We start from the raw sequence: 144,179 nt of genomic DNA, 5'->3' as shown, positions 1-144,179 counted from the left end.
TAAAGCATTTGCCAAAGCGATACAGCATAAGGTGGGACGAGGCAGTCTGAATTACATTTTATAGATGTATTTCTCACATATCTCAGAGCCTCTCGCGATATTCGTCGTCGTCGTCGTCGTCGTCGTCGCCGCCGCCGCCGCTTCTGGCGAAGTAGCAAATGGCAATCGTAGCAAATGCGGCGAGGGTCGCCCTGCCTTCGATTCCGAATGCACAAAGTGGTTGGTCTTGTTTCTCAGTCTATATTTGGTCGGTCTCGTCAGAGGTTGAATGTAACGAATGGGTGGGAAAGAGCAAGGGGCAGCGGCTGTGTAGAACGAAAACACAAATCCTCAGGGGTGTGAGCGTTTTGAGATGAGTCGTATACATGTAAATGTTGGTCGTCAGTGACCGTGTGGCTAAATGGATAAGGCGTCGGACTTCGGATCTGAAGATTACAGGTTCGAATGCTGTCACGCTTGTGTTTTTCCAGTTCTGAAAAAGAAACATAACGTTTTAATGTAGCAATTGAGCAGTACGAAACCGTCTGAATGTTGCTGTTGACCATTTTTTGCTTGGAGATGCTCTTGAGCTTGAAACACACACAACAAGACCGGTGTTAACTAGCGAAATGGTCGGCAGAGTGCCGACACAGCGAGTTTTGACTATCACTTGCACATCTAAAACAACGTCGGAAAGTAACTCGTTCGGCTTTTGAGTCACATAAAGTATGTGCGTTAATTTTGACGCCACTAGCTCTGCATGTTGTCATGCAATTTCTTTACCTCTCAGAAAGGATTATGACATAAAAGTGAAGTACGTGACGAGTGTGACGTTAGGAAAACATTAGGCATCATGGAGAGATTCTGTATGGGGCCACCCAACCCAAACGAGTACTGTGTGACGTGCTACCCGGCAGGTATTCACCGAGGTAGCCGGCTAGCTCAGTCGGTAGAGCGTCAGACTCTTAATCCCAGGGTCGTGGGTTCGAGCCAGACGCTGGGCGGAACGGAGTTTTGTTCCGCTGCAGGTGTAAATTACCGTTTTTCTGATTAACGAGATTTAATGGAAATAGCAACTTTAAACTTTGCCTACGTCTCTGTCAGTCGCAAGGAAGCTGTATTTGAAGGTGAAGGTGATTTTGTAGACATGTGTGAAAGACATGTTCTGAAATGCAAGTGTTGTTGTTTGGAGAGCACATCGGTTACGTGTCAGATGTGTAGCCAAGCAGTAATTTGTCGCCATAGCTGCAAATATTAGCCGGTAATATGAAGTGTTGTCAGCTAAAGTCTGATGATGCAGACGACCGTAAGGACGAAGTACCCAAAAGTACCGCTAGGCCGCGCCTCTTTAGCTCAGTGGTAGAGCACTGGTCTAATAAACCAGGGGTCGTAAGTTCCATCCTCACAGGAGAAAGATGAATTTTGGAAATCAGTTGCGCGTCGTGGCCGTATAGCAAACAGTACCTGTGATGACGAACAATTAGCGACAGGCGTTTTTTTAAGAATCACTCACAGATGCGATTAAGGCGAATGGCGCAGATAAAGCATTTGCCAAAGCGATACAGCATAAGGTGGGACGAGGCAGTCTGAATTACATTTTATAGATGTATTTCTCACATATCTCAGAGCCTCTCGCGATATTCGTCGTCGTCGTCGTCGTCGTCGTCGCCGCCGCCGCCGCTTCTGCAGAAGTAGCAAATGGCAATCGTAGCAAATGCGGCGAGGGTCGCCCTGCCTTCGATTCCGAATGCACAAAGTGTGTGGTCTTGTTTCTCAGTCTATATTTGGTCGGTCTCGTCAGAGGTTGAATGTAACGGATGGGTGGGAAAGAGCAAGGGGCAGCGGCTGTGTAGAACGAAAACACAAATCCTAAGGGGTGTGAGCGTTTAGATATGAGTCGTATACATGTAAATGTTGGTCGTCAGTGACCGTGTAGCCTAATGGATAAGGCGTAGGACTTCGGATCTGAAGATTACAGGTTCGAATGCTGTCACGCTTGTGTTTTTCCAGTTCTGAAAAAGAAACATAACGTTTTAATGTAGCAATTGAGCTGTACGAAACCGTCTGAATGTTGCTGTTGACCATTTTTTGCTTGGAGATGCTCTTGAGCTTGAAACACACACAACAAGACCGGTGTTAACTAGCGAAATGGTCGGCAGAGTGCCGACACAGCGAGTTTTGACTATCACTTGCACATCTAAAACAACGTCGGAAAGTAACTCGTTCGGCTTTTGAGTCACATAAAGTATGTGCGTTAATTTTGACGCCACTAGCTCTGCATGTTGTCATGCAATTTCTTTACCTCTCAGAAAGGATTATGACATAAAAGTGAAGTACGTGACGAGTGTGACGTTAGGAAAACATTAGGCATCATGGAGAGATTCTGTATGGGGCCACCCAACCCAAACGAGTACTGTGTGACGTGCTACCCGGCAGGTATTCACCGAGGTAGCCGGCTAGCTCAGTCGGTAGAGCGTCAGACTCTTAATCCCAGGGTCGTGGGTTCGAGCCAGACGCTGGGCGGAACGGAGTTTTGTTCCGCTGCAGGTGTAAATTACCGTTTTTCTGATTAACGAGATTTAATGGAAATAGCAACTTTAAACTTTGCCTACGTCTCTGTCAGTCGCAAGGAAGCTGTATTTGAAGGTGAAGGTGATTTTGTAGACATGTGTGAAAGACATGTTCTGAAATGCAAGTGTTGTTGTTTGGAGAGCACATCGGTTACGTGTCAGATGTGTAGCCAAGCAGTAATTTGTCGCCATAGCTGCAAATATTAGCCGGTAATATGAAGTGTTGTCAGCTAAAGTCTGATGATGCAGACGACCGTAAGGACGAAGTACCCAAGAGAACCGCTAGGCCGCGCGTCTTTAGCTCAGTGGTAGAGCACTGGTCTAATAAACCAGGGGTCGTAAGTTCCATCCTCACAGGAGAAAGATGAATTTTGGAAATCAGTTGCGCGTCGTGGCCGTATAGCAAACAGTACCTGTGATGACGAACAATTAGCGACAGGCGTTTTTTTAATAATCACTCTCAGATGCGATTAAGGCGAATGGCGCAGATAAAGCATTTGCCAAAGCGGTACAGCATAAGGTGGGACGAGGCAGTCTGAATTACATTTTATAGATCTATTTCTCACATATCTCAGAGCCTCTCGCGATATTCGTCGTCGTCGTCGTCGTCGTCGCGCCGCCGCCGCTTCTGCAGAAGTAGCAAATGGCAATCGTAGCAAATGCGGCGAGGGACGCCCTGCCTTCGATTCCGAATGCACAAAGTGTGTGGTCTTGTTTCTCAGTCTATATTTGGTCGGTCACGTCAGAGGTTGAATGCAACGAATGGGTGGGAAAGAGCAAGGGGCAGCGGCTGTGTAGAACGAAAACGCAAATCCTCAGGGGTGTGAGCGTTTCGAGATGAGTCGTATACATGTAAATGTTGGTCGTCCGGGACCGTGTAGCCTAATGGATAAGGCGTAGGACTTCGGATCTGAAGATTACAGGTTCGAATGCTGTCACGCTTCTGTTTTTCCAGTTCTGAAAAAGAAACATAACGTTTTAATGTAGCAATTGAGCAGTACGAAACCGTCTGAATGTTGCTGTTGACCATTTTTTGCTTGGAGATGCTCTTGAGCTTGAAACACACACAACAAGACCGGTGTTAACTAGCGAAATGGTCGGCAGAGTGCCGACACAGCGAGTTTTGACTATCACTTGCACATCTAAAACAACGTCGGAAAGTAACTCGTTCGGCTTTTGAGTCACATAAAGTATGTGCGTTAATTTTGACGCCACTAGCTCTGCATGTTGTCATGCAATTTCTTTACCTCTCAGAAAGGATTATGACATAAAAGTGAAGTACGTGACGAGTGTGACGTTAGGAAAACATTAGGCATCATGGAGAGATTCTGTATGGGGCCACCCAACCCAAACGAGTACTGTGTGACGTGCTACCCGGCAGGTATTCACCGAGGTAGCCGGCTAGCTCAGTCGGTAGAGCGTCAGACTCTTAATCCCAGGGTCGTGGGTTCGAGCCAGACGCTGGGCGGAACGGAGTTTTGTTCCGCTGCAGGTGTAAATTACCGTTTTTCTGATTAACGAGATTTAATGGAAATAGCAACTTTAAACTTTGCCTACGTCTCTGTCAGTCGCAAGGAAGCTGTATTTGAAGGTGAAGGTGATTTTGTAGACATGTGTGAAAGACATGTTCTGAAATGCAAGTGTTGTTGTTTGGAGAGCACATCGGTTACGTGTCAGATGTTTAGCCAAGCAGTAATTTGTCGCCATAGCTGCAAATATTAGCCGGTAATATGAAGTGTTGTCAGCTAAAGTCTGATGATGCAGACGACCGTAAGGACGAAGTACCCAAGAGTACCGCTAGGCCGCGCGTCTTTAGCTCAGTGGTAGAGCACTGGTCTAATAAACCAGGGGTCGTAAGTTCCATCCTCACAGGAGAAAGATGAATTTTGGAAATCAGTTGCGCGTCGTGGCCGTATAGCAAACAGTACCTGTGATGACGAACAATTAGCGACAGGCGTTTTTTTAATAATCACTCTCAGATGCGATTAAGGCGAATGGCGCAGATAAAGCATTTGCCAAAGCGGTACAGCATAAGGTGGGACGAGGCAGTCTGAATTACATTTTATAGATCTATTTCTCACATATCTCAGAGCCTCTCGCGATATTCGTCGTCGTCGTCGTCGTCGTCGCCGCCGCCGCCGCTTCTGCAGAAGTAGCAAATGGCAATCGTAGCAAATGCGGCGAGGGACGCCCTGCCTTCGATTCCGAATGCACAAAGTGTGTGGTCTTGTTTCTCAGTCTATATTTGGTCGGTCACGTCAGAGGTTGAATGTAACGAATGGGTGGGAAAGAGCAAGGGGCAGCGGCTGTGTAGAACGAAAACGCAAATCCTCAGGGGTGTGAGCGTTTCGAGATGAGTCGTATACATGTAAATGTTGGTCGTCCGTGACCGTGTAGCCTAATGGATAAGGCGTAGGACTTCGGATCTGAAGATTACAGGTTCGAATGCTGTCACGCTTCTGTTTTTCCAGTTCTGAAAAAGAAACATAACGTTTTAATGTAGCAATTGAGCAGTACGAAACCGTCTGAATGTTGCTGTTGACCATTTTTTGCTTGGAGATGCTCTTGAGCTTGAAACACACACAACAAGACCGGTGTTAACTAGCGAAAAAGTCGGCAGAGTGCCGACACAGCGAGTTTTGACTATCACTTGCACATCTAAAACAACGTCGGAAAGTAACTCGTTCGGCTTTTGAGTCACATAAAGTATGTGCGTTAATTTTGACGCCACTAGCTCTGCATGTTGTCATGCAATTTCTTTACCTCTCAGAAATGATTATGACATAAAAGTGAAGTACGTGACGAGTGTGACGTTAGGAAAACATTAGGCATCATGGAGAGATTCTGTATGGGACCACCCAACCCAAACGAGTACTGTGTGACGTGCTACCCGGCAGGTATTCACCGAGGTAGCCGGCTAGCTCAGTCGGTAGAGCGTCAGACTCTTAATCCCAGGGTCGTGGGTTCGAGCCAGACGCTGGGCGGAACGGAATTTTGTTCCGCTGCAAGTGTAAATTACCGTTTTTCTGATTAACGAGATTTAATGGAAATAGCAACTTTAAACTTTGCCTACGTCTCTGTCAGTCGCAAGGAAGCTGTATTTGAAGGTGAAGGTGATTTTGTAGACATGTGTGAAAGACATGTTCTGAAATGCAAGTGTTGTTGTTTGGAGAGCACATCGGTTACGTGTCAGATGTGTAGCCAAGCAGTAATTTGTCGCCATAGCTGCAAATATTAGCCGGTAATATGAAGTGTTGTCAGCTAAAGTCTGATGATGCAGACGACCGTAAGGACGAAGTACCTAAGAGTACCGCTAGGCCGCGCGTCTTTAGCTCAGTGGTAGAGCACTGGTCTAATAAACCAGGGGTCGTAAGTTCCATCCTCACAGGAGAAAGATGAATTTTGGAAATCAGTTGCGCGTCGTGGCCGTATAGCAAACAGTACCTGTGATGACGAACAATTAGCGACAGGCGTTTTTTTAACAATCACTCTCAGATGCGATTAAGGCGAATGGCGCAGATAAAGCATTTGCCAAAGCGATACAGCATAAGGTGGGACGAGGCAGTCTGAATTACATTTTATAGATGTATTTCTCACATATCTCAGAGCCTCTCGCGAGATTCGTCGTCGTCGTCGTCGTCGCCGCCGCCGCCGCCGCCGCCGCCGCCGCTTCTGCAGAAGTAGCAAATGGCAATCGTAGCAAATGCGGCGAGGGACGCCCTGCCTTCGATTCCGAATGCACAAAGTGTGTGGTCTTGTTTCTCAGTCTATATTTGGTCGGTCACGTCAGAGGTTGAATGTAACGAATGGGTGGGAAAGAGCAAGGGGCAGCGGCTGTGTAGAACGAAAACGCAAATCCTCAGGGGTGTGAGCGTTTCGAGATGAGTCGTATACATGTAAATGTTGGTCGTCAGTGACCGTGTAGCCTAATGGATATAGTTGCGATTCAGCCGCCGAGCGGGACGGACGTGTGGCGGAGCTGGACGTCTGGCTGTAGTAAACACAGGCTGAGTCGCTGCGTTTGAGGTTAGTGGTGCTGCTAAGCCGCTATTCGTGTTGCACTTGTATTCATGAAGTTCTAGAATGAATAGGTCGAATTATTTGAGGAAAGACACAATCAAGTTTACTTTCGATCGAAATTTCGTTCGACCTAAAGCATTTGAAATTAAAGCATTTTTTATCGAAAAAGTATTGATTAACGGTGATGATGTTGTCGGAGTTTATCTCTCGTTTGTGACAAATGCTGTGTATCTGAAGATGAAAAGTCCAGAATTATGTAGTTCCATTGTGGATCGTTGCGGTGGTAGCGTGAAGTTTAATCATTCTGATGGGAATGTGAGTGACGTTGCTGTTAGTCATGCTGGGTACGGGATTCGTACGATCAGAGTGTTTGAGCTCCCTTTTGAAATTCCGCCCGAAGAACTTAATGTTGCCCTTCGGCCTTATGGCAGAATTATTTCCAATGTGGCAGAAAGGTGGTCTGAAGCTCATATGTTTCCTGTCTTGAATGGCGTAAGGCAAATTAAGATTGAATTACAGAAGCATGTCCCCTCTTATCTTAATATTTGTGGGTATCGTGCTTTGATTATCTATGATGGGCAACCGCGGACTTGTGCTTTATGCAATTCCACGGAACACATTCGTGCAGAATGTTCACGGAGGCGTGTCCCGCAGTTACCGCGTGACGAGGTGCCGAGTTCCGGCCCTGTTGTTGGTATGAAGTTGTCATACGCTGCCGCTGCTGACTTCCGCAGCCGAGGCGAGTCGGTGCCGCCTGTGCGCGGGGAGCCTGCTGCCTCGCGGGCGGTTGTCGATGATACTCCGGCTTCAAGCTCTAGATTTGCGGATGGTCTGCCGATCAGCTCCGCGCCCCTCGAATCTATGCCGACGCCAACTTTTTCCAACTCTCCCACTGTGGTTGCTCGTTCTTCCGCGGACTCGGCCGAAGATCCCCAAATACCCGCAACGGAGGTTTCCTTGCGTCGTCAGGATTCCCACCAACGTGAGGATATTGCCACTAGCTTCCGAGGAGTGGACGCTCCAGGCATCCACTCTGCGGGAACTATGAACGAAGATAGCAATCTGGACATTGGTTTCACGTTGGCGCCCACAGAAGACACTTGCGTCAAGGAAACCACAACGAGCGATAGTGTAGAATTGGAGACTGGGTTGCTACCAGTGGGAGCCATGGAAAAAGATGCGCCTCCTTCTGCCGTTGTGGAATGCGATACGCGGACTTTTGTCCGAAAAAAGGAACAGGCGACGTCAGACGTATCATCCGGTACTTCTCCTGACAGGTCGCAAACTTCATCTCCTGCTAGATCGCCGAAGAGATCTTCGAAGAAAGGCAAGAAGAGGAGATTGGCACACAAAGCAGCAGAGAGTTTAGCTCCTGCATTGCGGGAAAAGTTAAAACAATTAAGGGATAATGAACGACTACGAGAACAATGCCCAGTAGCACGAGTTAACGAGTGTACTGAAGCGGAGATGAGTCGTGCCGATGCAGATGATCTTCAACAACAACCTCGCGCACCGCTTGGCGTCGCAGGTTTGCAGACCGGCACTACTATGGATGTAGACCGAACTGTCTCAGAAAAAGGACTTGACTGGGCCGATGCCCAAGAAGATCGCACCGACCACGGAATGGAGATGGACCTGATACATGCTAGTGGCATTTAATTTTTTTTTTAATGTCTATTTTTCTTTCTGACAGACAGAATGGAATGGTACAGACGTGACTCTGCATGGGGTATACTTCATTAGCCAATTTCTTTTACCTGCACCTATGCCAACGGAACTGACATATAATGTGACCACGATCAATATAAATCGGATTCGCAGTGAAACGAAAGTCGCTTCTTTAAAAGATTTCCTTTACCAGTCGGATACTGATATAGCCCTCCTACAGGAATTTAATGTCCACAACTTTTATGTCCCAGGTTTTCAAGAGATTTTAAATATTGCACCGGAAGCCACATGTGGGACTGCGATCCTTGTCAAAGATGGTATTGATGTGAAGGATATCTGTCTGTTAGAAAATGGGAGGGGCATCAGTTGTAAAATTTTTACTACTACTGTTTTAAATGTATATGTCCCCTCTGGTAACAACGCTAGAGATGATAGGGCTAATTTTTTTAAGAACGATATGGTCTATTTACTTAAGGGGAATCCGGCGGAAGCTTTAATCGGTGGTGACTTTAATTGTGTACTTCACAAAAAGGATCAGCGACCAAATTTTAACTTCTCCAAGGAACTGGCGGCTTTGGTGACAAACATGAAGTGGACAGACGTGTGGGAAAGCAAATACCCCACGTTAGTCAAATTTACGTACATCAGTAGTCGCTCGCAAAGCAGAATAGACAGAATATACGTCACAGCAAACCTGGAAAATAAAATCAGTAGTATCGAAGTAATTCCCACTACCTTTTCGGACCATCTCGCAGTGAAATGCAGCATTCGGTTTCAGAAGCAAGGAACGTATTGGGGTCGCCCCTTATGGAAGCTGAATACCCATATGTTGTTCGAGGGTGCCCTATCAAGAACAGTAGCGGAGGTATGGCAGGCTGCTCTACGTATGCGCCATAAATACAGCTCTCGCCTTGCGTGGTGGACCTCATGTGCTAAAAAGAAATTGAGATCATCCCTAATAGCTTACGGGAGGGAGCGAGCAATGTGGTCTCGCAATACCGTTGAATTTTACTATACATGCTTAAGGGAACTATCAGCTCAGCAGATGACTGATGAGGTTTTCATTGAAATAAAGAAGATCAAGGCTCACCTCATAAGTCTCAAGCGACAACAGCTGGAGGGTTTAAAAATTAAATCTCGTGTCCCGACAACGGTGGAGGACGAAAACGCATCGCTGTACCACTTACTCGAACATGAAAGAAATAGAAGACGAGCGTTTATTGCTTGTCTTAGAGTGGGCGATAACCGGGTGCTGACGGAACACTCTGACATTTTAAATGCAGTTTATGGATTTTATCGTACGTTATATACTGATACCCGGTATAACCTAGACTGTGCGAACGATTTGCTACGAACTACAGGTATCGACAACGTTATCAATGACGAGGACAATGTGTCCCTTACCACTGCGATCACATGTGAGGAGGTGTTTGATATACTTAAATATTCGCCTACCCGTAAGTCCCCAGGGCCTGATGGCCTGCCTGTAGAGTTTTATTGTAAATTTTGGCCTCTCATCGGTAATCAATTCACAGAAGTGATAAATGAAGTGTTGCAAGGTGTTACTGTTCCACGCGAGTTCAAAGAAAGCGTAACTGTGCTAATACCAAAAGGAAGGAACGCGACAGTTAAAGATCTCAATCAATTGAGACCAATATGTTTGATGAACTCGGATTATAAAATAATTGCACGTGTACTGAAGGAAAGACTGAGACCTCTAATGGAGAAGATCATAGGTGACCACCAAACCTGTCTCTCGGGGCGGAATATTTTTAAAACTGTTTGTGAATATAGGGATGTCTCTGCAATTTTTGCAACGTCATCCTCACCAGGAGGCCTTGCCTTTATCGACTTCTCAAAGGCTTTTGACAGGGTCAACCACTTATTTTTGTTCAGAACGTTGACCTATGTGGGTTTTAGTCAACATTTTGTGCAAGTTTTAATTAACATTGTTGAAGGCATCCAAACACAAGTGTCTGTAAATGGGCATTTCACTCCACCCATTGAAATTCGCAACGGCGTCCCGCAGGGAAGTCCTTTGTCAATGCTCCTGTATGTTGTTGCACTGGAGCCTTTACTAAGGAGACTCGATGTCGATCTTGAGGGCATCACGATATCTGGCGTTAACAACGTCACCAATGCATATGCTGATGACGTTGGAGTGGTTATTCGTAGTAACGAAGATTTAGAGAAATTAACTACGAATATTCAGATCTTTTGTGAAGCTACAGGCGCTAGGGTTAACGAGGTGAAGAGTTCGTTTTTAAATCTTAAAGGTCTTCAAGATGTCCGTTTGGAATGGGCACGCTCCGTCGATCGTCACACCGCTCTGGGTGTCACCTTTTACCGATGTCCGCTTCAGACCATGACCTACAATTGGAAGAAAGTACTGGATACAATCAGAGGAGCCACAATACTCAATCAGACCAGACATCTGAACATTAAACAACGAATCAGAATAATTAATTGGTCCATTTTATCAAAAGCTATATATATAGGTCAAATATTGCCAGTTTCGAAACCCATTGCCAAACGTATAATGAGTATCATTTGCCGATTTATATGGACAGGGAATATTTTTAGAGTAGCAGTCGGTACAGTTACGTTACCTTCCGCTGAAGGTGGCCTAGGTTTAACAGATATATGGCGGAAGACTACGGCGTTATATATAAAGAGGACCCTACAAATTATAGAAAAACATCCACATAGTATTACAGCCAGGCTGTATCGACTCCTACAGCCAGAAAATTTACGTCCACCCATAAATATAGGCGGAATTAATTATAAATTGAAATATATTCGCCAGTTCTTTTTAGAGATTAGCTACATGGACAGTATTGTCACGAATCCACAATCAAGGAATTGCAGGAAATTAATGGAACTCTTAACAACGAAAGAACATGTCAACAAAATGGAGTGCAGATATCCCGACAAAGACTGGAAAAGAATTTGGAAAAATATTAGTAATCGTGAACTGTCTTCCGACATTCAGGCAACCTGGTACCGAGTTGTTAATAACGTAGTTTCCACTAACGAAAAGTTGCACTCCATTGGTCTTAGTGACACGATTGTGTGCACCCGATGTGACGCAGTTGACACATTGATCCACCGCTTTCTCTGTGGCGGATACGCCGAAATATGGAGGGGACTCCAACGGCGGGTAGCCTTTATAACCAGAACTGTTAGTACTGAGATCAATGTTGAAAAATTACTCTTCCCCGATGGTGTTTTCTTCCCTGTCCAGAAAACCAATGCTGTGTTGTGGTTGTTTGGCAATTATGTACATTACGTTATATCTGAACACGGCAATGACCGTGTTTTAGAATACGAATTATACGAACGAGCAAAATATTATCAGATATGTACGCGCAGGGACCACAAAAAAACTTTTGGTAACATGTTACACATTCTGTTTCAGAGACAAGGGATTGGATAAACATCTTAATAGCCCTCGTCTACGAAAAATGTAGTCACAGGCCAAAGTAGGGGATAGCTGTTGAGGGTGAAGTACGGTGGGGACTTCGTGTGCCCCAGGGCCGCTACGGTAGCCGTGAAGGCCTCGGACAGAACCCCGAAACGGCACTGCGGCTTCACACTTACTGCTAGATGAACCCCATATCTCCAGCAACTACTTTCATCTATGATGATTTTCCAGGATCTCGGTAATATCGGAAGGTGGTTTCGTTGCACACAATGCAGTGGAAGCTTCTTGCACGTGTTCCTCAGTTACAATCTTTCTATTTTTGTTTAATTTTTTTCAGTATGAAGCAAGAGTGACAATTTATTAATTCCCAAGAAGCCTTAATTTTTCAATTTTCAGTTCTACGGAGGAGAAGCCTCACATGGCGAAGAAGCCACACATCATTTCATTTCCCTAACTGTCACAGTAAATTTGAAAATAAAAAAAATCAGTCGATATAGCATAGAAGCTCGCCGAAGAAGGCATAAAAGGAGAGCGAATGGATGGGCTGTGTGGGGAGAAGGGAGGCCCAAAAAAAAAAAAAAAAAAAAAAAAAAAAAAAAAAAAAAAAAAAAAAAAAAAAAATGGATAAGGCGTAGGACTTCGGATCTGAATATTACAGGTTCGAATGCCGTCACGCTTCTGTTTTTCCAGTTCTGAAAAAGAAACATAACGTTTTAATGTAGCAATTGAGCAGTACGAAACCGTCTGAATGTTGCTGTTGACCATTTTTTGCTTGGAGATGCTCTTGAGCTTGAAACACACACAACAAGACCGGTGTTAACTAGCGAAAAAGTCGGCAGAGTGCCGACACAGCGAGTTTTGACTATCACTTGCACATCTAAAACAACGTCGGAAAGTAACTCGTTCGGCTTTTGAGTCACATAAAGTATGTGCGTTAATTTTGACGCCACTAGCTCTGCATGTTGTCATGCAATTTCTTTACCTCTCAGAAATGATTATGACATAAAAGTGAAGTACGTGACGAGTGTGACGTTAGGAAAACATTAGGCATCATGGAGAGATTCTGTATGGGACCACCCAACCCAAACGAGTACTGTGTGACGTGCAACCCGGCAGGTATTCACCGAGGTAGCCGGCTAGCTCAGTCGGTAGAGCGTCAGACTCTTAATCCCAGGGTCGTGGGTTCGAGCCAGACGCTGGGCGGAACGGAATTTTGTTCCGCTGCAAGTGTAAATTACCGTTTTTCTGATTAACGAGATTTAATGGAAATAGCAACTTTAAACTTTGCCTACGTCTCTGTCAGTCGCAAGGAAGCTGTATTTGAAGGTGAAGGTGATTTTGTAGACATGTGTGAAAGACATGTTCTGAAATGCAAGTGTTGTTGTTTGGAGAGCACATCGGTTACGTGTCAGATGTGTAGCCAAGCAGTAATTTGTCGCCATAGCTGCAAATATTAGCCGGTAATATGAAGTGTTGTCAGCTAAAGTCTGATGATGCAGACGACCGTAAGGACGAAGTACCCAAGAGTACCGCTAGGCCGCGCCTCTTTAGCTCAGTGGTAGAGCACTGGTCTAATAAACCAGGGGTCGTAAGTTCCATCCTCACAGGAGAAAGATGAATTTTGGAAATCAGTTGCGCGTCGTGGCCGTATAGCAAACAGTACCTGTGATGACGAACAATTAGCGACAGGCGTTTTTTTAAGAATCACTCTCAGATGCGATTAAGGCGAATGGCGCAGATAAAGCATTTGCCAAAGCGATACAGCATAAGGTGGGACGAGGCAGTCTGAATTACATTTTATAGATGTATTTCTCACATATCTCAGAGCCTCTCGCGATATTCGTCGTCGTCGTCGTCGTCGTCGTCGCCGCCGCCGCCGCTTCTGCAGAAGTAGCAAATGGCAATCGTAGCAAATGCGGCGAGGGACGCCCTGCCTTCGATTCCGAATGCACAAAGTGTGTGGTCTTGTTTCTCAGTCTATATTTGGTCGGTCACGTCAGAGGTTGAATGTAACGAATGGGTGGGAAAGAGCAAGGGGCAGCGGCTGTGTAGAACGAAAACGCAAATCCTCAGGGGTGTGAGCGTTTCGAGATGAGTCGTATACATGTAAATGTTGGTCGTCAGTGACCGTGTAGCCTAATGGATAAGGCGTAGGACTTCGGATCTGAAGATTACAGGTTCGAATGCCGTCACGCTTGTGTTTTTCCAGTTCTGAAAAAGAAACATAACGTTTTAATGTAGCAATTGAGCAGTACGAAACCGTCTGAATGTTGCTGTTGACCATTTTTTGCTTGGAGATGCTCTTGAGCTTGAAACACACACAACAAGACCGGTGTTAACTAGCGAAAAAGTCGGCAGAGTGCCGACACAGCGAGTTTTGACTATCACTTGCACATCTAAAACAACGTCGGAAAGTAACTCGTTCGGCTTTTGAGTCACATAAAGTATGTGCGTTAATTTTGACGCCACTAGCTCTGCATGTTGTCATGCAATTTCTTTACCTCTCAGAAATGATTATGACATAAAAGTGAAGTACGTGACGAGTGTGACGTTAGGAAAACATTAGGCATCATGGAGAGATTCTGTATGGGACCACCCAACCCAAACGAGTACTGTGTGACGTGCAACCCGGCAGGTATTCACCGAGGTAGCCGGCTAGCTCAGTCGGTAGAGCGTCAGACTCTTAATCCCAGGGTCGTGGGTTCGAGCCAGACGCTGGGCGGAACGGAATTTTGTTCCGCTGCAAGTGTAAATTACCGTTTTTCTGATTAACGAGATTTAATGGAAATAGCAACTTTAAACTTTGCCTACGTCTCTGTCAGTCGCAAGGAAGCTGTATTTGAAGGTGAAGGTGATTTTGTAGACATGTGTGAAAGACATGTTCTGAAATGCAAGTGTTGTTGTTTGGAGAGCACATCGGTTACGTGTCAGATGTGTAGCCAAGCAGTAATTTGTCGCCATAGCTGCAAATATTAGCCGGTAATATGAAGTGTTGTCAGCTAAAGTCTGATGATGCAGACGACCGTAAGGACGAAGTACCCAAGAGTACCGCTAGGCCGCGCCTCTTTAGCTCAGTGGTAGAGCACTGGTCTAATAAACCAGGGGTCGTAAGTTCCATCCTCACAGGAGAGAGATGAATTTTGGAAATCAGTTGCGCGTCGTGGCCGTATAGCAAACAGTACCTGTGATGACGAACAATTAGCGACAGGCGTTTTTTTAACAATCACTCTCAGATGCGATTAAGGCGAATGGCGCAGATAAAGCATTTGCCAAAGCGATACAGCATAAGGTGGGACGAGGCAGTCTGAATTACATTTTATAGATGTATTTCTCACATATCTCAGAGCCTCTCGCGATATTCGTCGTCGTCGTCGTCGTCGTCGTCGTCGTCGCCGCCGCCGCTTCTGCAGAAGTAGCAAATGGCAATCGTAGCAAATGCGGCGAGGGTCGCCCTGCCTTCGATTCCGAATGCACAAAGTGTGTGGTCTTGTTTCTCAGTCTATATTTGGTCGGTCTCGTCAGAGGTTGAATGTAACGAATGGGTGGGAAAGAGCAAGGGGCAGCGGCTGTGTAGAACGAAAACACAAATCCTCAGGGGTGTGAGCGGTTCGAGATGAGTCGTATACATGTAAATGTTGGTCGTCAGTGACCGTGTGGCCTAATGGATAAGGCGTCGGACTTCGGATCTGAAGGTTACAGGTTCGAGTGCTGTCACGCTTGTGTTTTTCCAGTTCTGAAAAAGAAACATAACGTTTTAATGTAGCAATTGAGCAGTACGAAACCGTCTGAATGTTGCTGTTAACCATTTTTTGCTTGGAGATGCTCTTGAGCTTGAAACACACACAACAAGACCGGTGTTAACTAGCGAAATGGTCGGCAGAGTGCCGACACAGCGAGTTTTGACTATCACTTGCACATCTAAAACAACGTCGGAAAGTAACTCGTTCGGCTTTTGAGTCACATAAAGTATGTGCGTTAATTTTGACGCCACTAGCTCTGCATGTTGTCATGCAATTTCTTTACCTCTCAGAAAGGATTATGACATAAAAGTGAAGTACGTGACGAGTGTGACGTTAGGAAAACATTAGGCATCATGGAGAGATTCTGTATGGGGCCACCCAACCCAAACGAGTACTGTGTGACGTGCTACCCGGCAGGTATTCACCGAGGTAGCCGGCTAGCTCAGTCGGTAGAGCGTCAGACTCTTAATCCCAGGGTCGTGGGTTCGAGCCAGTCGCTGGGCGGAACGGAGTTTTGTTCCGCTGCAGGTGTAAATTACCGTTTTTCTGATTAACGAGATTTAATGGAAATAGCAACTTTAAACTTTGCCTACGTCTCTGTCAGTCGCAAGGAAGCTGTATTTGAAGGTGAAGGTGATTTTGTAGACATGTGTGAAAGACATGTTCTGAAATGCAAGTGTTGTTGTTTGGAGAGCACATCGGTTACGTGTCAGATGTGTAGCCAAGCAGTAATTTGTCGCCATAGCTGCAAATATTATCCGGTAATATGAAGTGTTGTCAGCTAAAGTCTGATGATGCAGACGACCGTAAGGACGAAGTACCCAAGAGTACCGCTAGGCCGCGCCTCTTTAGCTCAGTGGTAGAGCAATGGTCTAATAAACCAGGGGTCGTAAGTTCCATCCTCACAGGAGAAAGATGAATTTTGGAAATCAGTTGCGCGTCGTGGCCGTATAGCAAACAGAACCTGTGATGACGAACAATTAGCGACAGGCGTTTTTTTAAGAATCACTCTCAGATGCGATTAAGGCGAATGGAGCAGATAAAGCATTTGCCAAAGCGGTACAGCATAAGGTGGGACGAGGCAGTCTGAATTACATTTTATAGATGTATTTCTCACATATCTCAGAGCCTCTCGCGATATTCGTCGTCGTCGTCGTCGTCGTCGTCGTCGTCGTCGTCGTCGTCGCCGCCGCCGCTTCTGCAGAAGTAGCAAATGGCAATCGTAGCAAATGCGGCGAGGGACGCCCTGCCTTCGATTCCGAATGCACAAAGTGTGTGGTCTTGTTTCACAGTCTATATTTGGTCGGTCTCGTCAGAGGTTGAATGTAACGAATGGGTGGGAAAGAGCAAGGGGCAGCGGCTGTGTAGAACGAAAACACAAATCCTCAGGGGTGTGAGCGTTTCGAGATGAGTCGTATACATGTAAATGTTGGTCGTCAGTGACCGTGTGGCCTAATGGATAAGGCGTCGGACTTCGGATCTGAAGATTACAGGTTCGAATGCTGTCACGCTTGTGTTTTTCCAGTTCTGAAAAAGAAACGTAACGTTTTAATGTAGCAATTGAGCAGTACGAAACCGTCTGAATGTTGCTGTTGACCATTTTTTGCTTGGAGATGCTCTTGAGCTTGAAACACACACAACAAGACCGGTGTTAACTAGCGAAATGGTCGGCAGAGTGCCGACACAGCGAGTTTTGACTATCACTTGCACATCTAAAACAACGTCGGAAAGTAACTCGTTCGGCTTTTGAGTCACATAAAGTATGTGCGTTAATTTTGACGCCACTAGCTCTGCATGTTGTCATGCAATTTCTTTACCTCTCAGAAATGATTATGACATAAAAGTGAAGTACGTGACGAGTGTGACGTTAGGAAAACATTAGGCATCATGGAGAGATTCTGTATGGGGCCACCCAACCCAAACGAGTACTGTGTGACGTGCTACCCGGCAGGTATTCACCGAGGTAGCCGGCTAGCTCAGTCGGTAGAGCGTCAGACTCTTAATCCCAGGGTCGTGGGTTCGAGCCAGACGCTGGGCGGAACGGAGTTTTGTTCCGCTGCAGGTGTAAATTACCGTTTTTCTGATTAACGAGATTTAATGGAAATAGCAACTTTAAACTTTGCCTACGTCTCTGTCAGTCGCAAGGAAGCTGTATTTGAAGGTGAAGGTGATTTTGTAGACATGTGTGAAAGACATGTTCTGAAATGCAAGTGTTGTTGTTTGGAGAGCACATCGGTTACGTGTCAGATGTGTAGCCAAGCAGTAATTTGTCGCCATAGCTGCAAATATTAGCCGGTAATATGAAGTGTTGTCAGCTAAAGTCTGATGATGCAGACGACCGTAAGGACGAAGTACCCAAGAGTACCGCTAGGCCGCGCCTCTTTAGCTCAGTGGTAGAGCAATGGTCTAATAAACCAGGGGTCGTAAGTTCCATCCTCACAGGAGAAAGATGAATTTTGGAAATCAGTTGCGCGTCGTGGCCGTATAGCAAACAGTACCTGTGATGACGAACAATTAGCGACAGGCGTTTTTTTAAGAATTACTCTCAGATGCGATTAAGGCAAATGGCGCAGATAAAGCATTTGCCAAAGCGGTACAGCATAAGGTGGGACGAGGCAGTCTGAATTACATTTTATAGATGTATTTCTCACATATCTCAGAGCCTCTCGCGATATTCGTCGTCGTCGTCGTCGTCGTCGTCGTCGTCGCCGCCGCCGCCGCTTCTGCAGAAGTAGCAAATGGCCATCGTAGCAAATGCGGCGAGGGACGCCCTGCCTTCGATTCCGAATGCACAAAGTGTGTGGTCTTGTTTCACAGTCTATATTTGGTCGGTCTCGTCAGAGGTTGAATGTAACGAATGGGTGGGAAAGAGCAAGGGGCAGCGGCTGTGTAGAACGAAAACACAAATCCTCAGGGGTGTGAGCGTTTCGAGATGAGTCGTATACATGTAAATGTTGGTCGTCAGTGACCGTGTGGCCTAATGGATAAGGCGTCGGACTTCGGATCTGAAGATTACAGGTTCGAATGCTGTCACGCTTGTGTTTTTCCAGTTCTGAAAAAGAAACGTAACGTTTTAATGTAGCAATTGAGCAGTACGAAACCGTCTGAATGTTGCTGTTGACCATTTTTTGCTTGGAGATGCTCTTGAGCTTGAAACACACACAACAAGACCGGTGTTAACTAGCGAAATGGTCGGCAGAGTGCCGACACAGCGAGTTTTGACTATCACTTGCACATCTAAAACAACGTCGGAAAGTAACTCGTTCGGCTTTTGAGTCACATAAAGTATGTGCGTTAATTTTGACGCCACTAGCTCTTCATGTTGTCATGCAATTTCTTTACCTCTCAGAAATGATTATGACATAAAAGTGAAGTACGTGACGAGTGTGACGTTAGGAAAACATTAGGCATCATGGAGAGATTCTGTATGGGGCCACCCAACCCAAACGAGTACTGTGTGACGTGCTACCCGGCAGGTATTCACCGAGGTAGCCGGCTAGCTCAGTCGGTAGAGCGTCAGACTCTTAATCCCAGGGTCGTGTGTTCTAGCCAGACGCTGGGCGGAACGGAGTTTTGTTCCGCTGCAGGTGTAAATTACCGTTTTTCTGATTAACGAGATTTAATGGAAATAGCAACTTTAAACTTTGCCTACGTCTCTGTCAGTCGCAAGGAAGCTGTATTTGAAGGTGAAGGTGCTTTTGTAGACATGTGTGAAAGACATGTTCTGAAATGCAAGTGTTGTTGTTTGGAGAGCACATCGGTTACGTGTCAGATGTGTAGCCAAGCAGTAATTTGTCGCCATAGCTGCAAATATTAGCCGGTAATATGAAGTGTTGTCAGCTAAAGTCTGATGATGCAGACGACCGTAAGGACGAAGTACCCAAGAGTACCGCTAGGCCGCGCCTCTTTAGCTCAGTGGTAGAGCAATGGTCTAATAAACCAGGGGTCGTAAGTTCCATCCTCACAGGAGAAAGATGAATTTTGGAAATCAGTTGCGCGTCGTGGCCGTATAGCAAACAGTACCTGTGATGACGAACAATTAGCGACAGGCGTTTTTTTAAGAATTACTCTCAGATGCGATTAAGGCAAATGGCGCAGATAAAGCATTTGCCAAAGCGGTACAGCATAAGGTGGGACGAGGCAGTCTGAATTACATTTTATAGATGTATTTCTCACATATCTCAGAGCCTCTCGCGATATTCGTCGTCGTCGTCGTCGTCGTCGTCGTCGTCGCCGCCGCTTCTGCAGAAGTAGCAAATGGCAATCGTAGCAAATGCGGCGAGGGACGCCCTGCCTTCGATTCCGAATGCACAAAGTGTGTGGTCTTGTTTCACAGTCTATATTTGGTCGGTCTCGTCAGAGGTTGAATGTAACGAATGGGTGGGAAAGAGCAAGGGGCAGCGGCTGTGTAGAACGAAAACACAAATCCTCAGGGGTGTGAGCGTTTCGAGATGAGTCGTATACATGTAAATGTTGGTCGTCAGTGACCGTGTGGCCTAATGGATAAGGCGTCGGACTTCGGATCTGAAGATTACAGGTTCGAATGCTGTCACGCTTGTGTTTTTCCAGTTCTGAAAAAGAAACGTAACGTTTTAATGTAGCAATTGAGCAGTACGAAACCGTCTGAATGTTGCTGTTGACCATTTTTTGCTTGGAGATGCTCTTGAGCTTGAAACACACACAACAAGACCGGTGTTAACTAGCGAAATGGTCGGCAGAGTGCCGACACAGCGACTTTTGACTATCACTTGCACATCTAAAACAACGTCGGAAAGTAACTCGTTCGGCTTTTGAGTCACATAAAGTATGTGCGTTAATTTTGACGCCACTAGCTCTTCATGTTGTCATGCAATTTCTTTACCTCTCAGAAATGATTATGACATAAAAGTGAAGTACGTGACGAGTGTGACGTTAGGAAAACATTAGGCATCATGGAGAGATTCTGTATGGGGCCACCCAACCCAAACGAGTACTGTGTGACGTGCTACCCGGCAGGTATTCACCGAGGTAGCCGGCTAGCTCAGTCGGTAGAGCGTCAGACTCTTAATCCCAGGGTCGTGGGTTCTAGCCAGACGCTGGGCGGAACGGAGTTTTGTTCCGCTGCAGGTGTAAATTACCGTTTTTCTGATTAACGAGATTTAATGGAAATAGCAACTTTAAACTTTGCCTACGTCTCTGTCAGTCGCAAGGAAGCTGTATTTGAAGGTGAAGGTGCTTTTGTAGACATGTGCGAAAGACATGTTCTGAAATGCAAGTGTTGTTGTTTGGAGAGCACATCGGTTACGTGTCAGATGTGTAGCCAAGCAGTAATTTGTCGCCATAGCTGCAAATATTAGCCGGTAATATGAAGTGTTGTCAGCTAAAGTCTGATGATGCAGACGACCGTAAGGACGAAGTACCCAAGAGTACCGCTAGGCCGCGCCTCTTTAGCTCAGTGGTAGAGCAATGGTCTAATAAACCAGGGGTCGTAAGTTCCATCCTCACAGGAGAAAGATGAATTTTGGAAATCAGTTGCGCGTCGTGGCCGTATAGCAAACAGTACCTGTGATGACGAACAATTAGCGACAGGCGTTTTTTTAAGAATCACTCTCAGATGCGATTAAGGCGAATGGCGCAGATAAAGCATTTGCCAAAGCGATACAGCATAAGGTGGGACGAGGCAGTCTGAATTACATTTTATAGATGTATTTCTCACATATCTCAGAGCCTCTCGCGATATTCGTCGTCGTCGTCGTCGTCGTCGTCGTCGCCGCCGCCGCCGCTTCTGCAGAAGTAGCAAATGGCAATCGTAGCAAATGCGGCGAGGGTCGCCCTGCCTTCGATTCCGAATGCACAAAGTGTGTGGTCTTGTTTCACAGTCTATATTTGGTCGGTCTCGTCAGAGGTTGAATGTAACGAATGGGTGGGAAAGAGCAAGGGGCAGCGGCTGTGTAGAACGAAAACACAAATCCTCAGGGGTGTGAGCGTTTCGAGATGAGTCGTATACATGTAAATGTTGGTCGTCAGTGACCGTGTGGCCTAATGGATAAGGCGTCGGACTTCGGATCTGAAGATTACAGGTTCGAATGCTGTCACGCTTGTGTTTTTCCAGTTCTGAAAAAGAAACATAACGTTTTAATGTAGCAATTGAGCAGTACGAAACCGTCTGAATGTTGCTGTTGACCATTTTTTGCTTGGAGATGCTCTTGAGCTTGAAACACACACAACAAGACCGGTGTTAACTAGCGAAATGGTCGGCAGAGTGCCGACAGCGAGTTTTGACTATCACTTGCACATCTAAAACAACGTCGGAAAGTAACTCGTTCGGCTTTTGAGTCACATAAAGTATGTGCGTTAATTTTGACGCCACTAGCTCTTCATGTTGTCATGCAATTTCTTTACCTCTCAGAAATGATTATGACATAAAAGTGAAGTACGTGACGAGTGTGACGTTAGGAAAACATTAGGCATCATGGAGAGATTCTGTATGGGACCACCCAACCCAAACGAGTACTGTGTGACGTGCTACCCGGCAGGTATTCACCGAGGTAGCCGGCTAGCTCAGTCGGTAGAGCGTCAGACTCTTAATCCCAGGGTCGTGGGTTCGAGCCAGACGCTGGGCGGAACGGAGTTTTGTTCCGCTGCATGTGTAAATTACCGTTTTTCTGATTAACGAGATTTAATGGAAATAGCAACTTTAAACTTTGCCTACGTCTCTGTCAGTCGCAAGGAAGCTGTATTTGAAGGTGAAGGTGCTTTTGTAGACATGTGTGAAAGACATGTTCTGAAATGCAAGTGTTGTTGTTTGGAGAGCACATCGGTTACGTGTCAGATGTGTAGCCAAGCAGTAATTTGTCGCCATAGCTGCAAATATTAGCCGGTAATATGAAGTGTTGTCAGCTAAAGTCTGATGATGCAGACGACCGTAAGGACGAAGTACCCAAGAGTACCGCTAGGCCGCGCCTCTTTAGCTCAGTGGTAGAGCAATGGTCTAATAAACCAGGGGTCGTAAGTTCCATCCTCACAGGAGAAAGATGAATTTTGGAAATCAGTTGCGCGTCGTGGCCGTATAGCAAACAGTACCTGTGATGACGAACAATTAGCGACAGGCGTTTTTTTAAGAATTACTCTCAGATGCGATTAAGGCAAATGGCGCAGATAAAGCATTTGCCAAAGCGGTACAGCATAAGGTGGGACGAGGCAGTCTGAATTACATTTTATAGATGTATTTCTCACATATCTCAGAGCCTCTCGCGATATTCGTCGTCGTCGTCGTCGTCGTCGTCGTCGTCGCCGCCGCTTCTGCAGAAGTAGCAAATGGCAATCGTAGCAAATGCGGCGAGGGACGCCCTGCCTTCGATTCCGAATGCACAAAGTGTGTGGTCTTGTTTCACAGTCTATATTTGGTCGGTCTCGTCAGAGGTTGAATGTAACGAATGGGTGGGAAAGAGCAAGGGGCAGCGGCTGTGTAGAACGAAAACACAAATCCTCAGGGGTGTGAGCGTTTCGAGATGAGTCGTATACATGTAAATGTTGGTCGTCAGTGACCGTGTGGCCTAATGGATAAGGCGTCGGACTTCGGATCTGAAGATTACAGGTTCGAATGCTGTCACGCTTGTGTTTTTCCAGTTCTGAAAAAGAAACGTAACGTTTTAATGTAGCAATTGAGCAGTACGAAACCGTCTGAATGTTGCTGTTGACCATTTTTTGCTTGGAGATGCTCTTGAGCTTGAAACACACACAACAAGACCGGTGTTAACTAGCGAAATGGTCGGCAGAGTGCCGACACAGCGAGTTTTGACTATCACTTGCACATCTAAAACAACGTCGGAAAGTAACTCGTTCGGCTTTTGAGTCACATAAAGTATGTGCGTTAATTTTGACGCCACTAGCTCTTCATGTTGTCATGCAATTTCTTTACCTCTCAGAAATGATTATGACATAAAAGTGAAGTACGTGACGAGTGTGACGTTAGGAAAACATTAGGCATCATGGAGAGATTCTGTATGGGGCCACCCAACCCAAACGAGTACTGTGTGACGTGCTACCCGGCAGGTATTCACCGAGGTAGCCGGCTAGCTCAGTCGGTAGAGCGTCAGACTCTTAATCCCAGGGTCGTGGGTTCTAGCCAGACGCTGGGCGGAACGGAGTTTTGTTCCGCTGCAGGTGTAAATTACCGTTTTTCTGATTAACGAGATTTAATGGAAATAGCAACTTTAAACTTTGCCTACGTCTCTGTCAGTCGCAAGGAAGCTGTATTTGAAGGTGAAGGTGCTTTTGTAGACATGTGCGAAAGACATGTTCTGAAATGCAAGTGTTGTTGTTTGGAGAGCACATCGGTTACGTGTCAGATGTGTAGCCAAGCAGTAATTTGTCGCCATAGCTGCAAATATTAGCCGGTAATATGAAGTGTTGTCAGCTAAAGTCTGATGATGCAGACGACCGTAAGGACGAAGTACCCAAGAGTACCGCTAGGCCGCGCCTCTTTAGCTCAGTGGTAGAGCAATGGTCTAATAAACCAGGGGTCGTAAGTTCCATCCTCACAGGAGAAAGATGAATTTTGGAAATCAGTTGCGCGTCGTGGCCGTATAGCAAACAGTACCTGTGATGACGAACAATTAGCGACAGGCGTTTTTTTAAGAATCACTCTCAGATGCGATTAAGGCGAATGGCGCAGATAAAGCATTTGCCAAAGCGATACAGCATAAGGTGGGACGAGGCAGTCTGAATTACATTTTATAGATGTATTTCTCACATATCTCAGAGCCTCTCGCGATATTCGTCGTCGTCGTCGTCGTCGTCGTCGTCGTCGTCGTCGTCGCCGCCGCCGCCGCTTCTGCAGAAGTAGCAAATGGCAATCGTAGCAAATGCGGCGAGGGTCGCCCTGCCTTCGATTCCGAATGCACAAAGTGTGTGGTCTTGTTTCACAGTCTATATTTGGTCGGTCTCGTCAGAGGTTGAATGTAACGAATGGGTGGGAAAGAGCAAGGGGCAGCGGCTGTGTAGAACGAAAACACAAATCCTCAGGGGTGTGAGCGTTTCGAGATGAGTCGTATACATGTAAATGTTGGTCGTCAGTGACCGTGTGGCCTAATGGATAAGGCGTCGGACTTCGGATCTGAAGATTACAGGTTCGAATGCTGTCACGCTTGTGTTTTTCCAGTTCTGAAAAAGAAACATAACGTTTTAATGTAGCAATTGAGCAGTACGAAACCGTCTGAATGTTGCTGTTGACCATTTTTTGCTTGGAGATGCTCTTGAGCTTGAAACACACACAACAAGACCGGTGTTAACTAGCGAAATGGTCGGCAGAGTGCCGACAGCGAGTTTTGACTATCACTTGCACATCTAAAACAACGTCGGAAAGTAACTCGTTCGGCTTTTGAGTCACATAAAGTATGTGCGTTAATTTTGACGCCACTAGCTCTTCATGTTGTCATGCAATTTCTTTACCTCTCAGAAATGATTATGACATAAAAGTGAAGTACGTGACGAGTGTGACGTTAGGAAAACATTAGGCATCATGGAGAGATTCTGTATGGGACCACCCAACCCAAACGAGTACTGTGTGACGTGCTACCCGGCAGGTATTCACCGAGGTAGCCGGCTAGCTCAGTCGGTAGAGCGTCAGACTCTTAATCCCAGGGTCGTGGGTTCGAGCCAGACGCTGGGCGGAACGGAGTTTTGTTCCGCTGCATGTGTAAATTACCGTTTTTCTGATTAACGAGATTTAATGGAAATAGCAACTTTAAACTTTGCCTACGTCTCTGTCAGTCGCAAGGAAGCTGTATTTGAAGGTGAAGGTGCTTTTGTAGACATGTGTGAAAGACATGTTCTGAAATGCAAGTGTTGTTGTTTGGAGAGCACATCGGTTACGTGTCAGATGTGTAGCCAAGCAGTAATTTGTCGCCATAGCTGCAAATATTAGCCGGTAATATGAAGTGTTGTCAGCTAAAGTCTGATGATGCAGACGACCGTAAGGACGAAGTACCCAAGAGTACCGCTAGGCCGCGCCTCTTTAGCTCAGTGGTAGAGCAATGGTCTAATAAACCAGGGGTCGTAAGTTCCATCCTCACAGGAGAAAGATGAATTTTGGAAATCAGTTGCGCGTCGTGGCCGTATAGCAAACAGTACCTGTGATGACGAACAATTAGCGACAGGCGTTTTTTTAAGAATCACTCTCAGATGCGATTAAGGCGAATGGCGCAGATAAAGCATTTGCCAAAGCGATACAGCATAAGGTGGGACGAGGCAGTCTGAATTACATTTTATAGATGTATTTCTCACATATCTCAGAGCCTCTCGCGATATTCGTCGTCGTCGTCGTCGTCGTCGTCGTCGTCGTCGTCGCCGCCGCCGCCGCTTCTGCAGAAGTAGCAAATGGCAATCGTAGCAAATGCGGCGAGGGTCGCCCTGCCTTCGATTCCGAATGCACAAAGTGTGTGGTCTTGTTTCACAGTCTATATTTGGTCGGTCTCGTCAGAGGTTGAATGTAACGAATGGGTGGGAAAGAGCAAGGGGCAGCGGCTGTGTAGAACGAAAACACAAATCCTCAGGGGTGTGAGCGTTTCGAGATGAGTCGTATACATGTAAATGTTGGTCGTCAGTGACCGTGTGGCCTAATGGATAAGGCGTCGGACTTCGGATCTGAAGATTACAGGTTCGAATGCTGTCACGCTTGTGTTTTTCCAGTTCTGAAAAAGAAACATAACGTTTTAATGTAGCAATTGAGCAGTACGAAACCGTCTGAATGTTGCTGTTGACCATTTTTTGCTTGGAGATGCTCTTGAGCTTGAAACACACACAACAAGACCGGTGTTAACTAGCGAAATGGTCGGCAGAGTGCCGACAGCGAGTTTTGACTATCACTTGCACATCTAAAACAACGTCGGAAAGTAACTCGTTCGGCTTTTGAGTCACATAAAGTATGTGCGTTAATTTTGACGCCACTAGCTCTTCATGTTGTCATGCAATTTCTTTACCTCTCACACACGCGAGACAGATCATAAAAGTGAAGTACGTGACGAGTGTGACGTTAGGAAAACATTAGGCATCATGGAGAGATTCTGTATGGGACCACCCAACCCAAACGAGTACTGTGTGACGTGCTACCCGGCAGGTATTCACCGAGGTAGCCGGCTAGCTCAGTCGGTAGAGCGTCAGACTCTTAATCCCAGGGTCGTGGGTTCGAGCCAGACGCTGGGCGGAACGGAGTTTTGTTCCGCTGCATGTGTAAATTACCGTTTTTCTGATTAACGAGATTTAATGGAAATAGCAACTTTAAACTTTGCCTACGTCTCTGTCAGTCGCAAGGAAGCTGTATTTGAAGGTGAAGGTGATTTTGTAGACATGTGTGAAAGACATGTTCTGAAATGCAAGTGTTGTTGTTTGGAGAGCACATCGGTTACGTGTCAGATGTGTAGTCAAGCAGTAATTTGTCGCCATAGCTGCAAATATTAGCCGGTAATATGAAGTGTTGTCAGCTAAAGTCTGATGATGCAGACGACCGTAAGGACGAAGTACCCAAGAGTACCGCTAGGCCGCGCCTCTTTAGCTCAGTGGTAGAGCACTGGTCTAATAAACCAGGGGTCGTAAGTTCCATCCTCACAGGAGAAAGATGAATTTTGGAAATCAGTTGCGCGTCGTGGCCGTATAGCAAACAGTACCTGTGATGACGAACAATTAGCGACAGGCGTTTTTTTAACAATCATTCTCAGATGCGATTAAGGCGAATGGCGCAGATAAAGCATTTGCCAAAGCGATACAGCATAAGGTGGGACGAGGCAGTCTGAATTACATTTTATAGATGTATTTCTCACATATCTCAGAGCCTCTCGCGATATTCGTCGTCGTCGTCGTCGTCGTCGTCGTCGCCGCCGCCGCTTCTGCAGAAGTAGCAAATGGCAATCGTAGCAAATGCGGCGAGGGTCGCCCTGCCTTCGATTCCGAATGCACAAAGTGTGTGGTCTTGTTTCTCAGTCTATATTTGGTCGGTCTCGTCAGAGGTTGAATGTAACGAATGGGTGGGAAAGAGCAAGGGGCAGCGGCTGTGTAGAACGAAAACACAAATCCTCAGGGGTGTGAGCGTTTCGAGATGAGTCGTATACATGTAAATGTTCGTCGTCAGTGACCGTGTGGCCTAATGGATAAGGCGTCGGACTTCGGATCTGAAGATTACAGGTTCGAATGCTGTCACGCTTGTGTTTTTCCAGTTCTGAAAAAGAAACGTAACGTTTTAATGTAGCAATTGAGCAGTACGAAACCGTCTGAATGTTGCTGTTGACCATTTTTTGCTTGGAGATGCTCTTGAGCTTGAAACACACACAACAAGACCGGTGTTAACTAGCGAAATGGTCGGCAGAGTGCCGACACAGCGAGTTTTGACTATCACTTGTACATCTAAAACAACGTCGGAAAGTAACTCGTTCGGCTTTTGAGTCACATAAAGTATGTGCGTTAATTTTGACGCCACTAGCTCTGCATGTTGTCATGCAATTTCTTTACCTCTCAGAAATGATTATGACATAAAAGTGAAGTACGTGACGAGTGTGACGTTAGGAAAACATTAGGCATCATGGAGAGATTCTGTATGGGACCACCCAACCCAAACGAGTACTGTGTGACGTGCTCCCCTTCAGGTATTCACCGAGGTAGCCGGCTAGCTCAGTCGGTAGAGCGTCAGACTCTTAATCCCAGGGTCGTGGGTTCGAGCCAGACGCTGGGCGGAACGGAATTTTGTTCCGCTGCAAGTGTAAATTACCGTTTTTCTGATTAACGAGATTTAATGGAAATAGCAACTTTAAACTTTGCCTACGTCTCTGTCAGTCGCAAGGAAGCTGTATTTGAAGGTGAAGGTGATTTTGTAGACATGTGTGAAAGACATGTTCTGAAATGCAAGTGTTGTTGTTTGGAGAGCACATCGGTTACGTGTCAGATGTGTAGCCAAGCAGTAATTTGTCGCCATAGCTGCAAATATTAGCCGGTAATATGAAGTGTTGTCAGCTAAAGTCTGATGATGCAGACGACCGTAAGGACGAAGTACCCAAGAGTACCGCTAGGCCGCGCCTCTTTAGCTCAGTGGTAGAGCACTGGTCTAATAAACCAGGGGTCGTAAGTTCCATCCTCACAGGAGAAAGATGAATTTTGGAAATCAGTTGCGCGTCGTGGCCGTATAGCAAACAGTACCTGTGATGACGAACAATTAGCGACAGGCGTTTTTTTAACAATCACTCTCAGATGCGATTAAGGCGAATGGCGCAGATAAAGCATTTGCCAAAGCGGTACAGCATAAGGTGGGACGAGGCAGTCTGAATTACATTTTATAGATGTATTTCTCACATATCTCAGAGCCTCTCGCGATATTCGTCGTCGTCGTCGTCGTCGTCGTCGTCGTCGTCGCCGCCGCCGCCGCTTCTGCAGAAGTAGCAAATGGCAATCGTAGCAAATGCGGCGAGGGTCGCCCTGCCTTCGATTCCGAATGCACAAAGTGTGTGGTCTTGTTTCTCAGTCTATATTTGGTCGGTCTCGTCAGAGGTTGAATGTAACGAATGGGTGGGAAAGAGCAAGGGGCAGCGGCTGTGTAGAACGAAAACACAAATCCTCAGGGGTGTGAGCGTTTCGAGATGAGTCGTATACATGTAAATGTTGGTCGTCAGTGACCGTGTGGCCTAATGGATAAGGCGTCGGACTTCGGATCTGAAGATTACAGGTTCGAATGCTGTCACGCTTGTGTTTTTCCAGTTCTGAAAAAGAAACATAACGTTTTAATGTAGCAATTGAGCAGTACGAAACCGTCTGAATGTTGCTGTTGACCATTTTTTGCTTGGAGATGCTCTTGAGCTTGAAACACACACAACAAGACCGGTGTTAACTAGCGAAATTGTCGGCAGAGTGCCGACACAGCGAGTTTTGACTATCACTTGCACATCTAAAACAACGTCGGAAAGTAACTCGTTCGGCTTTTGAGTCACATAAAGTATGTGCGTTAATTTTGACGCCACTAGCTCTGCATGTTGTCATGCAATTTCTTTACCTCTCAGAAAGGATTATGACATAAGAGTGAAGTACGTGACGAGTGTGACGTTAGGAAAACATTAGGCATCATGGAGAGATTCTGTATGGGGCCACCCAACCCAAACGAGTACTGTGTGACGTGCTACCCGGCAGGTATTCACCGAGGTAGCCGGCTAGCTCAGTCGGTAGAGCGTCAGACTCTTATTCCCAGGGTCGTGGGTTCGAGCCAGACGCTGGGCGGAACGGAGTTTTGTTCCGCTGCAGGTGTAAATTACCGTTTTTCTGGTTAACGAGATTTAATGGAAATAGCAACTTTAAACTTTGCCTACGTCTCTGTCAGTCGCAAGGAAGCTGTATTTGAAGGTGAAGGTGCTTTTGTAGACATGTGTGAAAGACATGTTCTGAAATGCAAGTGTTGTTGTTTGGAGAGCACATCGGTTACGTGTCAGATGTGTAGCCAAGCAGTAATTTGTCGCCATAGCTGCAAATATTAGCCGGTAATATGAAGTGTTGTCAGCTAAAGTCTGATGATGCAGACGACCGTAAGGACGAAGTACCCAAGAGTACCGCTAGGCCGCGCCTCTTTAGCTCAGTGGTAGAGCACTGGTCTAATAAACCAGGGGTCGTAAGTTCCATCCTCACAGGAGAAAGATGAATTTTGGAAATCAGTTGCGCGTCGTGGCCGTATAGCAAACAGTACCTGTGATGACGAACAATTAGCGACAGGCGTTTTTTTAAGAATTACTCTCAGATGCGATTAAGGCAAATGGCGCAGATAAAGCATTTGCCAAAGCGGTACAGCATAAGGTGGGACGAGGCAGTCTGAATTACATTTTATAGATGTATTTCTCACATATCTCAGAGCCTCTCGCGATATTCGTCGTCGTCGTCGTCGTCGTCGTCGTCGTCGTCGTCGTCGTCGCCGCCGCCGCCGCTTCTGCTGAAGTAGCAAATGGCAATCGTAGCAAATGCGGCGAGGGACGCCCTGCCTTCGATTCCGAATGCACAAAGTGTGTGGTCTTGTTTCACAGTCTATATTTGGTCGGTCTCGTCAGAGGTTGAATGTAACGAATGGGTGGGAAAGAGCAAGGGGCAGCGGCTGTGTAGAACGAAAACACAAATCCTCAGGGGTGTGAGCGTTTCGAGATGAGTCGTATACATGTAAATGTTGGTCGTCAGTGACCGTGTGGCCTAATGGATAAGGCGTCGGACTTCGGATCTGAAGATTACAGGTTCGAATGCTGTCACGCTTGTGTTTTTCCAGTTCTGAAAAAGAAACGTAACGTTTTAATGTAGCAATTGAGCAGTACGAAACCGTCTGAATGTTGCTGTTGACCATTTTTTGCTTGGAGATGCTCTTGAGCTTGAAACACACACAACAAGACCGGTGTTAACTAGCGAAATGGTCGGCAGAGTGCCGACACAGCGAGTTTTGACTATCACTTGCACATCTAAAACAACGTCGGAAAGTAACTCGTTCGGCTTTTGAGTCACATAAAGTATGTGCGTTAATTTTGACGCCACTAGCTCTTCATGTTGTCATGCAATTTCTTTACCTCTCAGAAATGATTATGACATAAAAGTGAAGTACGTGACGAGTGTGACGTTAGGAAAACATTAGGCATCATGGAGAGATTCTGTATGGGGCCACCCAACCCAAACGAGTACTGTGTGACGTGCTACCCGGCAGGTATTCACCGAGGTAGCCGGCTAGCTCAGTCGGTAGAGCGTCAGACTCTTAATCCCAGGGTCGTGGGTTCGAGCCAGACGCTGGGCGGAACGGAGTTTTGTTCCGCTGCAGGTGTAAATTACCGTTTTTCTGATTAACGAGATTTAATGGAAATAGCAACTTTAAACTTTGCCTACGTCTCTGTCAGTCGCAAGGAAGCTGTATTTGAAGGTGAAGGTGATTTTGTAGACATGTGTGAAAGACATGTTCTGAAATGCAAGTGTTGTTGTTTGGAGAGCACATCGGTTACGTGTCAGATGTGTAGCCAAGCAGTAATTTGTCGCCATAGCTGCAAATATTATCCGGTAATATGAAGTGTTGTCAGCTAAAGTCTGATGATGCAGACGACCGTAAGGACGAAGTACCCAAGAGTACCGCTAGGCCGCGCCTCTTTAGCTCAGTGGTAGAGCAATGGTCTAATAAACCAGGGGTCGTAAGTTCCATCCTCACAGGAGAAAGATGAATTTTGGAAATCAGTTGCGCGTCGTGGCCGTATAGCAAACAGTACCTGTGATGACGAACAATTAGCGACAGGCGTTTTTTTAAGAATTACTCTCAGATGCGATTAAGGCAAATGGCGCAGATAAAGCATTTGCCAAAGCGGTACAGCATAAGGTGGGACGAGGCAGTCTGAATTACATTTTATAGATGTATTTCTCACATATCTCAGAGCCTCTCGCGATATTCGTCGTCGTCGTCGTCGTCGTCGTCGCCGCCGCCGCCGCTTCTGCTGAAGTAGCAAATGGCAATCGTAGCAAATGCGGCGAGGGACGCCCTGCCTTCGATTCCGAATGCACAAAGTGTGTGGTCTTGTTTCACAGTCTATATTTGGTCGGTCTCGTCAGAGGTTGAATGTAACGAATGGGTGGGAAAGAGCAAGGGGCAGCGGCTGTGTAGAACGAAAACACAAATCCTCAGGGGTGTGAGCGTTTCGAGATGAGTCGTATACATGTAAATGTTGGTCGTCAGTGACCGTGTGGCCTAATGGATAAGGCGTCGGACTTCGGATCTGAAGATTACAGGCTCGAATGCTGTCACGCTTGTGTTTTTCCAGTTCTGAAAAAGAAACGTAACGTTTTAATGTAGCAATTGAGCAGTACGAAACCGTCTGAATGTTGCTGTTGACCATTTTTTGCTTGGAGATGCTCTTGAGCTTGAAACACACACAACAAGACCGGTGTTAACTAGCGAAATGGTCGGCAGAGTGCCGACACAGCGAGTTTTGACTATCACTTGCACATCTAAAACAACGTCGGAAAGTAACTCGTTCGGCTTTTGAGTCACATAAAGTATGTGCGTTAATTTTGACGCCACTAGCTCTGCATGTTGTCATGCAATTTCTTTACCTCTCAGAAATGATTATGACATAAAAGTGAAGTACGTGACGAGTGTGACGTTAGGAAAACATTAGGCATCATGGAGAGATTCTGTATGGGACCACCCAACCCAAACGAGTACTGTGTGACGTGCTCCCCTTCAGGTATTCACCGAGGTAGCCGGCTAGCTCAGTCGGTAGAGCGTCAGACTCTTAATCCCAGGGTCGTGGGTTCGAGCCAGACGCTGGGCGGAACGGAATTTTGTTCCGCTGCAAGTGTAAATTACCGTTTTTCTGATTAACGAGATTTAATGGAAATAGCAACTTTAAACTTTGCCTACGTCTCTGTCAGTCGCAAGGAAGCTGTATTTGAAGGTGAAGGTGATTTTGTAGACATGTGTGAAAGACATGTTCTGAAATGCAAGTGTTGTTGTTTGGAGAGCACATCGGTTACGTGTCAGATGTGTAGCCAAGCAGTAATTTGTCGCCATAGCTGCAAATATTAGCCGGTAATATGAAGTGTTGTCAGCTAAAGTCTGATGATGCAGACGACCGTAAGGACGAAGTACCCAAGAGTACCGCTAGGCCGCGCCTCTTTAGCTCAGTGGTAGAGCACTGGTCTAATAAACCAGGGGTCGTAAGTTCCATCCTCACAGGAGAAAGATGAATTTTGGAAATCAGTTGCGCGTCGTGGCCGTATAGCAAACAGTACCTGTGATGACGAACAATTAGCGACAGGCGTTTTTTTAACAATCACTCTCAGATGCGATTAAGGCGAATGGCGCAGATAAAGCATTTGCCAAAGCGGTACAGCATAAGGTGGGACGAGGCAGTCTGAATTACATTTTATAGATGTATTTCTCACATATCTCAGAGCCTCTCGCGATATTCGTCGTCGTCGTCGTCGTCGTCGTCGTCGTCGTCGTCGTCGCCGCCGCCGCCGCTTCTGCAGAAGTAGCAAATGGCAATCGTAGCAAATGCGGCGAGGGTCGCCCTGCCTTCGATTCCGAATGCACAAAGTGTGTGGTCTTGTTTCTCAGTCTATATTTGGTCGGTCTCGTCAGAGGTTGAATGTAACGAATGGGTGGGAAAGAGCAAGGGGCAGCGGCTGTGTAGAACGAAAACACAAATCCTCAGGGGTGTGAGCGTTTCGAGATGAGTCGTATACATGTAAATGTTGGTCGTCAGTGACCGTGTGGCCTAATGGATAAGGCGTCGGACTTCGGATCTGAAGATTACAGGTTCGAATGCTGTCACGCTTGTGTTTTTCCAGTTCTGAAAAAGAAACATAACGTTTTAATGTAGCAATTGAGCAGTACGAAACCGTCTGAATGTTGCTGTTGACCATTTTTTGCTTGGAGATGCTCTTGAGCTTGAAACACACACAACAAGACCGGTGTTAACTAGCGAAATTGTCGGCAGAGTGCCGACACAGCGAGTTTTGACTATCACTTGCACATCTAAAACAACGTCGGAAAGTAACTCGTTCGGCTTTTGAGTCACATAAAGTATGTGCGTTAATTTTGACGCCACTAGCTCTGCATGTTGTCATGCAATTTCTTTACCTCTCAGAAAGGATTATGACATAAGAGTGAAGTACGTGACGAGTGTGACGTTAGGAAAACATTAGGCATCATGGAGAGATTCTGTATGGGGCCACCCAACCCAAACGAGTACTGTGTGACGTGCTACCCGGCAGGTATTCACCGAGGTAGCCGGCTAGCTCAGTCGGTAGAGCGTCAGACTCTTATTCCCAGGGTCGTGGGTTCGAGCCAGACGCTGGGCGGAACGGAGTTTTGTTCCGCTGCAGGTGTAAATTACCGTTTTTCTGGTTAACGAGATTTAATGGAAATAGCAACTTTAAACTTTGCCTACGTCTCTGTCAGTCGCAAGGAAGCTGTATTTGAAGGTGAAGGTGCTTTTGTAGACATGTGTGAAAGACATGTTCTGAAATGCAAGTGTTGTTGTTTGGAGAGCACATCGGTTACGTGTCAGATGTGTAGCCAAGCAGTAATTTGTCGCCATAGCTGCAAATATTAGCCGGTAATATGAAGTGTTGTCAGCTAAAGTCTGATGATGCAGACGACCGTAAGGACGAAGTACCCAAGAGTACCGCTAGGCCGCGCCTCTTTAGCTCAGTGGTAGAGCAATGGTCTAATAAACCAGGGGTCGTAAGTTCCATCCTCACAGGAGAAAGATGAATTTTGGAAATCAGTTGCGCGTCGTGGCCGTATAGCAAACAGTACCTGTGATGACGAACAATTAGCGACAGGCGTTTTTTTAAGAATTACTCTCAGATGCGATTAAGGCAAATGGCGCAGATAAAGCATTTGCCAAAGCGGTACAGCATAAGGTGGGACGAGGCAGTCTGAATTACATTTTATAGATGTATTTCTCACATATCTCAGAGCCTCTCGCGATATTCGTCGTCGTCGTCGTCGTCGTCGTCGTCGTCGTCGTCGTCGTCGTCGTCGCCGCCGCCGCCGCTTCTGCTGAAGTAGCAAATGGCAATCGTAGCAAATGCGGCGAGGGACGCCCTGCCTTCGATTCCGAATGCACAAAGTGTGTGGTCTTGTTTCACAGTCTATATTTGGTCGGTCTCGTCAGAGGTTGAATGTAACGAATGGGTGGGAAAGAGCAAGGGGCAGCGGCTGTGTAGAACGAAAACACAAATCCTCAGGGGTGTGAGCGTTTCGAGATGAGTCGTATACATGTAAATGTTGGTCGTCAGTGACCGTGTGGCCTAATGGATAAGGCGTCGGACTTCGGATCTGAAGATTACAGGTTCGAATGCTGTCACGCTTGTGTTTTTCCAGTTCTGAAAAAGAAACGTAACGTTTTAATGTAGCAATTGAGCAGTACGAAACCGTCTGAATGTTGCTGTTGACCATTTTTTGCTTGGAGATGCTCTTGAGCTTGAAACACACACAACAAGACCGGTGTTAACTAGCGAAATGGTCGGCAGAGTGCCGACACAGCGAGTTTTGACTATCACTTGCACATCTAAAACAACGTCGGAAAGTAACTCGTTCGGCTTTTGAGTCACATAAAGTATGTGCGTTAATTTTGACGCCACTAGCTCTTCATGTTGTCATGCAATTTCTTTACCTCTCAGAAATGATTATGACATAAAAGTGAAGTACGTGACGAGTGTGACGTTAGGAAAACATTAGGCATCATGGAGAGATTCTGTATGGGGCCACCCAACCCAAACGAGTACTGTGTGACGTGCTACCCGGCAGGTATTCACCGAGGTAGCCGGCTAGCTCAGTCGGTAGAGCGTCAGACTCTTAATCCCAGGGTCGTGGGTTCGAGCCAGACGCTGGGCGGAACGGAGTTTTGTTCCGCTGCAGGTGTAAATTACCGTTTTTCTGATTAACGAGATTTAATGGAAATAGCAACTTTAAACTTTGCCTACGTCTCTGTCAGTCGCAAGGAAGCTGTATTTGAAGGTGAAGGTGATTTTGTAGACATGTGTGAAAGACATGTTCTGAAATGCAAGTGTTGTTGTTTGGAGAGCACATCGGTTACGTGTCAGATGTGTAGCCAAGCAGTAATTTGTCGCCATAGCTGCAAATATTATCCGGTAATATGAAGTGTTGTCAGCTAAAGTCTGATGATGCAGACGACCGTAAGGACGAAGTACCCAAGAGTACCGCTAGGCCGCGCCTCTTTAGCTCAGTGGTAGAGCAATGGTCTAATAAACCAGGGGTCGTAAGTTCCATCCTCACAGGAGAAAGATGAATTTTGGAAATCAGTTGCGCGTCGTGGCCGTATAGCAAACAGTACCTGTGATGACGAACAATTAGCGACAGGCGTTTTTTTAAGAATTACTCTCAGATGCGATTAAGGCAAATGGCGCAGATAAAGCATTTGCCAAAGCGGTACAGCATAAGGTGGGACGAGGCAGTCTGAATTACATTTTATAGATGTATTTCTCACATATCTCAGAGCCTCTCGCGATATTCGTCGTCGTCGTCGTCGTCGTCGCCGCCGCCGCCGCTTCTGCTGAAGTAGCAAATGGCAATCGTAGCAAATGCGGCGAGGGACGCCCTGCCTTCGATTCCGAATGCACAAAGTGTGTGGTCTTGTTTCACAGTCTATATTTGGTCGGTCTCGTCAGAGGTTGAATGTAACGAATGGGTGGGAAAGAGCAAGGGGCAGCGGCTGTGTAGAACGAAAACACAAATCCTCAGGGGTGTGAGCGTTTCGAGATGAGTCGTATACATGTAAATGTTGGTCGTCAGTGACCGTGTGGCCTAATGGATAAGGCGTCGGACTTCGGATCTGAAGATTACAGGTTCGAATGCTGTCACGCTTGTGTTTTTCCAGTTCTGAAAAAGAAACGTAACGTTTTAATGTAGCAATTGAGCAGTACGAAACCGTCTGAATGTTGCTGTTGACCATTTTTTGCTTGGAGATGCTCTTGAGCTTGAAACACACACAACAAGACCGGTGTTAACTAGCGAAATGGTCGGCAGAGTGCCGACACAGCGAGTTTTGACTATCACTTGCACATCTAAAACAACGTCGGAAAGTAACTCGTTCGGCTTTTGAGTCACATAAAGTATGTGCGTTAATTTTGACGCCACTAGCTCTGCATGTTGTCATGCAATTTCTTTACCTCTCAGAAAGGATTATGACATAAGAGTGAAGTACGTGACGAGTGTGACGTTAGGAAAACATTAGGCATCATGGAGAGATTCTGTATGGGGCCACCCAACCCAAACGAGTACTGTGTGACGTGACCCAACCCAAACGAGTACTGTGTGACATTCTACCCGGCAGGTATTCACCGAGGTAGCCGGCTAGCTCAGTCGGTAGAGCGTCAGACTCTTAATCCCTGGGTGGTGGGTTCGATCCAGACGCTGGGCGGAACAGTATTTTGTTCCGCTGCAGGTGTAAATTACCGTTTTTCTGATTAACGAGATATAATGGAAATAGCAACTTTAAACTTTGCCTACGTCTCTGTCAGTGGCAAGGAAACTGTATTTGAAGGTGAAGGTGATTTTGTAGACATGTGTGAAAGACATGTTCTGAAATGCAAGTGTTTTTGTTTGGAGAGCACATCGGTTACGTGTCAGATGTGTAGCCAAGCAGTAATTTGTCGCCATAGGTGCAAATATTAGCCGGTAATATGAAGTGTTGTCAGCTAAAGTCTGATGATGTAGACGACCGTAAGGACGAAGTACCCAAGAGTACTGCTAGGCCGCGCCTCTTTAGCTCAGTGGTAGAGCACTGGTCTATTAAACCAGGGGTCGTAAGTTCCATTCCCACAGGAGAAAGATGAATTTTGGAAATCAGTTGCGCGTCGTGGCCGTATAGCAAACAGTACCTGTGATGACGAACAATTAGCGACAGGCGTTTTTTTAAGAATTACTCTCAGATGCGATTAAGGCGAATGGCGCAGATAAAGCATTTGCCAAAGCGGTACAGCATAAGGTGGGACGAGGCAGTCTGAATTACATTTTATAGATGTATTCCTCACATATCTCAGAGCCTCTCGCGATATTCGTCGTCGTCGTCGTCGTCGTCGTCGCCGCCGCCGCTTCTGCAGAAGTAGCAAATGGCAATCGTAGCAAATGCGGCGAGGGACGCCCTGCCTTCGATTCCGAATGCACAAAGTGTGTGGTCTTGTTTCTCAGTCTATATTTGGTCGGTCACGTCAGAGGTTGAATGTAACGAATGGGTGGGAAAGAGCAAGGGGCAGCGGCTGTGTAGAACGAAAACACAAATCCTCAGGGGTGTGAGCGTTTCGAGATGAGTCGTATACATGTAAATGTTGGTCGTCAGTGACCGTGTGGCCTAATGGATAAGGCGTCGGACTTCGGATCTGAAGATTACAGGTTCGAATGCTGTCACACTTCTGTTTTTCCAGTTCTGAAAAAGAAACATAACGTTTTAATGTAGCAATTGAGCAGTACGAAACCGTCTGAATGTTGCTGTTGACCATTTTTTGCTTGGAGATGCTCTTGAGCTTGAAACACACACAACAAGACCGGTGTTAACTAGCGAAATGGTCGGCAGAGTGCCGACACAGCGAGTTTTGACTATCACTTGCACATCTAAAACAACGTCGGAAAGTAACTCGTTCGGCTTTTGAGTCACATAAAGTATGTGTGTTAATTTTGACGCCACTAGCTCTGCATGTTGTCATGCAATTTCTTTACCTCTCAGAAATGATTATGACATAAAAGCGAAGTACGTGACGAGTGTGACGTTAGGAAAACATTAGGCATCATGGAGAGATTCTGTATGGGACCACCCAACCCAAACGAGTACTGTGTGACGTTCTACCCGGCAGGTATTCACCGAGGTAGCCGGCTAGCTCAGTCGGTAGAGCGTCAGACTCTTAATCCCTGCGTCGTGGGTTCGATCCAGACGCTGGGCGGAACAGTATTTTGTTCCGCTGCTGGTGTAAATTACCGTTTTTCTGATTAACGAGATATAATGGAAATAGCAACTTTAAACTTTGCCTACGTCTCTGTCAGTGGCAAGGAAACTGTATTTGAAGGTGAAGGTGATTTTGTAGACATGTGTGAAAGACATGTTCTGAAATGCAAGTGTTTTTGTTTGGAGAGCACATCGGTTACGTGTCAGATGTGTAGCCAAGCAGTAATTTGTCGCCATAGGTGCAAATATTAGCCGGTAATATGAAGTGTTGTCAGCTGAAGTCTGATGATGTAGACGACCGTAAGGACGAAGTACCCAAGAGTACCGCTAGGCCGCGCCTCTTTAGCTCAGTGGTAGAGCACTGGTCTACTAAACCAGGGGTCGTAAGTTCCATTCCCACAGGAGAAAGATGAATTTTGGAAATCAGTTGCGCGTCGTGGCCGTATAGCAAACAGTACCTGTGATGACGAACAATTAGCGACAGGCGTTTATTTAAGAATTACTCTCAGATGCGATTAAGGCGAATGGCGCAGATAAAGCATTTGCCAAAGCGGTACAGCATAAGGTGGGACGAGGCAGTCTGAATTACATTTTATAGATGTATTCCTCACATATCTCAGAGCCTCTCGCGATATTCGTCGTCGTCGTCGTCGTCGTCGCCGCCGCCGCTTCTGCAGAAGTAGCAAATGGCAATCGTAGCAAATGCGGCGAGGGACGCCCTGCCTTCGATTCCGAATGCACAAAGTGTGTGGTCTTGTTTCTCAGTCTATATTTGGTCGGTCACGTCAGAGGTTGAATGTAACGAATGGGTGGGAAAGAGCAAGGGGCAGCGGCTGTGTAGAACGAAAACACAAATCCTCAGGGGTGTGAGCGTTTCGAGATGAGTCGTATACATGTAAATGTTGGTCGTCAGTGACCGTGTGGCCTAATGGATAAGGCGTCGGACTTCGGATCTGAAGATTACAGGTTCGAATGCTGTCACGCTTGTGTTTTTCCAGTTCTGAAAAAGAAACATAACGTTTTAATGTAGCAATTGAGCAGTACGAAACCGTCTGAATGTTGCTGTTGACCATTTTTTGCTTGGAGATGCTCTTGAGCTTGAAACACACACAACAAGACCGGTGTTAACTAGCGAAATGGTCGGCAGAGTGCCGACACAGCGAGTTTTGACTATCACTTGCACATCTAAAACAACGTCGGAAAGTAACTCGTTCGGCTTTTGAGTCACATAAAGTATGTGTGTTAATTTTGACGCCACTAGCTCTGCATGTTGTCATGCAATTTCTTTACCTCTCAGAAATGATTATGACATAAAAGTGAAGTACGTGACGAGTGTGACGTTAGGAAAACATTAGGCATCATGGAGAGATTCTGTATGGGACCACCCAACCCAAACGAGTACTGTGTGACGTTCTACCCGGCAGGTATTCACCGAGGTAGCCGGCTAGCTCAGTCGGTAGAGCGTCAGACTCCTAATCCCAGGGTCGTGGGTTCGATCCAGACGCTGGGCGGAACAGTATTTTGTTCCGCTGCAGGTGTAAATTACCGTTTTTCTGATTAACGAGATTTAATGGAAATAGCAACTTTAAACTTTGCCTACGTCTCTGTCAGTGGCAAGGAAACTGTATTTGAAGGTGAAGGTGATTTTGTAGACATGTGTGAAAGACATGTTCTGAAATGCAAGTGTTTTTGTTTGGAGAGCACATCGGTTACGTGTCAGATGTGTAGCCAAGCAGTAATTTGTCGCCATAGGTGCAAATATTAGCCGGTAATATGAAGTGTTGTCAGCTAAAGTCTGATGATGTAGACGACCGTAAGGACGAAGTACCCAAGAGTACCGCTAGGCCGCGCCTCTTTAGCTCAGTGTTAGAGCATTGGTCTATTAAACCAGGGGTCGTAAGTTCCATTCTCACAGGAGAAAAATGAATTTTGGAAATCAGTTGCGCGTCGTGGCCGTATAGCAAACAGTACCTGTGATGACGAACAATAAGCGACAGGCGTTTTTTTAAGAATTACTCTCAGATGCGATTAAGGCGAATGGCGCAGATAAAGCATTTGCCAAAGCGGTACAGCATAAGGTGGGACGAGGCAGTCTGAATTACATTTTATAGATGTATTCCTCACATATCTCAGAGCCTCTCGCGATATTCGTCGTCGTCGTCGTCGTCGTCGTCGCCGCCGCCGCTTCTGCAGAAGTAGCAAATGGCAATCGTAGCAAATGCGGCGAGGGACGCCCTGCCTTCGATTCCGAATGCACAAAGTGTGTGGTCTTGTTTCTCAGTCTATATTTGGTCGGTCACGTCAGAGGTTGAATGTAACGAATGGGTGGGAAAGAGCAAGGGGCAGCGGCTGTGTAGAACGAAAACACAAATCCTCAGGGGTGTGAGCGTTTCGAGATGAGTCGTATACATGTAAATGTTGGTCGTCAGTGACCGTGTGGCCTAATGGATAAGGCGTCGGACTTCGGATCTGAAGATTACAGGTTCGAATGCTGTCACGCTTGTGTTTTCCAGTTCTGAAAAAGAAACATAACGTTTTAATGTAGCAATTGAGCAGTACGAAACCGTCTGAATGTTGCTGTTGACCATTTTTTGCTTGGAGATGCTCTTGAGCTTGAAACACACACAACAAGACCGGTGTTAACTAGCGAAATGGTCGGCAGAGTGCCGACACAGCGAGTTTTGACTATCACTTGCACATCTAAAACAACGTCGGAAAGTAACTCGTTCGGCTTTTGAGTCACATAAAGTATGTGTGTTAATTTTGACGCCACCAGCTCCGCATGTTGTCATGCAATTTCTTTACCTCTCAGAAATGATTATGACATAAAAGTGAAGTACGTGACGAGTGTGACGTTAGGAAAACATTAGGCATCATGGAGAGATTCTGTATGGGACCACCCAACCCAAACGAGTACTGTGTGACATTCTACCCGGCAGGTATTCACCGAGGTAGCCGGCTAGCTCAGTCGGTAGAGCGTCAGACTCTTAATCCCTGGGTGGTGGGTTCGATCCAGACGCTGGGCGGAACAGTATTTTGTTCCGCTGCAGGTGTAAATTACCGTTTTTCTGATTAACGAGATATAATGGAAATAGCAACTTTAAACTTTGCCTACGTCTCTGTCAGTGGCAAGGAAACTGTATTTGAAGGTGAAGGTGATTTTGTAGACATGTGTGAAAGACATGTTCTGAAATGCAAGTGTTTTTGTTTGGAGAGCACATCGGTTACGTGTCAGATGTGTAGCCAAGCAGTAATTTGTCGCCATAGGTGCAAATATTAGCCGGTAATATGAAGTGTTGTCAGCTAAAGTCTGATGATGTAGACGACCGTAAGGACGAAGTACCCAAGAGTACCGCTAGGCCGCGCCTCTTTAGCTCAGTGGTAGAGCACTGGTCTATTAAACCAGGGGTCGTAAGTTCCATTCTCACAGGAGAAAGATGAATTTTGGAAATCAGTTGCGCGTCGTGGCCGTATAGCAAACAGTACCTGTGATGACGAACAATTAGCGACAGGCGTTTTTTTAAGAATTACTCTCAGATGCGATTAAGGCGAATGGCGCAGATAAAGCATTTGCCAAAGCGGTACAGCATAAGGTGGGACGAGGCAGTCTGAATTACATTTTATAGATGTATTCCTCACATATCTCAGAGCCTCTCGCGATATTCGTCGTCGTCGTCGTCGTCGTCGTCGTCGTCGTCGCCGCCGCCGCTTCTGCAGAAGTAGCAAATGGCAATCGTAGCAAATGCGGCGAGGGACGCCCTGCCTTCGATTCCGAATGCACAAAGTGTGTGGTCTTGTTTCTCAGTCTATATTTGGTCGGTCACGTCAGAGGTTAAATGTAACGAATGGGTGGGAAAGAGCAAGGGGCAGCGGCTGTGTAGAACGAAAACACAAATCCTCAGGGGTGTGAGCGTTTCGAGATGAGTCGTATACATGTAAATGTTGGTCGTCAGTGACCGTGTGGCCTAATGGATAAGGCGTCGGACTTCGGATCTGAAGATTACAGGTTCGAATGCTGTCACGCTTGTGTTTTTCCAGTTCTGAAAAAGAAACATAACGTTTTAATGTAGCAATTGAGCAGTACGAAACCGTCTGAATGTTGCTGTTGACCATTTTTTGCTTGGAGATGCTCTTGAGCTTGAAACACACACAACAAGACCGGTGTTAACTAGCGAAATGGTCGGCAGAGTGCCGACACAGCGAGTTTTGACTATCACTTGCACATCTAAAACAACGTCGGAAAGTAACTCGTTCGGCTTTTGAGTCACATAAAGTATGTGTGTTAATTTTGACGCCACTAGCTCTGCATGTTGTCATGCAATTTCTTTACCTCTCAGAAATGATTATGACATAAAAGTGAAGTACGTGACGAGTGTGACGTTAGGAAAACATTAGGCATCATGGAGAGATTCTGTATGGGACCACCCAACCCAAACGAGTACTGTGTGACGTTCTACCCGGCAGGTATTCACCGAGGTAGCCGGCTAGCTCAGTCGGTAGAGCGTCAGACTCCTAATCCCAGGGTCGTGGGTTCGATCCAGACGCTGGGCGGAACAGTATTTTGTTCCGCTGCAGGTGTAAATTACCGTTTTTCTGATTAACGAGATTTAATGGAAATAGCAACTTTAAACTTTGCCTACGTCTCTGTCAGTGGCAAGGAAACTGTATTTGAAGGTGAAGGTGATTTTGTAGACATGTGTGAAAGACATGTTCTGAAATGCAAGTGTTTTTGTTTGGAGAGCACATCGGTTACGTGTCAGATGTGTAGCCAAGCAGTAATTTGTCGCCATAGGTGCAAATATTAGCCGGTAATATGAAGTGTTGTCAGCTAAAGTCTGATGATGTAGACGACCGTAAGGACGAAGTACCCAAGAGTACCGCTAGGCCGCGCCTCTTTAGCTCAGTGGTAGAGCACTGGTCTATTAAACCAGGGGTCGTAAGTTCCATTCTCACAGGAGAAAGATGAATTTTGGAAATCAGTTGCGCGTCGTGGCCGTATAGCAAACAGTACCTGTGATGACGAACAATTAGCGACAGGCGTTTTTTTAAGAATTACTCTCAGATGCGATTAAGGCGAATGGCGCAGATAAAGCATTTGCCAAAGCGGTACAGCATAAGGTGGGACGAGGCAGTCTGAATTACATTTTATAGATGTATTCCTCACATATCTCAGAGCCTCTCGCGATATTCGTCGTCGTCGTCGTCGTCGTCGTCGTCGCCGCCGCCGCTTCTGCAGAAGTAGCAAATGGCAATCGTAGCAAATGCGGCGAGGGACGCCCTGCCTTCGATTCCGAATGCACAAAGTGTGTGGTCTTGTTTCTCAGTCTATATTTGGTCGGTCACGTCAGAGGTTAAATGTAACGAATGGGTGGGAAAGAGCAAGGGGCAGCGGCTGTGTAGAACGAAAACACAAATCCTCAGGGGTGTGAGCGTTTCGAGATGAGTCGTATACATGTAAATGTTGGTCGTCAGTGACCGTGTGGCCTAATGGATAAGGCGTCGGACTTCGGATCTGAAGATTACAGGTTCGAATGCTGTCACGCTTGTGTTTTTCCAGTTCTGAAAAAGAAACATAACGTTTTAATGTAGCAATTGAGCAGTACGAAACCGTCTGAATGTTGCTGTTGACCATTTTTTGCTTGGAGATGCTCTTGAGCTTGAAACACACACAACAAGACCGGTGTTAACTAGCGAAATGGTCGGCAGAGTGCCGACACAGCGAGTTTTGACTATCACTTGCACATCTAAAACAACGTCGGAAAGTAACTCGTTCGGCTTTTGAGTCACATAAAGTATGTGTGTTAATTTTGACGCCACTAGCTCTGCATGTTGTCATGCAATTTCTTTACCTCTCAGAAATGATTATGACATAAAAGTGAAGTACGTGACGAGTGTGACGTTAGGAAAACATTAGGCATCATGGAGAGATTCTGTATGGGACCACCCAACCCAAACGAGTACTGTGTGACGTTCTACCCGGCAGGTATTCACCGAGGTAGCCGGCTAGCTCAGTCGGTAGAGCGTCAGACTCCTAATCCCAGGGTCGTGGGTTCGATCCAGACGCTGGGCGGAACAGTATTTTGTTCCGCTGCAGGTGTAAATTACCGTTTTTCTGATTAACGAGATTTAATGGAAATAGCAACTTTAAACTTTGCCTACGTCTCTGTCAGTGGCAAGGAAACTGTATTTGAAGGAGAAGGTGATTTTGTAGACATGTGTGAAAGACATGTTCTGAAATGCAAGTGTTTTTGTTTGGAGAGCACATCTGTTACGTGTCAGATGTGTAGCCAAGCAGTAATTTGTCGCCATAGGTGCAAATATTAGCCGGTAATATGAAGTGTTGTCAGCTAAAGTCTGATGATGTAGACGACCGTAAGGACGAAGTACCCAAGAGTACCGCTAGGCCGCGCCTCTTTAGCTCAGTGTTAGAGCATTGGTCTATTAAACCAGGGGTCGTAAGTTCCATTCTCACAGGAGAGAGATGAATTTTGGAAATCAGTTGCGCGTCGTGGCCGTATAGCAAACAGTACCTGTGATGACGAACAATTAGCGACAGGCGTTTTTTTAAGAATTACTCTCAGATGCGATTAAGGCGAATGGCGCAGATAAAGCATTTGCCAAAGCGGTACAGCATAAGGTGGGACGAGGCAGTCTGAATTACATTTTATAGATGTATTCCTCACATATCTCAGAGCCTCTCGCGATATTCGTCGTCGTCGTCGTCGTCGTCGTCGCCGCCGCCGCTTCTGCAGAAGTAGCAAATGGCAATCGTAGCAAATGCGGCGAGGGACGCCCTGCCTTCGATTCCGAATGCACAAAGTGTGTGGTCTTGTTTCTCAGTCTATATTTGGTCGGTCACGTCAGAGGTTGAATGTAACGAATGGGTGGGAAAGAGCAAGGGGCAGCGGCTGTGTAGAACGAAAACACAAATCCTCAGGGGTGTGAGCGTTTCGAGATGAGTCGTATACATGTAAATGTTGGTCGTCAGTGACCGTGTGGCCTAATGGATAAGGCATCGGACTTCGGATCTGAAGATTACAGGTTCGAATGCTGTCACGCTTGTGTTTTCCAGTTCTGAAAAAGAAACATAACGTTTTAATGTAGCAATTGAGCAGTACGAAACCGTCTGAATGTTGCTGTTGACCATTTTTTGCTTGGAGATGCTCTTGAGCTTGAAACACACACAACAAGACCGGTGTTAACTAGCGAAATGGTCGGCAGAGTGCCGACACAGCGAGTTTTGACTATCACTTGCACATCTAAAACAACGTCGGAAAGTAACTCGTTCGGCTTTTGAGTCACATAAAGTATGTGTGTTAATTTTGACGCCACCAGCTCCGCATGTTGTCATGCAATTTCTTTACCTCTCAGAAATGATTATGACATAAAAGTGAAGTACGTGACGAGTGTGACGTTAGGAAAACATTAGGCATCATGGAGAGATTCTGTATGGGACCACCCAACCCAAACGAGTACTGTGTGACATTCTACCCGGCAGGTATTCACCGAGGTAGCCGGCTAGCTCAGTCGGTAGAGCGTCAGACTCTTAATCCCTGGGTGGTGGGTTCGATCCAGACGCTGGGCGGAACAGTATTTTGTTCCGCTGCAGGTGTAAATTACCGTTTTTCTGATTAACGAGATATAATGGAAATAGCAACTTTAAACTTTGCCTACGTCTCTGTCAGTGGCAAGGAAACTGTATTTGAAGGTGAAGGTGATTTTGTAGACATGTGTGAAAGACATGTTCTGAAATGCAAGTGTTTTTGTTTGGAGAGCACATCGGTTACGTGTCAGATGTGTAGCCAAGCAGTAATTTGTCGCCATAGGTGCAAATATTAGCCGGTAATATGAAGTGTTGTCAGCTAAAGTCTGATGATGTAGACGACCGTAAGGACGAAGTACCCAAGAGTACCGCTAGGCCGCGCCTCTTTAGCTCAGTGGTAGAGCACTGGTCTATTAAACCAGGGGTCGTAAGTTCCATTCTCACAGGAGAAAGATGAATTTTGGAAATCAGTTGCGCGTCGTGGCCGTATAGCAAACAGTACCTGTGATGACGAACAATTAGCGACAGGCGTTTTTTTAAGAATTACTCTCAGATGCGATTAAGGCGAATGGCGCAGATAAAGCATTTGCCAAAGCGGTACAGCATAAGGTGGGACGAGGCAGTCTGAATTACATTTTATAGATGTATTCCTCACATATCTCAGAGCCTCTCGCGATATTCGTCGTCGTCGTCGTCGTCGTCGTCGTCGTCGTCGTCGTCGTCGTCGTCGCCGCCGCCGCTTCTGCAGAAGTAGCAAATGGCAATCGTAGCAAATGCGGCGAGGGACGCCCTGCCTTCGATTCCGAATGCACAAAGTGTGTGGTCTTGTTTCTCAGTCTATATTTGGTCGGTCACGTCAGAGGTTGAATGTAACGAATGGGTGGGAAAGAGCAAGGGGCAGCGGCTGTGTAGAACGAAAACACAAATCCTCAGGGGTGTGAGCGTTTCGAGATGAGTCGTATACATGTAAATGTTGGTCGTCAGTGACCGTGTGGCCTAATGGATAAGGCGTCGGACTTCGGATCTGAAGATTACAGGTTCGAATGCTGTCACGCTTGTGTTTTCCAGTTCTGAAAAAGAAACATAACGTTTTAATGTAGCAATTGAGCAGTACGAAACCGTCTGAATGTTGCTGTTGACCATTTTTTGCTTGGAGATGCTCTTGAGCTTGAAACACACACAACAAGACCGGTGTTAACTAGCGAAATGGTCGGCAGAGTGCCGACACAGCGAGTTTTGACTATCACTTGCACATCTAAAACAACGTCGGAAAGTAACTCGTTCGGCTTTTGAGTCACATAAAGTATGTGTGTTAATTTTGACGCCACCAGCTCCGCATGTTGTCATGCAATTTCTTTACCTCTCAGAAATGATTATGACATAAAAGTGAAGTACGTGACGAGTGTGACGTTAGGAAAACATTAGGCATCATGGAGAGATTCTGTATGGGACCACCCAACCCAAACGAGTACTGTGTGACATTCTACCCGGCAGGTATTCACCGAGGTAGCCGGCTAGCTCAGTCGGTAGAGCGTCAGACTGTTAATCCCTGGGTGGTGGGTTCGATCCAGACGCTGGGCGGAACAGTATTTTGTTCCGCTGCAGGTGTAAATTACCGTTTTTCTGATTAACGAGATATAATGGAAATAGCAACTTTAAACTTTGCCTACGTCTCTGTCAGTGGCAAGGAAACTGTATTTGAAGGTGAAGGTGATTTTGTAGACATGTGTGAAAGACATGTTCTGAAATGCAAGTGTTTTTGTTTGGAGAGCACATCGGTTACGTGTCAGATGTGTAGCCAAGCAGTAATTTGTCGCCATAGGTGCAAATATTAGCCGGTAATATGAAGTGTTGTCAGCTAAAGTCTGATGATGTAGACGACCGTAAGGACGAAGTACCCAAGAGTACCGCTAGGCCGCGCCTCTTTAGCTCAGTGGTAGAGCACTGGTCTATTAAACCAGGGGTCGTAAGTTCCATTCTCACAGGAGAAAGATGAATTTTGGAAATCAGTTGCGCGTCGTGGCCGTATAGCAAACAGTACCTGTGATGACGAACAATTAGCGACAGGCGTTTTTTTAAGAATTACTCTCAGATGCGATTAAGGCGAATGGCGCAGATAAAGCATTTGCCAAAGCGGTACAGCATAAGGTGGGACGAGGCAGTCTGAATTACATTTTATAGATGTATTCCTCACATATCTCAGAGCCTCTCGCGATATTCGTCGTCGTCGTCGTCGTCGTCGTCGTCGTCGTCGCCGCCGCCGCTTCTGCAGAAGTAGCAAATGGCAATCGTAGCAAATGCGGCGAGGGACGCCCTGCCTTCGATTCCGAATGCACAAAGTGTGTGGTCTTGTTTCTCAGTCTATATTTGGTCGGTCACGTCAGAGGTTGAATGTAACGAATGGGTGGGAAAGAGCAAGGGGCAGCGGCTGTGTAGAACGAAAACACAAATCCTCAGGGGTGTGAGCGTTTCGAGATGAGTCGTATACATGTAAATGTTGGTCGTCAGTGACCGTGTGGCCTAATGGATAAGGCGTCGGACTTCGGATCTGAAGATTACAGGTTCGAATGCTGTCACGCTTGTGTTTTTCCAGTTCTGAAAAAGAAACATAACGTTTTAATGTAGCAATTGAGCAGTACGAAACCGTCTGAATGTTGCTGTTGACCATTTTTTGCTTGGAGATGCTCTTGAGCTTGAAACACACACAACAAGACCGGTGTTAACTAGCGAAATGGTCGGCATAGTGCCGACACAGCGAGTTTTGACTATCACTTGCACATCTAAAACAACGTCGGAAAGTAACTCGTTCGGCTTTTGAGTCACATAAAGTATGTGTGTTAATTTTGACGCCACTAGCTCTGCATGTTGTCATGCAATTTCTTTACCTCTCAGAAATGATTATGACATAAAAGTGAAGTACGTGACGAGTGTGACGTTAGGAAAACATTAGGCATCATGGAGAGATTCTGTATGGGACCACCCAACCCAAACGAGTACTGTGTGACGTTCTACCCGGCAGGTATTCACCGAGGTAGCCGGCTAGCTCAGTCGGTAGAGCGTCAGACTCTTAATCCCAGGGTCGTGGGTTCGATCCAGAAGCTGGGCGGAACAGTATTTTGTTCCGCTGCAGGTGTAAATTACCGTTTTTCTGATTAACGAGATTTAATGGAAATAGCAACTTTAAACTTTGCCTACGTCTCTGTCAGTGGCAAGGAAACTGTATTTGAAGGTGAAGGTGATTTTGTAGACATGTGTGAAAGACATGTTCTGAAATGCAAGTGTTTTTGTTTGGAGAGCACATCGGTTACGTGTCAGATGTGTAGCCAAGCAGTAATTTGTCGCCATAGGTGCAAATATTAGCCGGTAATATGAAGTGTTGTCAGCTAAAGTCTGATGATGTAGACGACCGTAAGGACGAAGTACCCAAGAGTACCGCTAGGCCGCGCCTCTTTAGCTCAGTGCTAGAGCATTGGTCTATTAAACCAGGGGTCGTAAGTTCCATTCTCACAGGAGAAAGATGAATTTTGGAAATCAGTTGCGCGTCGTGGCCGTATAGCAAACAGTACCTGTGATGACGAACAATTAGCGACAGGCGTTTTTTTAAGAATTACTCTCAGATGCGATTAAGGCGAATGGCGCAGATAAAGCATTTGCCAAAGCGGTACAGCATAAGGTGGGACGAGGCAGTCTGAATTACATTTTATAGATGTATTCCTCACATATCTCAGAGCCTCTCGCGGTATTCGTCGTCGTCGTCGTCGTCGTCGTCGTCGCCGCCGCCGCTTCTGCAGAAGTAGCAAATGGCAATCGTAGCAAATGCGGCGAGGGACGCCCTGCCTTCGATTCCGAATGCACAAAGTGTGTGGTCTTGTTTCTCAGTCTATATTTGGTCGGTCACGTCAGAGGTTGAATGTAACGAATGGGTGGGAAAGAGCAAGGGGCAGCGGCTGTGTAGAACGAAAACACAAATCCTCAGGGGTGTGAGCGTTTCGAGATGAGTCGTATACATGTAAATGTTGGTCGTCAGTGACCGTGTGGCCTAATGGATAAGGCGTTGGACTTCGGATCTGAAGATTACAGGTTCGAATGCTGTCACACTTCTGTTTTTCCAGTTCTGAAAAAGAAACATAACGTTTTAATGTAGCAATTGAGCAGTACGAAACCGTCTGAATGTTGCTGTTGACCATTTTTTGCTTGGAGATGCTCTTGAGCTTGAAACACACACAACAAGACCGGTGTTAACTAGCGAAATGGTCGGCAGAGTGCCGACACAGCGAGTTTTGACTATCACTTGCACATCTAAAACAACGTCGGAAAGTAACTCGTTCGGCTTTTGAGTCACATAAAGTATGTGTGTTAATTTTGACGCCACTAGCTCTGCATGTTGTCATGCAATTTCTTTACCTCTCAGAAATGATTATGACATAAAAGCGAAGTACGTGACGAGTGTGACGTTAGGAAAACATTAGGCATCATGGAGAGATTCTGTATGGGACCACCCAACCCAAACGAGTACTGTGTGACGTTCTACCCGGCAGGTATTCACCGAGGTAGCCGGCTAGCTCAGTCGGTAGAGCGTCAGACTCTTAATCCCTGCGTCGTGGGTTCGATCCAGACGCTGGGCGAAACAGTATTTTGTTCCGCTGCTGGTGTAAATTACCGTTTTTCTGATTAACGAGATATAATGGAAATAGCAACTTTTAACTTTGCCTACGTCTCTGTCAGTGGCAAGGAAACTGTATTTGAAGGTGAAGGTGATTTTGTAGACATGTGTGAAAGACATGTTCTGAAATGCAAGTGTTTTTGTTTGGAGAGCACATCGGTTACGTGTCAGATGTGTAGCCAAGCAGTAATTTGTCGCCATAGGTGCAAATATTAGCCGGTAATACGAAGTGTTGTCAGCTAAAGTCTGATGATGTAGACGACCGTAAGGACGAAGTACCCAAGAGTACCGCTAGGCCGCGCCTCTTTAGCTCAGTGGTAGAGCACTGGTCTACTAAACCAGGGGTCGTAAGTTCCATTCCCACAGGAGAAAGATGAATTTTGGAAATCAGTTGCGCGTCGTGGCCGTATAGCAAACAGTACCTGTGATGACGAACAATTAGCGACAGGCGTTTTTTTAAGAATTACTCTCAGATGCGATTAAGGCGAATGGCGCAGATAAAGCATTTGCCAAAGCGGTACAGCATAAGGTGGGACGAGGCAGTCTGAATTACATTTTATAGATGTATTCCTCACATATCTCAGAGCCTCTCGCGGTATTCGTCGTCGTCGTCGTCGTCGTCGTCGTCGTCGCCATCGCCGCCGCCGCTTCTGCAGAAGTAGCAAATGGCAATCGTAGCAAATGCGGCGAGGGCCGCCCTGCCTTCGATTCCGAATGCACAAAGTGTGTGGTCTTGTTTCTCAGTCTATATTTGGTCGGTCACGTCAGAGGTTGAATGTAACGAATGGGTGGGAAAGAGCAAGGGGCAGCGGCTGTGTAGAACGAAAACACAAATCCTCAGGGGTGTGAGCGTTTCGAGATGAGTCGTATACTTGTAAAAGTTGGTCGTCAGTGACCGTGTGGCCTAATGGATAAGGCGTCGGACTTCGGATCTGAAGATTACAGGTTCGAATGCTGTCACGCTTGTGTTTTTCCAGTTCTGAAAAAGAAACATAACGTTTTAATGTAGCAATTGAGCAGTACGAAACCGTCTGAATGTTGCTGTTGACCATTTTTTGCTTGGAGATGCTCTTGAGCTTGAAACACACACAACAAGACCGGTGTTAACTAGCGAAATGGTCGGCAGAGTGCCGACACAGCGAGTTTTGACTATCACTTGCACATCTAAAACAACGTCGGAAAGTAACTCGTTCGGCTTTTGAGTCACATAAAGTATGTGTGTTAATTTTGACGCCACTAGCTCTGCATGTTGTCATGCAATTTCTTTACCTCTCAGAAATGATTATGACATAAAAGTGAAGTACGTGACGAGTGTGACGTTAGGAAAACATTAGGCATCATGGAGAGATTCTGTATGGGACCACCCAACCCAAACGAGTACTGTGTGACGTTCTACCCGGCAGGTATTCACCGAGGTAGCCGGCTAGCTCAGTCGGTAGAGCGTCAGACTCTTAATCCCTGGGTTGTGGGTTCGATCCAGACGCTGGGCGGAACAGTATTTTGTTCCGCTGCTGGTGTAAATTACCGTTTTTCTGATTAACGAGATATAATGGAAATAGCAACTTTAAACTTTGCCTACGTCTCTGTCAGTGGCAAGGAAACTGTATTTGAAGGTGAAGGTGATTTTGTAGACATGTGTGAAAGACATGTTCTGAAATGCAAGTGTTTTTGTTTGGAGAGCACATCGGTTACGTGTCAGATGTGTAGCCAAGCAGTAATTTGTCGCCATAGGTGCAAATATTAGCCGGTAATATGAAGTGTTGTCAGCTAAAGTCTGATGATGTAGACGACCGTAAGGACGAAGTACCCAAGAGTACCGCTAGGCCGCGCCTCTTTAGCTCAGTGGTAGAGCACTGGTCTATTAAAACAGGGGTCGTAAGTTCCATTCCCACAGGAGAAAGATGAATTTTGGAAATCAGTTGCGCGTCGTCGCCGTATAGCAAACAGTACCTGTGATGACGAACAATTAGCGACAGGCGTTTTTTTAAGAATTACTCTCAGATGCGATTAAGGCGAATGGCGCAGATAAAGCATTTGCCAAAGCGGTACAGCATAAGGTGGGACGAGGCAGTCTGAATTACATTTTATAGATGTATTCCTCACATATCTCAGAGCCTCTCGCGATATTCGTCGTCGTCGTCGTCGTCGAAGTCGTCGTCGTCGCCGCCGCCGCTTCTGCAGAAGTAGCAAATGGCAATCGTAGCAAATGCGGCGAGGGACGCCCTGCCTTCGATTCCGAATGCACAAAGTGTGTGGTCTTGTTTCTCAGTCTATATTTGGTCGGTCACGTCAGAGGTTGAATGTAACGAATGGGTGGGAAAGAGCAAGGGGCAGCGGCTGTGTAGAACGAAAACACAAATCCTCAGGGGTGTGAGCGTTTCGAGATGAGTCGTATACATGTAAATGTTGGTCGTCAGTGACCGTGTGGCCTAATGGATAAGGCGTCGGACTTCGGATCTGAAGATTACGGGTTCGAATGCTGTCACGCTTGTGTTTTTCCAGTTCTGAAAAAGAAACATAACGTTTTAATGTAGCAATTGAGCAGTACGAAACCGTCTGAATGTTGCTGTTGACCATTTTTTGCTTGGAGATGCTCTTGAGCTTGAAACACACACAACAAGACCGGTGTTAACTAGCGAAATGGTCGGCAGAGTGCCGACACAGCGAGTTTTGACTATCACTTGCACATCTAAAACAACGTCGGAAAGTAACTCGTTCGGCTTTTGAGTCACATAAAGTATGTGTGTTAATTTTGACGCCACTAGCTCTGCATGTTGTCATGCAATTTCTTTACCTCTCAGAAATGATTATGACATAAAAGTGAAGTACGTGACGAGTGTGACGTTAGGAAAACATTAGGCATCATGGAGAGATTCTGTATGGGACCACCCAACCCAAACGAGTACTGTGTGACGTTCTACCCGGCAGGTATTCACCGAGGTAGCCGGCTAGCTCAGTCGGTAGAGCGTCAGACTCTTAATCCCTGCGTCGTGGGTTCGATCCAGACGCTGGGCGGAACAGTATTTTGTTCCGCTGCTGGTGTAAATTACCGTTTTTCTGATTAACGAGATATAATGGAAATAGCAACTTTTAACTTTGCCTACGTCTCTGTCAGTGGCAAGGAAACTGTATTTGAAGGTGAAGGTGATTTTGTAGACATGTGTGAAAGACATGTTCTGAAATGCAAGTGTTTTTGTTTGGAGAGCACATCGGTTACGTGTCAGATGTGTAGCCAAGCAGTAATTTGTCGCCATAGGTGCAAATATTAGCCGGTAATACGAAGTGTTGTCAGCTAAAGTCTGATGATGTAGACGACCGTAAGGACGAAGTACCCAAGAGTACCGCTAGGCCGCGCCTCTTTAGCTCAGTGGTAGAGCACTGGTCTACTAAACCAGGGGTCGTAAGTTCCATTCCCACAGGAGAAAGATGAATTTTGGAAATCAGTTGCGCGTCGTGGCCGTATAGCAAACAGTACCTGTGATGACGAACAATTAGCGACAGGCGTTTTTTTAAGAATTACTCTCAGATGCGATTAAGGCGAATGGCGCAGATAAAGCATTTGCCAAAGCGGTACAGCATAAGGTGGGACGAGGCAGTCTGAATTACATTTTATAGATGTATTCCTCACATATCTCAGAGCCTCTCGCGATATTCGTCGTCGTCGTCGTCGTCGTCGTCGCCGCCGCCGCTTCTGCAGAAGTAGCAAATGGCAATCGTAGCAAATGCGGCGAGGGACGCCCTGCCTTCGATTCCGAATGCACAAAGTGTGTGGTCTTGTTTCTCAGTCTATATTTGGTCGGTCACGTCAGAGGTTGAATGTAACGAATGGGTGGGAAAGAGCAAGGGGCAGCGGCTGTGTAGAACGAAAACACAAATCCTCAGGGGTGTGAGCGTTTCGAGATGAGTCGTATACATGTAAATGTTGGTCGTCAGTGACCGTGTGGCCTAATGGATAAGGCGTCGGACTTCGGATCTGAAGATTACAGGTTCGAATGCTGTCACGCTTGTGTTTTTCCAGTTCTGAAAAAGAAACATAACGTTTTAATGTAGCAATTGAGCAGTACGAAACCGTCTGAATGTTGCTGTTGACCATTTTTTGCTTGGAGATGCTCTTGAGCTTGAAACACACACAACAAGACCGGTGTTAACTAGCGAAATGGTCGGCAGAGTGCCGACACAGCGAGTTTTGACTATCACTTGCACATCTAAAACAACGTCGGAAAGTAACTCGTTCGGCTTTTGAGTCACATAAAGTATGTGTGTTAATTTTGACGCCACTAGCTCTGCATGTTGTCATGCAATTTCTTTACCTCTCAGAAATGATTATGACATAAAAGTGAAGTACGTGACGAGTGTGACGTTAGGAAAACATTAGGCATCATGGAGAGATTTTGTATGGGACCACCCAACCCAAACGAGTACTGTGTGACGTTCTACCCGGCAGGTATTCACCGAGGTAGCCGGCTAGCTCAGTCGGTAGAGCGTCAGACTCTTAATCCCTGGGTCGTGGGTTCGATCCAGAAGCTGGGCGGAACAGTACTTTGTTCCGCTGCTGGTGTAAATTACCGTTTTTCTGATTAACGAGATATAATGGAAATAGCAACTTTAAACTTTGCCTTCGTCTCTGTCAGTTTCAAGGAAACTGTATTTGAAGGTGAAGGTGATTTTGTAGACATGTGTGAAAGACATGTTCTGAAATGCAAGTGTTTTTGTTTGGAGAGCACATCGGTTACGTGTCAGATGTTTAGCCAAGCAGTAATTTGTCGCCATAGGTGCAAATATTAGCCGGTAATATGAAGTGTTGTCAGCTAAAGTCTGATGATGTAGACGACCGTAAGGACGAAGTACCCAAGAGTACCGCTAGGCCGCGCCTCTTTAGCTCAGTGGTAGAGCACTGGTCTAATAAACCAGGGGTCGTAAGTTCCATTCTCACAGGAGAAAGATGAATTTTGGAAATCAGTTGCGCGTCGTGGCCGTATAGCAAACAGTACCTGTGATGACGAACAATAAGCGACAGGCGTTTTTTTAAGAATTACTCTCAGATGCGATTAAGGCGAATGGCGCAGATAAAGCATTTGCCAAAGCGGTACAGCATAAGGTGGGACGAGGCAGTCTGAATTACATTTTATAGATGTATTCCTCACATATCTCAGAGCCTCTCGCGGTATTCGTCGTCGTCGTCGTCGTCGTCGTCGTCGTCGCCATCGCCGCCGCCGCTTCTGCAGAAGTAGCAAATGGCAATCGTAGCAAATGCGGCGAGGGCCGCCCTGCCTTCGATTCCGAATGCACAAAGTGTGTGGTCTTGTTTCTCAGTCTATATTTGGTCGGTCACGTCAGAGGTTGAATGTAACGAATGGGTGGGAAAGAGCAAGGGGCAGCGGCTGTGTAGAACGAAAACACAAATCCTCAGGGGTGTGAGCGTTTCGAGATGAGTCGTATACTTGTAAAAGTTGGTCGTCAGTGACCGTGTGGCCTAATGGATAAGGCGTCGGACTTTGGATCTGAAGATTACAGGTTCGAATGCTGTCACGCTTGTGTTTTTCCAGTTCTGAAAAAGAAACATAACGTTTTAATGTAGCAATTGAGCAGTACGAAACCGTCTGAATGTTGCTGTTGACCATTTTTTGCTTGGAGATGCTCTTGAGCTTGAAACACACACAACAAGACCGGTGTTAACTAGCGAAATGGTCGGCAGAGTGCCGACACAGCGAGTTTTGACTATCACTTGCACATCTAAAACAACGTCGGAAAGTAACTCGTTCGGCTTTTGAGTCACATAAAGTATGTGTGTTAATTTTGACGCCACTAGCTCTGCATGTTGTCATGCAATTTCTTTACCTCTCAGAAATGATTATGACATAAAAGTGAAGTACGTGACGAGTGTGACGTTAGGAAAACATTAGGCATCATGGAGAGATTCTGTATGGGACCACCCAACCCAAACGAGTACTGTGTGACGTTCTACCCGGCAGGTATTCACCGAGGTAGCCGGCTAGCTCAGTCGGTAGAGCGTCAGACTCTTAATCCCTGGGTTGTGGGTTCGATCCAGACGCTGGGCGGAACAGTATTTTGTTCCGCTGCTGGTGTAAATTACCGTTTTTCTGATTAACGAGATATAATGGAAATAGCAACTTTAAACTTTGCCTACGTCTCTGTCAGTGGCAAGGAAACTGTATTTGAAGGTGAAGGTGATTTTGTAGACATGTGTGAAAGACATGTTCTGAAATGCAAGTGTTTTTGTTTGGAGAGCACATCGGTTACGTGTCAGATGTGTAGCCAAGCAGTAATTTGTCGCCATAGGTGCAAATATTAGCCGGTAATATGAAGTGTTGTCAGCTAAAGTCTGATGATGTAGACGACCGTAAGGACGAAGTACCCAAGAGTACCGCTAGGCCGCGCCTCTTTAGCTCAGTGGTAGAGCACTGGTCTATTAAAACAGGGGTCGTAAGTTCCATTCCCACAGGAGAAAGATGAATTTTGGAAATCAGTTGCGCGTCGTCGCCGTATAGCAAACAGTACCTGTGATGACGAACAATTAGCGACAGGCGTTTTTTTAAGAATTACTCTCAGATGCGATTAAGGCGAATGGCGCAGATAAAGCATTTGCCAAAGCGGTACAGCATAAGGTGGGACGAGGCAGTCTGAATTACATTTTATAGATGTATTCCTCACATATCTCAGAGCCTCTCGCGATATTCGTCGTCGTCGTCGTCGTCGAAGTCGTCGTCGTCGCCGCCGCCGCTTCTGCAGAAGTAGCAAATGGCAATCGTAGCAAATGCGGCGAGGGACGCCCTGCCTTCGATTCCGAATGCACAAAGTGTGTGGTCTTGTTTCTCAGTCTATATTTGGTCGGTCACGTCAGAGGTTGAATGTAACGAATGGGTGGGAAAGAGCAAGGGGCAGCGGCTGTGTAGAACGAAAACACAAATCCTCAGGGGTGTGAGCGTTTCGAGATGAGTCGTATACATGTAAATGTTGGTCGTCAGTGACCGTGTGGCCTAATGGATAAGGCGTCGGACTTCGGATCTGAAGATTACGGGTTCGAATGCTGTCACGCTTGTGTTTTTCCAGTTCTGAAAAAGAAACATAACGTTTTAATGTAGCAATTGAGCAGTACGAAACCGTCTGAATGTTGCTGTTGACCATTTTTTGCTTGGAGATGCTCTTGAGCTTGAAACACACACAACAAGACCGGTGTTAACTAGCGAAATGGTCGGCAGAGTGCCGACACAGCGAGTTTTGACTATCACTTGCACATCTAAAACAACGTCGGAAAGTAACTCGTTCGGCTTTTGAGTCACATAAAGTATGTGTGTTAATTTTGACGCCACTAGCTCTGCATGTTGTCATGCAATTTCTTTACCTCTCAGAAATGATTATGACATAAAAGTGAAGTACGTGACGAGTGTGACGTTAGGAAAACATTAGGCATCATGGAGAGATTCTGTATGGGACCACCCAACCCAAACGAGTACTGTGTGACGTTCTACCCGGCAGGTATTCACCGAGGTAGCCGGCTAGCTCAGTCGGTAGAGCGTCAGACTCTTAATCCCAGGGTTGTGGGTTCGATCCAGACGCTGGGCGGAACAGTATTTTGTTCCGCTGCTGGTGTAAATTACCGTTTTTCTGATTAACGAGATATAATGGAAATAGCAACTTTAAACTTTGCCTACGTCTCTGTCAGTGGCAAGGAAACTGTATTTGAAGGTGAAGGTGATTTTGTAGACATGTGTGAAAGACATGTTCTGAAATGCAAGTGTTTTTGTTTGGAGAGCACATCGGTTACGTGTCAGATGTGTAGCCAAGCAGTAATTTGTCGCCATAGGTGCAAATATTAGCCGGTAATATGAAGTGTTGTCAGCTAAAGTCTGATGATGTAGACGACCGTAAGGACGAAGTACCCAAGAGTACTGCTAGGCCGCGCCTCTTTAGCTCAGTGGTAGAGCACTGGTCTATTAAACCAGGGGTCGTAAGTTCCATTCCCACAGGAGAAAGATGAATTTTGGAAATCAGTTGCGCGTCGTGGCCGTATAGCAAACAGTACCTGTGATGACGAACAATTAGCGACAGGCGTTTTTTTAAGAATTACTCTCAGATGCGATTAAGGCGAATGGCGCAGATAAAGCATTTGCCAAAGCGGTACAGCATAAGGTGGGACGAGGCAGTCTGAATTACATTTTATAGATGTATTCCTCACATATCTCAGAGCCTCTCGCGATATTCGTCGTCGTCGTCGTCGTCGAAGTCGTCGTCGTCGTCGCCGCCGCCGCTTCTGCAGAAGTAGCAAATGGCAATCGTAGCAAATGCGGCGAGGGACGCCCTGCCTTCGATTCCGAATGCACAAAGTGTGTGGTCTTGTTTCTCAGTCTATATTTGGTCGGTCACGTCAGAGGTTGAATGTAACGAATGGGTGGGAAAGAGCAAGGGGCAGCGGCTGTGTAGAACGAAAACACAAATCCTCAGGGGTGTGAGCGTTTCGAGATGAGTCGTATACATGTAAATGTTGGTCGTCAGTGACCGTGTGGCCTAATGGATAAGGCGTCGGACTTCGGATCTGAAGATTACAGGTTCGAATGCTGTCACGCTTGTGTTTTTCCAGTTCTGAAAAAGAAACATAACGTTTTAATGTAGCAATTGAGCAGTACGAAACCGTCTGAATGTTGCTGTTGACCATTTTTTGCTTGGAGATGCTCTTGAGCTTGAAACACACACAACAAGACCGGTGTTAACTAGCGAAATGGTCGGCATAGTGCCGACACAGCGAGTTTTGACTATCACTTGCACATCTAAAACAACGTCGGAAAGTAACTCGTTCGGCTTTTGAGTCACATAAAGTATGTGTGTTAATTTTGACGCCACTAGCTCTGCATGTTGTCATGCAATTTCTTTACCTCTCAGAAATGATTATGACATAAAAGTGAAGTACGTGACGAGTGTGACGCTAGGAAAACATTAGGCATCATGGAGAGATTCTGTATGGGACCACCCAACCCAAACGAGTACTGTGTGACGTTCTACCCGGCAGGTATTCACCGAGGTAGCCGGCTAGCTCAGTCGGTAGAGCGTCAGACTCTTAATCCCTGGGTTGTGGGTTCGATCCAGACGCTGGGCGGAACAGTATTTTGTTCCGCTGCTGGTGTAAATTACCGTTTTTCTGATTAACGAGATATAATGGAAATAGCAACTTTAAACTTTGCCTACGTCTCTGTCAGTGGCAAGGAAACTGTATTTGAAGGTGAAGGTGATTTTGTAGACATGTGTGAAAGACATGTTCTGAAATGCAAGTGTTTTTGTTTGGAGAGCACATCGGTTACGTGTCAGATGTGTAGCCAAGCAGTAATTTGTCGCCATAGGTGCAAATATTAGCCGGTAATATGAAGTGTTGTCAGCTAAAGTCTGATGATGTAGACGACCGTAAGGACGAAGTACCCAAGAGTACTGCTAGGCCGCGCCTTTTTAGCTCAGTGGTAGAGCACTGGTCTATTAAAACAGGGGTCGTAAGTTCCATTCCCACAGGAGAAAGATGAATTTTGGAAATCAGTTGCGCGTCGTGGCCGTATAGCAAACAGTACCTGTGATGACGAACAATTAGCGACAGGCGTTTTTTTAAGAATTACTCTCAGATGCGATTAAGGCGAATGGCGCAGATAAAGCATTTGCCAAAGCGGTACAGCATAAGGTGGGACGAGGCAGTCTGAATTACATTTTATAGATGTATTCCTCACATATCTCAGAGCCTCTCGCGATATTCGTCGTCGTCGTCGTCGTCGAAGTCGTCGTCGTCGCCGCCGCCGCTTCTGCAGAAGTAGCAAATGGCAATCGTAGCAAATGCGGCGAGGGACGCCCTGCCTTCGATTCCGAATGCACAAAGTGTGTGGTCTTGTTTCTCAGTCTATATTTGGTCGGTCACGTCAGAGGTTGAATGTAACGAATGGGTGGGAAAGAGCAAGGGGCAGCGGCTGTGTAGAACGAAAACACAAATCCTCAGGGGTGTGAGCGTTTCGAGATGAGTCGTATACATGTAAATGTTGGTCGTCAGTGACCGTGTGGCCTAATGGATAAGGCGTCGGACTTCGGATCTGAAGATTACGGGTTCGAATGCTGTCACGCTTGTGTTTTTCCAGTTCTGAAAAAGAAACATAACGTTTTAATGTAGCAATTGAGCAGTACGAAACCGTCTGAATGTTGCTGTTGACCATTTTTTGCTTGGAGATGCTCTTGAGCTTGAAACACACACAACAAGACCGGTGTTAACTAGCGAAATGGTCGGCAGAGTGCCGACACAGCGAGTTTTGACTATCACTTGCACATCTAAAACAACGTCGGAAAGTAACTCGTTCGGCTTTTGAGTCACATAAAGTATGTGTGTTAATTTTGACGCCACTAGCTCTGCATGTTGTCATGCAATTTCTTTACCTCTCAGAAATGATTATGACATAAAAGTGAAGTACGTGACGAGTGTGACGTTAGGAAAACATTAGGCATCATGGAGAGATTCTGTATGGGACCACCCAACCCAAACGAGTACTGTGTGACGTTCTACCCGGCAGGTATTCACCGAGGTAGCCGGCTAGCTCAGTCGGTAGAGCGTCAGACTCTTAATCCCTGGGTTGTGGGTTCGATCCAGACGCTGGGCGGAACAGTATTTTGTTCCGCTGCTGGTGTAAATTACCGTTTTTCTGATTAACGAGATATAATGGAAATAGCAACTTTAAACTTTGCCTACGTCTCTGTCAGTGGCAAGGAAACTGTATTTGAAGGTGAAGGTGATTTTGTAGACATGTGTGAAAGACATGTTCTGAAATGCAAGTGTTTTTGTTTGGAGAGCACATCGGTTACGTGTCAGATGTGTAGCCAAGCAGTAATTTGTCGCCATAGGTGCAAATATTAGCCGGTAATATGAAGTGTTGTCAGCTAAAGTCTGATGATGTAGACGACCGTAAGGACGAAGTACCCAAGAGTACTGCTAGGCCGCGCCTCTTTAGCTCAGTGGTAGAGCACTGGTCTATTAAAACAGGGGTCGTAAGTTCCATTCCCACAGGAGAAAGATGAATTTTGGAAATCAGTTGCGCGTCGTGGCCGTATAGCAAACAGTACCTGTGATGACGAACAATTAGCGACAGGCGTTTTTTTAAGAATTACTCTCAGATGCGATTAAGGCGAATGGCGCAGATAAAGCATTTGCCAAAGCGGTACAGCATAAGGTGGGACGAGGCAGTCTGAATTACATTTTATAGATGTATTCCTCACATATCTCAGAGCCTCTCGCGATATTCGTCGTCGTCGTCGTCGTCGAAGTCGTCGTCGTCGTCGCCGCCGCCGCTTCTGCAGAAGTAGCAAATGGCAATCGTAGCAAATGCGGCGAGGGACGCCCTGCCTTCGATTCCGAATGCACAAAGTGTGTGGTCTTGTTTCTCAGTCTATATTTGGTCGGTCACGTCAGAGGTTGAATGTAACGAATGGGTGGGAAAGAGCAAGGGGCAGCGGCTGTGTAGAACGAAAACACAAATCCTCAGGGGTGTGAGCGTTTCGAGATGAGTCGTATACATGTAAATGTTGGTCGTCAGTGACCGTGTGGCCTAATGGATAAGGCGTCGGACTTCGGATCTGAAGATTACGGGTTCGAATGCTGTCACGCTTGTGTTTTTCCAGTTCTGAAAAAGAAACATAACGTTTTAATGTAGCAATTGAGCAGTACGAAACCGTCTGAATGTTGCTGTTGACCATTTTTTGCTTGGAGATGCTCTTGAGCTTGAAACACACACAACAAGACCGGTGTTAACTAGCGAAATGGTCGGCATAGTGCCGACACAGCGAGTTTTGACTATCACTTGCACATCTAAAACAACGTCGGAAAGTAACTCGTTCGGCTTTTGAGTCACATAAAGTATGTGTGTTAATTTTGACGCCACTAGCTCTGCATGTTGTCATGCAATTTCTTTACCTCTCAGAAATGATTATGACATAAAAGTGAAGTACGTGACGAGTGTGACGCTAGGAAAACATTAGGCATCATGGAGAGATTCTGTATGGGACCACCCAACCCAAACGAGTACTGTGTGACGTTCTACCCGGCAGGTATTCACCGAGGTAGCCGGCTAGCTCAGTCGGTAGAGCGTCAGACTCTTAATCCCTGGGTTGTGGGTTCGATCCAGACGCTGGGCGGAACAGTATTTTGTTCCGCTGCTGGTGTAAATTACCGTTTTTCTGATTAACGAGATATAATGGAAATAGCAACTTTAAACTTTGCCTACGTCTCTGTCAGTGGCAAGGAAACTGTATTTGAAGGTGAAGGTGATTTTGTAGACATGTGTGAAAGACATGTTCTGAAATGCAAGTGTTTTTGTTTGGAGAGCACATCGGTTACGTGTCAGATGTGTAGCCAAGCAGTAATTTGTCGCCATAGGTGCAAATATTAGCCGGTAATATGAAGTGTTGTCAGCTAAAGTCTGATGATGTAGACGACCGTAAGGACGAAGTACCCAAGAGTACTGCTAGGCCGCGCCTTTTTAGCTCAGTGGTAGAGCACTGGTCTATTAAAACAGGGGTCGTAAGTTCCATTCCCACAGGAGAAAGATGAATTTTGGAAATCAGTTGCGCGTCGTGGCCGTATAGCAAACAGTACCTGTGATGACGAACAATTAGCGACAGGCGTTTTTTTAAGAATTACTCTCAGATGCGATTAAGGCGAATGGCGCAGATAAAGCATTTGCCAAAGCGGTACAGCATAAGGTGGGACGAGGCAGTCTGAATTACATTTTATAGATGTATTCCTCACATATCTCAGAGCCTCTCGCGATATTCGTCGTCGTCGTCGTCGTCGAAGTCGTCGTCGTCGCCGCCGCCGCTTCTGCAGAAGTAGCAAATGGCAATCGTAGCAAATGCGGCGAGGGACGCCCTGCCTTCGATTCCGAATGCACAAAGTGTGTGGTCTTGTTTCTCAGTCTATATTTGGTCGGTCACGTCAGAGGTTGAATGTAACGAATGGGTGGGAAAGAGCAAGGGGCAGCGGCTGTGTAGAACGAAAACACAAATCCTCAGGGGTGTGAGCGTTTCGAGATGAGTCGTATACATGTAAATGTTGGTCGTCAGTGACCGTGTGGCCTAATGGATAAGGCGTCGGACTTCGGATCTGAAGATTACGGGTTCGAATGCTGTCACGCTTGTGTTTTTCCAGTTCTGAAAAAGAAACATAACGTTTTAATGTAGCAATTGAGCAGTACGAAACCGTCTGAATGTTGCTGTTGACCATTTTTTGCTTGGAGATGCTCTTGAGCTTGAAACACACACAACAAGACCGGTGTTAACTAGCGAAATGGTCGGCAGAGTGCCGACACAGCGAGTTTTGACTATCACTTGCACATCTAAAACAACGTCGGAAAGTAACTCGTTCGGCTTTTGAGTCACATAAAGTATGTGTGTTAATTTTGACGCCACTAGCTCTGCATGTTGTCATGCAATTTCTTTACCTCTCAGAAATGATTATGACATAAAAGTGAAGTACGTGACGAGTGTGACGTTAGGAAAACATTAGGCATCATGGAGAGATTCTGTATGGGACCACCCAACCCAAACGAGTACTGTGTGACGTTCTACCCGGCAGGTATTCACCGAGGTAGCCGGCTAGCTCAGTCGGTAGAGCGTCAGACTCTTAATCCCTGGGTCGTGGGTTCGATCCAGACGCTGGGCGGAACAGTATTTTGTTCCGCTGCTGGTGTAAATTACCGTTTTTCTGATTAACGAGATATAATGGAAATAGCAACTTTAAACTTTGCCTACGTCTCTGTCAGTGGCAAGGAAACTGTATTTGAAGGTAAAGGTGATTTTGTAGACATGTGTGAAAGACATGTTCTGAAATGCAAGTGTTTTTGTTTGGAGAGCACATCGGTTACGTGTCAGATGTGTAGCCAAGCAGTAATTTGTCGCCATAGGTGCAAATATTAGCCGGTAATATGAAGTGTTGTCAGCTAAAGTCTGATGATGTAGACGACCGTAAGGACGAAGTACCCAAGAGTACCGCTAGGCCACGCCTCTTTAGCTCAGTGGTAGAGCACTGGTCTATTAAACCAGGGGTCGTAAGTTCCATTCTCACAGGAGAAAGATGAATTTTGGAAATCAGTTGCGCGTCGTGGCCGTATAGCAAACAGTACCTGTGATGACGAACAATTAGCGACAGGCGTTTTTTTTTTAAGAATTACTCTCAGATGCGATTAAGGCGAATGGCGCAGATAAAGCATTTGCCAAAGCGGTACAGCATAAGGTGGGACGAGGCAGTCTGAATTACATTTTATAGATGTATTCCTCACATATCTCAGAGCCTCGCGATATTCGTCGTCGTCGTCGTCGTCGTCGCCGTCGCCGCTTCTGCAGAAGTAGCAAATGGCAATCGTAGCAAATGCGGCGAGGGACGCCCTGCCTTCGATTCCGAATGCACAAAGTGTGTGGTCTTGTTTCTCAGTCTATATTTGGTCGGTCACGTCAGAGGTTGAATGTAACGAATGGGTGGGAAAGAGCAAGTGGCAGCGGCTGTGTAGAACGAAAACACAAATCCTCAGGGGTGTGAGCGTTTCGAGATGAGTCGTATACATGTAAATGTTGGTCGTCAGTGACCGTGTGGCCTAATGGATAAGGCGTCGGACTTCGGATCTGAAGATTACAGGTTCGAATGCTGTCACGCTTGTGTTTTTCCAGTTCTGAAAAAGAAACATAACGTTTTAATGTAGCAATTGAGCAGTACGAAACCGTCTGAATGTTGCTGTTGACCATTTTTTGCTTGGAGATGCTCTTGAGCTTGAAACACACACAACGAGACCGGTGTTAACTAGCGAAATGGTCGGCAGAGTGCCGACACAGCGAGTTTTGACTATCACTTGCACATCTAAAACAACGTCGGAAAGTAACTCGTTCGGCTTTTGAGTCACATAAAGTATGTGTGTTAATTTTGACGCCACTAGCTCTGCATGTTGTCATGCAATTTCTTTACCTCTCAGAAATGATTATGACATAAAAGTGAAGTACGTGACGAGTGTGACGTTAGGAAAACATTAGGCATCATGGAGAGATTCTGTATGGGACCACCCAACCCAAACGAGTACTGTGTGACGTTCTACCCGGCAGGTATTCACCGAGGTAGCCGGCTAGCTCAGTCGGTAGAGCGTCAGACTCTTAATCCCTGGGTTGTGGGTTCGATCCAGACGCTGGGCGGAACAGTATTTTGTTCCGCTGCTGGTGTAAATTACCGTTTTTCTGATTAACGAGATATAATGGAAATAGCAACTTTAAACTTTGCCTACGTCTCTGTCAGTGGCAAGGAAACTGTATTTGAAGGTGAAGGTGATTTTGTAGGCATGTGTGAAAGACATGTTCTGAAATGCAAGTGTTTTTGTTTGGAGAGCACATCGGTTACGTGTCAGATGTGTAGCCAAGCAGTAATTTGTCGTCATAGGTGCAAATATTAGCCGGTAATATGAAGTGTTGTCAGCTAAAGTCTGATGATGTAGACGACCGTAAGGACGAAGTACCCAAGAGTACCGCTAGGCCGCGCCTCTTTAGCTCAGTGGTAGAGCACTGGTCTATTAAAACAGGGGTCGTAAGTTCCATTCCCACAGGAGAAAGATGAATTTTGGAAATCAGTTGCGCGTCGTGGCCGTATAGCAAACAGTACCTGTGATGACGAACAATTAGCGACAGGCGTTTTTTTAAGAATTACTCTCAGATGCGATTAAGGCGAATGGCGCAGATAAAGCATTTGCCAAAGCGGTACAGCATAAGGTGGGACGAGGCAGTCTGAATTACATTTTATAGATGTATTCCTCACATATCTCAGAGCCTCTCGCGATATTCGTCGTCGTCGTCGTCGTCGTCGTCGTCGTCGTCGTCGTCGTCGCCGCCGCCGCTTCTGCAGAAGTAGCAAATGGCAATCGTAGCAAATGCGGCGAGGGACGCCCTGCCTTCGATTCCGAATGCACAAAGTGTGTGGTCTTGTTTCTCAGTCTATATTTGGTCGGTCACGTCAGAGGTTGAATGTAACGAATGGGTGGGAAAGAGCAAGGGGCAGCGGCTGTGTAGAACGAAAACACAAATCCTCAGGGGTGTGAGCGTTTCGAGATGAGTCGTATACATGTAAATGTTGGTCGTCAGTGACCGTGTGGCCTAATGGACAGTCTGCCTGCGGCAGCGGTGGTGAGCGGACCTCCAGGGCCAGCGCGCTGCGGCAGGAAGTGTTTACGTCAGGCGGTGAGTCGCGTGCTTACAGCGTCTGCTTATTAGTATTCGTTCCGTTCTGTAGGATCTGATATGGAATTATGAATCCGACTAACAGGAAAGATACCTTGAAGTTTACCTTTGATAGGAACTTTTCGAAACCAAATTCGTTTGAAGTTGAAGCATGGTTAGAGGAAACAGCTAAGATTACTTTTGATGACATTGTGGGGATAAATTTCTCTATCGTGACTAGTGTTGTTTATGTGAAATTAACGTCCTCTGAACTGTGTGATAGAATTGTAGAGTCCAGTGGAGGTGTACTGAAGTTTAAACATAGCGATGGTACCGTCAGTGACGTCAGCATTACGCATGCTGGACTGGGCATCCGGACGGCACGTATTTTCCAACTCCCGTTTGAAATAACAGCCGCGCAAATAAATTCTGCATTGACACCTTACGGGAGGGTCATTAACAATTTTGCGGAGCGTTGGTCCAAAGCCCACAAATTTCCGGTGCTTAACGGCGTCAGGCAGGTTAAGATCGATATACAGAAGCACATACCTTCATATATTTACGTAGGTGGACATCGCGGAATTGTCATATATGATGGGCAGCCAAAAACGTGTGCCGGCTGTGGTGCGCCCGGCCACGTGCGCTCTGAATGTATACAAAGACGGGTGACGCAGATACCTTTCGGTGAAGCCGCTAGCCCCCCTGTGACGACGGCACTGCCACTGACATACGCTGTCGCGGCTTCTGGTCTTCCACCCGCGACCCCGCCTGTAGATGCCCCTCGTTTGAACGATGTTTTGGCCGATAACGTCAAAGAACCGAGTGCTGACGCGGCACCGCCGCTACCACACTCAGAGATGGAGGTAACGACGGATGACTCCCCAGTGGTTGATGCCACTGGTACTGAGGATGAAGCAGACGCTGTGTTCCCGGCGGATCAACCCCAGAGTCAACAGTCCACTTCGGATGTTGATGATACTGCGAACCCTAACAGGAAGCCTTCCAAAAAGAAGAGGAGACTTGCACATCAAGGAGCCAATCAGCTCGCCCCACAGCTCCGCGACAAAGCGAAACGAATAAGCAGCCAAATGTGTCAGAACACTTCTGAACCCTCTGAAGTTGGTCTCCCTGCGTCTGGTCGAATGGACATTGATCCTGTAGTGTCTCCCCCTGTGAATCCACGACGGGTGGAAGATAGTGATACCTCGAGTAGAGTCGTTTTGCCGGATACCCACGCTCAAGGAAACGCAGGATCGCTTTTGTCAGAGGCCACTCTCACTGGGAATTGGGCACGGGAAATGGAAGTATTGGATGCGAGCAATGATGCGGCTGTCATGCGGACCATTGAGACGGAATCTTCGGCACCCCCCACAGAGCAGCATACACCAACCGTACCGGGAACTACAGGAACTCCGACTGACGCGCTTGGCCTCAATTTCGTTAGCCATCCTTCTAAGACTGTTTAATTAATAGTATGTGCCTTCTCCCATGAACGAGCCCCAAGCCTATAAAATTGCCACGTTAAACATCAATAAGATACAGTCGTACTGGCGGCTCCGTAATTTACAAGATTTTGTATACGCAGCGGATATCGATATTCTGTTACTTCAAGAAGTCGCTGCGATTGAACTTGACCGAATAACTGGTTATACTACTCTCTCCAATTCCGGGAGCGGTGCGAATTTAGGGACGGCGATTCTGTTAAAAGAAGGGATTGTAGCGACCGACGTAGAAAAACTGCCTGATCATAGAGGGATCGCTGTCACTTTCCATCGGACACGCATAATCAATGTTTACGCCCCGTCCGGCAGTAGCAATAGGCGTGCTAGGGCTGAGTTCTTCACAAGCGCCATAGCCCCACTTTTTAGGGGAACCTACGATCGTATAATTTTTGCGGGTGACTTCAATTGTGTCTTAAGTCCAAAAGACCAGACGCCTAATTTTAACAAATCTGGAGAACTAGAACGTATCGTCCAAGAAATGAACCTCATTGACACATGGGAGCATACGCACGGAGCGGCACCTGGGTTCACTCATGTCACGAACCACTCTGCAAGCCGGCTAGACAGAATCTATGTATCGGCGTGTATGAAGACTCAAGTCCTCCAATCCGAAGTTTGGCCCACAATTTTTTCCGATCATGCCGCATATATTTGTACTGTTAACATGGTCAAGCAAGGCACATTTCGCGGCAGAGGTTTCTGGAAACTTAACAATGCTCTCCTTAACGATGTTGACTGTCACCGTGTCTTTAACGAAACATGGGAGGCATGTGAACGACGGGTTGCACAGTATGCCTCCGTTACTGAATGGTGGATAACACATGCCAAACCAACTTTATCAAAAATGTTTAAACGCTACGCTCGGGACAAATCCTGGTGGCAACGGCAAACGTCTGAGTTTTATTTTACTTGTCTCAGGGAGCTTTACCAGTCCGATGTGACTGTACCTGAAAATTTTATGCAGATTAAAAAAATTAAGGCAAAATTATTAAAACTTCAGCGGCAGCAGGCAGAAGGCTTTCAAATAAGGTCCAGGCCCCAGAATGTGATAGACGACGAAATGACATCCATGTTTCACGTCATTCGTGAAAATAAGAGGGGGCGGCGGAGATTAATAACTCGTCTTCAGTTGAGTGAAGGCGTTGCGCTCACGCGGCAACAAGACATACGGAACGCACTTCACAATCACTTGGCAGGTCTCCTGACAACGACACATACCGACGATGGAACTCACGATGAATTACTCAATAACTTGCAAAGGACTTTGGGTGCTGCTGAAGTCGAAACTCTCATGCGAGAAATTGATGAAGACGAATTGGATTCTGCGCTATCACGAAGTCCGAAAAATAAATCGCCGGGACCCGACGGTCTCACTGCCGAATTTTATCTTACTTTCTGCGACAAATTAAAGCCCAAGTTGTTGAGTATGTTTAATGAAATTTTACGGCCAGATTTTAATGTTCCTCAGGCTCTCGTGGAAGGCATCGTGGTTTTAATCCCTAAACGCCCAATGTGCAGTTCTGTTGACGATTTTCGGCCGCTTACTTTACTGAACAGTGACTACAAAATTTTAGCACGTATTATTTCTAATAGATTGAAAATGTTGATGAATACTGTCATTGGTCAGTACCAGACCAGTGTAGGTGTCGGTAGGACGATCTTCCAAAATTTGTCTCAATACAGGGACGTTATAGCCATTGCAGATGCGTGTAAGATACGGTGTGCGCTAGTTTCCCTTGACTTTTCAAAGGCATTCGACAGAGTAAACCATCAGTTTCTCATCCGGACGATGCATGCCATGGGATTTCCACTACGTTTTATCAATCTTATACATGAGCTCCTTCGTAAAGGAGTAACTCGACTCATGGTGAATGGCCAGCTGAGCGCATCAATTAATATTACTAATTCAGTGCGACAGGGATGCCCTATGTCGATGGCCTTGTTTGCCATTGCCATTGAGCCTTTGCTTGTCACCTTGACACAGCGTCTACAAGGATTAACCATCCAAGGCATTAAGATTGTTTGTACTGCATATGCGGATGACGTCGGATTTTTGGTCATGGACGAAGGTGAAGTCGAGGAAGCCCTTCAGATCGTCAAAAACTACGAACTTGTTGCGGGTGCGAAGTTGAATGCCAGGAAATCTGGCATTATGAACATAGGACGCGGCATCTCGCTGCACCATCACGGTCAGTTGCAACTAATTTCTAAAATGAAATGCCTTGGTATTGAGTACAGGAGCAACATACAGCACACAATTGCGGTGAACTATAGGAATCTCCTGGCAAGTATGCGTGCTTGCATGCAGACCCACTACCTAAGAAGCCTTGATGAACTGCAGAAAGTCACCTTCGCTAATGTCTACCTCACCTCAAAGATTAACTACGTTGCACAAGTACTGCCCATGCCACAGGAGACAGCGAAGCGTATGATGTCCGCTCTAGGCCATTTTGTCACACGTGGACACATTTTTAAAGTCAAGTACGATACGCTCACTCTCTCCACGACCGATGGAGGCTTAAATTTAACAGATGTTCGTTCCAAGTCACGAGCTTTGTACGTATGCACCACCTACAAACGGTGGAGGTCGTTACCGAACAGTCTAACGGCTCACTTGTTAACCGAAATAGCGCCGGCCTGCCTGCAGCCTCCTGTCTCTGTTCAACATATTCCGCCTGCGCTGACTCACTTTAAGAGCTTTTTCATTGAGTTCAGTTACGTACGGTCAACTCTCCCAGAAAATGAGCTTTCCGTGGTGAAGTTAGTTTATAATAAACTACTGGCAACCAAGAACAGGAACAACATCGAACACAAATACCCCAATCATCGCTGGCCAGTGATATGGAAAAACATACATAGCCGTGATTTACCAACGTCAGTGAAAGCCTCTTGGTACAGGGTCGTGAACCGTAAAATAAGTACCAATTCACGACTTCATGCTCTACATTTGGCTGACTCACCTTTGTGCCTAACGTGCAACTTGCCTGATACTGATGAACATCGTTTTCTGTGCACCACTGTCCAAGCAGTTTGGCCATGCATTCGCCGAAAACTGGCTACGATTATGAGGACTTCCCAGCTTTGTATTAAACCTGAAGATTTCCTGTATCCGGATTCAGTGCCGTACCCGAACACCAAACGGAACTCTGTCAATTGGTTGAAGGGTCATTATGTTCATTATTTACAGACGCAAGAACCCAAGAGTGAGGCGGCGTTCTGTCTTTACCTGGCATTACAGTTTCACATACTTTCACAGACGAGACATTACAGGAAACGATATGCGAATTTTTTAGAAGTCGTTCTTCGATGAAAGAAGTATTTTTTTCTTTCCTTCATTCTACATTGCTTTGTTTTTTCTCTTTTCTTCTTCAAATGTCACAGTGACGTATACTGAACAGTGTTACGACAAGGACTATTTTATTTTCTTCTGTTTTTCTAGCGGACCAGAGTTCCTTTTTCATTTTCTATTTTAAAAAAAAAAAAAAAAAATATATATATTCTACTTTGTCACCATTGCGGGACTATGCAATAGGTTTAGAAGTATCTTTGGTTTGGAAATCGGAATAGTTCAGAAGAATAAGTACTTCAGAAATCATGGCAGATGAAGCCGACGCCGACGAAGGCGATTTATGGCGAGCGCAAGGCGGGGCTGAAGGGGAGGAAGGAGGCCCTATAAAAAAAAAAAAAAAAAAAAAAAAAAAAGTGGTAGAGCACTGGTCTATTAAACCAGGGGTCGTAAGTTCCATTCTCACAGGAGAAAGATGAATTTTGGAAATCAGTTGCGCGTCGTGGCCGTATAGCAAACAGTACCTGTGATGACGAACAATTAGCGACAGGCGTTTTTTTAAGAATTACTCTCAGATGCGATTAAGGCGAATGGCGCAGATAAAGCATTTGCCAAAGCGGTACAGCATAAGGTGGGACGAGGCAGTCTGAATTACATTTTATAGATGTATTCCTCACATATCTCAGAGCCTCTCGCGATATTCGTCGTCGTCGTCGTCGTCGTCGCCGCCGCCGCTTCTGCAGAAGTAGCAAATGGCAATCGTAGCAAATGCGGCGAGGGACGCCCTGCCTTCGATTCCGAATGCACAAAGTGTGTGGTCTTGTTTCTCAGTCTATATTTGGTCGGTCACGTCAGAGGTTGAATGTAACGAATGGGTGGGAAAGAGCAAGGGGCAGCGGCTGTGTAGAACGAAAACACAAATCCTCAGGGGTGTGAGCGTTTCGAGATGAGTCGTATACATGTAAATGTTGGTCGTCAGTGACCGTGTGGCCTAATGGATAAGGCGTCGGACTTCGGATCTGAAGATTACAGGTTCGAATGCTGTCACGCTTGTGTTTTTCCAGTTCTGAAAAAGAAACATAACGTTTTAATGTAGCAATTGAGCAGTACGAAACCGTCTGAATGTTGCTGTTGACCATTTTTTGCTTGGAGATGCTCTTGAGCTTGAAACACACACAACAAGACCGGTGTTAACTAGCGAAATGGTCGGCATAGTGCCGACACAGCGAGTTTTGACTATCACTTGCACATCTAAAACAACGTCGGAAAGTAACTCGTTCGGCTTTTGAGTCACATAAAGTATGTGTGTTAATTTTGACGCCACTAGCTGTGCATGTTGTCATGCAATTTCTTTACCTCTCAGAAATGATTATGACATAAAAGTGAAGTACGTGACGAGTGTGACGTTAGGAAAACATTAGGCATCATGGAGAGATTCTGTATGGGACCACCCAACCCAAACGAGTACTGTGTGACGTTCTACCCGGCAGGTATTCACCGAGGTAGCCGGCTAGCTCAGTCGGTAGAGCGTCAGACTCTTAATCCCTGGGTCGTGGGTTCGATCCAGACGCTGGGCGGAACAGTATTTTGTTCCGCTGCTGGTGTAAATTACCGTTTTTCTGATTAACGAGATATAATGGAAATAGCAACTTTAAACTTTGCCTACGTCTCTGTCAGTGGCAAGGAAACTGTATTTGAAGGTGAAGGTGATTTTGTAGACATGTGTGAAAGACATGTTCTGAAATGCAAGTGTTTTTGTTTGGAGAGCACATCGGTTACGTGTCAGATGTGTAGCCAAGCAGTAATTTGTCGCCATAGGTGCAAATATTAGCCGGTAATATGAAGTGTTGTCAGCTAAAGTCTGATGATGTAGACGACCGTAAGGACGAAGTACCCAAGAGTACCGCTAGGCCGCGCCTCTTTAGCTCAGTGGTAGAGCACTGGTCTATTAAAACAGGGGTCGTAAGTTCCATTCCCACAGGAGAAAGATGAATTTTGGAAATCAGTTGCGCGTCGTGGCCGTATAGCAAACAGTACCTGTGATGACGAACAATTAGCGACAGGCGTTTTTTTAAGAATTACTCTCAGATGCGATTAAGGCGAAAGGCGCAGATAAAGCATTTGCCAAAGCGGTACAGCATAAGGTGGGACGAGGCAGTCTGAATTACATTTTATAGATGTATTCCTCACATATCTCAGAGCCTCTCGCGATATTCGTCGTCGTCGTCGTCGTCGAAGTCGTCGTCGTCGCCGCCGCCGCTTCTGCAGAAGTAGCAAATGGCAATCGTAGCAAATGCGGCGAGGGACGCCCTGCCTTCGATTCCGAATGCACAAAGTGTGTGGTCTTGTTTCTCAGTCTATATTTGGTCGGTCACGTCAGAGGTTGAATGTAACGAATGGGTGGGAAAGAGCAAGGGGCAGCGGCTGTGTAGAACGAAAACACAAATCCTCAGGGGTGTGAGCGTTTCGAGATGAGTCGTATACATGTAAATGTTGGTCGTCAGTGACCGTGTGGCCTAATGGATAAGGCGTCGGACTTCGGATCTGAAGATTACGGGTTCGAATGCTGTCACGCTTGTGTTTTTCCAGTTCTGAAAAAGAAACATAACGTTTTAATGTAGCAATTGAGCAGTACGAAACCGTCTGAATGTTGCTGTTGACCATTTTTTGCTTGGAGATGCTCTTGAGCTTGAAACACACACAACAAGACCGGTGTTAACTAGCGAAATGGTCGGCAGAGTGCCGACACAGCGAGTTTTGACTATCACTTGCACATCTAAAACAACGTCGGAAAGTAACTCGTTCGGCTTTTGAGTCACATAAAGTATGTGTGTTAATTTTGACGCCACTAGCTCTGCATGTTGTCATGCAATTTCTTTACCTCTCAGAAATGATTATGACATAAAAGTGAAGTACGTGACGAGTGTGACGTTAGGAAAACATTAGGCATCATGGAGAGATTCTGTATGGGACCACCCAACCCAAACGAGTACTGTGTGACGTTCTACCCGGCAGGTATTCACCGAGGTAGCCGGCTAGCTCAGTCGGTAGAGCGTCAGACTCTTAATCCCTGGGTCGTGGGTTCGATCCAGACGCTGGGCGGAACAGTATTTTGTTCCGCTGCTGGTGTAAATTACCGTTTTTCTGATTAACGAGATATAATGGAAATAGCAACTTTAAACTTTGCCTACGTCTCTGTCAGTGGCAAGGAAACTGTATTTGAAGGTAAAGGTGATTTTGTAGACATGTGTGAAAGACATGTTCTGAAATGCAAGTGTTTTTGTTTGGAGAGCACATCGGTTACGTGTCAGATGTGTAGCCAAGCAGTAATTTGTCGCCATAGGTGCAAATATTAGCCGGTAATATGAAGTGTTGTCAGCTAAAGTCTGATGATGTAGACGACCGTAAGGACGAAGTACCCAAGAGTACCGCTAGGCCACGCCTCTTTAGCTCAGTGGTAGAGCACTGGTCTATTAAACCAGGGGTCGTAAGTTCCATTCTCACAGGAGAAAGATGAATTTTGGAAATCAGTTGCGCGTCGTGGCCGTATAGCAAACAGTACCTGTGATGACGAACAATTAGCGACAGGCGTTTTTTTTTTAAGAATTACTCTCAGATGCGATTAAGGCGAATGGCGCAGATAAAGCATTTGCCAAAGCGGTACAGCATAAGGTGGGACGAGGCAGTCTGAATTACATTTTATAGATGTATTCCTCACATATCTCAGAGCCTCTCGCGATATTCGTCGTCGTCGTCGTCGTCGTCGCCGCCGCCGCTTCTGCAGAAGTAGCAAATGGCAATCGTAGCAAATGCGGCGAGGGACGCCCTGCCTTCGATTCCGAATGCACAAAGTGTGTGGTCTTGTTTCTCAGTCTATATTTGGTCGGTCACGTCAGAGGTTGAATGTAACGAATGGGTGGGAAAGAGCAAGGGGCAGCGGCTGTGTAGAACGAAAACACAAATCCTCAGGGGTGTGAGCGTTTCGAGATGAGTCGTATACATGTAAATGTTGGTCGTCAGTGACCGTGTGGCCTAATGGATAAGGCGTCGGACTTCGGATCTGAAGATTACAGGTTCGAATGCTGTCACGCTTGTGTTTTTCCAGTTCTGAAAAAGAAACATAACGTTTTAATGTAGCAATTGAGCAGTACGAAACCGTCTGAATGTTGCTGTTGACCATTTTTTGCTTGGAGATGCTCTTGAGCTTGAAACACACACAACAAGACCGGTGTTAACTAGCGAAATGGTCGGCATAGTGCCGACACAGCGAGTTTTGACTATCACTTGCACATCTAAAACAACGTCGGAAAGTAACTCGTTCGGCTTTTGAGTCACATAAAGTATGTGTGTTAATTTTGACGCCACTAGCTCTGCATGTTGTCATGCAATTTCTTTACCTCTCAGAAATGATTATGACATAAAAGTGAAGTACGTGACGAGTGTGACGTTAGGAAAACATTAGGCATCATGGAGAGATTCTGTATGGGACCACCCAACCCAAACGAGTACTGTGTGACGTTCTACCCGGCAGGTATTCACCGAGGTAGCCGGCTAGCTCAGTCGGTAGAGCGTCAGACTCTTAATCCCTGGGTTGTGGGTTCGATCCAGACGCTGGGCGGAACAGTATTTTGTTCCGCTGCTGGTGTAAATTACCGTTTTTCTGATTAACGAGATATAATGGAAATAGCAACTTTAAACTTTGCCTACGTCTCTGTCAGTGGCAAGGAAACTGTATTTGAAGGTGAAGGTGATTTTGTAGGCATGTGTGAAAGACATGTTCTGAAATGCAAGTGTTTTTGTTTGGAGAGCACATCGGTTACGTGTCAGATGTGTAGCCAAGCAGTAATTTGTCGTCATAGGTGCAAATATTAGCCGGTAATATGAAGTGTTGTCAGCTAAAGTCTGATGATGTAGACGACCGTAAGGACGAAGTACCCAAGAGTACCGCTAGGCCGCGCCTCTTTAGCTCAGTGGTAGAGCACTGGTCTATTAAAACAGGGGTCGTAAGTTCCATTCCCACAGGAGAAAGAAGAATTTTGGAAATCAGTTGCGCGTCGTGGCCGTATAGCAAACAGTACCTGTGATGACGAACAATTAGCGACAGGCGTTTTTTTAAGAATTACTCTCAGATGCGATTAAGGCGAATGGCGCAGATAAAGCATTTGCCAAAGCGGTACAGCATAAGGTGGGACGAGGCAGTCTGAATTACATTTTATAGATGTATTCCTCACATATCTCAGAGCCTCTCGCGATATTCGTCGTCGTCGTCGTCGTCGTCGTCGTCGTCGTCGTCGTCGCCGCCGCCGCTTCTGCAGAAGTAGCAAATGGCAATCGTAGCAAATGCGGCGAGGGACGCCCTGCCTTCGATTCCGAATGCACAAAGTGTGTGGTCTTGTTTCTCAGTCTATATTTGGTCGGTCACGTCAGAGGTTGAATGTAACGAATGGGTGGGAAAGAGCAAGGGGCAGCGGCTGTGTAGAACGAAAACACAAATCCTCAGGGGTGTGAGCGTTTCGAGATGAGTCGTATACATGTAAATGTTGGTCGTCAGTGACCGTGTGGCCTAATGGATAAGGCGTCGGACTTCGGATCTGAAGATTACAGGTTCGAATGCTGTCACGCTTGTGTTTTTCCAGTTCTGAAAAAGAAACATAACGTTTTAATGTAGCAATTGAGCAGTACGAAACCGTCTGAATGTTGCTGTTGACCATTTTTTGCTTGGAGATGCTCTTGAGCTTGAAACACACACAACAAGACCGGTGTTAACTAGCGAAATGGTCGGCATAGTGCCGACACAGCGAGTTTTGACTATCACTTGCACATCTAAAACAACGTCGGAAAGTAACTCGTTCGGCTTTTGAGTCACATAAAGTATGTGTGTTAATTTTGACGCCACTAGCTGTGCATGTTGTCATGCAATTTCTTTACCTCTCAGAAATGATTATGACATAAAAGTGAAGTACGTGACGAGTGTGACGTTAGGAAAACATTAGGCATCATGGAGAGATTCTGTATGGGACCACCCAACCCAAACGAGTACTGTGTGACGTTCTACCCGGCAGGTATTCACCGAGGTAGCCGGCTAGCCCAGTCGGTAGAGCGTCAGACTCTTAATCCCTGGGTCGTGGGTTCGATCCAGACGCTGGGCGGAACAGTATTTTGTTCCGCTGCTGGTGTAAATTACCGTTTTTCTGATTAACGAGATATAATGGAAATAGCAACTTTAAACTTTGCCTACGTCTCTGTCAGTGGCAAGGAAACTGTATTTGAAGGTGAAGGTGATTTTGTAGACATGTTTGAAAGACATGTTCTGAAATGCAAGTGTTTTTGTTTGGAGAGCACATCGGTTACGTGTCAGATGTGTAGCCAAGCAGTAATTTGTCGCCATAGGTGCAAATATTAGCCGGTAATATGAAGTGTTGTCAGCTAAAGTCTGATGATGTAGACGACCGTAAGGACGAAGTACTCAAGAGTACCGCTAGGCCGCGCCTCTTTAGCTCAGTGGTAGAGCACTGGTCTATTAAACCAGGGGTCGTAAGTTCCATTCCCACAGGAGAAAGATGAATTTTGGAAATCAGTTGCGCGTCGTGGCCGTATAGCAAACAGTACCTGTGATGACGAACAATTAGCGACAGGCGTTTTTTTAAGAATTACTCTCAGATGCGATTAAGGCGAATGGCGCAGATAAAGCATTTGCCAAAGCGGTACAGCATAAGGTGGGACGAGGCAGTCTGAATTACATTTTATAGATGTATTCCTCACATATATCAGAGCCTCTCGCGATATTCGTCGTCGTCGTCGTCGTCGTCGTCGTCGTCGTCGTCGTCGTCGTCGTCGTCGCCGCCGCCGCCGCTTCTGCAGAAGTAGCAAATGGCAATCGTAGCAAATGCGGCGAGGGACGCCCTGCCTTCGATTCCGAATGCACAAAGTGTGTGGTCTTGTTTCTCAGTCTATATTTGGTCGGTCACGTCAGAGGTTGAATGTAACGAATGGGTGGGAAAGAGCAAGGGGCAGCGGCTGTGTAGAACGAAAACACAAATCCTCAGGGGTGTGAGCGTTTCGAGATGAGTCGTATACATGTAAATGTTGGTCGTCAGTGACCGTGTGGCCTAATGGATAAGGCGTCGGACTTCGGATCTGAATATTACAGGTTCGAATGCTGTCACGCTTGTGTTTTTCCAGTTCTGAAAAAGAAACATAACGTTTTAATGTAGCAATTGAGCAGTACGAAACCGTCTGAATGTTGCTGTTGACCATTTTTTGCTTGGAGATGCTCTTGAGCTTGAAACACACACAACAAGACCGGTGTTAACTAGCGAAATGGTCAGCATAGTGCCGACACAGCGAGTTTTGACTATCACTTGCACATCTAAAACAACGTCGGAAAGTAACTCGTTCGGCTTTTGAGTCACATAAAGTATGTGTGTTAATTTTGACGCCACTAGCTCTGCATGTTGTCATGCAATTTCTTTACCTCTCAGAAATGATTATGACATAAAAGTGAAGTACGTGACGAGTGTGACGTTAGGAAAACATTAGGCATCATGGAGAGATTCTGTATGGGACCACCCAACCCAAACGAGTACTGTGTGACGTTCTACCCGGCAGGTATTCACCGAGGTAGCCGGCTAGCTCAGTCGGTAGAGCGTCAGACTCTTAATCCCTGGGTTGTGGGTTCGATCCAGACGCTGGGCGGAACAGTATTTTGTTCCGCTGCTGGTGTAAATTACCGTTTTTCTGATTAACGAGATATAATGGAAATAGCAACTTTAAACTTTGCCTACGTCTCTGTCAGTGGCAAGGAAACTGTATTTGAAGGTGAAGGTGATTTTGTAGGCATCTGTGAAAGACATGTTCTGAAATGCAAGTGTTTTTGTTTGGAGAGCACATCGGTTACGTGTCAGATGTGTAGCCAAGCAGTAATTTGTCGTCATAGGTGCAAATATTAGCCGGTAATATGAAGTGTTGTCAGCTAAAGTCTGATGATGTAGACGACCGTAAGGACGAAGTACCCAAGAGTACCGCTAGGCCGCGCCTCTTTAGCTCAGTGGTAGAGCACTGGTCTATTAAAACAGGGGTCGTAAGTTCCATTCCCACAGAAGAAAGATGAATTTTTGAAATCAGTTGCGCGTCGTGGCCGTATAGCAAACAGTACCTGTGATGACGAACAATTAGCGACAGGCGTTTTTTTAAGAATTACTCTCAGATGCGATTAAGGCGAATGGCGCAGATAAAGCATTTGCCAAAGCGGTACAGCATAAGGTGGGACGAGGCAGTCTGAATTACATTTTATAGATGTATTCCTCACATATCTCAGAGCCTCTCGCGATATTCGTCGTCGTCGTCGTCGTCGTCGTCGTCGTCGTCGTCGTCGTCGTCGCCGCCGCCGCTTCTGCAGAAGTAGCAAATGGCAATCGTAGCAAATGCGGCGAGGGACGCCCTGCCTTCGATTCCGAATGCACAAAGTGTGTGGTCTTGTTTCTCAGTCTATATTTGGTCGGTCACGTCAGAGGTTGAATGTAACGAATGGGTGGGAAAGAGCAAGGGGCAGCGGCTGTGTAGAACGAAAACACAAATCCTCAGGGGTGTGAGCGTTTCGAGATGAGTCGTATACATGTAAATGTTGGTCGTCAGTGACCGTGTGGCCTAATGGATAAGGCGTCGGACTTCGGATCTGAAGATTACAGGTTCGAATGCTGTCACGCTTGTGTTTTTCCAGTTCTGAAAAAGAAACATAACGTTTTAATGTAGCAATTGAGCAGTACGAAACCGTCTGAATGTTGCTGTTGACCATTTTTTGCTTGGAGATGCTCTTGAGCTTGAAACACACACAACAAGACCGGTGTTAACTATCGAAATGGTCGGCATAGTGCCGACACAGCGAGTTTTGACTATCACTTGCACATCTAAAACAACGTCGGAAAGTAACTCGTTCGGCTTTTGAGTCACATAAAGTATGTGTGTTAATTTTGACGCCACTAGCTCTGCATGTTGTCATGCAATTTCTTTACCTCTCAGAAATGATTATGACATAAAAGTGAAGTACGTGACGAGTGTGACGTTAGGAAAACATTAGGCATCATGGAGAGATTCTGTATGGGACCACCCAACCCAAACGAGTACTGTGTGACGTTCTACCCGGCAGGTATTCACCGAGGTAGCCGTCTAGCTCAGTCGGTAGAGCGTCAGACTCTTAATCCCTGCGTCGTGGGTTCGATCCAGACGCTGGGCGGAACAGTATTTTGTTCCGCTGCTGGTGTAAATTACCGTTTTTCTGATTAACGAGATATAATGGAAATAGCAACTTTAAACTTTGCCTACGTCTCTGTCAGTGGCAAGGAAACTGTATTTGAAGGTGAAGGTGATTTTGTAGACATGTGTGAAAGACATGTTCTGAAATGCAAGTGTTTTTGTTTGGAGAGCACATCGGTTACGTGTCAGATGTGTAGCCAAGCAGTAATTTGTCGCCATAGGTGCAAATATTAGCCGGTAATATGAAGTGTTGTCAGCTAAAGTCTGATGATGTAGACGACCGTAAGGACGAAGTACTCATGAGTACCGCTAGGCCGCGCCTCTTTAGCTCAGTGGTAGAGCACTGGTCTATTAAACCAGGGGTCGTAAGTTCCATTCCCACAGGAGAAAGATGAATTTTGGAAATCAGTTGCGCGTCGTGGCCGTATAGCAAACAGTACCTGTGATGACGAACAATTAGCGACAGGCGTTTTTTTAAGAATTACTCTCAGATGCGATTAAGGCGAATGGCGCAGATAAAGCATTTGCCAAAGCGGTACAGCATAAGGTGGGACGAGGCAGTCTGAATTACATTTTATAGATGTATTCCTCACATATCTCAGAGCCTCTCGCGATATTCGTCGTCGTCGTCGTCGTCGTCGTCGTCGTCGTCGTCGTCGTCGCCGCCGCCGCTTCTGCAGAAGTAGCAAATGGCAATCGTAGCAAATGCGGCGAGGGACGCCCTGCCTTCGATTCCGAATGCACAAAGTGTGTGGTCTTGTTTCTCAGTCTATATTTGGTCGGTCACGTCAGAGGTTGAATGTAACAAATGGGTGGGAAAGAGCAAGGGGCAGCGGCTGTGTAGAACGAAAACACAAATCCTCAGGGGTGTGAGCGTTTCGAGATGAGTCGTATACATGTAAATGTTGGTCGTCAGTGACCGTGTGGCCTAATGGATAAGGCGTCGGACTTCGGATCTGAAGATTACAGGTTCGAATGCTGTCACGCTTGTGTTTTTCCAGTTCTGAAAAAGAAACATAACGTTTTAATGTAGCAATTGAGCAGTACGAAACCGTCTGAATGTTGCTGTTGACCATTTTTTGCTTGGAGATGCTCTTGAGCTTGAAACACACACAACAAGACCGGTGTTAACTAGCGAAATGGTCGGCATAGTGCCGACACAGCGAGTTTTGACTATCACTTGCACATCTAAAACAACGTCGGAAAGTAACTCGTTCGGCTTTTGAGTCACATAAAGTATGTGTGTTAATTTTGACGCCACTAGCTGTGCATGTTGTCATGCAATTTCTTTACCTCTCAGAAATGATTATGACATAAAAGTGAAGTACGTGACGAGTGTGACGTTAGGAAAACATTAGGCATCATGGAGAGATTCTGTATGGGACCACCCAACCCAAACGAGTACTGTGTGACGTTCTACCCGGCAGGTATTCACCGAGGTAGCCGGCTAGCTCAGTCGGTAGAGCGTCAGACTCTTAATCCCTGGGTCGTGGGTTCGATCCAGACGCTGGGCGGAACAGTATTTTGTTCCGCTGCTGGTGTAAATTACCGTTTTTCTGATTAACGAGATATAATGGAAATAGCAACTTTAAACTTTGCCTACGTCTCTGTCAGTGGCAAGGAAACTGTATTTGAAGGTAAAGGTGATTTTGTAGACATGTGTGAAAGACATGTTCTGAAATGCAAGTGTTTTTGTTTGGAGAGCACATCGGTTACGTGTCAGATGTGTACCCAAGCAGTAATTTGTCGCCATAGGTGCAAATATTAGCCGGTAATATGAAGTGTTGTCAGCTAAAGTCTGATGATGTAGACGACCGTAAGGACGAAGTACCCAAGAGTACCGCTAGGCCACGCCTCTTTAGCTCAGTGGTAGAGCACTGGTCTATTAAACCAGGGGTCGTAAGTTCCATTCTCACAGGAGAAAGATGAATTTTGGAAATCAGTTGCGCGTCGTGGCCGTATAGCAAACAGTACCTGTGATGACGAACAATTAGCGACAGGCGTTTTTTTTTTAAGAATTACTCTCAGATGCGATTAAGGCGAATGGCGCAGATAAAGCATTTGCCAAAGCGGTACAGCATAAGGTATTTAGCGGAGCGACTGGCGCACTGGGCGGACGCACTGCGTAGCGCGCGCGAGCCTTTGTTCTGCTGTCTTGGGTTTTTCTTTTTTTCTCTTATCTTTCCTTTCGTCTCCTCTGCTGAAAGCACTCTTCTCGTCGAGTTGGAGGGTAGAAAGCAATATTGTCGTGTGTATGCTGCAAAATTGTCGTGTTTGCACCTAACAGATCAGCATTTCGCGGTTGTAGCGTTACCGTTTGCCGGTTTGCTGGCGAGCGCGGAGGCTGCGGCCACGATTTGCGGGACTGAGGAGCCGTTCTTGGCGCTTCTCTTGCCGGGTGCGTTTCTTTTCTTGCCGCCGCGGGGCATCCTCCCTGCTCCACCATAGGGTATTAGGGAATTAGCAGGCCAGGGCCCGTTGCGCTGCACGGTTACCCGCGTCTGCAGAGGCGTAGTAACTGGCTCTGGTGTGGATACCTGCCACTTAGTTGTGGAGGTGGGAACTAAACACCAACCAGTGTCCCATGGCGGCACCACATGCTGACTGTCTGACTGCTAATATGGCTTCAACAAGTCGTTCGAGGGAAACCTCACAATTAGACCGCTGCGGTTCTCGTCAGAGAACCCGCAGTCAGAGTAGGGCCGCACAAACAGCTAACACTCACAAGGCTAGTCTGCAAACGGTGTACGAGGAGGAAAGCTCTGATAGTTCAGATAGTTCAGACAGTCCGGGTTCAGGTAGGCTCTGCATAGACTTAGACAGAAGAGAGTCGGAAAATGATAGGAGAGAAACGGAGAATGATGGGGAGAGCGAGGAGCAGGAGAAAGTGATCGTAAATGTACCGACCGCGAACTCGTTCTCAGCCCTAGAGAATGAGGACACGGACGGGGAAAGCGAAATGCAGACGGTTAGGCGTAAACGAAAAGAGCGAGTGCCGCCAATCATCGCCTATATTACGAAAGGAAGTTCGATACTCCTCAAGGAGCTGCAAGCGGGGATAAAGGGGAAATTGACGGCAGTATATCGCCCTAAGACTACAAAAATACAGTTAGAAAACGTAGAGGACTATAGGAAGGTCAAATCAGAACTCGAAAAGAAAGAAATCGAGTTCCACACCTATTCTATCGACCCCAAACATGCTCTGAGAGTAGTGCTAAAGCATCTACCTATCGATGCTGAGGAAGAGGAGGTAAAACAAGAGCTAATAGAGGAAGGATTCATAGTACATTCGGTACACCAATTCTCAAAGCCTCCTCCGAATACAGGGGAAAACTGCGGCCGCAAGAAAGAGCCGAACTTCTTGGCGGTGATAGAGAACAACGAGGACGCTCAGCGGGTGTTCAAACTCCGATACCTGCTGAGATTCCGAATAACTGTAGAGCGGTATAATAAACCGGAAGGTCCTGGGCAGTGCCACAGGTGCCAAAGATTTAACCATTCGAGTAGCAACTGCACACTACAGCCGAGATGCGTAAAGTGTGCAGGGCCCCACCTTACCTTGTTGTGCAAGCAACAGAGAGTGGCAAACCCGATCTGTGCAAATTGCAACGGTGCCCACCCAGCAAACTACCGCGGCTGTGAAGTGTACCAGAAAGTGTTACAAAACCAGATGCAGCGGAAAGCTGCCCTAGCAACAACAGCCACATCAAATGCTCAGACTCGCCAGCAACCAAGCTTTGAAGCGCGAGCTAGAGATTTCCCGAGCATGAGACCTCAGAGGGCAGCTATGCCCGCTCCCCCCGCTCACTCTACGTCAGCGGTACCACCTGCGACAGTGCAGGAGACGACTTTGCCCCCAGCCCCATCTACACCTCCCCCACCCACGCTACAGGTTTCACCCCCACCGGTAGTTAGGGAACAGATAACCGAAATGACAAATGACACTGATGCTCCAGCAAAGGAGCAGCCACAGGCGGGTCCAAGCGAGGACAACGATCTTGGAGGCTTTATGAGGGAATTCAGCTTTCTGAGGGAACTCAGAGAACTGGGGAAACTGTTTGCGGGAATAAACCTGGGAGCAGTAGTCCAAAAATTAAAAGAAACGGTAGCGGCAGTCCGAGCCGCGAAAGATAGATTCGCAAAAATGTTAGTAATCGCGGAAGCAGCTATGACACTGTTCTGTAATGAACCGTAACGATACAAGAGTATTCAAAATGCTAACATGGAATGCAGACGGCATATCCTCAAGGGTCCCACAGTTGCAATCATTCCTAGACCGTCACGCCATAGACATAGCCTGCATACAGGAAACGCATCTAAAGCCGGCCGACCGATTAAAGGTGCGAAACTATTCCGTACATAGGGTTGACAGACAAGACCGCGCAGGCGGAGGAGTCGCTGTCCTTGTGAAGCGGAGGATTTGTCACCAGACAATAGAAGTGCCAAACTTAGCCACGGTCGAGGCGGCCGGCATAGAATTAAAAGTCGGTAACCATGTAATTAAAGTAGTATCAGCGTATAAACCACCACACAGCAACTTCGGCGCGCAGGATCTTCAACACTTGACAGAAATCGGCGATAGAGTTATAATAGCAGGGGACTTGAACTCCAAAAGTGTGGACTGGGGGTGCAACACTACAAATGCTAGAGGTTGGAGATTGAGGAGGTTTATCGAGAGCAATCCCCAAGTAGGACTAATTGCTCCCGACGAGCCTACTCACATCCCCTACAACCCCGAACATGCGCCAGACATCCTAGATGTCTTCCTGTGCAAGGGTCTGCCTTGGAGGGTTGCGCCAACAGTCCATCACGAGCTGGACTCAAACCATAACCCGGTTGTCCTGGAATGTGCCAATGTCGAAGACACAATCCGGAGGATGGCAAACACAACGTATCAAACTAACTGGGAACAATATACCACCCTGGTAGGACAACACCTGGAGGACATTCCGCAAATGCGGAACGAGAGGGAGGTGGATACAGCAGTAGAGTATTTCACGAACGTCCTCCAGACCTGTGCTCGAGAGACGGGCACCAGGCTAGCCACCGAGCCTGGCGCCAGGGACCTGCCCCCTGATATCTGGGAGCTGATAGTCGCAAAGCGGCGCGCGAGGAAGGATTGGCAACGTTATCGCGATCCTGCAGATCGTCGCCTGCTTAGGCGGCTCGAAGCCCAGGTAAAGGAAAGACTGATAGAGCACAGAGGCCTCTGCTGGGAAGAGAAACTTAGGAACGCAGAACAAGACATAAACCGAGTATGGAAAATCACAAAAGCGCAGAAGGCTACTCCCAGGGTAGACAGGCCACTCCGAGGTCCAAATGGGCTAGTATATGACGACGAGGGCAAAGCAGAATTACTGGCGACATCGTTAGAGTCACAATTCCGTACTCACGTCATCGAAGATGACGAGAGTGAGAGGCAGGAAGAAATAATAAACGGACGAGTGGCTCAATTGAGGCAACAAAGGCCAGATACACAGTTTACTCCTGTTTCCGATCGACTTGTGTGTGCCTACATTAGGCGCTTAGGGAATAATAAATCCCCCGGTCCTGACAAGGTCCGTGTCCCATACCTGAAACACCTGCCTCCCAACGCAATCACCTACCTCACCACACTATACAACCAGTGCCTTTCCCTAACCTACTTCCCAAAAGCCTGGAAAACTGCTCAGGTCGTAACCCTACCAAAACCCAATAAGAACCTTATCCTTCCACAAAACTATAGACCGATCTCACTCCTGTGCTTTCTAGGGAAAGTACTGGAGTGCCTGATCCTAAGCGCCCTATCCACATTCCTACGAGACAACAACACAATCATCCCTGAGCAGTTTGGATTCCGCCCTGAACACAGCACCATCCATCAATCCCTACGCCTGGTGGAACACATATGCAGGGCGAGAGACCGGAAACACAGCACAGGAGCAGTCTTTCTCGATATCGAGAAAGCATTCGACAAAGTCTGGCATGATGGCTTAATATACAAGTTATCCCAGTTAGGCATTCCAGGACATATCATCAGCATGATTGACTCGTTTCTGGCGGGGAGGCAGTATCGCGTCAGGTGTGGCACACATATAAGCACGATCAGGGACGCTGTGGCAGGAGTTCCACAGGGCTCAGTTCTTGGCCCCATATTATACTCGTTATACACAAACGACGTGCCCAGGTCGGCAGGAGGTGAGATAGCGCTGTACGCCGACGATACGGCGGTTTACAGGAGTAGCAGCAATCTCAATTTCATAGTAAAAAAGCTGCAGGAGCACTTGGACCAAATCGTAAAATGGTGCAAGATTTGGAAAATAAAGATTAATCCTGATAAGTCCGTAGCTGTTATGTTTACGAGGAAACTGACCCCCCCAAACAAACGGATTTTGGTAGCCGAAAAGGAATTAGAATGGAGTGGCTCAGCCACATATCTAGGCCTTGAACTAGATAAACGCCTAACCTTTGCAAAGCAGATAAACAGATCCAGAGGTAGAGGCTACACCGCTTTCTTTCAACTGTACCCACTATTAAAAGGTGGAGGACTCAGCATGAAAACAAAACTAAGATTATACAGGGCAATTATTCTACCGAGTATTTTATATGGGTCGGAAGTTTGGTCCATGGCAGCAGACGTACATCTACAAAAAATTCAGAGCCTACAGAACAGAATTCTCCGCGTCATCGCCGACGCAGACCGCTACACACCAAACATCCACATTAAGGACCTACTAGAGGAACCATCCATATATACTTATATTAAATCAAAATCAGAAAACCTATACGAAAAAACACCGACTTCGACCCACCGGCTAATAAATCAGTTAGGAACCGATTATCCTAATGCTTCAGACAAGCGTCCCATTTCAACAAAAAACAGAGAATTTAGGGAATAACAGTTACAGACAAAACAAGCAGACATGCAAACACTATTCAGATAAATAACTAAAGCTATTCCTCTAAATACCATACAGCCATATTGGAAGTCAGACGGGTAAAGCCCTGTGGTGCTTCTGTGAAACATTAATATAGATAAGCAACTCACAGCATAAGGTGGGACGAGGCAGTCTGAATTACATTTTATAGATGTATTCCTCACATATCTCAGAGCCTCTCGCGATATTCGTCGTCGTCGTCGTCGTCGTCGTCGTCGTCGCCGCCGCCGCTTCTGCAGAAGTAGCAAATGGCAATCGTAGCAAATGCGGCGAGGGACGCCCTGCCTTCGATTCCGAATGCACAAAGTGTGTGGTCTTGTTTCTCAGTCTATATTTGGTCGGTCACGTCAGAGGTTGAATGTAACGAATGGGTGGGAAAGAGCAAGGGGCAGCGGCTGTGTAGAACGAAAACATAAATCCTCAGGGGTGTGAGCGTTTCGAGATGAGTCGTATACATGTAAATGTTGGTCGTCAGTGACCGTGTGGCCTAATGGATAAGGCGTCGGACTTCGGATCTGAAGATTACAGGTTCGAATGCTGTCACGCTTGTGTTTTTCCAGTTCTGAAAAAGAAACATAACGTTTTAATGTAGCAATTGAGCAGTACGAAACCGTCTGAATGTTGCTGTTGACCATTTTTTGCTTGGAGATGCTCTTGAGCTTGAAACACACACAACAAGACCGGTGTTAACTAGCGAAATGGTCGGCAGAGTGCCGACACAGCGAGTTTTGACTATCACTTGCACATCTAAAACAACGTCGGAAAGTAACTCGTTCGGCTTTTGAGTCACATAAAGTATGTGTGTTAATTTTGACGCCACTAGCTCTGCATGTTGTCATGCAATTTCTTTACCTCTCAGAAATGATTATGACATAAAAGTGAAGTACGTGACGAGTGTGACGTTAGGAAAACATTAGGCATCATGGAGAGATTCTGTATGGGACCACCCAACCCAAACGAGTACTGTGTGACGTTCTACCCGGCAGGTATTCACCGAGGTAGCCGGCTAGCTCAGTCGGTAGAGCGTCAGACTCTTAATCCCTGGGTCGTGGGTTCGATCCAGACGCTGGGCGGACCAGTATTTTGTTCCGCTGCTGGTGTAAATTACCGTTTTTCTGATTAACGAGATTTAATGGAAATAGCAACTTTAAACTTTGCCTACGTCTCTGTCAGTGGCAAGGAAACTATATTTGAAGGTGAAGGTGATTTTGTAGACATGTGTGAAAGACATGTTCTGAAATGCAAGTGTTTTTGTTTGGAGAGCACATCGGTTACGTGTCAGATGTGTAGCCAAGCAGTAATTTGTCGCCATAGGTGCAAATATTAGCCGGTAATATGAAGTGTTGTCAGCTAAAGTCTGATGATGTAGACGACCGTAAGGACGAAGTACCCAAGAGTACCGCTAGGCCGCGCCTCTTTAGCTCAGTGGTAGAGCACTGGTCTATTAAACCAGGGGTCGTAAGTTCCATTCCCACAGGAGAAAGATGAATTTTGGAAATCAGTTGCGCGTCGTGGCCGTATAGCAAACAGTACCTGTGATGACGAACAATTAGCGACAGGCGTTTTTTTAAAAATTACTCTCAGATGCGATTAAGGCGAATGGCGCAGATAAAGCATTTGCCAAAGCGGTACAGCATAAGGTGGGACGAGGCAGTCTGAATTACATTTTATAGATGTATTCCTCACATATCTCAGAGCCTCTCGCGATATTCGTCGTCGTCGTCGTCGTCGCCGTCGTCGCCGCCGCCGCCGCTTCTGCAGAAGTAGCAAATGGCAATCGTAGCAAATGCGGCGAGGGACGCCCTGCCTTCGATTCCGAATGCACAAAGTGTGTGGTCTTGTTTCTCAGTCTATATTTGGTCGGTCACGTCAGAGGTTGAATGTAACGAATGGGTGGGAAAGAGCAAGGGGCAGCGGCTGTGTAGAACGAAAACATAAATACTCAGGGGTGTGAGCGTTTCGAGATGAGTCGTATACATGTAAATGTTGGTCGTCAGTGACCGTGTGGCCTAATGGATAAGGCGTCGGACTTCGGATCTGAAGATTACAGGTTCGAATGCTGTCACGCTTGTGTTTTTCCAGTTCTGAAAAAGAAACATAACGTTTTAATGTAGCAATTGAGCAGTACGAAACCGTCTGAATGTTGCTGTTGACCATTTTTTGCTTGGAGATGCTCTTGAGCTTGAAACACACACAACAAGACCGGTGTTAACTAGCGAAATGGTCGGCATAGTGCCGACACAGCGAGTTTTGACTATCACTTGCACATCTAAAACAACGTCGGAAAGTAACTCGTTCGGCTTTTGAGTCACATAAAGTATGTGTGTTAATTTTGACGCCACTAGCTCTGCATGTTGTCATGCAATTTCTTTACCTCTCAGAAATGATTATGACATAAAAGTGAAGTACGTGACGAGTGTGACGTTAGGAAAACATTAGGCATCATGGAGAGATTCTGTATGGGACCACCCAACCCAAACGAGTACTGTGTGACGTTCTACCCGGCAGGTATTCCCCGAGGTAGCCGGCTAGCTCAGTCGGTAGAGCGTCAGACTCTTAATCCCTGGGTCGTGGGTTCTATCCAGACGCTGGGCGGAACAGTATTTTGTTCCGCTGCTGGTGTAAATTACCGTTTTTCTGATTAACGAGATTTAATGGAAATAGCAACTTTAAACTTTGCCTACGTCTCTGTCAGTGGCAAGGAAACTGTATTTGAAGGTGAAGGTGATTTTGTAGACATGTGTGAAAGACATGTTCTGAAATGCAAGTGTTTTTGTTTGGAGAGCACATCGGTTACGTGTCAGATGTGTAGCCAAGCAGTAATTTGTCGCCATAGGTGCAAATATTAGCCGGTAATATGAAGTGTTGTCAGCTAAAGTCTGATGATGTAGACGACCGTAAGGACGAAGTACCCAAGAGTACCGCTAGGCCGCGCCTCTTTAGCTCAGTGGTAGAGCACTGGTCTATTAAACCAGGGGTCGTAAGTTCCATTCCCACAGGAGAAAGATGAATTTTGGAAATCAGTTGCGCGTCGTGGCCGTATAGCAAACAGTACCTGTGATGACGAACAATTAGCGACAGGCGTTTTTTTAAGAATTACTCTCAGATGCGATTAAGGCGAATGGCGCAGATAAAGCATTTGCCAAAGCGGTACAGCATAAGGTGGGACGAGGCAGTCTGAATTACATTTTATAGATGTATTCCTCACATATCTCAGAGCCTCTCGCGATATTCGTCGTCGTCGTCGTCGTCGTCGTCGCCGCCGCCGCTTCTGCAGAAGTAGCAAATGGCAATCGTAGCAAATGCGGCGAGGGACGCCCTGCCTTCTATTCCGAATGCACAAAGTGTGTGGTCTTGTTTCTCAGTCTATATTTGGTCGGTCACGTCAGAGGTTGAATGTAACGAATGGGTGGGAAAGAGCAAGGGGCAGCGGCTGTGTAGAACGAAAACACAAATCCTCAGGGGTGTGAGCGTTTCGAGATGAGTCGTATACATGTAAATGTTGGTCGTAAGTGACCGTGTGGCCTAATGCATAAGGCGTCGGACTTCGGATCTGAAGATTACAGGTTCGAATGCTGTCACGCTTGTGTTTTTCCAGTTCTGAAAAAGAAACATAACGTTTTAATGTAGCAATTGAGCAGTACGAAACCGTCTGAATGTTGCTGTTGACCATTTTTTGCTTGGAGATGCTCTTTAGCTTGAAACACACACAACAAGACCGGTGTTAACTAGCGAAATGGTCGGCATAGTGCCGACACAGCGAGTTTTGACTATCACTTGCACATCTAAAACAACGTCGGAAAGTAACTCGTTCGGCTTTTGAGTCACATAAAGTATGTGTGTTAATTTTGACGCCACTAGCTCTGCATGTTGTCATGCAATTTCTTTACCTCTCAGAAATGATTATGACATAAAAGTGAAGTACGTGACGAGTGTGACGTTAGGAAAACATTAGGCATCATGGAGAGATTCTGTATGGGACCACCCAACCCAAACGAGTACTGTGTGACGTTCTACCCGGCAGGTATTCACCGAGGTAGCCGGCTAGCTCAGTCGGTAGAGCGTCAGACTCTTAATCCCTGGGTCGTGGGTTCTATCCAGACGCTGGGCGGAACAGTATTTTGTTCCGCTGCTGGTGTAAATTACCGTTTTTCTGATTAACGAGATTTAATGGAAATAGCAACTTTAAACTTTGCCTACGTCTCTGTCAGTGGCAAGGAAACTGTATTTGAAGGTGAAGGTGATTTTGTAGACATGTGTGAAAGACATGTTCTGAAATGCAAGTGTTTTTGTTTGGAGAGCACATCGGTTACGTGTCAGATGTGTAGCCAAGCAGTAATTTGTCGCCATAGGTGCAAATATTAGCCGGTAATATGAAGTGTTGTCAGCTAAAGTCTGATGATGTAGACGACCGTAAGGACGAAGTACCCAAGAGTACCGCTAGGCCGCGCCTCTTTAGCTCAGTGGTAGAGCACTGGTCTATTAAACCAGGGGTCGTAAGTTCCATTCCCACAGGAGAAAGATGAATTTTGGAAATCAGTTGCGCGTCGTGGCCGTATAGCAAACAGTACCTGTGATGACGAACAATTAGCGACAGGCGTTTTTTTAAGAATTACTCTCAGATGCGATTAAGGCGAATGGCGCAGATAAAGCATTTGCCAAAGCGGTACAGCATAAGGTGGGACGAGGCAGTCTGAATTACATTTTATAGATGTATTCCTCACATATCTCAGAGCCTCTCGCGATATTCGTCGTCGTCGTCGTCGTCGTCGTCGCCGCCGCCGCTTCTGCAGAAGTAGCAAATGGCAATCGTAGCAAATGCGGCGAGGGACGCCCTGCCTTCGATTCCGAATGCACAAAGTGTGTGGTCTTGTTTCTCAGTCTATATTTGGTCGGTCACGTCAGAGGTTGAATGTAACGAATGGGTGGGAAAGAGCAAGGGGCAGCGGCTGTGTAGAACGAAAACACAAATCCTCAGGGGTGTGAGCGTTTCGAGATGAGTCGTATACATGTAAATGTTGGTCGTCAGTGACCGTGTGGCCTAATGCATAAGGCGTCGGACTTCGGATCTGAAGATTACAGGTTCGAATGCTGTCACGCTTGTGTTTTTCCAGTTCTGAAAAAGAAACATAACGTTTTAATGTAGCAATTGAGCAGTACGAAACCGTCTGAATGTTGCTGTTGACCATTTTTTGCTTGGAGATGCTCTTTAGCTTGAAACACACACAACAAGACCGGTGTTAACTAGCGAAATGGTCGGCATAGTGCCGACACAGCGAGTTTTGACTATCACTTGCACATCTAAAACAACGTCGGAAAGTAACTCGTTCGGCTTTTGAGTCACATAAAGTATGTGTGTTAATTTTGACGCCACTAGCTCTGCATGTTGTCATGCAATTTCTTTACCTCTCAGAAATGATTATGACATAAAAGTGAAGTACGTGACGAGTGTGACGTTAGGAAAACATTAGGCATCATGGAGAGATTCTGTATGGGACCACCCAACCCAAACGAGTACTGTGTGACGTTCTACCCGGCAGGTATTCACCGAGGTAGCCGGCTAGCTCAGTCGGTAGAGCGTCAGACTCTTAATCCCTGGGTCGTGGGTTCGATCCAGACGCTGGGCGGAACAGTATTTTGTTCCGCTGCTGGTGTAAATTACCGTTTTTCTGATTAACGAGATTTAATGGAAATAGCAACTTTAAACTTTGCCTACGTCTCTGTCAGTGGCAAGGAAACTGTATTTGAAGGTGAAGGTGATTTTGTAGACATGTGTGAAAGACATGTTCTGAAATGCAAGTGTTTTTGTTTGGAGAGCACATCGGTTACGTGTCAGATGTGTAGCCAAGCAGTAATTTGTCGCCATAGGTGCAAATATTAGCCGGTAATATGAAGTGTTGTCAGCTAAAGTCTGATGATGTAGACGACCGTAAGGACGAAGTACCCAAGAGTACCGCCAGGCCGCGCCTCTTTAGCTCAGTGGTAGAGCACTGGTCTATTAAACCAGGGGTCGTAAGTTCCATTCCCACAGGAGAAAGATGAATTTTGGAAATCAGTTGCGCGTCGTGGCCGTATAGCAAACAGTACCTGTGATGACGAACAATTAGCGACAGGCGTTTTTTTAAGAATTACTCTCAGATGCGATTAAGGCGAATGGCGCAGATAAAGCATTTGCCAAAGCGGTACAGCATAAGGTGGGACGAGGCAGTCTGAATTACATTTTATAGATGTATTCCTCACATATCTCAGAGCCTCTCGCGATATTCGTCGTCGTCGTCGTCGTCGTCGTCGCCGCCGCCGCTTCTGCAGAAGTAGCAAATGGCAATCGTAGCAAATGTGGCGAGGGACGCCCTGCCTTCGATTCCGAATGCACAAAGTGTGTGGTCTTGTTTCTCAGTCTATATTTGGTCGGTCACGTCAGAGGTTGAATGTAACGAATGGGTGGGAAAGAGCAAGGGGCAGCGGCTGTGTAGAACGAAAACACAAATTCTCAGGGGTGTGAGCGTTTCGAGATGAGTCGTATACATGTAAATGTTGGTCGTCAGTGACCGTGTGGCCTAATGGATAAGGCGTCGGACTTCGGATCTGAAGATTACAGGTTCGAATGCTGTCACGCTTGTGTTTTTCCAGTTCTGAAAAAGAAACATAACGTTTTAATGTAGCAATTGAGCAGTACGAAACCGTCTGAATGTTGCTGTTGACCGTTTTTTGCTTGGAGATGCTCTTTAGCTTGAAACACACACAACAAGACCGGTGTTAACTAGCGAAATGGTCGGCATAGTGCCGACACAGCGAGTTTTGACTATCACTTGCACATCTAAAACAACGTCGGAAAGTAACTCGTTCGGCTTTTGAGTCACATAAATTATGTGTGTTAATTTTGACGCCACTAGCTCTGCATGTTGTCATGCAATTTCTTTACCTCTCAGAAATGATTATGACATAAAAGTGAAGTACGTGACGAGTGTGACGTTAGGAAAACATTAGGCATCATGGAGAGATTCTGTATGGGACCACCCAACCCAAACGAGTACTGTGTGACGTTCTACCCGGCAGGTATTCACCGAGGTAGCCGGCTAGCTCAGTCGGTAGAGCGTCAGACTCTTAATCCCTGGGTCGTGGGTTCGATCCAGACGCTGGGCGGAACAGTATTTTGTTCCGCTGCAGGTGTAAATTACCGTTTTTCTGATTAACGAGATATAATGGAAATAGCAACTTTAAACTTTGCCTACGTCTCTGTCAGTGGCAAGGAAACTGTATTTGAAGGTGAAGGTGATTTTGTAGACATGTGTGAAAGACATGTTCTGAAATGCAAGTGTTTTTGTTTGGAGAGCACATCGGTTACGTGTCAGATGTGTAGCCAAGCAGTAATTTGTCGCCATAGGTGCAAATATTAGCCGGTAATATGAAGTGTTGTCAGCTAAAGTCTGATGATGTAGACGACCGTAAGGACGAAGTACCCAAGAGTACTGCTAAGCTGCGCCTCTTTAGCTCAGTGGTAGAGCACTGGTCTATTAAACCAGGGGTCGTAAGTTCCATTCCCACAGGAGAAAGATGAATTTTGGAAATCAGTTGCGCGTCGTGGCCGTATAGCAAACAGTACCTGTGATGACGAACAATTAGCGACAGGCGTTTTTTTAAGAATTACTCTCAGATGCGATTAAGGCGAATGGCGCAGATAAAGCATTTGCCAAAGCGGTACAGCATAAGGTGGGACGAGGCAGTCTGAATTACATTTTATAGATGTATTTCTCACATATCTCAGAGCCTCTCGCGATATTCGTCGTCGTCGTCGTCGTCGCCGCCGCCGCTTCTGCAGAAGTAGCAAATGGCAATCGTAGCAAATGCGGCGAGGGACGCCCTGCCTTCGATTCCGAATGCACAAAGTGTGTGGTCTTGTTTCTCAGTCTATATTTGGTCGGTCACGTCAGAGGTTGAATGTAACGAATGGGTGGGAAAGAGCAAGGGGCAGCGGCTGTGTAGAACGAAAACATAAATCCTCAGGGGTGTGAGCGTTTCGAGATGAGTCGTATACATGTAAATGTTGGTCGTCAGTGACCGTGTGGCCTAATGGATAAGGCGTCGGACTTCGGATCTGAAGATTACAGGTTCGAATGCTGTCACGCTTGTGTTTTTCCAGTTCTGAAAAAGAAACATAACGTTTTAATGTAGCAATTGAGCAGTACGAAACCGTCTGAATGTTGCTGTTGACCATTTTTTGCTTGGAGATGCTCTTGAGCTTGAAACACACACAACAAGACCGGTGTTAACTAGCGAAATGGTCGGCAGAGTGCCGACACAGCGAGTTTTGACTATCACTTGCACATCTAAAACAACGTCGGAAAGTAACTCGTTCGGCTTTTGAGTCACATAAAGTATGTGTGTTAATTTTGACGCCACTAGCTCTGCATGTTGTCATGCAATTTCTTTACCTCTCAGAAATGATTATGACATAAAAGTGAAGTACGTGACGAGTGTGACGTTAGGAAAACATTAGGCATCATGGAGAGATTCTGTATGGGACCACCCAACCCAAACGAGTACTGTGTGACGTTCTACCCGGCAGGTATTCACCGAGGTAACCGGCTAGCTCAGTCGGTAGAGCGTCAGACTCTTAATCCCTGGGTCGTGGGTTCGATCCAGACGCTGGGCGGACCAGTATTTTGTTCCGCTGCTGGTGTAAATTACCGTTTTTCTGATTAACGAGATTTAATGGAAATAGCAACTTTAAACTTTGCCTACGTCTCTGTCAGTGGCAAGGAAACTGTATTTGAAGGTGAAGGTGATTTTGTAGACATGTGTGAAAGACATGTTCTGAAATGCAAGTGTTTTTGTTTGGAGAGCACATCGGTTACGTGTCAGATGTGTAGCCAAGCAGTAATTTGTCGCCATAGGTGCAAATATTAGCCGGTAATATGAAGTGTTGTCAGCTAAAGTCTGATGATGTAGACGACCGTAAGGACGAAGTACCCAAGAGTACCGCTAGGCCGCGCCTCTTTAGCTCAGTGGTAGAGCACTGGTCTATTAAACCAGGGGTCGTAAGTTCCATTCCCACAGGAGAAAGATGAATTTTGGAAATCAGTTGCGCGTCGTGGCCGTATAGCAAACAGTACCTGTGATGACGAACAATTAGCGACAGGCGTTTTTTTAAGAATTACTCTCAGATGCGATTAAGGCGAATGGCGCAGATAAAGCATTTGCCAAAGCGGTACAGCATAAGGTGGGACGAGGCAGTCTGAATTACATTTTATAGATGTATTCCTCACATATCTCAGAGCCTCTCGCGATATTCGTCGTCGTCGTCGTCGTCGTCGTCGTCGCCGCCGCCGCTTCTGCAGAAGTAGCAAATGGCAATCGTAGCAAATGTGGCGAGGGACGCCCTGCCTTCGATTCCGAATGCACAAAGTGTGTGGTCTTGTTTCTCAGTCTATATTTGGTCGGTCACGTCAGAGGTTGAATGAAACGAATGGGTGGGAAAGAGCAAGGGGCAGCGGCTGTGTAGAACGAAAACACAAATCCTCAGGGGTGTGAGCGTTTCGAGATGAGTCGTATACATGTAAATGTTGGTCGTCAGTGACCGTGTGGTCTAATGGATAAGGCGTCGGACTTCGGATCTGAAGATTACAGGTTCGAATGCTGTCACGCTTCTGTTTTTCCAGTTCTGAAAAAGAAACATAACGTTTTAATGTAGCAATTGAGCAGTACGAAACCGTCTGAATGTTGCTGTTGACCGTTTTTTGCTTGGAGATGCTCTTTAGCTTGAAACACACACAACAAGACCGGTGTTAACTAGCGAAATGGTCGGCATAGTGCCGACACAGCGAGTTTTGACTATCACTTGCACATCTAAAACAACGTCGGAAAGTAACTCGTTCGGCTTTTGAGTCACATAAAGTATGTGTGTTAATTTTGACGCCACTAGCTCTGCATGTTGTCATGCAATTTCTTTACCTCTCAGAAATGATTATGACATAAAAGTGAAGTACGTGACGAGTGTGACGTTAGGAAAACATTAGGCATCATGGAGAGATTCTGTATGGGACCACCCAACCCAAACGAGTACTGTGTGACGTTCTACCCGGCAGGTATTCACCGAGGTAGCCGGCTAGCTCAGTCGGTAGAGCGTCAGACTCTTAATCCCTGGGTTGTGGGTTCGATCCAGACGCTGGGCGGAACAGTATTTTGTTCCGCTGCAGGTGTAAATTACCGTTTTTCTGATTAACGAGATATAATGGAAATAGCAACTTTAAACTTTGCCTACGTCTCTGTCAGTGGCAAGGAAACTGTATTTGAAGGTGAAGGTGATTTTGTAGACATGTGTGAAAGACATGTTCTGAAATGCAAGTGTTTTTGTTTGGAGAGCACATCGGTTACGTGTCAGATGTGTAGCCAAGCAGTAATTTGTCGCCATAGGTGCAAATATTAGCCGGTAATATGAAGTGTTGTCAGCTAAAGTCTGATGATGTAGACGACCGTAAGGACGAAGTACCCAAGAGTACTGCTAGGCCGCGCCTCTTTAGCTCAGTGGTAGAGCACTGGTCTATTAAACCAGGGGTCGTAAGTTCCATTCCCACAGGAGAAAGATGAATTTTGGAAATCAGTTGCGCGTCGTGGCCGTATAGCAAACAGTACCTGTGATGACGAACAATTAGCGACAGGCGTTTTTTTAAGAATTACTCTCAGATGCGATTAAGGCGAATGGCGCAGATAAAGCATTTGCCAAAGCGGTACAGCATAAGGTGGGACGAGGCAGTCTGAATTACATTTTATAGATGTATTTCTCACATATCTCAGAGCCTCTCGCGATATTCGTCGTCGTCGTCGTCGTCGCCGCCGCCGCTTCTGCAGAAGTAGCAAATGGCAATCGTAGCAAATGCGGCGAGGGACGCCCTGCCTTCGATTCCGAATGCACAAAGTGTGTGGTCTTGTTTCTCAGTCTATATTTGGTCGGTCACGTCAGAGGTTGAATGAAACGAATGGGTGGGAAAGAGCAAGGGGCAGCGGCTGTGTAGAACGAAAACACAAATCCTCAGGGGTGTGAGCGTTTCGAGATGAGTCGTATACATGTAAATGTTGGTCGTCAGTGACCGTGTGGTCTAATGGATAAGGCGTCGGACTTCGGATCTGAAGATTACAGGTTCGAATGCTGTCACGCTTCTGTTTTTCCAGTTCTGAAAAAGAAACATAACGTTTTAATGTAGCAATTGAGCAGTACGAAACCGTCTGAATGTTGCTGTTGACCGTTTTTTGCTTGGAGATGCTCTTTAGCTTGAAACACACACAACAAGACCGGTGTTAACTAGCGAAATGGTCGGCATAGTGCCGACACAGCGAGTTTTGACTATCACTTGCACATCTAAAACAACGTCGGAAAGTAACTCGTTCGGCTTTTGAGTCACATAAAGTATGTGTGTTAATTTTGACGCCACTAGCTCTGCATGTTGTCATGCAATTTCTTTACCTCTCAGAAATGATTATGACATAAAAGTGAAGTACGTGACGAGTGTGACGTTAGGAAAACATTAGGCATCATGGAGAGATTCTGTATGGGACCACCCAACCCAAACGAGTACTGTGTGACGTTCTACCCGGCAGGTATTCACCGAGGTAGCCGGCTAGCTCAGTCGGTAGAGCGTCAGACTCTTAATCCCTGGGTTGTGGGTTCGATCCAGACGCTGGGCGGAACAGTATTTTGTTCCGCTGCAGGTGTAAATTACCGTTTTTCTGATTAACGAGATATAATGGAAATAGCAACTTTAAACTTTGCCTACGTCTCTGTCAGTGGCAAGGAAACTGTATTTGAAGGTGAAGGTGATTTTGTAGACATGTGTGAAAGACATGTTCTGAAATGCAAGTGTTTTTGTTTGGAGAGCACATCGGTTACGTGTCAGATGTGTAGCCAAGCAGTAATTTGTCGCCATAGGTGCAAATATTAGCCGGTAATATGAAGTGTTGTCAGCTAAAGTCTGATGATGTAGACGACCGTAAGGACGAAGTACCCAAGAGTACTGCTAGGCCGCGCCTCTTTAGCTCAGTGGTAGAGCACTGGTCTATTAAACCAGGGGTCGTAAGTTCCATTCCCACAGGAGAAAGATGAATTTTGGAAATCAGTTGCGCGTCGTGGCCGTATAGCAAACAGTACCTGTGATGACGAACAATTAGCGACAGGCGTTTTTTTAAGAATTACTCTCAGATGCGATTAAGGCGAATGGCGCAGATAAAGCATTTGCCAAAGCGGTACAGCATAAGGTGGGACGAGGCAGTCTGAATTACATTTTATAGATGTATTTCTCACATATCTCAGAGCCTCTCGCGATATTCGTCGTCGTCGTCGTCGTCGCCGCCGCCGCTTCTGCAGAAGTAGCAAATGGCAATCGTAGCAAATGCGGCGAGGGACGCCCTGCCTTCGATTCCGAATGCACAAAGTGTGTGGTCTTGTTTCTCAGTCTATATTTGGTCGGTCACGTCAGAGGTTGAATGTAACGAATGGGTGGGAAAGAGCAAGGGGCAGCGGCTGTGTAGAACGAAAACATAAATCCTCAGGGGTGTGAGCGTTTCGAGATGAGTCGTATACATGTAAATGTTGGTCGTCAGTGACCGTGTGGCCTAATGGATAAGGCGTCGGACTTCGGATCTGAAGATTACAGGTTCGAATGCTGTCACGCTTGTGTTTTTCCAGTTCTGAAAAAGAAACATAACGTTTTAATGTAGCAATTGAGCAGTACGAAACCGTCTGAATGTTGCTGTTGACCATTTTTTGCTTGGAGATGCTCTTGAGCTTGAAACACACACAACAAGACCGGTGTTAACTAGCGAAATGGTCGGCATAGTGCCGACACAGCGAGTTTTGACTATCACTTGCACATCTAAAACAACGTCGGAAAGTAACTCGTTCGGCTTTTGAGTCACATAAAGTATGTGTGTTAATTTTGACGCCACTAGCTCTGCATCTTGTCATGCAATTTCTTTACCTCTCAGAAATGATTATGACATAAAAGTGAAGTACGTGACGAGTGTGACGTTAGGAAAACATTAGGCATCATGGAGAGATTCTGTATGGGACCACCCAACCCAAACGAGTACTGTGTGACGTTCTACCCGGCAGGTATTCACCGAGGTAGCCGGCTAGCTCAGTCGGTAGAGCGTCAGACTCTTAATCCCTGGGTCGTGGGTTCGATCCAGACGCTGGGCGGAACAGTATTTTGTTCCGCTGCTGGTGTAAATTACCGTTTTTCTGATTAACGAGATTTAATGGAAATAGCAACTTTAAACTTTGCCTACGTCTCTGTCAGTGGCAAGGAAACTGTATTTGAAGGTGAAGGTGATTTTGTAGACATGTGTGAAAGACATGTTCTGAAATGCAAGTGTTTTTGTTTGGAGAGCACATCGGTTACGTGTCAGATGTGTAGCCAAGCAGTAATTTGTCGCCATAGGTGCAAATATTAGCCGGTAATATGAAGTGTTGTCAGCTAAAGTCTGATGATGTAGACGACCGTAAGGACGAAGTACCCAAGAGTACCGCTAGGCCGCGCCTCTTTAGCTCACTGGTAGAGCACTGGTCTATTAAACCAGGGGTCGTAAGTTCCATTCCCACAGGAGAAAGATGAATTTTGGAAATCAGTTGCGCGTCGTGGCCGTATAGCAAACAGTACCTGTGATGACGAACAATTAGCGACAGGCGTTTTTTTAAGAATTACTCTCAGATGCGATTAAGGCGAATGGCGCAGATAAAGCATTTGCCAAAGCGGTACAGCATAAGGTGGGACGAGGCAGTCTGAATTACATTTTATAGATGTATTCCTCACATATCTCAGAGCCTCTCGCGATATTCGTCGTCGTCGTCGTCGTCGTCGTCGTCGCCGCCGCCGCTTCTGCAGAAGTAGCAAATGGCAATCGTAGCAAATGTGGCGAGGGACGCCCTGCCTTCGATTCCGAATGCACAAAGTGTGTGGTCTTGTTTCTCAGTCTATATTTGGTCGGTCACGTCAGAGGTTGAATGAAACGAATGGGTGGGAAAGAGCAAGGGGCAGCGGCTGTGTAGAACGAAAACACAAATCCTCAGGGGTGTGAGCGTTTCGAGATGAGTCGTATACATGTAAATGTTGGTCGTCAGTGACCGTGTGGTCTAATGGATAAGGCGTCGGACTTCGGATCTGAAGATTACAGGTTCGAATGCTGTCACGCTTCTGTTTTTCCAGTTCTGAAAAAGAAACATAACGTTTTAATGTAGCAATTGAGCAGTACGAAACCGTCTGAATGTTGCTGTTGACCGTTTTTTGCTTGGAGATGCTCTTTAGCTTGAAACACACACAACAAGACCGGTGTTAACTAGCGAAATGGTCGGCATAGTGCCGACACAGCGAGTTTTGACTATCACTTGCACATCTAAAACAACGTCGGAAAGTAACTCGTTCGGCTTTTGAGTCACATAAAGTATGTGTGTTAATTTTGACGCCACTAGCTCTGCATGTTGTCATGCAATTTCTTTACCTCTCAGAAATGATTATGACATAAAAGTGAAGTACGTGACGAGTGTGACGTTAGGAAAACATTAGGCATCATGGAGAGATTCTGTATGGGACCACCCAACCCAAACGAGTACTGTGTGACGTTCTACCCGGCAGGTATTCACCGAGGTAGCCGGCTAGCTCAGTCGGTAGAGCGTCAGACTCTTAATCCCTGGGTTGTGGGTTCGATCCAGACGCTGGGCGGAACAGTATTTTGTTCCGCTGCAGGTGTAAATTACCGTTTTTCTGATTAACGAGATATAATGGAAATAGCAACTTTAAACTTTGCCTACGTCTCTGTCAGTGGCAAGGAAACTGTATTTGAAGGTGAAGGTGATTTTGTAGACATGTGTGAAAGACATGTTCTGAAATGCAAGTGTTTTTGTTTGGAGAGCACATCGGTTACGTGTCAGATGTGTAGCCAAGCAGTAATTTGTCGCCATAGGTGCAAATATTAGCCGGTAATATGAAGTGTTGTCAGCTAAAGTCTGATGATGTAGACGACCGTAAGGACGAAGTACCCAAGAGTACTGCTAGGCCGCGCCTCTTTAGCTCAGTGGTAGAGCACTGGTCTATTAAACCAGGGGTCGTAAGTTCCATTCCCACAGGAGAAAGATGAATTTTGGAAATCAGTTGCGCGTCGTGGCCGTATAGCAAACAGTACCTGTGATGACGAACAATTAGCGACAGGCGTTTTTTTAAGAATTACTCTCAGATGCGATTAAGGCGAATGGCGCAGATAAAGCATTTGCCAAAGCGGTACAGCATAAGGTGGGACGAGGCAGTCTGAATTACATTTTATAGATGTATTTCTCACATATCTCAGAGCCTCTCGCGATATTCGTCGTCGTCGTCGTCGTCGCCGCCGCCGCTTCTGCAGAAGTAGCAAATGGCAATCGTAGCAAATGCGGCGAGGGACGCCCTGCCTTCGATTCCGAATGCACAAAGTGTGTGGTCTTGTTTCTCAGTCTATATTTGGTCGGTCACGTCAGAGGTTGAATGTAACGAATGGGTGGGAAAGAGCAAGGGGCAGCGGCTGTGTAGAACGAAAACATAAATCCTCAGGGGTGTGAGCGTTTCGAGATGAGTCGTATACATGTAAATGTTGGTCGTCAGTGACCGTGTGGCCTAATGGATAAGGCGTCGGACTTCGGATCTGAAGATTACAGGTTCGAATGCTGTCACGCTTGTGTTTTTCCAGTTCTGAAAAAGAAACATAACGTTTTAATGTAGCAATTGAGCAGTACGAAACCGTCTGAATGTTGCTGTTGACCATTTTTTGCTTGGAGATGCTCTTGAGCTTGAAACACACACAACAAGACCGGTGTTAACTAGCGAAATGGTCGGCATAGTGCCGACACAGCGAGTTTTGACTATCACTTGCACATCTAAAACAACGTCGGAAAGTAACTCGTTCGGCTTTTGAGTCACATAAAGTATGTGTGTTAATTTTGACGCCACTAGCTCTGCATGTTGTCATGCAATTTCTTTACCTCTCAGAAATGATTATGACATAAAAGTGAAGTACGTGACGAGTGTGACGTTAGGAAAACATTAGGCATCATGGAGAGATTCTGTATGGGACCACCCAACCCAAACGAGTACTGTGTGACGTTCTACCCGGCAGGTATTCACCGAGGTAGCCGGCTAGCTCAGTCGGTAGAGCGTCAGACTCTTAATCCCTGGGTCGTGGGTTCGATCCAGACGCTGGGCGGAACAGTATTTTGTTCCGCTGCTGGTGTAAATTACCGTTTTTCTGATTAACGAGATTTAATGGAAATAGCAACTTTAAACTTTGCCTACGTCTCTGTCAGTGGCAAGGAAACTGTATTTGAAGGTGAAGGTGATTTTGTAGACATGTGTGAAAGACATGTTCTGAAATGCAAGTGTTTTTGTTTGGAGAGCACATCGGTTACGTGTCAGATGTGTAGCCAAGCAGTAATTTGTCGCCATAGGTGCAAATATTAGCCGGTAATATGAAGTGTTGTCAGCTAAAGTCTGATGATGTAGACGACCGTAAGGACGAAGTACCCAAGAGTACCGCTAGGCCGCGCCTCTTTAGCTCACTGGTAGAGCACTGGTCTATTAAACCAGGGGTCGTAAGTTCCATTCCCACAGGAGAAAGATGAATTTTGGAAATCAGTTGCGCGTCGTGGCCGTATAGCAAACAGTACCTGTGATGACGAACAATTAGCGACAGGCGTTTTTTTAAGAATTACTCTCAGATGCGATTAAGGCGAATGGCGCAGATAAAGCATTTGCCAAAGCGGTACAGCATAAGGTGGGACGAGGCAGTCTGAATTACATTTTATAGATGTATTCCTCACATATCTCAGAGCCTCTCGCGATATTCGTCGTCGTCGTCGTCGTCGTCGCCGCCGCCGCTTCTGCAGAAGTAGCAAATGGCAATCGTAGCAAATGCGGCGAGGGACGCCCTGCCTTCGATTCCGAATGCACAAAGTGTGTGGTCTTGTTTCTCAGTCTATATTTGGTCGGTCACGTCAGAGGTTGAATGTAACGAATGGGTGGGAAAGAGCAAGGGGCAGCGGCTGTGTAGAACGAAAACACAAATCCTCAGGGGTGTGAGCGTTTCGAGATGAGTCGTATACATGTAAATGTTGGTCGTCAGTGACCGTGTGGCCTAATGGATAAGGCGTCGGACTTCGGATCTGAAGATTACAGGTTCGAATGCTGTCACGCTTGTGTTTTTCCAGTTCTGAAAAAGAAACATAACGTTTTAATGTAGCAATTGAGCAGTACGAAACCGTCTGAATGTTGCTGTTGACCATTTTTTGCTTGGAGATGCTCTTGAGCTTGAAACACACACAACAAGACCGGTGTTAACTAGCGAAATGGTCGGCAGAGTGCCGACACAGCGAGTTTTGACTATCACTTGCACATCTAAAACAACGTCGGAAAGTAACTCGTTCGGCTTTTGAGTCACATAAAGTATGTGTGTTAATTTTGACGCCACTAGCTCTGCATGTTGTCATGCAATTTCTTTACCTCTCAGAAATGATTATGACATAAAAGTGAAGTACGTGACGAGTGTGACGTTAGGAAAACATTAGGCATCATGGAGAGATTCTGTATGGGACCACCCAACCCAAACGAGTACTGTGTGACGTTCTACCCGGCAGGTATTCACCGAGGTAACCGGCTAGCTCAGTCGGTAGAGCGTCAGACTCTTAATCCCTGGGTCGTGGGTTCGATCCAGACGCTGGGCGGACCAGTATTTTGTTCCGCTGCTGGTGTAAATTACCGTTTTTCTGATTAACGAGATTTAATGGAAATAGCAACTTTAAACTTTGCCTACGTCTCTGTCAGTGGCAAGGAAACTGTATTTGAAGGTGAAGGTGATTTTGTAGACATGTGTGAAAGACATGTTCTGAAATGCAAGTGTTTTTGTTTGGAGAGCACATCGGTTACGTGTCAGATGTGTAGCCAAGCAGTAATTTGTCGCCATAGGTGCAAATATTAGCCGGTAATATGAAGTGTTGTCAGCTAAAGTCTGATGATGTAGACGACCGTAAGGACGAAGTACCCAAGAGTACCGCTAGGCCGCGCCTCTTTAGCTCAGTGGTAGAGCACTGGTCTATTAAACCAGGGGTCGTAAGTTCCATTCCCACAGGAGAAAGATGAATTTTGGAAATCAGTTGCGCGTCGTGGCCGTATAGCAAACAGTACCTGTGATGACGAACAATTAGCGACAGGCGTTTTTTTAAGAATTACTCTCAGATGCGATTAAGGCGAATGGCGCAGATAAAGCATTTGCCAAAGCGGTACAGCATAAGGTGGGACGAGGCAGTCTGAATTACATTTTATAGATGTATTCCTCACATATCTCAGAGCCTCTCGCGATATTCGTCGTCGTCGTCGTCGTCGTCGTCGCCGCCGCCGCTTCTGCAGAAGTAGCAAATGGCAATCGTAGCAAATGTGGCGAGGGACGCCCTGCCTTCGATTCCGAATGCACAAAGTGTGTGGTCTTGTTTCTCAGTCTATATTTGGTCGGTCACGTCAGAGGTTGAATGAAACGAATGGGTGGGAAAGAGCAAGGGGCAGCGGCTGTGTAGAACGAAAACACAAATCCTCAGGGGTGTGAGCGTTTCGAGATGAGTCGTATACATGTAAATGTTGGTCGTCAGTGACCGTGTGGTCTAATGGATAAGGCGTCGGACTTCGGATCTGAAGATTACAGGTTCGAATGCTGTCACGCTTCTGTTTTTCCAGTTCTGAAAAAGAAACATAACGTTTTAATGTAGCAATTGAGCAGTACGAAACCGTCTGAATGTTGCTGTTGACCGTTTTTTGCTTGGAGATGCTCTTTAGCTTGAAACACACACAACAAGACCGGTGTTAACTAGCGAAATGGTCGGCATAGTGCCGACACAGCGAGTTTTGACTATCACTTGCACATCTAAAACAACGTCGGAAAGTAACTCGTTCGGCTTTTGAGTCACATAAAGTATGTGTGTTAATTTTGACGCCACTAGCTCTGCATGTTGTCATGCAATTTCTTTACCTCTCAGAAATGATTATGACATAAAAGTGAAGTACGTGACGAGTGTGACGTTAGGAAAACATTAGGCATCATGGAGAGATTCTGTATGGGACCACCCAACCCAAACGAGTACTGTGTGACGTTCTACCCGGCAGGTATTCACCGAGGTAGCCGGCTAGCTCAGTCGGTAGAGCGTCAGACTCTTAATCCCTGGGTTGTGGGTTCGATCCAGACGCTGGGCGGAACAGTATTTTGTTCCGCTGCAGGTGTAAATTACCGTTTTTCTGATTAACGAGATATAATGGAAATAGCAACTTTAAACTTTGCCTACGTCTCTGTCAGTGGCAAGGAAACTGTATTTGAAGGTGAAGGTGATTTTGTAGACATGTGTGAAAGACATGTTCTGAAATGCAAGTGTTTTTGTTTGGAGAGCACATCGGTTACGTGTCAGATGTGTAGCCAAGCAGTAATTTGTCGCCATAGGTGCAAATATTAGCCGGTAATATGAAGTGTTGTCAGCTAAAGTCTGATGATGTAGACGACCGTAAGGACGAAGTACCCAAGAGTACTGCTAGGCCGCGCCTCTTTAGCTCAGTGGTAGAGCACTGGTCTATTAAACCAGGGGTCGTAAGTTCCATTCCCACAGGAGAAAGATGAATTTTGGAAATCAGTTGCGCGTCGTGGCCGTATAGCAAACAGTACCTGTGATGACGAACAATTAGCGACAGGCGTTTTTTTAAGAATTACTCTCAGATGCGATTAAGGCGAATGGCGCAGATAAAGCATTTGCCAAAGCGGTACAGCATAAGGTGGGACGAGGCAGTCTGAATTACATTTTATAGATGTATTTCTCACATATCTCAGAGCCTCTCGCGATATTCGTCGTCGTCGTCGTCGTCGCCGCCGCCGCTTCTGCAGAAGTAGCAAATGGCAATCGTAGCAAATGCGGCGAGGGACGCCCTGCCTTCGATTCCGAATGCACAAAGTGTGTGGTCTTGTTTCTCAGTCTATATTTGGTCGGTCACGTCAGAGGTTGAATGTAACGAATGGGTGGGAAAGAGCAAGGGGCAGCGGCTGTGTAGAACGAAAACATAAATCCTCAGGGGTGTGAGCGTTTCGAGATGAGTCGTATACATGTAAATGTTGGTCGTCAGTGACCGTGTGGCCTAATGGATAAGGCGTCGGACTTCGGATCTGAAGATTACAGGTTCGAATGCTGTCACGCTTGTGTTTTTCCAGTTCTGAAAAAGAAACATAACGTTTTAATGTAGCAATTGAGCAGTACGAAACCGTCTGAATGTTGCTGTTGACCATTTTTTGCTTGGAGATGCTCTTGAGCTTGAAACACACACAACAAGACCGGTGTTAACTAGCGAAATGGTCGGCATAGTGCCGACACAGCGAGTTTTGACTATCACTTGCACATCTAAAACAACGTCGGAAAGTAACTCGTTCGGCTTTTGAGTCACATAAAGTATGTGTGTTAATTTTGACGCCACTAGCTCTGCATGTTGTCATGCAATTTCTTTACCTCTCAGAAATGATTATGACATAAAAGTGAAGTACGTGACGAGTGTGACGTTAGGAAAACATTAGGCATCATGGAGAGATTCTGTATGGGACCACCCAACCCAAACGAGTACTGTGTGACGTTCTACCCGGCAGGTATTCACCGAGGTAGCCGGCTAGCTCAGTCGGTAGAGCGTCAGACTCTTAATCCCTGGGTCGTGGGTTCGATCCAGACGCTGGGCGGAACAGTATTTTGTTCCGCTGCTGGTGTAAATTACCGTTTTTCTGATTAACGAGATTTAATGGAAATAGCAACTTTAAACTTTGCCTACGTCTCTGTCAGTGGCAAGGAAACTGTATTTGAAGGTGAAGGTGATTTTGTAGACATGTGTGAAAGACATGTTCTGAAATGCAAGTGTTTTTGTTTGGAGAGCACATCGGTTACGTGTCAGATGTGTAGCCAAGCAGTAATTTGTCGCCATAGGTGCAAATATTAGCCGGTAATATGAAGTGTTGTCAGCTAAAGTCTGATGATGTAGACGACCGTAAGGACGAAGTACCCAAGAGTACCGCTAGGCCGCGCCTCTTTAGCTCAGTGGTAGAGCACTGGTCTATTAAACCAGGGGTCGTAAGTTCCATTCCCACAGGAGAAAGATGAATTTTGGAAATCAGTTGCGCGTCGTGGCCGTATAGCAAACAGTACCTGTGATGACGAACAATTAGCGACAGGCGTTTTTTTAAAAATTACTCTCAGATGCGATTAAGGCGAATGGCGCAGATAAAGCATTTGCCAAAGCGGTACAGCATAAGGTGGGACGAGGCAGTCTGAATTACATTTTATAGATGTATTCCTCACATATCTCAGAGCATCTCGCGATATTCGTCGTCGTCGTCGTCGTCGTCGCCGCCGCCGCTTCTGCAGAAGTAGCAAATGGCAATCGTAGCAAATGCGGCGAGGGACGCCCTGCCTTCGATTCCGAATGCACAAAGTGTGTGGTCTTGTTTCTCAGTCTATATTTGGTCGGTCACGTCAGAGGTTGAATGTAACGAATGGGTGGGAAAGAGCAAGGGGCAGCGGCTGTGTAGAACGAAAACATAAATCCTCAGGGGTGTGAGCGTTTCGAGATGAGTCGTATACATGTAAATGTTGGTCGTCAGTGACCGTGTGGCCTAATGGATAAGGCGTCGGACTTCGGATCTGAAGATTACAGGTTCGAATGCTGTCACGCTTGTGTTTTTCCAGTTCTGAAAAAGAAACATAACGTTTTAATGTAGCAATTGAGCAGTACGAAACCGTCTGAATGTTGCTGTTGACCATTTTTTGCTTGGAGATGCTCTTGAGCTTGAAACACACACAACAAGACCGGTGTTAACTAGCGAAATGGTCGGCATAGTGCCGACACAGCGAGTTTTGACTATCACTTGCACATCTAAAACAACGTCGGAAAGTAACTCGTTCGGCTTTTGAGTCACATAAAGTATGTGTGTTAATTTTGACGCCACTAGCTCTGCATGTTGTCATGCAATTTCTTTACCTCTCAGAAATGATTATGACATAAAAGTGAAGTACGTGACGAGTGTGACGTTAGGAAAACATTAGGCATCATGGAGAGATTCTGTATGGGACCACCCGACCCAAACGAGTACTGTGTGACGTTCTACCCGGCAGGTATTCACCGAGGTAGCCGGCTAGCTCAGTCGGTAGAGCGTCAGACTCTTAATCCCTGGGTCGTGGGTTCGATCCAGACGCTGGGCGGAACAGTATTTTGTTCCGCTGCAGGTGTAAATTACCGTTTTTCTGATTAACGAGATTTAATGGAAATAGCAACTTTAAACTTTGCCTACGTCTCTGTCAGTGGCAAGGAAACTGTATTTGAAGGTGAAGGTGATTTTGTAGACATGTGTGAAAGACATGTTCTGAAATGCAAGTGTTTTTGTTTGGAGAGCACATCGGTTACGTGTCAGATGTGTAGCCAAGCAGTAATTTGTCGCCATAGGTGCAAATATTAGCCGGTAATATGAAGTGTTGTCAGCTAAAGTCTGATGATGTAGACGACCGTAAGGACGAAGTACCCAAGAGTACCGCTAGGCCGCGCCTCTTTAGCTCAGTGGTAGAGCACTGGTCTATTAAACCAGGGGTCGTAAGTTCCATTTCCACAGGAGAAAGATGAATTTTGGAAATCAGTTGCGCGTCGTGGCCGTATAGCAAACAGTACCTGTGATGACGAACAATTAGCGACAGGCGTTTTTTTAAGAATTACTCTCAGATGCGATTAAGGCGAATGGCGCAGATAAAGCATTTGCCAAAGCGGTACAGCATAAGGTGGGACGAGGCAGTCTGAATTACATTTTATAGATGTATTCCTCACATATCTCAGAGCCTCTCGCGATATTCGTCGTCGTCGTCGTCGTCGTCGTCGTCGCCGCCGCCCCTTCTGCAGAAGTAGCAAATGGCAATCGTAGCAAATGTGGCGAGGGACGCCCTGCCTTCGATTCCGAATGCACAAAGTGTGTGGTCTTGTTTCTCAGTCTATATTTGGTCGGTCACGTCAGAGGTTGAATGTAACGAATGGGTGGGAAAGAGCAAGGGGCAGCGGTTGTGTAGAACGAAAACACAAATCCTCAGGGGTGTGAGCGTTTCGAGATGAGTCGTATACATGTAAATGTTGGTCGTCAGTGACCGTGTGGCCTAATGCATAAGGCGTCGGACTTCGGATCTGAAGATTACAGGTTCGAATGCTGTCACGCTTGTGTTTTTCCAGTTCTGAAAAAGAAACATAACGTTTTAATGTAGCAATTGAGCAGTACGAAACCGTCTGAATGTTGCTGTTGACCATTTTTTGCTTGGAGATGCTCTTTAGCTTGAAACACACACAACAAGACCGGTGTTAACTAGCGAAATGGTCGGCATAGTGCCGACACAGCGAGTTTTGACTATCACTTGCACATCTAAAACAACGTCGGAAAGTAACTCGTTCGGCTTTTGAGTCACATAAAGTATGTGTGTTAATTTTGACGCCACTAGCTCTGCATGTTGTCATGCAATTTCTTTACCTCTCAGAAATGATTATGACATAAAAGTGAAGTACGTGACGAGTGTGACGTTAGGAAAACATTAGGCATCATGGAGAGATTCTGTATGGGACCACCCAACCCAAACGAGTACTGTGTGACGTTCTACCCGGCAGGTGTTCACCGAGGTAGCCGGCTAGCTCAGTCGGTAGAGCGTCAGACTCTTAATCCCTGGGTCGTGGGTTCGATCCAGACGCTGGGCGGAACAGTATTTTGTTCCGCTGCAGGTGTAAATTACCGTTTTTCTGATTAACGAGATTTAATGGAAATAGCAACTTTAAACTTTGCCTACGTCTCTGTCAGTGGCAAGGAAACTGTATTTGAAGGTGAAGGTGATTTTGTAGACATGTGTGAAAGACATGTTCTGAAATGCAAGTGTTTTTGTTTGGAGAGCACATCGGTTACGTGTCAGATGTGTAGCCAAGCAGTAATTTGTCGCCATAGGTGCAAATATTAGCCGGTAATATGAAGTGTTGTCAGCTAAAGTCTGATGATGTAGACGACCGTAAGGACGAAGTACCCAAGAGTACTGCTAGGCCGCGCCTCTTTAGCTCAGTGGTAGAGCACTGGTCTATTAAACCAGGGGTCGTAAGTTCCATTCCCACAGGAGAAAGATGAATTTTGGAAATCAGTTGCGCGTCGTGGCCGTATAGCAAACAGTACCTGTGATGACGAACAATTAGCGACAGGCGTTTTTTTAAGAATTACTCTCAGATGCGATTAAGGCGAATGGCGCAGATAAAGCATTTGCCAAAGCGGTACAGCATAAGGTGGGACGAGGCAGTCTGAATTACATTTTATAGATGTATTCCTCACATATCTCAGAGCCTCTCGCGATATTCGTCGTCGTCGTCGTCGTCGTCGCCGCCGCCGCCGCTTCTGCAGAAGTAGCAAATGGCAATCGTAGCAAATGCGGCGAGGGACGCCCTGCCTTCGATTCCGAATGCACAAAGTGTGTGGTCTTGTTTCTCAGTCTATATTTGGTCGGTCACGTCAGAGGTTGAATGTAACGAATGGGTGGGAAAGAGCAAGGGGCAGCGGCTGTGTAGAACGAAAACACAAATCCTCAGGGGTGTGAGCGTTTCGAGATGAGTCGTATACATGTAAATGTTGGTCGTCAGTGACCGTGTGGCCTATTGGATAAGGCGTCGGACTTCGGATCTGAAGATTACAGGTTCGAATGCTGTCACGCTTGTGTTTTCCAGTTCTGAAAAAGAAACATAACGTTTTAATGTAGCAATTGAGCAGTACGAAACCGTCTGAATGTTGCTGTTGACCACTTTTTGCTTGGAGATGCTCTTGAGCTTGAAACACACACAACAAGACCGGTGTTAACTAGCGAAATGGTCGGCAGAGTGCCGTCACAGCGAGTTTTGACTATCACTTGCACATCTAAAACAACGTCGGAAAGTAACTCGTTCGGCTTTTGAGTCACATAAAGTATGTGTGTTAATTTTGACGCCACCAGCTCCGCATGTTGTCATGCAATTTCTTTACCTCTCAGAAATGATTATGACATAAAAGTGAAGTACGTGACGAGTGTGACGTTAGGAAAACATTAGGCATCATGGAGAGATTCTGTATGGGACCACCCAACCCAAACGAGTACTGTGTGACATTCTACCCGGCAGGTATTCACCGAGGTAGCCGGCTAGCTCAGTCGGTAGAGCGTCAGACTCTTAATCCCTGGGTCGTGGGTTCGATCCAGACGCTGGGCGGAACAGTATTTTGTTCCGCTGCAGGTGTAAATTACCGTTTTTCTGATTAACGAGATATAATGGAAATAGCAACTTTAAACTTTGCCTACGTCTCTGTCAGTGGCAAGGAAACTGTATTTGAAGGTGAAGGTGATTTTGTAGACATGTGTGAAAGACATGTTCTGAAATGCAAGTGTTTTTGTTTGGAGAGCACATCGGTTACGTGTCAGATGTGTAGCCAAGCAGTAATTTGTCGCCATAGGTGCAAATATTAGCCGGTAATATGAAGTGTTGTCAGCTAAAGTCTGATGATGTAGACGACCGTAAGGACGAAGTACCCAAGAGTACCGCTAGGCTGCGCCTCTTTAGCTCAGTGGTAGAGCACTGGTCTATTAAACCAGGGGTCGTAAGTTCCATTCTCACAGGAGAAAGATGAATTTTGGAAATCAGTTGCGCGTCGTGGCCGTATAGCAAACAGTACCTGTGATGACGAACAATTAGCGACAGGCGTTTTTTAAAGAATTACTCTCAGATGCGATTAAGGCGAATGGCGCAGATAAAGCATTTGCCAAAGCGGTACAGCATAAGGTGGGACGAGGCAGTCTGAATTACATTTTATAGATGTATTCCTCACATATCTCAGAGCCTCTCGCGATATTCGTCGTCGTCGTCGTCGTCGTCGTCGCCGCCGCCGCTTCTGCAGAAGTAGCAAATGGCAATCGTAGCAAATGCGGCGAGGGACGCCCTGCCTTCGATTCCGAATGCACAAAGTGTGTGGTCTTGTTTCTCAGTCTATATTTGGTCGGTGACGTCAGAGGTTGAATGTAACGAATGGGTGGGAAAGAGCAAGGGGCAGCGGCTGTGTAGAACGAAAACACAAATCCTCAGGGGTGTGAGCGTTTCGAGATGAGTCGTATACATGTAAATGTTGGTCGTCAGTGACCGTGTGGCCTAATGGATAAGGCGTCGGACTTCGGATCTGAAGATTACAGGTTCGAATGCTGTCACGCTTGTGTTTTTCCAGTTCTGAAAAAGAAACATAACGTTTTAATGTAGCAATTGAGCAGTACGAAACCGTCTGAATGTTGCTGTTGACCATTTTTTGCTTGGAGATGCTCTTGAGCTTGAAACACACACAACAAGACCGGTGTTAACTAGCGAAATGGTCGGCAGAGTGCCGACACAGCGAGTTTTGACTATCACTTGCACATCTAAAACAACGTCGGAAAGTAACTCGTTCGGCTTTTGAGTCACATAAAGTATGTGTGTTAATTTTGACGCCACTAGCTCTGCATGTTGTCATGCAATTTCTTTACCTCTCAGAAATGATTATGACATAAAAGTGAAGTACGTGACGAGTGTGACGTTAGGAAAACATTAGGCATCATGGAGAGATTCTGTATGGGACCACCCAACCCAAACGAGTACTGTGTGACGTTCTACCCGGCAGGTATTCACCGAGGTAGCCGGCTAGCTCAGTCGGTAGAGCGTCAGACTCTTAATCCCTGGGTCGTGGGTTCGATCCAGACGCTGGGCGGAACAGTATTTTGTTCCGCTGCAGGTGTAAATTACCGTTTTTCTGATTAACGAGATATAATGGAAATAGCAACTTTAAACTTTGCCTACGTCTCTGTCAGTGGCAAGGAAGCTGTATTTGAAGGTGAAGGTGATTTTGTAGACATGTGTGAAAGACATGTTCTGAAATGCAAGTGTTTTTGTTTGGAGAGCACATCGGTTACGTGTCAGATGTGTAGCCAAGCAGTAATTTGTCGCCATAGGTGCAAATATTAGCCGGTAATATGAAGTGTTGTCAGCTAAAGTCTGATGATGTAGACGACCGTAAGGACGAAGTACCCAAGAGTACTGCTAGGCCGCGCCTCTTTAGCTCAGTGGTAGAGCACTGGTCTATTAAACCAGGGGTCGTAAGTTCCATTCCCACAGGAGAAAGATGAATTTTGGAAATCAGTTGCGCGTCGTGGCCGTATAGCAAACAGTACCTGTGATGACGAACAATTAGCGACAGGCGTTTTTTTAAGAATTACTCTCAGATGCGATTAAGGCGAATGGCGCAGATAAAGCATTTGCCAAAGCGGTACAGCATAAGGTGGGACGAGGCAGTCTGAATTACATTTTATAGATGTATTCCTCACATATCTCAGAGCCTCTCGCGATATTCGTCGTCGTCGTCGTCGTCGTCGTCGTCGTCGCCGCCGCCGCTTCTGCAGAAGTAGCAAATGGCAATCGTAGCAAATGCGGCGAGGGACGCCCTGCCTTCGATTCCGAATGCACAAAGTGTGTGGTCTTGTTTCTCAGTCTATATTTGGTCGGTCACGTCAGAGGTTGAATGTAACGAATGGGTGGGAAAGAGCAAGGGGCAGCGGCTGTGTAGAACGAAAACACAAATCCTCAGGGGTGTGAGCGTTTCGAGATGAGTCGTATACATGTAAATGTTGGTCGTCAGTGACCGTGTGGCCTAATGGATAAGGCGTCGGACTTCGGATCTGAAGATTACAGGTTCGAATGCTGTCACGCTTGTGTTTTCCAGTTCTGAAAAAGAAACATAACGTTTTAATGTAGCAATTGAGCAGTACGAAACCGTCTGAATGTTGCTGTTGACCATTTTTTGCTTGGAGATGCTCTTGAGCTTGAAACACACACAACAAGACCGGTGTTAACTAGCGAAATGGTCGGCAGAGTGCCGTCACAGCGAGTTTTGACTATCACTTGCACATCTAAAACAACGTCGGAAAGTAACTCGTTCGGCTTTTGAGTCACATAAAGTATGTGTGTTAATTTTGACGCCACCAGCTCCGCATGTTGTCATGCAATTTCTTTACCTCTCAGAAATGATTATGACATAAAAGTGAAGTACGTGACGAGTGTGACGTTAGGAAAACATTAGGCATCATGGAGAGATTCTGTATGGGACCACCCAACCCAAACGAGTACTGTGTGACATTCTACCCGGCAGGTATTCACCGAGGTAGCCGGCTAGCTCAGTCGGTAGAGCGTCAGACTCTTAATCCCTGGGTGGTGGGTTCGATCCAGACGCTGGGCGGAACAGTATTTTGTTCCGCTGCAGGTGTAAATTACCGTTTTTCTGATTAACGAGATATAATGGAAATAGCAACTTTAAACTTTGCCTACGTCTCTGTCAGTGGCAAGGAAACTGTATTTGAAGGTGAAGGTGATTTTGTAGACATGTGTGAAAGACATGTTCTGAAATGCAAGTGTTTTTGTTTGGAGAGCACATCGGTTACGTGTCAGATGTGTAGCCAAGCAGTAATTTGTCGCCATAGGTGCAAATATTAGCCGGTAATATGAAGTGTTGTCAGCTAAAGTCTGATGATGTAGACGACCGTAAGGACGAAGTACCCAAGAGTACCGCTAGGCTGCGCCTCTTTAGCTCAGTGGTAGAGCACTGGTCTATTAAACCAGGGGTCGTAAGTTCCATTCTCACCGGAGAAAGATGAATTTTGGAAATCAGTTGCGCGTCGTGGCCGTATAGCAAACAGTACCTGTGATGACGAACAATTAGCGACAGGCGTTTTTTAAAGAATTACTCTCAGATGCGATTAAGGCGAATGGCGCAGATAAAGCATTTGCCAAAGCGGTACAGCATAAGGTGGGACGAGGCAGTCTGAATTACATTTTATAGATGTATTCCTCACATATCTCAGAGCCTCTCGCGATATTCGTCGTCGTCGTCGTCGTCGTCGTCGTCGCCGCCGCCGCTTCTGCAGAAGTAGCAAATGGCAATCGTAGCAAATGCGGCGAGGGACGCCCTGCCTTCGATTCCGAATGCACAAAATGTGTGGTCTTGTTTCTCAGTCTATATTTGGTCGGTGACGTCAGAGGTTGAATGTAACGAATGGGTGGGAAAGAGCAAGGGGCAGCGGCTGTGTAGAACGAAAACACAAATCCTCAGGGGTGTGAGCGTTTCGAGATGAGTCGTATACATGTAAATGTTGGTCGTCAGTGACCGTGTGGCCTAATGGATAAGGCGTCGGACTTCGGATCTGAAGATTACAGGTTCGAATGCTGTCACGCTTGTGTTTTTCCAGTTCTGAAAAAGAAACATAACGTTTTAATGTAGCAATTGAGCAGTACGAAACCGTCTGAATGTTGCTGTTGACCATTTTTTGCTTGGAGATGCTCTTGAGCTTGAAACACACACAACAAGACCGGTGTTAACTAGCGAAATGGTCGGCAGAGTGCCGACACAGCGAGTTTTGACTATCACTTGCACATCTAAAACAACGTCGGAAAGTAACTCGTTCGGCTTTTGAGTCACATAAAGTATGTGTGTTAATTTTGACGCCACTAGCTCTGCATGTTGTCATGCAATTTCTTTACCTCTCAGAAATGATTATGACATAAAAGTGAAGTACGTGACGAGTGTGACGTTAGGAAAACATTAGGCATCATGGAGAGATTCTGTATGGGACCACCCAACCCAAACGAGTACTGTGTGACGTTCTACCCGGCAGGTATTCACCGAGGTAGCCGGCTAGCTCAGTCGGTAGAGCGTCAGACTCTTAATGCCTGGGTCGTGGGTTCGATCCAGACGCTAGGCGGAACAGTATTTTGTTCCGCTGCTGGTGTAAATTACCGTTTTTCTGATTAACGAGATTTAATGGAAATAGCAACTTTAAACTTTGCCTACGTCTCTGTCAGTGGCAAGGAAACTGTATTTGAAGGTGAAGGTGATTTTGTAGACATGTGTGAAAGACATGTTCTGAAATGCAAGTGTTTTTGTTTGGAGAGCACATCGGTTACGTGTCAGATGTGTAGCCAAGCAGTAATTTGTCGCCATAGGTGCAAATATTAGCCGGTAATATGAAGTGTTGTCAGCTAAAGTCTGATGATGTAGACGACCGTAAGGACGAAGTACCCAAGAGTACCGCTAGGCCGCGCCTCTTTAGCTCAGTGGTAGAGCACTGGTCTATTAAACCAGGGGTCGTAAGTTCCATTCTCACAGGAGAAAGATGAATTTTGGAAATCTGTTGCGCGTCGTGGCCGTATAGCAAACAGTACCTGTGATGACGAACAATTAGCGACAGGCGTTTTTTTAAGAATTACTCTCAGATGCGATTAAGGCGAATGGCGCAGATAAAGCATTTGCCAAAGCGGTACAGCATAAGGTGGGACGAGGCAGTCTGAATTACATTTTATAGATGTATTCCTCACATATCTCAGAGCCTCTCGCGATATTCGTCGTCGTCGTCGTCGTCGTCGTCGTCGTCGCCGCCGCCGCTTCTGCAGAAGTAGCAAATGGCAATCGTAGCAAATGCGGCGAGGGACGCCCTGCCTTCGATTCCGAATGCACAAAGTGTGTGGTCTTGTTTCTCAGTCTATATTTGGTCGGTCACGTCAGAGGTTGAATGTAACGAATGGGTGGGAAAGAGCAAGGGGCAGCGGCTGTGTAGAACGAAAACACAAATCCTCAGGGGTGTGAGCGTTTCGAGATGAGTCGTATACATGTAAATGTTGGTCGTCAGTGACCGTGTGGCCTAATGGATAAGGCGTCGGACTTCGGATCTGAAGATTACAGGTTCGAATGCTGTCACGCTTGTGTTTTCCAGTTCTGAAAAAGAAACATAACGTTTTAATGTAGCAATTGAGCAGTACGAAACCGTCTGAATGTTGCTGTTGACCATTTTTTGCTTGGAGATGCTCTTGAGCTTGAAACACACACAACAAGACCGGTGTTAACTAGCGAAATGGTCGGCAGAGTGCCGTCACAGCGAGTTTTGACTATCACTTGCACATCTAAAACAACGTCGGAAAGTAACTCGTTCGGCTTTTGAGTCACATAAAGTATGTGTGTTAATTTTGACGCCACCAGCTCCGCATGTTGTCATGCAATTTCTTTACCTCTCAGAAATGATTATGACATAAAAGTGAAGTACGTGACGAGTGTGACGTTAGGAAAACATTAGGCATCATGGAGAGATTCTGTATGGGACCACCCAACCCAAACGAGTACTGTGTGACATTCTACCCGGCAGGTATTCACCGAGGTAGCCGGCTAGCTCAGTCGGTAGAGCGTCAGACTCTTAATCCCTGGGTGGTGGGTTCGATCCAGACGCTGGGCGGAACAGTATTTTGTTCCGCTGCAGGTGTAAATTACCGTTTTTCTGATTAACGAGATATAATGGAAATAGCAACTTTAAACTTTGCCTACGTCTCTGTCAGTGGCAAGGAAACTGTATTTGAAGGTGAAGGTGATTTTGTAGACATGTGTGAAAGACATGTTCTGAAATGCAAGTGTTTTTGTTTGGAGAGCACATCGGTTACGTGTCAGATGTGTAGCCAAGCAGTAATTTGTCGCCATAGGTGCAAATATTAGCCGGTAATATGAAGTGTTGTCAGCTAAAGTCTGATGATGTAGACGACCGTAAGGACGAAGTACCCAAGAGTACCGCTAGGCTGCGCCTCTTTAGCTCAGTGGTAGAGCACTGGTCTATTAAACCAGGGGTCGTAAGTTCCATTCTCACAGGAGAAAGATGAATTTTGGAAATCAGTTGCGCGTCGTGGCCGTATAGCAAACAGTACCTGTGATGACGAACAATTAGCGACAGGCGTTTTTTAAAGAATTACTCTCAGATGCGATTAAGGCGAATGGCGCAGATAAAGCATTTGCCAAAGCGGTACAGCATAAGGTGGGACGAGGCAGTCTGAATTACATTTTATAGATGTATTCCTCACATATCTCAGAGCCTCTCGCGATATTCGTCGTCGTCGTCGTCGTCGTCGTCGTCGTCGTCGTCGTCGTCGCCGCCGCCGCTTCTGCAGAAGTAGCAAATGGCAATCGTAGCAAATGCGGCGAGGGACGCCCTGCCTTCGATTCCGAATGCACAAAGTGTGTGGTCTTGTTTCTCAGTCTATATTTGGTCGGTCACGTCAGAGGTTGAATGTAACGAATGGGTGGGAAAGAGCAAGGGGCAGCGGCTGTGTAGAACGAAAACACAAATCCTCAGGGGTGTGAGCGTTTCGAGATGAGTCGTATACATGTAAATGTTGGTCGTCAGTGACCGTGTGGCCTAATGGATAAGGCGTCGGACTTCGGATCTGAAGATTACAGGTTCGAATGCTGTCACGCTTGTGTTTTTCCAGTTCTGAAAAAGAAACATAACGTTTTAATGTAGCAATTGAGCAGTACGAAACCGTCTGAATGTTGCTGTTGACCATTTTTTGCTTGGAGATGCTCTTGAGCTTGAAACACACACAACAAGACCGGTGTTAACTAGCGAAATGGTCGGCATAGTGCCGACACAGCGAGTTTTGACTATCACTTGCACATCTAAAACAACGTCGGAAAGTAACTCGTTCGGCTTTTGAGTCACATAAAGTATGTGTGTTAATTTTGACGCCACTAGCTCTGCATGTTGTCATGCAATTTCTTTACCTCTCAGAAATGATTATGACATAAAAGTGAAGTACGTGACGAGTGTGACGTTAGGAAAACATTAGGCATCATGGAGAGATTCTGTATGGGACCACCCAACCCAAACGAGTACTGTGTGACGTTCTACCCGGCAGGTATTCACCGAGGTAGCCGGCTAGCTCAGTCGGTAGAGCGTCAGACTCTTAATGCCTGGGTCGTGGGTTCGATCCAGACGCTGGGCGGAACAGTATTTTGTTCCGCTGCAGGTGTAAATTACCGTTTTTCTGATTAACGAGATATAATGGAAATAGCAACTTTAAACTTTGCCTACGTCTCTGTCAGTGGCAAGGAAACTGTATTTGAAGGTGAAGGTGATTTTGTAGACATGTGTGAAAGACATGTTCTGAAATGCAAGTGTTTTTGTTTGGAGAGCACATCGGTTACGTGTCAGATGTGTAGCCAAGCAGTAATTTGTCGTCATAGGTGCAAATATTAGCCGGTAATATGAAGTGTTGTCAGCTAAAGTCTGATGATGTAGACGACCGTAAGGACGAAGTACCCAAGTGTACTGCTAGGCGGCGCCTCTTTAGCTCAGTGGTAGAGCACTGGTCTATTAAACCAGGGGTCGTAAGTTCCATTCCCACAGGAGAAAGATGAATTTTGGAAATCAGTTGCGCGTCGTGGCCGTATAGCAAACAGTACCTGTGATGACGAACAATTAGCGACAGGCGTTTTTTTAAGAATTACTCTCAGATGCGATTAAGGAGAATGGCGCAGATAAAGCATTTGCCAAAGCGGTACAGCATAAGGTGGGACGAGGCAGTCTGAATTACATTTTATAGATGTATTCCTCACATATCTCAGAGCCTCTCGCGATATTCGTCGTCGTCGTCGTCGTCGTCGTCGCCGCCGCCGCTTCTGCAGAAGTAGCAAATGGCAATCGTAGCAAATGCGGCGAGGGACGCCCTGCCTTCGATTCCGAATGCACAAAGTGTGTGGTCTTGTTTCTCAGTCTATATTTGGTCGGTCACGTCAGAGGTTGAATGTAACGAATGGGTGGGAAAGAGCAAGGGGCAGCGGCTGTGTAGAACGAAAACACAAATCCTCAGGGGTGTGAGCGTTTCGAGATGAGTCGTATACATGTAAATGCTGGTCGTCAGTGACCGTGTGGCCTAATGGATAAGGCGTCGGACTTCGGATCTGAAGATTACAGGTTCGAATGCTGTCACGCTTGTGTTTTCCAGTTCTGAAAAAGAAACATAACGTTTTAATGTAGCAATTGAGCAGTACGAAACCGTCTGAATGTTGCTGTTGACCATTTTTTGCTTGGAGATGCTCTTGAGCTTGAAACACACACAACAAGACCGGTGTTAACTAGCGAAATGGTCGGCAGAGTGCCGTCACAGCGAGTTTTGACTATCACTTGCACATCTAAAACAACGTCGGAAAGTAACTCGTTCGGCTTTTGAGTCACATAAAGTATGTGTGTTAATTTTGACGCCACCAGCTCCGCATGTTGTCATGCAATTTCTTTACCTCTCAGAAATGATTATGACATAAAAGTGAAGTACGTGACGAGTGTGACGTTAGGAAAACATTAGGCATCATGGAGAGATTCTGTATGGGACCACCCAACCCAAACGAGTACTGTGTGACATTCTACCCGGCAGGTATTCACCGAGGTAGCCGGCTAGCTCAGTCGGTAGAGCGTCAGACTCTTAATCCCTGGGTGGTGGGTTCGATCCAGACGCTGGGCGGAACAGTATTTTGTTCCGCTGCAGGTGTAAATTACCGTTTTTCTGATTAACGAGATATAATGGAAATAGCAACTTTAAACTTTGCCTACGTCTCTGTCAGTGGCAAGGAAACTGTATTTGAAGGTGAAGGTGATTTTGTAGACATGTGTGAAAGACATGTTCTGAAATGCAAGTGTTTTTGTTTGGAGAGCACATCGGTTACGTGTCAGATGTGTAGCCAAGCAGTAATTTGTCGCCATAGGTGCAAATATTAGCCGGTAATATGAAGTGTTGTCAGCTAAAGTCTGATGATGTAGACGACCGTAAGGACGAAGTACCCAAGAGTACCGCTAGGCTGCGCCTCTTTAGCTCAGTGGTAGAGCACTGGTCTATTAAACCAGGGGTCGTAAGTTCCATTCTCACAGGAGAAAGATGAATTTTGGAAATCAGTTGCGCGTCGTGGCCGTATAGCAAACAGTACCTGTGATGACGAACAATTAGCGACAGGCGTTTTTTTAAGAATTACTCTCAGATGCGATTAAGGCGAATGGCGCAGATAAAGCATTTGCCAAAGCGGTACAGCATAAGGTGGGACGAGGCAGTCTGAATTACATTTTATAGATGTATTCCTCACATATCTCAGAGCCACTCGCGATATTCGTCGTCGTCGTCGTCGTCGTCGTCGTCGCCGCCGCTTCTGCAGAAGTAGCAAATGGCAATCGTAGCAAATGCGGCGAGGGTCGCCCTGCCTTCGATTCCGAATGCACAAAGTGTGTGGTCTTGTTTCTCAGTCTATATTTGGTCGGTCACGTCAGAGGTTGAATGTAACGAATGGGTGGGAAAGAGCAAGGGGCAGCGGCTGTGTAGAACGAAAACACAAATCCTCAGGGGTGTGAGCGTTTCGAGATGAGTCGTATACATGTAAATGTTGGTCGTCAGTGACCGTGTGGCCTAATGGATAAGGCGTCGGACTTCGGATCTGAAGATTACAGGTTCGAATGCTGTCACGCTTCTGTTTTTCCAGTTCTGAAAAAGAAACATAACGTTTTAATGTAGCAATTGAGCAGTACGAAACCGTCTGAATGTTGCTGTTGACCATTTTTTGCTTGGAGATGCTCTTGAGCTTGAAACACACACAACAAGACCGGTGTTAACTAGCGAAATGGTCGGCAGAGTGCCGACACAGCGAGTTTTGACTATCACTTGCACATCTAAAACAACGTCGGAAAGTAACTCGTTCGGCTTTTGAGTCACATAAAGTATGTGTGTTAATTTTGACGCCACTAGCTCTGCATGTTGTCATGCAATTTCTTTACCTCTCAGAAATGATTATGACATAAAAGTGAAGTACGTGACGAGTGTGACGTTAGGAAAACATTAGGCATCATGGAGAGATTCTGTATGGGACCACCCAACCCAAACGAGTACTGTGTGACGTTCTACCCGGCAGGTATTCACCGAGGTAGCCGGCTAGCTCAGTCGGTAGAGCGTCAGACTCTTAATGCCTGGGTCGTGGGTTCGATCCAGACGCTGGGCGGAACAGTATTTTGTTCCGCTGCAGGTGTAAATTACCGTTTTTCTGATTAACGAGATATAATGGAAATAGCAACTTTAAACTTTGCCTACGTCTCTGTCAGTGGCAAGGAAACTGTATTTGAAGGTGAAGGTGATTTTGTAGACATGTGTGAAAGACATGTTCTGAAATGCAAGTGTTTTTGTTTGGAGAGCACATCGGTTACGTGTCAGATGTGTAGCCAAGCAGTAATTTGTCGTCATAGGTGCAAATATTAGCCGGTAATATGAAGTGTTGTCAGCTAAAGTCTGATGATGTAGACGACCGTAAGGACGAAGTACCCAAGTGTACTGCTAGGCGGCGCCTCTTTAGCTCAGTGGTAGAGCACTGGTCTATTAAACCAGGGGTCGTAAGTTCCATTCCCACAGGAGAAAGATGAATTTTGGAAATCAGTTGCGCGTCGTGGCCGTATAGCAAACAGTACCTGTGATGACGAACAATTAGCGACAGGCGTTTTTTTAAGAATTACTCTCAGATGCGATTAAGGAGAATGGCGCAGATAAAGCATTTGCCAAAGCGGTACAGCATAAGGTGGGACGAGGCAGTCTGAATTACATTTTATAGATGTATTCCTCACATATCTCAGAGCCTCTCGCGATATTCGTCGTCGTCGTCGTCGTCGTCGTCGCCGCCGCCGCTTCTGCAGAAGTAGCAAATGGCAATCGTAGCAAATGCGGCGAGGGACGCCCTGCCTTCGATTCCGAATGCACAAAGTGTGTGGTCTTGTTTCTCAGTCTATATTTGGTCGGTCACGTCAGAGGTTGAATGTAACGAATGGGTGGGAAAGAGCAAGGGGCAGCGGCTGTGTAGAACGAAAACACAAATCCTCAGGGGTGTGAGCGTTTCGAGATGAGTCGTATACATGTAAATGTTGGTCGTCAGTGACCGTGTGGCCTAATGGATAAGGCGTCGGACTTCGGATCTGAAGATTACAGGTTCGAATGCTGTCACGCTTGTGTTTTCCAGTTCTGAAAAAGAAACATAACGTTTTAATGTAGCAATTGAGCAGTACGAAACCGTCTGAATGTTGCTGTTGACCATTTTTTGCTTGGAGATGCTCTTGAGCTTGAAACACACACAACAAGACCGGTGTTAACTAGCGAAATGGTCGGCAGAGTGCCGTCACAGCGAGTTTTGACTATCACTTGCACATCTAAAACAACGTCGGAAAGTAACTCGTTCGGCTTTTGAGTCACATAAAGTATGTGTGTTAATTTTGACGCCACCAGCTCCGCATGTTGTCATGCAATTTCTTTACCTCTCAGAAATGATTATGACATAAAAGTGAAGTACGTGACGAGTGTGACGTTAGGAAAACATTAGGCATCATGGAGAGATTCTGTATGGGACCACCCAACCCAAACGAGTACTGTGTGACATTCTACCCGGCAGGTATTCACCGAGGTAGCCGGCTAGCTCAGTCGGTAGAGCGTCAGACTCTTAATCCCTGGGTGGTGGGTTCGATCCAGACGCTGGGCGGAACAGTATTTTGTTCCGCTGCTGGTGTAAATTACCGTTTTTCTGATTAACGAGATTTAATGGAAATAGCAACTTTAAACTTTGCCTACGTCTCTGTCAGTGGCAAGGAAACTGTATTTGAAGGTGAAGGTGATTTTGTAGACATGTGTGAAAGACATGTTCTGAAATGCAAGTGTTTTTGTTTGGAGAGCACATCGGTTACGTGTCAGATGTGTAGCCAAGCAGTAATTTGTCGCCATAGGTGCAAATATTAGCCGGTAATATGAAGTGTTGTCAGCTAAAGTCTGATGATGTAGACGACCGTAAGGACGAAGTACCCAAGAGTACCGCTAGGCTGCGCCTCTTTAGCTCAGTGGTAGAGCACTGGTCTATTAAACCAGGGGTCGTAAGTTCCATTCTCACAGGAGAAAGATGAATTTTGGAAATCAGTTGCGCGTCGTGGCCGTATAGCAAACAGTACCTGTGATGACGAACAATTAGCGACAGGCGTTTTTTTAAGAATTACTCTCAGATGCGATTAAGGCGAATGGCGCAGATAAAGCATTTGCCAAAGCGGTACAGCATAAGGTGGGACGAGGCAGTCTGAATTACATTTTATAGATGTATTCCTCACATATCTCAGAGCCACTCGCGATATTCGTCGTCGTCGTCGTCGTCGTCGTCGTCGTCGCCGCCGCTTCTGCAGAAGTAGCAAATGGCAATCGTAGCAAATGCGGCGAGGGTCGCCCTGCCTTCGATTCCGAATGCACAAAGTGTGTGGTCTTGTTTCTCAGTCTATATTTGGTCGGTCACGTCAGAGGTTGAATGTAACGAATGGGTGGGAAAGAGCAAGGGGCAGCGGCTGTGTAGAACGAAAACACAAATCCTCAGGGGTGTGAGCGTTTCGAGATGAGTCGTATACATGTAAATGTTGGTCGTCAGTGACCGTGTGGCCTAATGGATAAGGCGTCGGACTTCGGATCTGAAGATTACAGGTTCGAATGCTGTCACGCTTCTGTTTTTCCAGTTCTGAAAAAGAAACATAACGTTTTAATGTAGCAATTGAGCAGTACGAAACCGTCTGAATGTTGCTGTTGACCATTTTTTGCTTGGAGATGCTCTTGAGCTTGAAACACACACAACAAGACCGGTGTTAACTAGCGAAATGGTCGGCAGAGTGCCGACACAGCGAGTTTTGACTATCACTTGCACATCTAAAACAACGTCGGAAAGTAACTCGTTCGGCTTTTGAGTCACATAAAGTATGTGTGTTAATTTTGACGCCACTAGCTCTGCATGTTGTCATGCAATTTCTTTACCTCTCAGAAATGATTATGACATAAAAGTGAAGTACGTGACGAGTGTGACGTTAGGAAAACATTAGGCATCATGGAGAGATTCTGTATGGGACCACCCAACCCAAACGAGTACTGTGTGACGTTCTACCTGGCAGGTATTCACCGAGGTAGCCGGCTAGCTCAGTCGGTAGAGCGTCAGACTCTTAATGCCTGGGTCGTGGGTTCGATCCAGACGCTGGGCGGAACAGTATTTTGTTCCGCTGCTGGTGTAAATTACCGTTTTTCTGATTAACGAGATTTAATGGAAATAGCAACTTTAAACTTTGCCTACGTCTCTGTCAGTGGCAAGGAAACTGTATTTGAAGGTGAAGGTGATTTTGTAGACATGTGTGAAAGACATGTTCTGAAATGCAAGTGTTTTTGTTTGGAGAGCACATCGGTTACGTGTCAGATGTGTAGCCAAGCAGTAATTTGTCGCCATAGGTGCAAATATTAGCCGGTAATATGAAGTGTTGTCAGCTAAAGTCTGATGATGTAGACGACCGTAAGGACGAAGTACCCAAGAGTACCGCTAGGCTGCGCCTCTTTAGCTCAGTGGTAGAGCACTGGTCTATTAAACCAGGGGTCGTAAGTTCCATTCTCACAGGAGAAAGATGAATTTTGGAAATCAGTTGCGCGTCGTGGCCGTATAGCAAACAGTACCTGTGATGACGAACAATTAGCGACAGGCGTTTTTTTAAGAATTACTCTCAGATGCGATTAAGGCGAATGGCGCAGATAAAGCATTTGCCAAAGCGGTACAGCATAAGGTGGGACGAGGCAGTCTGAATTACATTTTATAGATGTATTCCTCACATATCTCAGAGCCACTCGCGATATTCGTCGTCGTCGTCGTCGTCGTCGTCGTCGTCGTCGCCGCCGCCGCTTCTGCAGAAGTAGCAAATGGCAATCGTAGCAAATGCGGCGAGGGACGCCCTGCCTTCGATTCCGAATGCACAAAGTGTGTGGTCTTGTTTCTCAGTCTATATTTGGTCGGTCACGTCAGAGGTTGAATGTAACGAATGGGTGGGAAAGAGCAAGGGGCAGCGGCTGTGTAGAACGAAAACACAAATCCTCAGGGGTGTGAGCGTTTCGAGATGAGTCGTATACATGTAAATGTTGGTCGTCAGTGACCGTGTGGCCTAATGGATAAGGCGTCGGACTTCGGATCTGAAGATTACAGGTTCGAATGCTGTCACGCTTGTGTTTTTCCAGTTCTGAAAAAGAAACATAACGTTTTAATGTAGCAATTGAGCAGTACGAAACCGTCTGAATGTTGCTGTTGACCATTTTTTGCTTGGAGATGCTCTTGAGCTTGAAACACACAGAACAAGACCGGTGTTAACTAGCGAAATGGTCGGCAGAGTGCCGACACAGCGAGTTTTGACTATCACTTGCACATCTAAAACAACGTCGGAAAGTAACTCGTTCGGCTTTTGAGTCACATAAAGTATGTGTGTTAATTTTGACGCCACTAGCTCTGCATGTTGTCATGCAATTTCTTTACCTCTCAGAAATGATTATGACATAAAAGTGAAGTACGTGACGAGTGTGACGTTAGGAAAACATTAGGCATCATGGAGAGATTCTGTATGGGACCACCCAACCCAAACGAGTACTGTGTGACGTTCTACCCGGCAGTTATTCACCGAGGTAGCCGGCTAGCTCAGTCGGTAGAGCGTCAGACTCTTAATGCCTGGGTCGTGTGTTCGATCCAGACGCTGGGCGGAACAGTATTTTGTTCCGCTGCTGGTGTAAATTACCGTTTTTCTGATTAACGAGATTTAATGGAAATAGCAACTTTAAACTTTGCCTACGTCTCTGTCAGTGGCAAGGAAACTGTATTTGAAGGTGAAGGTGATTTTGTAGACATGTGTGAAAGACATGTTCTGAAATGCAAGTGTTTTTGTTTGGAGAGCACATCGGTTACGTGTCAGATGTGTAGCCAAGCAGTAATTTGTCGCCATAGGTGCAAATATTAGCCGGTAATATGAAGTGTTGTCAGCTAAAGTCTGATGATGTAGACGACCGTAAGGACGAAGTACCCAAGAGTACCGCTAGGCCGCGCCTCTTTAGCTCAGTGGTAGAGCACTGGTCTATTAAACCAGGGGTCGTAAGTTCCATTCTCACAGGAGAAAGATGAATTTTGGAAATCAGTTGCGCGTCGTGGCCGTATAGCAAACAGTACCTGTGATGACGAATAATTAGCGACAGGCGTTTTTTTAAGAATTACTCTCAGATGCGATTAAGGCGAATGGCGCAGATAAAGCATTTGCCAAAGCGGTACAGCATAAGGTGGGACGAGGCAGTCTGAATTACATTTTATAGATGTATTCCTCACATATCTCAGAGCCTCTCGCGATATTCGTCGTCGTCGTCGTCGTCGTCGTCGTCGTCGTCGCCGCCGCCGCCGCTTCTGCAGAAGTAGCAAATGGCAATCGTAGCAAATGCGGCGAGGGACGCCCTGCCTTCGATTCCGAATGCACAAAGTGTGTGGTCTTGTTTCTCAGTCTATATTTGGTCGGTCACGTCAGAGGTTGAATGTAACGAATGGGTGGGAAAGAGCAAGGGGCAGCGGCTGTGTAGAACGAAAACACAAATCCTCAGGGGTGTGAGCGTTTCGAGATGAGTCGTATACATGTAAATGTTGGTCGTCAGTGACCGTGTGGCCTAATGGATAAGGCGTCGGACTTCGGATCTGAAGATTACAGGTTCGAATGCTGTCACGCTTGTGTTTTTCCAGTTCTGAAAAAGAAACATAACGTTTTAATGTAGCAATTGAGCAGTACGAAACCGTCTGAATGTTGCTGTTGACCATTTTTTGCTTGGAGATGGTCTTGAGCTTGAAACACACACAACAAGACCGGTGTTAACTAGCGAAATGGTCGGCAGAGTGCCGACACAGCGAGTTTTGACTATCACTTGCACATCTAAAACAACGTCGGAAAGTAACTCGTTCGGCTTTTGAGTCACATAAAGTATGTGTGTTAATTTTGACGCCACTAGCTCTGCATGTTGTCATGCAATTTCTTTACCTCTCAGAAATGATTATGACATAAAAGTGAAGTACGTGACGAGTGTGACGTTAGGAAAACATTAGGCATCATGGAGAGATTCTGTATGGGACCACCCAACCCAAACGAGTACTGTGTGACGTTCTACCCGGCAGGTATTCACCGAGGTAGCCGGCTAGCTCAGTCGGTAGAGCGTCAGACTCTTAATGCCTGGGTCGTGGGTTCGATCCAGACGCTGGGCGGAACAGTATTTTGTTCCGCTGCTGGTGTAAATTACCGTTTTTCTGATTAACGAGATTTAATGGAAATAGCATCTTTAAACTTTGCCTACGTCTCTGTCAGTGGCAAGGAAACTGTATTTGAAGGTGAAGGTGATTTTGTAGACATGTGTGAAAGACATGTTCTGAAATGCAAGTGTTTTTGTTTGGAGAGCACATCGGTTACGTGTCAGATGTGTAGCCAAGCAGTAATTTGTCGCCATAGGTGCAAATATTAGCCGGTAATATGAAGTGTTGTCAGCTAAAGTCTGATGATGTAGACGACCGTAAGGACGAAGTACCCAAGAGTACCGCTAGGCCGCGCCTCTTTAGCTCAGTGGTAGAGCACTGGTCTATTAAACCAGGGGTCGTAAGTTCCATTCTCACAGGAGAAAGATGAATTTTGGAAATCAGTTGCGCGTCGTGGCCGTATAGCAAACAGTACCTGTGATGACGAACAATTAGCGACAGGCGTTTTTTTAAGAATTACTCTCAGATGCTATTAAGGCGAATGGCGCAGATAAAGCATTTGCCAAAGCGGTACAGCATAAGGTGGGACGAGGCAGTCTGAATTACATTTTATAGATGTATTCCTCACATATCTCAGAGCCTCTCGCGATATTCGTCGTCGTCGTCGTCGTCGTCGTCGTCGTCGTCGTCGTCGCCGCCGCCGCTTCTGCAGAAGTAGCAAATGGCAATCGTAGCAAATGCGGCGAGGGACGCCCTGCCTTCGATTCCGAATGCACAAAGTGTGTGGTCTTGTTTCTCAGTCTATATTTGGTCGGTCACGTCAGAGGTTGAATGTAACGAATGGGTGGGAAAGAGCAAGGGGCAGCGGCTGTGTAGAACGAAAACACAAATCCTCAGGGGTGTGAGCGTTTCGAGATGAGTCGTATACATGTAAATGTTGGTCGTCAGTGACCGTGTGGCCTAATGGATAAGGCGTCGGACTTCGGATCTGAAGATTACAGGTTCGAATGCTGTCACGCTTGTGTTTTTCCAGTTCTGAAAAAGAAACATAACGTTTTAATGTAGCAATTGAGCAGTACGAAACCGTCTGAATGTTGCTGTTGACCATTTTTTGCTTGGAGATGGTCTTGAGCTTGAAACACACACAACAAGACCGGTGTTAACTAGCGAAATGGTCGGCAGAGTGCCGACACAGCGAGTTTTGACTATCACTTGCACATCTAAAACAACGTCGGAAAGTAACTCGTTCGGCTTTTGAGTCACATAAAGTATGTGTGTTAATTTTGACGCCACTAGCTCTGCATGTTGTCATGCAATTTCTTTACCTCTCAGAAATGATTATGACATAAAAGTGAAGTACGTGACGAGTGTGACGTTAGGAAAACATTAGGCATCATGGAGAGATTCTGTATGGGACCACCCAACCCAAACGAGTACTGTGTGACGTTCTACCCGGCAGGTATTCACCGAGGTAGCCGGCTAGCTCAGTCGGTAGAGCGTCAGACTCTTAATGCCTGGGTCGTGGGTTCGATCCAGACGCTGGGCGGAACAGTATTTTGTTCCGCTGCTGGTGTAAATTACCGTTTTTCTGATTAACGAGATTTAATGGAAATAGCATCTTTAAACTTTGCCTACGTCTCTGTCAGTGGCAAGGAAACTGTATTTGAAGGTGAAGGTGATTTTGTAGACATGTGTGAAAGACATGTTCTGAAATGCAAGTGTTTTTGTTTGGAGAGCACATCGGTTACGTGTCAGATGTGTAGCCAAGCAGTAATTTGTCGCCATAGGTGCAAATATTAGCCGGTAATATGAAGTGTTGTCAGCTAAAGTCTGATGATGTAGACGACCGTAAGGACGAAGTACCCAAGAGTACCGCTAGGCCGCGCCTCTTTAGCTCAGTGGTAGAGCACTGGTCTATTAAACCAGGGGTCGTAAGTTCCATTCTCACAGGAGAAAGATGAATTTTGGAAATCAGTTGCGCGTCGTGGCCGTATAGCAAACAGTACCTGTGATGACGAACAATTAGCGACAGGCGTTTTTTTAAGAATTACTCTCAGATGCTATTAAGGCGAATGGCGCAGATAAAGCATTTGCCAAAGCGGTACAGCATAAGGTGGGACGAGGCAGTCTGAATTACATTTTATAGATGTATTCCTCACATATCTCAGAGCCTCTCGCGATATTCGTCGTCGTCGTCGTCGTCGTCGTCGTCGTCGTCGTCGTCGTCGCCGCCGCCGCTTCTGCAGAAGTAGCAAATGGCAATCGTAGCAAATGCGGCGAGGGACGCCCTGCCTTCGATTCCGAATGCACAAAGTGTGTGGTCTTGTTTCTCAGTCTATATTTGGTCGGTCACGTCAGAGGTTGAATGTAACGAATGGGTGGGAAAGAGCAAGGGGCAGCGGCTGTGTAGAACGAAAACACAAATCCTCAGGGGTGTGAGCGTTTCGAGATGAGTCGTATACATGTAAATGTTGGTCGTCAGTGACCGTGTGGCCTAATGGATAAGGCGTCGGACTTCGGATCTGAAGATTACAGGTTCGAATGCTGTCACGCTTGTGTTTTTCCAGTTCTGAAAAAGAAACATAACGTTTTAATGTAGCAATTGAGCAGTACGAAACCGTCTGAATGTTGCTGTTGACCATTTTTTGCTTGGAGATGGTCTTGAGCTTGAAACACACACAACAAGACCGGTGTTAACTAGCGAAATGGTCGGCAGAGTGCCGACACAGCGAGTTTTGACTATCACTTGCACATCTAAAACAACGTCGGAAAGTAACTCGTTCGGCTTTTGAGTCACATAAAGTATGTGTGTTAATTTTGACGCCACTAGCTCTGCATGTTGTCATGCAATTTCTTTACCTCTCAGAAATGATTATGACATAAAAGTGAAGTACGTGACGAGTGTGACGTTAGGAAAACATTAGGCATCATGGAGAGATTCTGTATGGGACCACCCAACCCAAACGAGTACTGTGTGACGTTCTACCCGGCAGGTATTCACCGAGGTAGCCGGCTAGCTCAGTCGGTAGAGCGTCAGACTCTTAATGCCTGGGTCGTGGGTTCGATCCAGACGCTGGGCGGAACAGTATTTTGTTCCGCTGCTGGTGTAAATTACCGTTTTTCTGATTAACGAGATTTAATGGAAATAGCAACTTTAAACTTTGCCTACGTCTCTGTCAGTGGCAAGGAAACTGTATTTGAAGGTGAAGGTGATTTTGTAGACATGTGTGAAAGACATGTTCTGAAATGCAAGTGTTTTTGTTTGGAGAGCACATCGGTTACGTGTCAGATGTGTAGCCAAGCAGTAATTTGTCGCCATAGGTGCAAATATTAGCCGGTAATATGAAGTGTTGTCAGCTAAAGTCTGATGATGTAGACGACCGTAAGGACGAAGTACCCAAGAGTACAGCTAGGCCGCGCCTCTTTAGCTCAGTGGTAGAGCACTGGTCTATTAAACCAGGGGTCGTAAGTTCCATTCTCACAGGAGAAAGATGAATTTTGGAAATCAGTTGCGCGTCGTGGCCGTATAGCAAACAGTACCTGTGATGACGAACAATTAGCGACAGGCGTTTTTTTAAGAATTACTCTCAGATGCGATTAAGGCGAATGGCGCAGATAAAGCATTTGCCAAAGCGGTACAGCATAAGGTGGGACGAGGCAGTCTGAATTACATTTTATAGATGTATTCCTCACATATCTCAGAGCCTCTCGCGATATTCGTCGTCGTCGTCGTCGTCGTCGTCGTCGCCGCCGCCGCCGCTTCTGCAGAAGTAGCAAATGGCAATCGTAGCAAATGCGGCGAGGGACGCCCTGCCTTCGATTCCGAATGCACAAAGTGTGTGGTCTTGTTTCTCAGTCTATATTTGGTCGGTCACGTCAGAGGTTGAATGTAACGAATGGGTGGGAAAGAGCAAGGGGCAGCGGCTGTGTAGAACGAAAACACAAATCCTCAGGGGTGTGAGCGTTTCGAGATGAGTCGTATACATGTAAATGTTGGTCGTCAGTGACCGTGTGGCCTAATGGATAAGGCGTCGGACTTCGGATCTGAAGATTACAGGTTCGAATGCTGTCACGCTTGTGTTTTTCCAGTTCTGAAAAAGAAACATAACGTTTTAATGTAGCAATTGAGCAGTACGAAACCGTCTGAATGTTGCTGTTGACCATTTTTTGCTTGGAGATGGTCTTGAGCTTGAAACACACACAACAAGACCGGTGTTAACTAGCGAAATGGTCGGCAGAGTGCCGACACAGCGAGTTTTGACTATCACTTGCACATCTAAAACAACGTCGGAAAGTAACTCGTTCGGCTTTTGAGTCACATAAAGTATGTGTGTTAATTTTGACGCCACTAGCTCTGCATGTTGTCATGCAATTTCTTTACCTCTCAGAAATGATTATGACATAAAAGTGAAGTACGTGACGAGTGTGACGTTAGGAAAACATTAGGCATCATGGAGAGATTCTGTATGGGACCACCCAACCCAAACGAGTACTGTGTGACGTTCTACCCGGCAGGTATTCACTGAGGTAGCCGGCTAGCTCAGTCGGTAGAGCGTCAGACTCTTAATGCCTGGGTCGTGGGTTCGATCCAGACGCTGGGCGGAACAGTATTTTGTTCCGCTGCTGGTGTAAATTACCGTTTTTCTGATTAACGAGATTTAATGGAAATAGCAACTTTAAACTTTGCCTACGTCTCTGTCAGTGGCAAGGAAACTGTATTTGAAGGTGAAGGTGATTTTGTAGACATGTGTGAAAGACATGTTCTGAAATGCAAGTGTTTTTGTTTGGAGAGCACATCGGTTACGTGTCAGATGTGTAGCCAAGCAGTAATTTGTCGCCATAGGTGCAAATATTAGCCGGTAATATGAAGTGTTGTCAGCTAAAGTCTGATGATGTAGACGACCGTAAGGACGAAGTACCCAAGAGTACCGCTAGGCCGCGCCTCTTTAGCTCAGTGGTAGAGCACTGGTCTATTAAACCAGGGGTCGTAAGTTCCATTCTCACAGGAGAAAGATGAATTTTGGAAATCAGTTGCGCGTCGTGGCCGTATAGCAAACAGTACCTGTGATGACGAACAATTAGCGACAGGCGTTTTTTTAAGAATTACTCTCAGATGCGATTAAGGCGAATGGCGCAGATAAAGCATTTGCCAAAGCGGTACAGCATAAGGTGGGACGAGGCAGTCTGAATTACATTTTATAGATGTATTCCTCACATATCTCAGAGCCTCTCGCGATATTCGTCGTCGTCGTCGTTGTCGTCGTCGTCGTCGTCGTCGTCGCCTCCGCCGCTTCTGCAGAAGTAGCAAATGGCAATCGTAGCAAATGCGGCGAGGGACGCCCTGCCTTCGATTCCGAATGCACAAAGTGTGTGGTCTTGTTTCTCAGTCTATATTTGGTCGGTCACGTCAGAGGTTGAATGTAACGAATGGGTGGGAAAGAGCAAGGGGCAGCGGCTGTGTAGAACGAAAACACAAATCCTCAGGGGTGTGAGCGTTTCGAGATGAGTCGTATACATGTAAATGTTGGTCGTCAGTGACCGTGTGGCCTAATGGATAAGGCGTCGGACTTCGGATCTGAAGATTACAGGTTCGAATGCTGTCACGCTTGTGTTTTTCCAGTTCTGAAAAAGAAACATAACGTTTTAATGTAGCAATTGAGCAGTACGAAACCGTCTGAATGTTGCTGTTGACCATTTTTTGCTTGGAGATGGTCTTGAGCTTGAAACACACACAACAAGACCGGTGTTAACTAGCGAAATGGTCGGCAGAGTGCCGACACAGCGAGTTTTGACTATCACTTGCACATCTAAAACAACGTCGGAAAGTAACTCGTTCGGCTTTTGAGTCACATAAAGTATGTGTGTTAATTTTGACGCCACTAGCTCTGCATGTTGTCATGCAATTTCTTTACCTCTCAGAAATGATTATGACATAAAAGTGAAGTACGTGACGAGTGTGACGTTAGGAAAACATTAGGCATCATGGAGAGATTCTGTATGGGACCACCCAACCCAAACGAGTACTGTGTGACGTTCTACCCGGCAGGTATTCACCGAGGTAGCCGGCTAGCTCAGTCGGTAGAGCGTCAGACTCTTAATGCCTGGGTCGTGGGTTCGATCCAGACGCTGGGCGGAACAGTATTTTGTTCCGCTGCTGGTGTAAATTACCGTTTTTCTGATTAACGAGATTTAATGGAAATAGCAACTTTAAACTTTGCCTACGTCTCTGTCAGTGGCAAGGAAACTGTATTTGAAGGTGAAGGTGATTTTGTAGACATGTGTGAAAGACATGTTCTGAAATGCAAGTGTTTTTGTTTGGAGAGCACATCGGTTACGTGTCAGATGTGTAGCCAAGCAGTAATTTGTCGCCATAGGTGCAAATATTAGCCGGTAATATGAAGTGTTGTCAGCTAAAGTCTGATGATGTAGACGACCGTAAGGACGAAGTACCCAAGAGTACCGCTAGGCCGCGCCTCTTTAGCTCAGTGGTAGAACACTGGTCTATTAAACCAGGGGTCGTAAGTTCCATTCTCACAGGAGAAAGATGAATTTTGGAAATCAGTTGCGCGTCGTGGCCGTATAGCAAACAGTACCTGTGATGACGAACAATTAGCGACAGGCGTTTTTTTAAGAATTACTCTCAGATGCGATTAAGGCGAATGGCGCAGATAAAGCATTTGCCAAAGCGGTACAGCATAAGGTGGGACGAGGCAGTCTGAATTACATTTTATAGATGTATTCCTCACATATCTCAGAGCCTCTCGCGATATTCGTCGTCGTCGTCGTCGTCGTCGTCGTCGTCGTCGTCGTCGTCGCCGCCGCCGCCGCTTCTGCAGAAGTAGCAAATGGCAATCGTAGCAAATGCGGCGAGGGACGCCCTGCCTTCGATTCCGAATGCACAAAGTGTGTGGTCTTGTTTCTCAGTCTATATTTGGTCGGTCACGTCAGAGGTTGAATGTAACGAATGGGTGGGAAAGAGCAAGGGGCAGCGGCTGTGTAGAACGAAAACGCAAATCCTCAGGGGTGTGAGCGTTTCGAGATGAGTCGTATACATGTAAATGTTGGTCGTCAGTGACCGTGTGGCCTAATGGATAAGGCGTCGGACTTCGGATCTGAAGATTACAGGTTCGAATGCTGTCACGCTTGTGTTTTTCCAGTTCTGAAAAAGAAACATAACGTTTTAATGTAGCAATTGAGCAGTACGAAACCGTCTGAATGTTGCTGTTGACCATTTTTTGCTTGGAGATGCTCTTGAGCTTGAAACACACACAACAAGACCGGTGTTAACTAGCGAAATGGTCGGCAGAGTGCCGACACAGCGAGTTTTGACTATCACTTGCACATCTAAAACAACGTCGGAAAGTAACTCGTTCGGCTTTTGAGTCACATAAAGTATGTGTGTTAATTTTGACGCCACTAGCTCTGCATGTTGTCATGCAATTTCTTTACCTCTCAGAAATGATTATGACATAAAAGTGAAGTACGTGACGAGTGTGACGTTAGGAAAACATTAGGCATCATGGAGAGATTCTGTATGGGACCACCCAACCCAAACGAGTACTGTGTGACGTTCTACCCGGCAGGTATTCACCGAGGTAGCCGGCTAGCTCAGTCGGTAGAGCGTCAGACTCTAAATGCCTGGGTCGTGGGTTCGATCCAGACGCTGGGCGGAACAGTATTTTGTTCCGCTGCTGGTGTAAATTACCGTTTTTCTGATTAACGAGATTTAATGGAAATAGCAACTTTAAACTTTGCCTACGTCTCTGTCAGTGGCAAGGAAACTGTATTTGAAGGTGAAGGTGATTTTGTAGACATGTGTGAAAGACATGTTCTGAAATGCAAGTGTTTTTGTTTGGAGAGCACATCGGTTACGTGTCAGATGTGTAGCCAAGCAGTAATTTGTCGCCATAGGTGCAAATATTAGCCGGTAATATGAAGTGTTGTCAGCTAAAGTCTGATGATGTAGACGACCGTAAGGACGAAGTACCCAAGAGTACCGCTAGGCCGCGCCTCTTTAGCTCAGTGGTAGAGCACTGGTCTATTAAACCAGGGGTCGTAAGTTCCATTCTCACAGGAGAAAGATGAATTTTGGAAATCAGTTGCGCGTCGTGGCCGTATAGCAAACAGTACCTGTGATGACGAACAATTAGCGACAGGCGTTTTTTTAAGAATTACTCTCAGATGCGATTAAGGCGAATGGCGCAGATAAAGCATTTGCCAAAGCGGTACAGCATAAGGTGGGACGAGGCAGTCTGAATTACATTTTATAGATGTATTCCTCACATATCTCAGAGCCTCTCGCGATATTCGTCGTCGTCGTCGTCGTCGTCGTCGTCGCCGCCGCCGCCGCTTCTGCAGAAGTAGCAAATGGCAATCGTAGCAAATGCGGCGAGGGACGCCCTGCCTTCGATTCCGAATGCACAAAGTGTGTGGTCTTGTTTCTCAGTCTATATTTGGTCGGTCACGTCAGAGGTTGAATGTAACGAATGGGTGGGAAAGAGCAAGGGGCAGCGGCTGTGTAGAACGAAAACACAAATCCTCAGGGGTGTGAGCGTTTCGAGATGAGTCGTATACATGTAAATGTTGGTCGTCAGTGACCGTGTGGCCTAATGGATAAGGCGTCGGACTTCGGATCTGAAGATTACAGGTTCGAATGCTGTCACGCTTGTGTTTTTCCAGTTCTGAAAAAGAAACATAACGTTTTAATGTAGCAATTGAGCAGTACGAAACCGTCTGAATGTTGCTGTTGACCATTTTTTGCTTGGAGATGGTCTTGAGCTTGAAACACACACAACAAGACCGGTGTTAACTAGCGAAATGGTCGGCAGAGTGCCGACACAGCGAGTTTTGACTATCACTTGCACATCTAAAACAACGTCGGAAAGTAACTCGTTCGGCTTTTGAGTCACATAAAGTATGTGTGTTAATTTTGACGCCACTAGCTCTGCATGTTGTCATGCAATTTCTTTACCTCTCAGAAATGATTATGACATAAAAGTGAAGTACGTGACGAGTGTGACGTTAGGAAAACATTAGGCATCATGGAGAGATTCTGTATGGGACCACCCAACCCAAACGAGTACTGTGTGACGTTCTACCCGGCAGGTATTCACCGAGGTAGCCGGCTAGCTCAGTCGGTAGAGCGTCAGACTCTTAATGCCTGGGTCGTGGGTTCGATCCAGACGCTGGGCGGAACAGTATTTTGTTCCGCTGCTGGTGTAAATTACCGTTTTTCTGATTAACGAGATTTAATGGAAATAGCAACTTTAAACTTTGCCTACGTCTCTGTCAGTGGCAAGGAAACTGTATTTGAAGGTGAAGGTGATTTTGTAGACATGTGTGAAAGACATGTTCTGAAATGCAAGTGTTTTTGTTTGGAGAGCACATCGGTTACGTGTCAGATGTGTAGCCAAGCAGTAATTTGTCGCCATAGGTGCAAATATTAGCCGGTAATATGAAGTGTTGTCAGCTAAAGTCTGATGATGTAGACGACCGTAAGGACGAAGTACCCAAGAGTACAGCTAGGCCGCGCCTCTTTAGCTCAGTGGTAGAGCACTGGTCTATTAAACCAGGGGTCGTAAGTTCCATTCTCACAGGAGAAAGATGAATTTTGGAAATCAGTTGCGCGTCGTGGCCGTATAGCAAACAGTACCTGTGATGACGAACAATTAGCGACAGGCGTTTTTTTAAGAATTACTCTCAGATGCGATTAAGGCGAATGGCGCAGATAAAGCATTTGCCAAAGCGGTACAGCATAAGGTGGGACGAGGCAGTCTGAATTACATTTTATAGATGTATTCCTCACATATCTCAGAGCCTCTCGCGATATTCGTCGTCGTCGTCGTCGTCGTCGTCGTCGCCGCCGCCGCCGCTTCTGCAGAAGTAGCAAATGGCAATCGTAGCAAATGCGGCGAGGGACGCCCTGCCTTCGATTCCGAATGCACAAAGTGTGTGGTCTTGTTTCTCAGTCTATATTTGGTCGGTCACGTCAGAGGTTGAATGTAACGAATGGGTGGGAAAGAGCAAGGGGCAGCGGCTGTGTAGAACGAAAACACAAATCCTCAGGGGTGTGAGCGTTTCGAGATGAGTCGTATACATGTAAATGTTGGTCGTCAGTGACCGTGTGGCCTAATGGATAAGGCGTCGGACTTCGGATCTGAAGATTACAGGTTCGAATGCTGTCACGCTTGTGTTTTTCCAGTTCTGAAAAAGAAACATAACGTTTTAATGTAGCAATTGAGCAGTACGAAACCGTCTGAATGTTGCTGTTGACCATTTTTTGCTTGGAGATGGTCTTGAGCTTGAAACACACACAACAAGACCGGTGTTAACTAGCGAAATGGTCGGCAGAGTGCCGACACAGCGAGTTTTGACTATCACTTGCACATCTAAAACAACGTCGGAAAGTAACTCGTTCGGCTTTTGAGTCACATAAAGTATGTGTGTTAATTTTGACGCCACTAGCTCTGCATGTTGTCATGCAATTTCTTTACCTCTCAGAAATGATTATGACATAAAAGTGAAGTACGTGACGAGTGTGACGTTAGGAAAACATTAGGCATCATGGAGAGATTCTGTATGGGACCACCCAACCCAAACGAGTACTGTGTGACGTTCTACCCGGCAGGTATTCACCGAGGTAGCCGGCTAGCTCAGTCGGTAGAGCGTCAGACTCTTAATGCCTGGGTCGTGGGTTCGATCCAGACGCTGGGCGGAACAGTATTTTGTTCCGCTGCTGGTGTAAATTACCGTTTTTCTGATTAACGAGATTTAATGGAAATAGCAACTTTAAACTTTGCCTACGTCTCTGTCAGTGGCAAGGAAACTGTATTTGAAGGTGAAGGTGATTTTGTAGACATGTGTGAAAGACATGTTCTGAAATGCAAGTGTTTTTGTTTGGAGAGCACATCGGTTACGTGTCAGATGTGTAGCCAAGCAGTAATTTGTCGCCATAGGTGCAAATATTAGCCGGTAATATGAAGTGTTGTCAGCTAAAGTCTGATGATGTAGACGACCGTAAGGACGAAGTACCCAAGAGTACCGCTAGGCCGCGCCTCTTTAGCTCAGTGGTAGAGCACTGGTCTATTAAACCAGGGGTCGTAAGTTCCATTCTCACAGGAGAAAGATGAATTTTGGAAATCAGTTGCGCGTCGTGGCCGTATAGCAAACAGTACCTGTGATGACGAACAATTAGCGACAGGCGTTTTTTTAAGAATTACTCTCAGATGCGATTAAGGCGAATGGCGCAGATAAAGCATTTGCCAAAGCGGTACAGCATAAGGTGGGACGAGGCAGTCTGAATTACATTTTATAGATGTATTCCTCACATATCTCAGAGCCTCTCGCGATATTCGTCGTCGTCGTCGTTGTCGTCGTCGTCGTCGTCGTCGTCGCCTCCGCCGCTTCTGCAGAAGTAGCAAATGGCAATCGTAGCAAATGCGGCGAGGGACGCCCTGCCTTCGATTCCGAATGCACAAAGTGTGTGGTCTTGTTTCTCAGTCTATATTTGGTCGGTCACGTCAGAGGTTGAATGTAACGAATGGGTGGGAAAGAGCAAGGGGCAGCGGCTGTGTAGAACGAAAACACAAATCCTCAGGGGTGTGAGCGTTTCGAGATGAGTCGTATACATGTAAATGTTGGTCGTCAGTGACCGTGTGGCCTAATGGATAAGGCGTCGGACTTCGGATCTGAAGATTACAGGTTCGAATGCTGTCACGCTTGTGTTTTTCCAGTTCTGAAAAAGAAACATAACGTTTTAATGTAGCAATTGAGCAGTACGAAACCGTCTGAATGTTGCTGTTGACCATTTTTTGCTTGGAGATGGTCTTGAGCTTGAAACACACACAACAAGACCGGTGTTAACTAGCGAAATGGTCGGCAGAGTGCCGACACAGCGAGTTTTGACTATCACTTGCACATCTAAAACAACGTCGGAAAGTAACTCGTTCGGCTTTTGAGTCACATAAAGTATGTGTGTTAATTTTGACGCCACTAGCTCTGCATGTTGTCATGCAATTTCTTTACCTCTCAGAAATGATTATGACATAAAAGTGAAGTACGTGACGAGTGTGACGTTAGGAAAACATTAGGCATCATGGAGAGATTCTGTATGGGACCACCCAACCCAAACGAGTACTGTGTGACGTTCTACCCGGCAGGTATTCACCGAGGTAGCCGGCTAGCTCAGTCGGTAGAGCGTCAGACTCTTAATGCCTGGGTCGTGGGTTCGATCCAGACGCTGGGCGGAACAGTATTTTGTTCCGCTGCTGGTGTAAATTACCGTTTTTCTGATTAACGAGATTTAATGGAAATAGCAACTTTAAACTTTGCCTACGTCTCTGTCAGTGGCAAGGAAACTGTATTTGAAGGTGAAGGTGATTTTGTAGACATGTGTGAAAGACATGTTCTGAAATGCAAGTGTTTTTGTTTGGAGAGCACATCGGTTACGTGTCAGATGTGTAGCCAAGCAGTAATTTGTCGCCATAGGTGCAAATATTAGCCGGTAATATGAAGTGTTGTCAGCTAAAGTCTGATGATGTAGACGACCGTAAGGACGAAGTACCCAAGAGTACCGCTAGGCCGCGCCTCTTTAGCTCAGTGGTAGAACACTGGTCTATTAAACCAGGGGTCGTAAGTTCCATTCTCACAGGAGAAAGATGAATTTTGGAAATCAGTTGCGCGTCGTGGCCGTATAGCAAACAGTACCTGTGATGACAAACAATTAGCGACAGGCGTTTTTTTAAGAATTACTCTCAGATGCGATTAAGGCGAATGGCGCAGATAAAGCATTTGCCAAAGCGGTACAGCATAAGGTGGGACGAGGCAGTCTGAATTACATTTTATAGATGTATTCCTCACATATCTCAGAGCCTCTCGCGATATTCGTCGTCGTCGTCGTCGTCGTCGTCGTCGTCGTCGTCCGCCGCCGCCGCTTCTGCAGAAGTAGCAAATGGCAATCGTAGCAAATGCGGCGAGGGACGCCCTGCCTTCGATTCCGAATGCACAAAGTGTGTGGTCTTGTTTCTCAGTCTATATTTGGTCGGTCACGTCAGAGGTTGAATGTAACGAATGGGTGGGAAAGAGCAAGGGGCAGCGGCTGTGTAGAACGAAAACGCAAATCCTCAGGGGTGTGAGCGTTTCGAGATGAGTCGTATACATGTAAATGTTGGTCGTCAGTGACCGTGTGGCCTAATGGATAAGGCGTCGGACTTCGGATCTGAAGATTACAGGTTCGAATGCTGTCACGCTTGTGTTTTTCCAGTTCTGAAAAAGAAACATAACGTTTTAATGTAGCAATTGAGCAGTACGAAACCGTCTGAATGTTGCTGTTGACCATTTTTTGCTTGGAGATGCTCTTGAGCTTGAAACACACACAACAAGACCGGTGTTAACTAGCGAAATGGTCGGCAGAGTGCCGACACAGCGAGTTTTGACTATCACTTGCACATCTAAAACAACGTCGGAAAGTAACTCGTTCGGCTTTTGAGTCACATAAAGTATGTGTGTTAATTTTGACGCCACTAGCTCTGCATGTTGTCATGCAATTTCTTTACCTCTCAGAAATGATTATGACATAAAAGTGAAGTACGTGACGAGTGTGACGTTAGGAAAACATTAGGCATCATGGAGAGATTCTGTATGGGACCACCCAACCCAAACGAGTACTGTGTGACGTTCTACCCGGCAGGTATTCACCGAGGTAGCCGGCTAGCTCAGTCGGTAGAGCGTCAGACTCTAAATGCCTGGGTCGTGGGTTCGATCCAGACGCTGGGCGGAACAGTATTTTGTTCCGCTGCTGGTGTAAATTACCGTTTTTCTGATTAACGAGATTTAATGGAAATAGCAACTTTAAACTTTGCCTACGTCTCTGTCAGTGGCAAGGAAACTGTATTTGAAGGTGAAGGTGATTTTGTAGACATGTGTGAAAGACATGTTCTGAAATGCAAGTGT

The sequence above is a fragment of the Schistocerca gregaria genome, unplaced genomic scaffold, assembly GCF_023897955.1.
Source record: "Schistocerca gregaria isolate iqSchGreg1 unplaced genomic scaffold, iqSchGreg1.2 ptg000001l___fragment_3, whole genome shotgun sequence".
Lineage (NCBI taxonomy): Eukaryota > Metazoa > Arthropoda > Insecta > Orthoptera > Acrididae > Schistocerca > Schistocerca gregaria.
Note: the sequence above shows the minus strand (reverse complement) of the source record.